We start from the raw sequence: 106748 nt of genomic DNA, 5'->3' as shown, positions 1-106748 counted from the left end.
AAGACTGAAATGTAGTTATTCCAGACTGAGATATACTGTAAGTATAAAATACACGTGAGATTTTTTTTTTTTTTTGCGGTACGCGGGCCTCTCACTGTTGCGGCCTCTCCCGTTGCGGAGCACAGGCTCCGGACGCGCAGGCTCAGCGGCCATGGCTCACGGGCCCAGCCGCTCCGCGGCATGTGGGATCTTCCCGGACCGGGGCACGAACCCGTGTCCCCTGCATCGGCAGGCGGACTCTCAACCACTGCGCCACCAGGGAAGCCCCACGTGAGATTTTAAAGGCATACGAAAAATAACTTGTTTCTTTGAGAAAAGTAGTAAAATGGACACAACTCTGGCAGGATTGACCAAGAGAAGCAGAGAGATGACACAAATAACTTTATTAATAAACAGGGGACACATAATAGATAAAGTAGAATTTTAAAAAATATGAGAATAATATAAATAACTATGTTAACAATTGTGAAACTTTAGAAATGAAATAAAACAATTTCTTTAAAATTTAAATTTACTCTGTATTACTGTGTACGATGATTGTGTAAAATTTAAAAGCTTGAATAACCCTATAACTACAATAGAAATTGAAATGGTGTTTAAAATCTTCTCAAGAAGAAAACACAAAGTCCAAGGGGATTTGCAGTCAGGTCACACCAAATTTTCAAGTAACAGTTGACCCAATTTCATACAGATTTATTCAGACAATAAAAAGGAAATATTCTCCAACTTACTCTATAAGGCCAGCATAAACCCTGATACCACAGATAAGATATAATTGGAACATTGCAAGCCATTTCATAGTGAATATAGCTACAAAAATTCTAAACAAAATTTGATTAACAAATCGAATCCCACTGTGTATAGAAGAAGATAATACCTCATGACTAAGTTGGGTGGATCCTCAGTATGCAAGGGTGTTTTCATATTAGAAAAGACATAAATATATCTTATTACATTTACAGACGAAAAGAGAAAAGGCATTTGATCAAATTCAACATACACTGATATAAATTCTTAGTTAAAAATAGGAAAGAGTATCCATGAAAAATGAAGAGCAAACGTCATCCTAACCGGACACTTAGAATCATTCATTTTAAAATAAGGAAAAATAGGGCTTCCCTGGTGGCGCAGTGGTTGAGAGTCCGCCTGCCGATGCAGGGGACACGGGTTCGTGTCCCGGTCCGGGAGGATCCCACATGCGGCGGAGCGGCTGCGCCCGTGAGCCATGGCCGCTGAGCCTGCGCGTCCGGAGCCTGTGCTCCGCAACGGGAGAGGCCACAGCAGTGAGAGGCCCGCGTACCGCAAAAAATAAAATAAAATAAGGAAAAATAACGTGGCACTCACTAGGATTACCTCTACTTAACGTGGCACTGACATCCCTGGATAGTGAAATAAAATAAGAGAAATTCCAGACATACAGTCTGGAAAAGAAGTAAAACGTTATTTTTAGCTGATAAGATGGCTTACGTTAAAAACAAAACCTACAGATAAAGTATTAGAAAACTTAGGAGGGTTTGGCAAGTTGGCTGGTTATAAGATTAATATATTTAAAAGGTCAGTTTTGTTTGTATTATGCTATTAGCAAACAACTGAAATACTTAAAGAGAAGACACCATTGTAAATCAGAGAATACTAAATGCCTAGGAATAAATACAACAAAAGATATGGAACACCCCTAGACAGAAAGTCACAAAAGTTATTAGAATATGTTTTTAAACAGTTAAATAAATGGAGAGATGCATCGTATTGATGAGTCGGAAGACTCAAATCATAAAGATGTCAGTTCTTCCCTAATTAATCTATAAATTCAGAGCAATTTCAACCAAAATGTAATAGGATTTTTTTTTTTTTACTTCGGCTGCGTGGCACGCAGGATCTTAGTTCCCCAACCAGGGATTGAACCCATGCCCCCTGCAGTGGGAGCTCAGAGTCTTAACCAGGAATTAGTTAGACTGGACCGCCAGGGAATTTCCTGCAATGGGATTTTTTATGGGACTTGATAAAATGATTGTAAACTGTATGTATTAAGAGGAACAGGCAACAGCCAGGGCACTTCTGAAAAGCAAAACCAAGGACATGGGACCTGCCCCATCAAATATTGCAATTATACAAAACCACGGTAACTAAGGCAGTACATGGATACAGTGTGGGTACAAGACAAACTGACCAGTGGACTAGAATAGTGAGCCAGGCCAGACCCACACGTACGTGCAACTCTGCTATTTCACACAACACATAAAATCAACTCAGAATGTGGTGCATACACAAAATAGAATATTATTCAGCCTTAAAAAGGCAGGAAATTCCAGGGACTTCCCTGGCGGTCCAGTGGTTAAGACCCCACGCTTCCAATGCAGGAGGCACGGGTTTGATTCCCGGTCAGGGAGCTAGGATCCTACATCCATGCAGCACAGCCAAAATTTTTTTTTTACTTTTAAAAATTAAAAAAAGAACGCAATTTTGACACAGCCTACAACATGGGTGAACCTTGAGGACCTTGTGGTGAGTGCAATAAGCCAGACACACAAGGACAAATCCTGTATGATCCCACTCATATGAGCTCCCCAGGGTTGTCAGAGACGGAGAGTGGGGTGGTGGGGGCCAGGGGCGGCAGGGCGGGAGTCGTTGTTGGATGGAGACGGAGTTTCCAGGGGGGAAGATGAAAAGAGTCGGGAGACGGACGCTGCAGATGCTGTGCCACAGTGAGAATGTACTTGACACGAGTGAACTGTACACTTGAAAAGGGCTGAGATGGTAAACCTTCTGTTGAGTGTATTTTATCACAACTAAAATTTAAAAACAACCCTAGATTGATTAAGGATTAAATGTCAACAACAGAACTTTACAACTCTTAGAATATAGAGAGGGATACCTTTTAAAACTTGGGGTGGAGAAGATTTCTTGAAAAAGATGCCTGAGACATTAACTATTAAAGAAAAAACTGATAAATTGGATTGTAGTAAGGTTGGGTTTTTTTGTTTGTTAGAAACACTTTAAAGAAAGTGAAAAGACAGTTATAAACTGGGAGAAGATATTCACAATAAACGTAACTGATAAAAGCACAATATCATGAACAAAAAGATCTCTTTCAAATGAATGAGAAAAGCACACGCACGCACACGCACACACAACAAAAACTTAGGCAAAAGATGAGCAGAGTCATCATAAGAGATGAGTCCCATACTGCCCACAAGTACATGAGGAAATACACAATCTCATTATTGACTGGGGAATTCTTTTTTTATAAAGGATTTTTTAAAAATTTATTTATTTTTGGCTGCGTTGGGTCTTCATTGCGGCGCGCGGGCTTTCTCTAGTTGCGGCGAGCTGGGGCTACTCTTTGTTGCAGTGCGCAGGCTTCTCACTGCGGTGGCTTCTCGTTGCAGAGCGCAGGCTCTGGGTGTGTGGGCTTCGGTAGTTGTGGCACGCAGGCTCAGGAGTTGCGGCATGTGGGCTCAGTAGTTGTGGCTCGCGGGCTCTAGAGCGCAGGCTCAGTAGTTGTGGTGCACGGGCTTAGCTGCTCCGCGGCATGTGGGATCTTCCCAGATCAGGGCTCGGACCCTTGTCCCCTGCATCGGCAGGCGGGTTCTTAACCACCGCGCCACCAGGGAAGTGCCTGATTGCGGAACTGAAATATCATTTTATCCCCATTTCATTGGCAAAAGGAAAAAGTGACACCAAGTGTTGGGGAGGATGTTTGCCTTCGAGATCTCAGTAGTTTGGTACAAACTTTAAAAAGTGGCTTGGCCTTATCTTCTACTCACTCCAAGATAAATATTTAAGAGAGATTGCAGCATATATACAACAGTAAACATTCAGAATGTTCGTAGGAGAACACTTCACAATCGTAAGCACCTAGAATAACCCCAGAGCCCAGCAACAGTGGAATTAATTAATTGTGATATATTCATACAGTGGTCAAACAAATTAACTACAGCAACATGGAACAATATCAATGAATCTTAGCAACATAATATTAACTGATAAAAAATAAGTTCTAGGGGCTTCCCTGGTGGCACAGTGGTTGAGAATCTGCCTGCCGATGCAGGGGACACAGGTTCGAGCCCTGGTCTGGGAAGATCCCACATGCCGCGGAGCAACTAGGCCCGTGAGCCCCAACTACTGAGCCTGTGCGTCTGGAGCCTGTGCTCCGCAACAAGAGAGGCCCGCGCACCGCAATGAAGAGTGGCCCGTGCTTGCCGCAACTGGAGAAAGCCCTCGCACAGAAATGAAGACCCAACACAGCCAAAAATAAATAAATAATAATTAAAAACGAATATCTGCTTATTAAAAAAAATGCAAATTGTTAAAAAAAAGTTCTAATAGATTTTATATAGTGTATTCTCTGTATAAAGTTAAACCAAACTAAAATTTTAGTTGCTTGTTTGCAGATACGTGAGTGTATGTTCAAGAATTCATATAGATTCAATAAAACTATATAAAAAGAAAAGCAAGGAGATGGTAAACAAGAAATTCAGCATGAGAGCTGCCTTGGATGGAGCGAGGGAAGAGGATGGTCCCAGTGGGTAGCCATGTATTTATGTAAATTATTATGAAGGACCTAGCCTTTCTTTAAGTGGTGTTTTCATGGGTTCTTACTACATTATTAAAAATAATCAACTGTGTAACAAAACGATGAACTGAAACTGAGCCATTAATGGACCAAGGATGAAAGTGTGTCAGGAACTAAGTGTTATGATCAACCAGTTCCATGTCCCTAAAGTTTAAAACTTGAAAAATACAAGCAGTGTAAAGATAACCCGAGGAAGCCGTCATTAACATTGTGGTTCATTCTTTGCCGTGTTTTCCTCCATGAGTGATCACACACACACACACCCATCGCCCTCCTGACCAGCCCCTCCCCGGCCGTGACACTGTGGGACATACGTCACCAGGGGACACACGAAGCCAGACTGGCTTCTGCTGTGACTGCACTGACCGCGTGGTGGCAGATAGCCCCGAGGGGAAGGGGAAGGGGCTGGTCCCTGTGTAGCTCAAAGGAGCAGAGTTTTAGGAACCTGTATGAAAGCCGAGCCTCCTTCACCTTTCAGCATCCTGTGCAATGTCCCCTGGCCCCGGGCTCTTTCTTATCCATGTGAAGTGGGGCGTTTTCAGGAGGCCGTAGGCTCGAGCCTGGGAGTCTTCGTCTAAGCGTCCACCCTGGTCGCAGGGAGCGGGGAGGCAAGCTGGTGTCCACCTGTAGGCTGCGTGGAGGTGGGTCTGCAGAGCTACAGTAGTGCCTGAAATAGAGGCTCGTGTGCAGGTGGTGCTTCAACACAGGGCAGAGCAAGAGACAGGGAGACCTACAGCCAAACACCCCTCACATAATGTAACATGTGGACATTTACAAACCACCATACATATTCTCCAACAACATAAGCAAAAGAAAGGACGTATACCAAAACTGTGACAATGCTTCCTTATAGTTGGGAGCAGTGGGGAGGGAGGGCATGAGTGTGAAGGGAAAAAATATGAGAAAGAAATTATGAAAGAAAATTTAAGTTAAATTGAAAAACGAGAATGGAAAGGATGTGAGAAGGGCCTTGCATTAATTACTAACAATAGTGGAATGATTAACAAGTTTTCCCCCTAGGGTTAAAACCAATTAGGACTCTATTTTTTCACGTGCCTGTTCTTGCTTGCAAATCTGATAGTTTCATTCCCTTTACTCAGTGGTTCTCAAGGTGTGCTCCCCAGACGGCAGCCACAGCACCTCCAGGGAGCTGGTTAGAAATGCAAGTCTCAGCTCCACCCAGACGCCCTGCATCAGAACCATAGGCCAGAGGCCCAGCAGGCAGGGTTTAACATGCACGCTGTGTGTTTCTGGTCCACACTCAAGTTTGGGAACCACCAGTCCGTGGGACTTAGCAACAAGGATCCACTGGAGCCTGCAGAGAGCTGAGGTCAGATTAGAGAAGAAACTGGTGTGAGGACAGTGAGAGGAAACAAGTTTTATATTTTTTTTCGATTCTTTTCTATTATAGGTTATTACAAGATATTGAATATAGTTCCCTGTGCTATACGGTAAATCCTTGCGGTTTATCTACTTTATGTACGGTAGCATGTATCTGTTAGTCCCAGTGGCATTGGCAGTTTTTAAAAACTTCTCAGGTAATTCTAACAGCCAGGGTCGAGATCCATTGATCTATAAATAAATGGCATATACAGTGCAGCTGTTAAAAAGAATGAACTAGAGATATCCGTATTGAAGTAGAAGACTGTCCAGGATATACATATTTAAAATATTAAGATGCAAAGTAGTATATATAGTGCCATTTAAGAAAACATACACAGTTGCTAAACGTATACAAAACATCTGGGAAAACAGACACCAGACTGTTTTCAATTACTATCTCTGCAACATGAGATCACAGGTATTCCAATATGCTGTCTCTTGATAAGTTACATGTGTATGTAATGTTTGAATTCCTGAATAGTAAACAGTATTGACAATTGTTATGCTTCTATGTAACTGGCATTGTCCTCAGTGCTTCTATTGTCTTTTTTTCCCCTACTGATTCCCCAGTGCCTAGAACAGTGCCTGGCACCAATATTTGTTGAAAGGTGAATCTTGTTTAATCCTCTAACAAACGTTTGAAGTAGGCCCTGTTATTATTTCCTTTTTGAGGAGGAGTCTGAAGCAGGGAGAAGGTAAACCACTCAGCAGGTGGCTGGGAGGATTTGAACCCGAATGTGCCTGAGCCCACACCCTTCCTTCTCAACCAGGACACATCACGTATGAGCAGAGCTCTTCTGCTATGGAGCCAGAAACGAGATGAGTATATATCACCTGAGGATGCAGGAAAAAGCTGTCTAACTAACCCACCATTTCTGGACAGATAAACGCTGTTTTCCCTGTCCTCCTATTACGTACTTGTCTATTGGAGATCCATGGAGGATGAAAAGAAGAAAAACCACATTAAATAAGTGTTTATTGTGAATACAACCTCTAAACTATTTCCAATCATATGCCTTTTGTGTGTAAATGTGTATCCACATACGTATAACACATAAACTTACAAATACCAAATTTCATTTTCAAAAGCCGAGTAATGAGAGGCAAAACAAAAATGAATGAAGCAGTCTTGCAGACATTGTGGTTTCATCCTGAGAGACTCCAGGGACATATGAACAATAAGAAACACACTTTAACATTTAAGACCAAGAGACAATATTTTTTTCCGTCTTTGTGACAGACATTGGTCAACCACGGAATCAGCTCACCCAGATAACCATCCACAGACAGGATAACTATGATGAAATGCACTACTGCTTTAAAACCACCAGTTAGAGACCCAGAGGTAGCCAGTTTTTAGCCAAGTGTCCTGAAGTGACAGCAAGATTAATAGATCACAAACTACAGTATGTTGGAAGCAAGCTACCATGAAAAGAAACCTGCTTTATAAAATATAACCACAACAACAATTAAGCAAAGCAATTGATACGAAATTAATCTCTTACTTTTGGGAACATTTGGAATATATATGCAAAACAACCCCAACTCTTTATTCGAAAAGAAGTGGGAGATGAAATTTGTTGGGAGATGAGATATCAAGACAAGTCTCTAAATATTTTGATTTTTTCTTTAAAAATTAATACATATTCTTTTCTAGAAAACAAAGAAATATAGGGAAACATCACATAGATTGTTCTCCAAACAAATCAGAACTACTGTTGATATTTAAGCATTTTTTTTTTTTTTTTTTTTTTTTTTTTTTTTTTTGCGGTACGCGGGGCTTTCACTGCTGTGGTCCCTCCCGCTGTGGAGCACGGGCCCAGCCGCTCCTGCGGCATGTGGGATCTTCCCGCACCGGGGCACGAACCCGGGTCCCCTGCATCAGCAGGCGGACTCTCAACCACTGCGCCACCAGGGAAGCCCGATATTTAAGCATTTTTAACCAGTTGTAAATCACACACTATATAAAATTTTTAACTTATCCCATACAATTAACCACACTGCATATTTTCTCAAATTACTACTGTCTTATAACTTGAATTTTTAATGAATTTATAATACTCCATTAAGGAAATATATTTTGTGTGCATGTTCTCCCCTCTTTCTAATCCCTAGACCCTCTACAGATCCAACTTCTGTTACTAGTTTCTTGCATATCTTATATTTCCAGATATTTCTTAAGATACAGGTGGTGTGTGTGTGTGTGTGTGTGTGTGTGTGCACGCGCGCGCGCCTGTGGGTGGCGTCTCCCTTTTCTCTTCCCTCAAACGGCAGCATACTAAACAAACTTTCCTCCCTTTCATTATTTCCTTACTTAAAATATATTGCAGAGGTCATTCTTTATTACTACAAATCATCTGCCTTATTTTTTTAAACTGTTGTAAAATATACATAACATAAACTTGAACTGAAACGTGTTTAAGCATGCAGTTCAGTAACGTCAGGTATATTCACATTGTTGTACAACCAACCTCCAGAGCTTTTTCATCTTTTTTTTTTAATTAATTAATTAATTTGTTTTTGGCTGCGTTGGGTCTTTGTTGCTACGCGCTGGCTTTCTCTAGTTGTGGCGAGCAAGGGCTACTCTTGGTTGCGGTGCGCGGGCTTCTCATTGCGGTGGCTTCTCTTCGTTGTGGAGCATGGGCTCTAGGGGCGCAGGCTTCAGTAGTTGCAGCGTGTGGGCTCAGTAGTTGTGGCGCACGGGCTTAGTTGCTGCACGGCAGGCGGGATCTTCCAGGACCAGGGCTCTAACCCGTGTCCCCTGCATTGGCAGGTGGATCCTTAACCACTGCGCCACCAGGGAAGAGCTTTTTCATCTTGCAAAACTGAAAGTGTACCTGTTAATCAAAACTCCTTACTTCCACCTCCCCCAGCCTCTGGCCACCACCATCTACTTTCTGTCTCTATGAGTGTGACTCCTCTGGGGACCTCATATAAGTGGAATGAGACAGTATCTGTCCTTTTTTGTCTGACTTATTTCACTCAGCACAATGTCCTCAAGTTTCATCAGTGTTGTAGCATACGTCAGAATTTCCTTCCTTTTTAAGGCTGAATAATATTACATTGTATGGATGGACCACATTTTGCTTATCCATTTCTCCATCCTTTGGCATTTGTGAATAATGCTGGTAATGAACTTGGGTGTACAAATATCTCCTCTAGCCCCTGCTTTCAACTCTTTTGGATGAATACCCAGGAGTGGGATTGCTGGATCATAATGGCAACTCTCTTTTTAGTTTTCTGAGGACCCTTCGTACTGTTCTCCACACTGGCTGCACCAGTGTACATTCCCACTCGCAGTGCACCAGGGCCCCAGTTTCTCAACCAACACAACACCCTGCGTGTGAGGTCGGTTCGATTCGCATTTCCTTGATGACTAGTGATGTTGAGCATCTTTTCATGTGCTTGTTGGCTATTATTTTTTTTACATCTGTGTAGTACTATGTGTAGAAACCGTGATTTATTTAATTAATGTCCTGGTTAAACAAACCTCCTCAGTTACTCTTAAAAACAAACTGCATTGGCCCTGCCTGTACCAGCGTGTGGCCAGTTCTGTTCCGCTGTCGCACGCCACCCACCCGCACTGCAGTCCTCCGTAAGGGGCAGCCGCCACCCCTCGGGGCTCACCGGGTTCCCCGGAACGCTCCGCGATAACTGTCCGTAAACGGGGTCTTCAGCGCTGCTGCAGCTCCAGAAGCGGCCCCACAGCGCGCACCGGGTCAGAGCGGAGCTGACTTCACATCAGCACCGACACCGCCCACCTTCCCCGCCCGCGGGATTCTGGTGCCCGGACAGCGGAGCAGGACGTAGGGCGACGCGGCCCCGCACCCCGACCGCACCGCGCCCTCAGGCCCCGGGACAGAGTCCGCCTCCGCTAGGGCGGGGCCTCGGCGCGCGGGGAGGGGCGGCCTGAAGGCGAGGGCAGAGCCAGGACGGGGCTGGGCCGACATAGGGGCGGGGCCGACATAGGGGCGGGGCCGACATGGGGCGGTCCAGGGGGCGAGGCCTATATGGAGGCGGGGGGCCGACATCCGGGCGGGCGGTTCCGGGGGTGGTTGGGTGGGTGGGGCCTGCTGGGCGGGGCCGAGCCTAGGTGGGCGCGGCCTCCGCCCCGGCCCCGCCCCTTCCTGCCAGTCCGCGCAGCGTGGAGGAGCGGCGGGAGCGGCGCGGGTACGCGGTGCGGGTTCGCGTGGCGGGTTCGCGTGGCCGCCGGAGATGCTGGGCGTGGCGGCAGGAATGACCAACAGGTAAGGCCGTGGCGGCCGTGAACCCGCAGCCGGAGCCGGAGCCACGTCGGCGGCGCGGCCGGCCCCTCCCCGTGCGCTGACGGACGGGCCTGCAGAGCCGGCGGCCCGAGTGGACCGCGTCCCGGCCCGGCGCTCCCCATGCCCGGCGCTCGCAGCCCGGCTCGGGTTGCGAGAGGCGTCCGTGAGGGCGGGGACGTATCAGGGCTCGAGATTTACCGAATTAGAAATGAAACTGAGACTTTAAAGGACATTGACTCATTCATTAAACGTAAAATAAGTCTGTGATCTCAACATACATAACGCATGCTTTATGAAAATAGCATTTTCCTAAACAAAAAATTAGTGTGACGAGAGCCCTGCTCTTACATTTTGCATATCTCCTAAATGTCTGCATTTTCCTGCCTGCTCTGCTTTCAGTCCATTGCGGTCCGTTTTGGTTGAAGTCTGAAGAAAATCTGCTCCTAACCAGACGGGTGGTTGGAAAAGGGATCAGTAGTACTTCAATAGCTTTTCACGTAGTTGCGGTATTTTTCGTTATTACTCCAAAACTAGGCAAGCTTAATGTTTCTTAAAGATTAGTTTGATGTGGAGTCTGAAGCCTTACAAGGAGGTTTTCACTCTCCATGACATTAAAATTCACCGTCTGCCCTGAAGTTGGAAGGGGCTTGTGCCCCGTTGTAACATCACCCTCATTTGGAAAATGTTGATTCACTGAGTTAGGCAGCCCTTCCAAATGTTGACACATCTCTTTATACAGCATCACTAAATAACATTTCTTAATATCACGGCTGATCTCCTTAGAAACTCTCTAAGTTTGAGAAGCTGTCAAACTCCAGGTGGTGGATACAAGTTTTCCAACATTCTAATTTTCAGTTGAAAGCTTGATTTTTATTATTGATAGGAAACTCTTGTCAATTGTTTTCTTCAGAGTAACAGACTCACTTTGTTTAGTTTCAAGAAATGTCTGCCAAGTGCAAGTCTAAAAACCATAGTTTGTTATTCTTTCTGGTAAAAATGGTAGACCATGAAAAAAAGCATCTAATTCAGCCGGCACTGGATCACACGCGTGCTTTCCCTGCAGACAATCGTCTTACTGTGGTATGCAGCCCAAGTGCTTTGTTCATCACAAGAAACAGAATACAAGGTCAAAGTTCGAGATTTAATAACAGTAATTTGTATTGCTTCATCAAGGACATTTTTTTGTTTTTAAAAAAATTTATTGAAAATTCAATCAATACAAAATTTAAAATATATGTAAGGTATAAAGGATGACAATACAGTGTATACAATATGAATTAAGAGTAGAACCAAAAAAAAAAAAAGAGTATAACCCTTTCCTTTTAAGAGCCTTGGTCGTCTCCTGATCCCATCCCATTCCCATCCTGAATTTTCCCTTCGCAATCCCTTGCTCTTTTGTGTGGTATTAAGCACATTCATAATGTTGTGTGGCCATCGCTGACATCTGTCCATCTCCAGAACTCTTTTTTCTTGCGAAACTGAAACTCTGTCCATTAAACAGCTTCCCATTCCCCTGTCCCTCCAGCCCCTGGTCTCCCCTGTTGTATTTTCTGTGTCTGATTTAGACTATTCCAGGCTCCTCATATAAGTAGAATCATCCAGTCTTTGTCTTTTTGTGACTGGCTTATTTCACTCAACATAGTGTCCTCAGGGTTCATCCATTTTGTAGCCTGTGTTAGGATTTCCTTTCTTTTTAAGGCTGAATAATATTCCATTGTATGTTTATACCATTCATTTGTTTATTCGTTCATCCTTCAGTGGACATTTGGGTTGTTTCCACCTTTTGGCTATTGTGAATAGCGCTGCTATGAACACGGGTGTACGTTTTTTATTAGAAACTTTTATTGAGAGAATTGTAGATTCACATGCAGTTGTAAGAAATAGTATAGAAAGATCCAGTGTATCCTTTACCCAGTTTCCCCCATTGATAACATTTTGCAAAACTGTAGTGCACAGCCTCAGCCACAATACTGATAGTCATACAGTCCATTAATCTTGTTTAGATTTCCCCAGTTTTACCTGTAGTCGTGTGTGTGTTGTGTAATTTTATCACGAGTGTGGGTGTGTGTATCCACCGAGGTCCAGATAGAGGACAGTTAGTGCCCTCACCCCAAGGGTCCCTCCTATGCCATTTTCCTCTGTGTCCTCCTCTGCCTGCTCTTTAAACCACGCATCCATTCAGCGTCTCTAAAATTTTGTGATTTCAGAAATACTGTATGAGTGGAATCATACCGTTCTTAACCTTTTGGGATTGCGTTTTAAACAAGTCAGCCTAATTCCCTGGAGACTCGTCCGGGCTGTTGTGTGTATTGTAGTTTCTCCTCAGGGTGGGTGTATATAGGACGGCTTAACTGTCAAATGAGGAACAAATGCAGGACATTTGGGCTGTTTCCGGTTTTGGCTATTAATAATAAGGACATGTGGACGTTTGTGGACAGGTTTTTGGTGTCACCATAAGCGTCCCTTTCTCTGGAATAATTGTCCAAGAGAGCAGTGGCCGGGTGCATGGTGATTCCATGTTTCGCTTTCTCAGGAGCATGGACTTTCCCAGAGCGGCTGGGGCAACACCGCTTTCATCAGGGACACCGAGAAGGGAAAGGGGTGTTCTTTCCCTGCAGGTGCCTGGGGGTGAGGCGCTGGGTCCCATCACCGCTGCCCCTGCCTTGATTGGTGCTGGGGGCTGGCATTGGGCCCACGGCTGCCTTTGCACCGTCAGTGAAAATGCCTCCACCGCGCGGAGGGCCCAGCATCTTCCCGGAGCTTCTCAGCATTATTATGAAAACACTTTTCATCCCGGCTTCTTGAGAAGGTCTGGGGCCCCTCCGGGGTTTCGAGACCACCCTCTGAGAACTGCAGTTAACATAACCTGAGATCATGGGGGACATGCAGATATTTGGAGTACGTAAAAAGGGAAATCTACGAAGAGTTTCCTTAGAAATGTGTGGCAAATGCTTGTACTGAGTGCTTTCTAGTTGGAGGGAGTTTTAGTGGGACTTGAAGAACCAGTAGGGGAAAAGCAGCTTTTGCCCTGAAGGATTTTTCCGGGCACGATGCCAGCGTGTTATGAAGAGGGTGGTGTCCTGGCAGCGAGGGTCTTCGTAGGTCTTCAGTGCTCTGCCTGTTTGTGCGCTGAGGAGATCGAGCACTTAGTTTAAGGACACTGATGAAGACTTGGTAGCGGGAAAGGTGCCTCGGTTCTGGTTTCCGTGTGCCCTGCAGGCCTAGGGCTGTCAGGACCGCTGTCTTGACTGTTCATCGCCCCCCTTGCCTTTGGGGTGACCCTGAACCACTCCTGGACGCTCTTTCTCCTGCAGTGCGTGGCCTTCCCTTTCCTCCCCGAGGGGACCTTCCTGCCCTCCTCAGGGTCCGGGGGCCTGCAGTGGGGAAGGCAGATCCAGGCCGGTGATGGAAGCACAGAGCTTTTACCCCAGGAGCCTCAGTTTTCAGTAATCTTGTGTCTGTTCCTCAGAAGATCATGTAAATAAACCTCAGCGTAGGTCACGTTCTCAACTAGGGCTGCCCTTAAGTAGAAGGAAAAGCATCTCAAACTGCTGGTCGATTTTACATTTCTCGTTAATTGTGCTTTAAGCTGTGGTTTCCTGCCTACAGAAATGTCATCTACATTACACGCTGGCCCGTGGCCAGGTTGTCTTCCAAAAACTTTAATTTTAAGATACTAGAGAAGCGAGAGCTGGGGTGCCCATTGCCACGTTCCGTGGACCCTCCAGCAGCTGTGGTTTTACCCCTTGTGCGACGACCACTCATCTCTCGTTTCACCTCATCAGACGTTTGCATGCAGGAGCTCACGGGAGAGGGGGTCACGTTCCCGCATCCTTTTCACGTCGGAGCATACTTTTTGCCTTGATGAGTCCACAGTGACATTCTGTGTGTGGGTTGGAAGGTGCAGACACAGCTGGCCGTGGCCAGTGCATCCCGTGGGAGGGGAGGGGCGCGGAGGGTGGAGGGTGAGCTTGGGCTGGGACGCGCAGGAGCGACGTAGCTCACCTGAGGTCACGTAGGGCCCCATGCAGCAGTAAGAAAGAATTCAGAAAGATCCAGTGTATCCTTTACCCCGTTTCCCCATTGATAGCATTTTGCAAAATGGTGGTGCGCGATCCAAGCCACAGTATCGACGGTCATGCAGTCCCTCGATCTCACTCGGATTTCCCCAGTTTTACCTACGGTCCTGACCCTGGGACATCCCCATAGGCTGCAGACGCCCAGGTGAGACCTTGTCTGATGTATCTGAGCCCCATGAACATGGTAATTCTGGAAACGTCTGGATGAAGTATCAGATGTTGCCCCAGAGCTAGTGTATCACAAAGGTCCCGGATGTCAGCCTCTTTGAAGTGGATTCCTTTTGTGAAGCGCGTCCTTGGGGACTTGGGGTTCTGAGGCCCTCGTGCTAGTGACGGTGGTTCTTCATCCCCGGAGGCCTGGGTCTCCTCTCCTCCCCGTGCGCTGTCCCCACAGGGCCAGCCCGAGAGGCCTTCCTGCTGGTGCACCTGTTAGGGAACAAGTCTGACCATCCGCACAGACAGGCCATGAGGTAATTCTCACGGGGAGAGTGGGAGTCCTCGTGTCGTGTGTCTGTTTCGACTCCTGAGGCCGGGCGCATAGCCAGGCAGCACAGGGCCCGCCTGGGGGAGCGTGTGGGCACAGCTGGTGGTGGAACTGGGCCTTGGTGGGTCCTTCTCCTTCTCGACCTGGTGGATGCGGCATGTGGTTCTCAGGTGCCAGGTGGGTGTGGCTGCAGAGATTCCCAGGCGAGTGGGACGCGGTCCCAGCTCGTGAGAATCTTTCAGTTTGTTGTCATTCATGTCGGTTCCAGATTCGCCTAAAGCATCACGTTGGTCATGTCCCCCCTCTTTTCAGAATGTTGAGAAGACTCCCGATTGCCTGTCAAACAAGGGCCAAACTGCCGCGCCTGGAGTTCAGGCTGTTTGTCACCTTCCGGCCTGTCACAGGCCCCTTGGTTCTGAAAACATCCGGTGCTCTCCCATCACGGGGCCTCTGTCCACGCGGCTCTCTTGGGCTGGAAAACCTTCCTCTCCTGTGTCTTGTCTGCAGTCGGGGCAGGATTGCCTCTGGCCCCTGGATACTGAGTTCCTGCAGTGTGGACTGAGGTTGTGTGCTGGGGGCTCAGGGCTCAGAGCTTGTGTCTTTCCTCCCAAAGCACTTTGGCTTCTTTTCGGGTAGTTATCAACTTCTGTTTTATGTTATAGTTACTCGTATAGATATCTAATCTTTTCTGCCAAATTGTAGGCTCTGGAAGTAAAGGAACATCTTCATCATGTTTGTTAGACGTCCAAGAAAAAAACAAATGGGATTTAAATGAGCTTTATTTCTCCTTTTATTCCTTCATTCATTAGTGAATTGAAGAGTCCAGAGCCAGCTCTTCTGAGTGTCTGTGACAGTGCTTGAATAAACTCACAGAACTTGGGGTAAGACGAGATGGCCTTCACATGTGTTTTAACTTAACTCTGCAGGCAGAGACCCAGCATCCACGGACCACTGGGAAGAAGTTCAAATGATGTCATCCCTGTTTAGATTATTTCATTTCATGGCTAGGCTGCTCTTTTGGAAACTTTCTTAGTAATAACCATCTTTTATTAATGACCTACGATGACACAAGTACTTTAAAGGAGTTAAACATCTGTTTCACAAATCTGACACGGCTGCACTTTGAGGCAGGATTTTTATGCCCATTTTACAGATGAGGAAACAGCACAGGAGGTTGGGAAGTCCCCGCGTCACAGGGACAGGGTGAGATGAGCCGAGGTTGATGCTGAGCTGTGCCCCCTCCCCGTGGCCCCTCCCCAGGTCTCTTCCCCGTGGCCCCTCCCGTTCAGGCGAGGCTGTGGCTCCCACTTCCCCTCGCTTTCAAGGCGTCCTCTTTGTGTGGTTAATAGTTGCTCCCCGAGCATGGCAGCTGCGTGGGAGCTACATCATCTCACTGCGGGACCGTCCTTCTTTCTGAACTTGGAGGGTCCCAATCTCACTCTGGAGGCCCAGCAGAGAATGTATCAGGTGAGATCACGTTCTTCACTTAAATTTGGTGTCTTTGTGTGTGTGTGTGTGTGTACATGTGTGTGTGTTTGTTTTCATTTTGAGCTCCTGGCTGTGCCGCGCACGTGGTGGCGACCTTGACAAATCTGGGGACCGATGTTCCAGTTCAGTGCAGGTCTGTCCTGTGCACTGTCCGGGGCTGTCAGCCGGGGTGTGTGTAGTTACGATGCAGTGTGGAGCTCGTTGTCTGTCTTGTATGGGGGTTATTTGTGTCCAGGTACCAGAGGAGAAGTTAAAAAAGTCTTTGCGAAATTAAAGGAGGAACTGATCATTTGTCACCAGTTATTATAGCTTTGCTGTCATTAATGTAAGACATGGGCCCCAGGCAGTGTCTCTTGAGCCCCTCAGGAGGTAGGGACATGCCAACCTTCAACCGGGAGCCCGGTTTACTTGGCACGTCATGGGGGAGAGTCAGGAACCAGGTAGAGTGTGGGCTGCAGACCTCCCCGCACGGGGGTCGTGCCAGTGCAGATGGGCCAGCCTCATCCCCTGCTTCTGGGGAAGAATGTCATGAAGTCTGTACTTTTAAACTTGTTTTATTTTTAATTTAAAAAAAATTTTTGGCTGCGCTGGGCAGCATGCGGGATCTTAGTTCCCGGACCAGGGATCGAACCAGTGCCCTCTGCAGTGGCAGCGAGGAGTCTTAACCACTGGACCACCAGGGAAGCCCCTAAACGTTTTTTAATGGAGAGTTCAGACATAGACACAGAAAGTAGAATAATGTGTCCCCATGTCCTACCTTAGCTTTAGTCCTCACTGCCTGGCGTGACCTCACCTGTGACCGAGGCCCAGTCCTGTCCCTCTGCTCTGCCCTGTGTCGTATCCTAGAGATTTTATTTATTTTATTTTATTTTTTTGGCCTCGCAGCATGTGGGATCTTAGTTCCCCGACCGGGGATCAAACCTGCACCCCCAGCAGTAGAAGCAAGGATTCTTAACCACTCGACCGCCAGGGAAGTCCCTAGAGATTTTAATAGGTATCCTAAGATGGTAAGGACTCTTCTAGAAAAGATTTTTAAATATAACTACGTCATTATCCCACCTGAAAAAGATTAGTACTATTTCCTGTATATCATCAACTGCCCAGTTAGTGTTCAATTTTTGTTTTATCTCAAACATTCACTTTATAGTTTTTTCTGAATTGGGATCTAAATAAGGTTCATACCTTTTGAGAACTTGATAAGTCTTTCAGTTTCTTTTAATATATAGGTACCCCTTCCATCTTTTTTTTCCCCCTTCCTGTTCTTGTGATTTTTTTTGTTGAAGAAACGGGTTCCTTGTCTTGAAGAATTTCCTACAGTCTGGATTTGGCAGGTCGCATCCTCTGGGCACAGTTTAACTTATTTGTTCCCTATAAAGTGTATACATTGATTGTTGGATCTAAAGAAGCAGTTCTCAAACTTCTTGGTCTCAGGACCACTTTCCACTCTTAAAAATTATTGAGGACCCTGAAGAGCTTCTTGATATTTGCTGTATTTGAAATTTAATCAACCTTTTGTATGTTGACATAAATATTTTGTGATTATTTTCCAAAGAAACAAAATAATGAAGAGTGGAGTGGCTTTAAAATACTTTAGACGTATAGAGAAGAGTGGCTTTAAAAATACTTTTTGGGCAGATCTCGTCAGTGTCTTAATGGAAGACAGCTGGCTTTCATTCTTTTGTAATACTTCACGTCCGGTAGCTTCTGGAAGACTGCACAGTGACCCGTGAGAGGAGAGTGAGAGGCAGTTGCCGTCTTAGTGTTGGTGTGAACGTGGCCTCGACCTGCACGTCTTCTTGGAAGCTGCGGCCCAGAAGCCTGAGTGGGCTCCCACACCCGTGACTGCGTGAGGGAAGGCGGTGGGTCCTCCCGTCAGGAGGCGATGATGTTGGCAGCTGTGGATGGTCAGGGCCCTCGATCAGACCTTTTCTCTAAAGGGCCACGTGGTAGATACTGTCACCTTGGCTCAGCTGTGCTGTTGTAGCGTGAAAGCCGCTGTAGACAGCATGTAAGTAAATGGGCACAGCTGCTTTCCAGTGACCTTTTAACTACAGACACTGAAATCTGAACTTCGTAGAATTTTCACATGTCGCAAAGTATTAACCTTTAGATTTTTTCCCAGCATTCAAACTGTTAAGAACCTGGGAAGAATGGATCAGGTGGACATTTTCCTATTCCTCCCACTAAGCACAATAAACGTGGACATTATGTATAAAACAAGCGTAAGACTGTGAAGTGTGGGGAATTCCCTGGCAGTCCAGTGGTTAAGACTCGGTGCTTTCAATGCCGTGGGCCTGGGTTTGATCCCTGGTCGGGGAACTAAGATCCCACAAGCTGCATGACACGGCCAAAATAAAAAGTTCTGAAATGTGGAGAGCAGAAGGCAAGCTGGCAGGGACCATGGGGCCTGATGAACAATGGGGTGATGAGTTGTCTGGGTTTTCTTTTTACACTCATATCCCCATTTTATCCCAGACTCTGGCCGTCTAGAAATGCCAGCAGGTACAGACCAAAAACATGTCACAACGAAGACTGTTCTCTGTGGGACCAGGAAAGACAGTCTAACAAGAAGAAAAATGTTTAGACAGTAAATGCTCGACTTCAACCAAACACCCAGAAACAACTGTGGCCTCACCCGCACTCACGGCAGAGTGGGGAACAGAGCAAAGCCTTGGGGACCTGTGGGACCTTGGAATTCTGAAAGCAGAGGAGGAAGCGCGTGGGGTGGAAAAGGCCCAGAGGAAATAATGGCTAAAGATTTCCGCAAGTTGGCAAGAAATGTAAACCTACAGATTCCAGAGGCTGCACACACCACAAATAGGATAAACCCAAGAAATTTCAGGCCAAGACGTATCATAACTAAGCTCCTAAAAACTAAAGACATTAAAAAAAAAAAAAAAACCTTGAAAGGGACTTCCCTGGTGGTCCAGTGGCTAAGAGTCTGCGCTCCCAGTGCAGGGGACCTGAGTTCAATCCGTGGTCAGGGAACTAGATCCCATATGCCACAACTAAGAGTTCACATGCCACAGCTAAAGATCTCGCGTTCCGCAACCAAGACCCGGTGTAGCCAAATAAATAAAGAGATAAATATTAAAGCAACAACAACAAAAACCAACCTTGAAAGCAGCCAGAGCAAATGGACACCATTCGTTTATGGGAAGAAATTGGAAAGACAATAGGTTTTCATCAAAGACTCTGGAGGTTAGAGGGAAGCGGCACAGTGTTTTTGGTGTTGGACTCTTACATCTCCAGAAGTGGGGGACTGAAAGGCCTTTTATAAGGACCCTGCAGATCTCAGCTCCCTCTAAGCTTCTGTTAGAAACACAGGCTGGCTTCTCCAGATGCAGACTGTCTGGCTGAGACCTGCAGTTGTTTGGATTTGAAATTTTGCATGGAAAGGGTGTGAAGCCCCTCGGTACCTCTGGAGTAGAGCTCAGGACGGGTCTTGGAGCCTGTGTCTGAGCTTGTCCGGGCTGTGTGTGTGCTAGCCTCACGTCACAGGAATGTTGACTGTTGGTGATGACTTGGGCCTTAGTAACGATTGTCCTGAACTTCGTCTGTGTGTGCAGAGCTTTGGGGTTTATGAAACCTTTTGCCTCGTCCCCCAGTCCCTACCTTTCCAGCCCCATTTGTGATTCATCCGCCCCTTCCTTCCCCCAGTTCCCTAGGAGAAATGTGTTCTGAGAACTGTTTGAGGTTAGGACACACCTTTTTCTTTTGTGTCTTCAGGTTTTTACATACCCTGTTTCCCAGCGTTTTGTGCCTTGTGAGGTGTTCCGTCCTCTGGGTTCGTTTCTGGAGTCATCTTTTCCATGCTGCCTTGGCAGTCCAGCCCTGTTGTTCCTCCTCCTCCCTCCCCAGCTCCCCTGCCGGCCCCATGCACCATGACCCTAATGGTATAAAACCTGCCACGTCACTTGTGAGGGGTGATTCCCCAGAGCTCCACCCTACACCCCACTCCCTTCAGAGGTGGTTTCTTTCTCTCCGTTCAGCCAGTGTCCCAGGATCTAGCGACAATGCCTGGCGCCTCTTAGATGCTCAGTAAGTAGGTGAATGACCAATGAGAATAAATATGAACATCCTTGGGCTTCCCTGGTGGCGCAGTCGTAGAGAGTCCGCCTGCCGATGCAGGGGACATGGGTTCGTGCCCCGGTCCGGGAAGATCCCACATGCCGCGGAGCGGCTGGGCCCGTGAGCCATGGCTGTTGAGCCTGCGCATCCGGAGCCTGTGCTCCGTAACGGGAGAGGCCACAACAGTGAGAGGCCCGCGTACCGCAAAAAAAAAAAAAAAAAAAAAAATATGAACATCCTTGCTTTCCCATGAAGAATCGGAGATTTGGGAATTTGAAAGATGCGCTCAGGGTAGGAAGCTGACCCAGGAAGGAGCTGGAGCTTGAATTCTGGTGACTTGATACCAGGGATGTTGGTTTTTCCAGCTGGAGCATCGGCCCGTTGGCGCTTCCGTACCCCTGCCAGCTCCGTGTTACCGGGATGAAAAGAGCTGTGCGATCAGATGTTACCATGGGAAAGAGCCTGTGCTCAGACCCCAGCTTCGCGTTTACCCGCTGCGGGTGGCCCGGCTTGCCTCTGCCTCGGGTGCGGAGTGAAGGGAATAGTGCTGGTCACGGAGTTAGACCAGTTTCCACGTGTGACACATCCAGACGAACGGGGCCCCGCACGTCACGCACCCACCTTGCTGGTTGTCCGGAAAGAGGGAGGAGAGGAGGTTTCCTGAACACGGGTGAACACGTGACCACTCTGAGCTCACAGGCCCGGGGGCCGCGTTTTGCGGACTTCCCACCTAGATGGTTAACTCCTTAGGGTTCGGCTGATGTCGTGATGCTGCAGTTGAAGGCATTTCCTGTCTTAGCTGCCGCACTTCTGAGAAGGGAAGCTTCCTCTTCCTCCGTGACTACTTGGTAACCCGGTGGAACCAGGTGACAGGTGATGCGCGCTGTCAGGTGACTCGGTCCAGGCCCCTCTCCGTGTCTGCTGCTGCCCCACACTCACGCCCTGAGCCTCGTGCTGGACGGGGGCCCTGCACGCGGACGAGCACGTAGTTGTGGTGCCCGTGATCGTCGTGCTCCCAGTCCACGAGGGCTCGGTTGGGGCCGAGACCCGTGCTCTGAGCCGTGCGCCCTCCCTCGGTGGGGGCGGGGCTCCTCCAGGAGCTCATGAGCCCCCGAGCCTGCCCAGGAGGTTGACCCCGGCCAGGTCCCCGTCCAGGCGGTGGCACTGCGGGCGGGGCTTCTGTGGGAATTGCCGGCGTCCTGCCGTCTCGTCTCCGCCGGAGGACAGCTGGGGTGGGGCGGGATGTGGTGACGTCAGTCGAGGACGTCTCTCTCGAATCCTTGGAACGTGATGGGGAGATCACCAGCCGCGGCCTCGAGTGCCTGGACGCCCTCAAGGGCAGTCATGCCGTCAGTCCTGGGCTCACAGAGGCAGATGCAGAAACATAAAAACGACCCCTGCTAATCAGTAATGAGCACATAATTAAAGAAGGGACCTCTGGCGTCTGGCTTATGCCTTGCTTCCAGCTTGGATTTATTCTTCAGAGGTTTGAATACAGGTTAAGATTGAGCCTGACTCCTCGGGCTTGAGCTGAATGCCTCTTTCTGCTATTCTAATGGGAAATCTTACAACAAAAGAAATATTCGTTCACTACTTTCAAATTTTCTCATTCGGAGAGTGTGTGGTGAAATGGTGTCCAGAACATCAGAGTTTAAGGTCATTGCCCACATTAGAATAGCCCAGTTCCCTTGGGTCCTAACGGATTGCTGTCAGAACTGTTCTTTCTGTGGAGCACAGTGTAGATTTTGTCACCGTGAGGCATGTGTCAGGGATGAGAGTGTAGCCTTCATTAGAATCTTGAGGTGGAGTAATTCATCCACCAAACGAGCAGCCTTTGTTTTTGGAGTGTGGGTAGTGATGTTTTTGTAAAAGCCAGGGATCCTTGGCTTTACAGGGAACATGGCTGAGACTAGTTTTCTGTTTTCAAAAATGAGTCTAAGGGACTTCCCTGATGGCGCAGTGGTTAGGAGTCCGCCTGCCAATGCAGGGGACACGGGTTCAAGCCCTGGTCCGGGAAGATCCCACATGTCGCAGAGCAACTAAGCCCGTGCACCACAACTACTGAGTCTGCGCTCTAGAGCCTGTGAGCCACAGCTACTGACCCCCGTGCCACAACTACTGAAGCCTGCATGCCTAGAGCCCGTGCTCCACAACAAGAGAAGCCACTGCACGGAAAAGGCCGCGCACCGCAACAAAGAGTAGCTCCCGCTTGCCGCAACTAGAGAAAGCCCGCGCGCAGCAACGAAGACCCAACGCAGCCAAAAATAAATAAATTTTTTTAAAAAATGAGTTTAAGGGGCTTCCCTGGTGGCGCAGTGACTGAGCGTCCGCCTGCCGATGCAGGGGACACGGGTTCGTGCCCCGGTCCAGGAAGATCCCACATGCTTGCGTACCGCAAAAAAAAAAAAAAAAAAAAATGAGTTTAAGGTAGTAGGAGCTTCAGCTCCTACTAGAATCTGGAAAGTTCTGTTAGCACTTAGCTGGTTTCGGGTGATTGAGTATATTTACATGATTGAGGATGATGATAAAAAAATATGTTTAAAAAATTTTTAAGATATATGTATAGGACACTAGGTTGTCTGTGTTATAAGACAGACCAGAATCACAATGATGTAACTTTGAAGTGGGTGCCAAGCTAATGTCTGAGATAATTTAATGGTGGTTTTTTTAATGCTGGCTTACTCGCATCAGGACGTGAGAGCACTTTTTGTCTCTTGGGCATTTGCCAGGTTTGCACAAAGTAAGAGGCATCTGCAGTTGTCTGTTTAAGGCAGTTTCCCCATGCTTTTAACAGAATGTGTTAGCGTGGGTACTTATGCTATGTAAGCTACTTGATTGTTGCTTCCCTGTGTTAGACCTGGGCTTTCCAGCCTTTGTCAGGTGCTTTCCCCTCTCTAGTGTTACTGGTGATGACAAAGGACATCGGTGAAGTTTAGAAAGTGGTGCTTAATTTTATTATATAGCTGTCTATTGAATTTGACAAAAGACAAAAAAAGTCCCAGCAATTCCTCAAAATTTTAGAGGTCTGTTTTTTCCCACAAAGGTCATTTGAGGACCGTGAGACCAGACTTAAAAAGAAGCGTTTTCCCAGCTTGAGCCCTTTTGATTTTTAAAATAAAGAAACACCCACATCGCTTTCTGATAATACGTTTGGTCATTTAGATGCTTTCTATGAAGGAAGTTGTGGTGATAGTTTCTGGAACGTGAAGGCTGCAGCAGACAGATTAAGTGGGTGATGGGAAAGCCAAGGATACAGGGCTTGGGAACTTTTTAGAAATGAAGCTTTGTTTTGCGCAGTCTTGGTTAATCACGCCTCCCAGGAGGAAGCGTTGCTAGAGATTAGCTAGACAAATGGGATGAAAGTCGAAATTTGAGGTTGGATTTGTTAGATAAATTTTGATTAAAGGGCTGAAGTTGTAAGAATGCGACATCGTCCCACAAAAAGCTGCTCATGCTTTCTGGGATACCTGTGTATCCCACGCCCAAGTGACGACGCAGAGCACACAGGAGGCACCCAGTACGTGCTTGTCAAGTGAATAAGTAATGGTGTCATATGTTTTATTTGGTGTGTATGGGGTTTGGCTTAGTGAGGTAGAGCTCTTTAAATGTTGCCGTATAATAACACGTGAGTAAAAGCTAATAAAGATGCCCTCAGTCAGCATTAAAATAGATTTGAAGGCTCATATCAACTCCATGTAATTTCAGTAATTCTGTGCAGTATTTCAGTATTTCTTCTCTCCCTCGGGATTAGTGCAGGAACAGTTCTCGGACATGGGAAGATGCTGTTCTGCCCCAGTGAGGCTTCCAGGTGCATGGGTGAAATCTTCTGGATCACACATGAACATTTTTTCTTGTGAACTTCTTCAGTTTGCCATATTAATATATAGCTTCAATACCATTAATCAGAATTCCAGGTGGGCGTCTTCTGGTAAAATTGATAGAATTATCCCGACGTTTCTTTCTTTGGAGGAATAAAGGGGCAAGAATAACAGCTGGTTACTGCAGGGAAGAATGTGGTGTGGGGGGGGACATGAGCCGTGTTGGCTGTTTACACATCATAGGTCATCACACAGGCTCTGTGATAAGGAGTTTTTCAGGGGGAAATAGGCAAATTATTCAATTAGTGTCCCACAAATGGTGAGATCATTTGTTAGCAGTTGGGGGGGAAAACCAGTTTATAGCTTTATAGCCTTATATTACATCAGAAGAAATTCCTGATGGATAATATTTAATAGTTACTTATAAAATTCAGCCAGATAAATGCTAAAATAAAATAGAAATGTTTATTAACTCTTTCAGAATGAGAAGTACTTTTAAATTTTTTTAAATTAATTTATTTTTGGCTGCCTTGGGTCTTCGTTGCTGCGCGTGGGCTTTTCTCTAATTGAGGAGAGCGGGGTCTGCTCTTCATTGCGGTGCGCGGGCTTCTCATTGCGCTGGCTTCTCTTGTTGTGGAGCATGGGCTCTAGGTGTGCGGGCTTCAGTAGTTGTGGCATGCGGGCTCTAGAGCGCAGGCTCAGTAGTTGTGGCGCACGGGCTTAGTTGCTCCACGGCATGTGGGATCTTCCCGGACCAGGGCTCGAACCTGTGTCTCCTGCATTGGCAGGCGGACTCTTAACCACTGCTCCACCAGGGAAGCTCCAGCAGGCGGACTCTAACCAGGAAAGTCCTAGAATGAAAAGTACTTTTTAAATTCAGAAGTTTTAGGAACAAATTACAAAAGGAAAGACATTTGAATAAGAATAAATTAAATTTCTGAAAATTAAAAACAAAAAACAGACTGGGAAAAACACTTGCAACAAAAGCAACATAGAAAATATTAGTATTATGCGTTGATCAGAATATGAAAACCCTAGTACATGTGTAGGGAAAAGAACATGAACAGAGATACTATAACAAAATAGAAACAAAAGAGGAAATATAATTAATGTACAAAAGTACAAAAAGTGTTCCAGCGTGATTAGTGATTCATCAAAGAAATAAAATAGACGTTATCAGTTGCCTACAATATTAGCAGAGCTTATTAAAAACATAATTATCTTGTATCGCCTGCATGAGGGTATATTTGTAAGATTTGTTAGGAAAATAATCTGGCAGTATGTATCAAGTCTGAAATGGTTTATAACTTGTAATCCAGAATACCCACTTCTGTAAATCAAACCCAAGAAAGTAATTGTAAATGTGAAGAGAATTTGATGTGAAAAGATTCTGGCAGCATTATCTATACTACAGTTTGTCCTACATTTTAACTCAATTCTGACACTATCCACCTGGAGTGTAAGATTAACCAGCTTTGAGAGCACCATTCGGTGCTATTAAATAGTCATAATGTGCAACCGTCCCCACCATCCGCCTCCAGAGCTTTCACCTTGTAAAACTGAACCTCTGTCCCCACTAAACGTCAGCTCCCCGTCCCCTCCCCCCCGCAGCCCCTGCCCCACCATCTACTTTCTGTCTCAGGGGATATCACATGGGATTTGTCCCTGTCCCCTCCCCCCCCCAGCCCCTGCCCCACCATCTACTTTCTGTCTCAGTGGATATCACATGGGATTTGTCCCCGTCCCCTCCCCCCCCCAGCCCCTGCCCCACCATCTACTTTCTGTCTCAGTGGATATCACACGGGATTTGTCCCCATCCCCTCCCCCCCCAGCCCCTGCCCCACCATCTACTTTCTGTCTCAGTGGATATCACACGGGATTTGTCCCCGTCCCCTCCCCCCCCAGCCCCTGCCCCACCATCTACTTTCTGTCTCAGTGGATATCACACGGGATTTGTCCCCGTCCCCTCCCCCCCCAGCCCCTGCCCCACCATCTACTTTCTGTCTCAGGGGATATCACACGGGATTTGTCCCCGTCCCCTCCCCCCCCAGCCCCTGCCCCACCATCTACTTTCTGTCTCAGGGGATATCACACGGGATTTGTCCCCGTCCCCTCCCCCCCCAGCCCCTGCCCCACCATCTACTTTCTGTCTCAGGGGATATCACACGGGATTTGTCCCCGTCCCCTCCCCCCCAGCCCCTGCCCCACCATCTACTTTCTGTCTCAGGGGATATCACATGGGATTTGTCCCCGTCCCCTCTCCCCCCCAGCCCCTGCCCCACCATCTACTTTCTGTCTCAGGGGATATCACACGGGATTTGTCCCTGTCCCCTCCCCCCCCCCAGCCCCTGCCCCACCATCTACTTTCTGTCTCAGGGGATATCACACGGGATTTGTCCCTTTGTGTCTGGCTTATTTCACTCGGCACAGTGTCCTCAAGGTTCATCCATTTTGTAGCCTGGGTCAGAATTTCTTTCCTTTTTAAGGCTCAGTAATAATCCATTGTATGTGTAGACCCACCAGTACAAGGATGACTAGAAGTGGCTTCCTTGTCTTGTTTCTGATCTTTTGGAGAAAGCATTCATCTTTTGACCATTAAGTATATCTCTTTTATTCCTAGTTTTTGGAGTGTTTTTTATCACGAAAAGCTGCTGAAATCCTTTTTCTACACCCGTTGAGAGAATCGGGGATTTTGGGTTTTGTCCTTTAGGCTGTAAATATGGTATATTACATTGATTGATTTTTGGATATTAAACCAAACTTGCATTCCTAGGGTAAATTCCACTTAATCATGGTGTAAAATCCTTTTTAGATGTTTGCAGTGTTTTATTTTTTTAGGTTTCCTTAGGTTTTCTTTTTTTTTGTTTTGGGGTGTTTTTTTTTTTGAGGATTTTTGAGTCTGAGTTCATAATCGCTGTGTTCTATAGTTTTCTTATTTTGTGTCTGGCTTTGGGTGTCAAGGTAGCACTGGCCTCATGCGGTGGGTTGGGATGTGATCAACGCCCGTTATGTCCACTGACCATGAATTCATAGCTCCTGGTGCGTTCTTCTTGTTATGGTTCTTGGGAATGGTGCGTCTCTGGTCTCGGGAACCCGGGTATCTTTTTCTGTGGCTTGTTTCTTTCTCTGGTCATTTTCCTTTGCACGTTTGAGGAAGATAGTTCTGTTTCTAGAGTGTGTGAGGTGAGCCCTTGTGGCAGGACTTGTGCCTTGTTTACAGCCGTGTCAGCCGTGCAGTGTGGACTCTTCCAGTTTGGGGCTTTCCTTTGGGAAAGTACCGTTCGTTGATGTCTGAAGTGCCCTCTTTGTTGGCCATAAAATACAGAAGGAATCGCTCCATGTTTGCAAAGGGGCACAGAGTACATGTGCTGATGGACCCCGTCCCCTTGTCAGGTGAAGGGCTCTGGGTCGTCTCTGAAGCTGAGTGACCCGTCCTGCTGTGTAGGGAAGTACGTGGTTCTCCGTAGTCATTCTCTCTGTCCACTGGGCTCTTTCGGTTACAGGCAACAGAAAGCAGCTCTGGCTAACCTAAGTCAAGAAAGGGGTTATTGGAAAGGCTGTGAAATTGTAGATAAGAGGAAAACTGATGGTTCGTGTCTCGGAAAGAACCGGGGCATTAGTCACCCTGTCTTCAGATTGCCTTTCTTGGGATGAGCCCTTTCTGGCTTTTTTACCCTCTGTGTCATTGGGCTCAGCATCCCGGTGTCGGGAGCAGCGGGTCGGCCTGGCCTCAGTGGGCGGGTGTCCACCCGGGGGAGCAGGGCTTCCTCACTCGGTCTCACAGAAGGAGAACTGAGGCGTCATTAATAGAAACGGGGGTGGATCGGGGAAAACAAATGTTTTCTGCCTGGTTGTGGTCCATCCTTTTAAAAACAAAGGTGATTCAGGTGCTGTTAATCTGAGCACCAGGGGCCCAGTGGGGGGTCTGTAGACACAGCGGAGACTGAAAATCCTTTTGAAGGATTTTCCTGTATGTTAAAGAGAGCGATCCAGAGAGACGGGAGAGCAAAGTCTGCAGCCTGGGACCGAGTAGAGGTGCAGCGGGATGCCAGAGCAGGTGCGGGGCCCTTCAGCTGCCTGAACCTTGGGAGGGACTAGTTCATACAGTAAACAGTATTCGAAGGAACAGTTCTCACTAAGGAATGTTTGCAAGCCACAGACTCCAGGGGGTGCTGGCTTGATATGGTGTTGATGTCTTTCGCTCCAGGCGGCCGTGGTGTCTGCGTTAGGGCTGGAATTTATGGTTGGTTTGTCACCATTGAGTGTTCAGTAGTTGAGAGCTGTGTGGGGAGCTCCCAAGCCCCCCCGGCGACCAGCCTGACAGATACAGGACGAGGCTGTCGGGTGCTGGGGGAGGGGGCAGCAACCTCAGCGTCACCTGTGACCTAACCCCGCCCTGACCCACTGAATGAGATCCTTGGGGGATTCATGGACCTATAGAAGTTTGAGACACTGCAGAGTGGGCATTGTTGCCTGCCTAGCAGCATCCATTCCCTGTGTTTCTCTCAATAACAAAATGCAGGGGTTTTGTTTTGTTTTTTTCAGTGCCCTTTGTAATAATGGTAGTAATGAATCTTCAGATGATGAAATGGTAGTCCTCGTTCCCCCCTGGCAGCCATCCTGCGACCATGAAGGGATCAGCCTTGAGATAAATCTGGCACGAAGCTGTCAGAACTGAGGATGGAAGGAACCTGGATTTGTGAGCTTCTGGTCTGTCCTGGGTCTGGTTCTCTCCCAAGCCCAATCTCCCAATTATGTGTGATAAGTTTCTCATCGTTTCCACCAGTTTGACTTTGGGTGTTTTTGTTCCTTGCAGCTGAAAGCATCCTAATGTATCCAGACGTGGAAATGGGTGCTGGACACACAAGGTGTTGTATGTGCCGATCCTCTGTAAAATACCTACTTTTTCAGATGGTCACAGGTTTTTCTCTTAGTCTTATGAATAATGCTTTTACCCCCGGGTGATCATTAAATTGTTCAGCTGAAGGTTGGTGGAGAGAGGGGGAGTAAGAAGAATGAGAAGGCCGTCCTGAGAGGGGGCAAGCACCGGGCTGCAGAGCCCGCTGGCTGGGGAGCTGATCCGTGCTTTGCCCTGATTTGGTGTTTGCACCTCAGTTTTTCATTTGTAAAATCAGAAGAAGAAGAATGAAATGGTGGAGGTGAAAACTGGACTCCTTTTTTCCCCCAGTTTATTTCTCATTTCCAATTGCTTTTGTTTTTTCTTTATGGTGCTAAAACATACATAATGTAAAATTTACCATTTAACCATTTTTAAGTGTACAGTTCAGAACTGTTAAGTTCGTCAGATTTTTTCAGCAGAAACCTTACAGGCCAGAAGGGAGTGGCTTGATGTATTTGAAGTGATGAAAGGAAACACCTTCCAACCAAGAATTCTTTACTCAGCTCTCTTATCATTTGGATTTGTGGGAGAGATAAAGAGTTTTCCAGACGCAAGAGCTGAAGGAGTTCATCAACACTACACTGACCTTGTAGGAAATGTTAAAGGGACTTCTTTAAGCTGAGAAGAAAGGGCACCAACAACCTAAGTGTCTATCGACGGATGAATGGATAAAGAAGATGTGTTATGTATGCAGTGGAATATTACTCAGCCATAAAAAAGAATGAAATAATGTCATTTGCAGCAACAGGGATGGATCTGGAGGGTGTCATGCTAAGTGAAATAAGTCCCACAGACAGACAAATGATCTCACTTATGTGGAATCTAAAAAAAACAAAAAAAAATCATCAAAACAAAACGAAACTCACGGATACAGAGAACAGATTGGTCGTTGCCAGAAGTGGGGGGTGGGGGTTGGGCAAAATGGGTGAAGGGGGTCAAAAGGTACAGACCTGCACTTAGGAAATATGTAAGTCCGGGGGGATGTCATGCACAGCATGGTGACTATAGTTAATAATGGTGTTCTGTGTATTTGAACGCTGCTAAGAGAGTCGATCTTGAAAGTCCTCATCACAAGAAAGAAAATTTTGTAACTTTGTGTGGTGATGGATGGTAACTAGTTTTATTGTGGAGATCAATTCTTAGTGTAGACGAATGTCAAACTGTTATGTTGTAAACCTGAATCAAAAATAATGTTATATGTCAACTATACTACAACTAAAAAAAACCCCAAACGTGTGCAGCCATTACCACTATTTCCAGAACTTTTTTTTTTTTTTTGCAGTACGCGGGCCTCTCACTTTGTGGCCTCTCCCGTTGCGGAGCACAGGCTCCGGACGCGCAGGCTCAGCGGCCATGGCTCATGGGCCCAGCCGCTCTGTGGCATGTGGGATCTTCCCGGACAGGGGCACGAACCCGCGTCCCCTGCATCGGCAGGTGGATTCAACCACTGTGCCACCAGGGAAGCCCCCCAGAACTTTTTGTCATCCCAAACAAACACTGTCCCTGTTAAACACTAACTCCTGTGCCCCTCCTCTGGGCGCTGGGAGCTCTGTCCTACTTTCTGTCTGTACGAATCTGATGACTCTGGGGAACTCGTGTAAGTGGAGTCCCACAGGATCTGTCTTTTAGTGTCTGGCTTATGTCACTGAGCACAATGTCCTCCAGGCTCGTCACGTCGTAGCAGGTGTCAGGATTTCCTTCCTTTTATAGCTGAACTACATTCCATTGTATGTATGGATCACATTTTGTTTTTCCGTTTACCTGTTTTGGACACGTGGGTTGCTTCCACATTTTGGCTTTTGTGAGTAATGCTGCTGTGAACATGGGTGTACAAATGTCTGAGTCCCTGCTTTGAATTCGACTATATACTTAGGAGTGGAATTGCTGGATTATATGGTTATTCTGTGTTTAACTTTTTGAGGAATAGCCAAAGTGTTAAAAACTTGAGTCTTTTTAAAAATGAGTTGTTGGGACTTCCCTGGTGGCGCAGTGGTTAAGAATCCACCTGCCAATGCAGGGGACAAGGGTTCGAGCCCTGGTCCGGGAGCAACTAAGCCCGTGCGCCACAACTACTGAGCCTGTGCTCTAGAGCCCACGAGCCACAACTACTGAGCCCGTGTGCTGCAGCTACTGAAGCCTATGCGGCTAGAGCCCGTGCTCCGCAACAAGTGAAACCACAGCAATGAGAAGCCCACGCACTGCAACAAAGACCCAAGGCAGCCAAAAATATAATATAAATAAATAAATAAATGTATTTTTAAAAATGAGTTATTTATATTTAGAAACAGATTACAAGGTGAACCTGTGCCTTTCTTCTTGGGACCATGTTTTTTTTGTTGATTGCAAGGACTTAACAGTTTTAACACGGGACTCATGAACTGACCTTTTTATAACACGTTGGACATAGTGTCAGATTCATATATATTACCCTCTTTAATCAAAATTAGAGAATAGGCAGTTTCTGTAAGTTAAAGTTTCAAAGTTTGAAGTGTAAAATGCTTCATGAGATTTTCGATGTCAAGGTACCCAACTTTGTGTGTGTGTTTGAGAAAGAATTGATTTATTTCTTCCAGTAAACACAGCATCTTTATGACGCACGAAAAGCAAAGGGCTGAATGTCTAATGAAATAAAGACGTAAAATACAAGATCCTACTGCTCTATTAACAGTTTCCAGCAAAGAGAGATGACCTTGGACCGTTAGATGTTAATGCTTTCCAGCAAAGAGAGATGACCTTGGACGATTAGATGTTAACACTTTCCAGCAAAGAGAAATAACCTTGGAGTGTTAGACACCTGAGACATTGCAGGTTCAGGAGCGAGAGGAAGGTCATCGTGGGCATTCTTGCTGCAGCATCCCTGATGTCTACTGGCAGGTAATCACAGATGTACAAGTGTTTACCCTTCCCTCCCTTGGATTGTAGGCTCCGTTCTAACAGCCCAGCAGAGCTTGCTCATGTTTTTATAATGCTCAATGCCTCTGTTGTTCTGGCATTTCTCTCTCTTTTTTTTTTTTTATTATTATTTTTTTTTGCGGTATGCGGGCCTCTCACTGTTGTGGCCTCTCCCGTTGCGGAGCACAGGCTCCGGATGCGCAGGCTCAGCGGCCATGGCTCACGGGCCCAGCCTCTCCGCAGCATGTGGGATCTTCCCGGACCGGGGCATGAACCCGTGTCCCCTGCATCGGCAGGTGGACTCTCAACCACTGCGCCACCAGGGAAGCCCAAGGTGGTCTTTTTAGATAGTCTTTGGAGGTTACCTGCAGGAAGAGAGAGGTCTTTTAAGGCTGGGGTGAATTATTATGTAATTTATGGGTCTAGGTCCTCGACCACATTGCGTCTTGAGTGGAAGTAGCAGGACTTCTGTGGGTCCCATAGGGGCGGATGGTAACTGAGAAGTGTCTTGAGCCACGTTTCATTCCTGTTCCACTATTCTGGATGTTGTCTTGGAGCTGTTTGCAAACAGTGTGGATACCCCCGAAAATAGACACGGACGGCTGTAGTCGCTCATCCCCACACGACTGACGCCAGGTGGGCAGTGCAGTCCCATGGAGACGCTGTGATACCTTCCTCTGGGGTCGCGTTCAGGAGGGACCGAAGCAGCCTCACGGGACGTTCCGGAAACGCTCCCAGCCGGTGGTAAAAGAGAGTGACCACTGTTTTAGACAGTGAACCTCAAACATTTCATCTGCTCTTTCTTGGAAGGCTCTTGCTCTTTAGCTTTGCGCATTTAGCACATAATCCTGTACGATAAGAAGGTACACACAGAGAGGCGTGGGCTCAAGTCCTCATTTGGGGGAGCTGCCCCGGGGGTGGAGGGGCAGGCAGCCCAGAGACAGTCCTGCAAGTGGCCGACGGGGAAGGTCTCCCTCGGAGTCGTGTGTCCTTTGGGAGCTCGGCCAGATCCGACCAACAGCCTGCCTGTAGGTTAAGGACCACTGACCCTTACCTGTTAGAAAAGGTGGGTAAAGGGTGAAGTTCTCCCGGACAGTGTGAATTTAGTGCAGCGGGTGCAAAACCGTGATGAGACGCAGACACACGAGCAGTGAGTGCGCTGCAGCTCACGTCTGTGCGCTGGCGGTGCTGCACGTGCCCCGTCAGGGCTGCTGGGGACGGAGGACTTGAGGAACCGCAGCCTGTTCATCCTGACCTGACTTCGCATCCATCTTCTGTGCCTTATGTCTCTCCTTCGCCTTCCAGGAATTTCCCTGCACTGGGGTGTAACTGGCGCACGTAAGCTGCGTACTGACCTTCACACTGTCAGTTTTTCCTCGTGACGTCATCTCTGCCAACAGGGTGGTTCCTTGCAGCCCATCAGCCCCAAGGCCCCTCGTGCTCCTTTGTCATCCTCTCCCCCCGGGCCTCTGATTCCTTTGCCACTGCAGTCATAGGAGAATCTGAGAAACATTGTCTTAGGGAATGTTCTGGAACCGGCCTGGACCTCAGAGGCAGCTCCTGGCCGAGCCTACGTCTCCGCCCACCCCTCGTCCATCGTCTCTTGGCCTAGAGCCCGGCCCGATCTGCAGTTCCGCACATGCAGTGCGAGCGAGCTTTGCTGGTTCTCTGTGGCTTCCTGGGCCCCGGCAGGTGTGCGTGACCAGTGCTTTCCAGACTGTAGTGAAGGGTGAGGCTTTTCTTTAAAAAAAAAAAAAAATTCCGGTCCATTGTGGACCGATGCTTCTGTAAAAGACAATAAAAATGGGTTACTAGAAAAATGAAGTGAAAAAAAATCATATGAGTACAAATCTCAATTTTTTTCTTTTTAGATTCAGAAGATGTAAAGTTTCTCTGTCAAATTAGTAACTTTATACCTGTTCTCAACTTCTGCGCTGATCTCATTGTAGGTGGAAAAGAAAATCTCACGGTCGCAGCTACACTGAGTATACTGTGATAGGCAGCTCTGCTTTTCCTGTTTGTTTCACTGGGTAGAGTGGTATTTGACGGTGCTTTTAGAGTTTCCCACTTGGAGTGTTCAGTAGCTGTGGCCAATTATCTTGACCTGGGAACTGAAAGGAGACTAACAATAGTCGAGTACTTACTGTGTGCCGGTCAGTGTGCAAGACATTTTTATTTTTATGATGTTAGCTATGGGATTGTCATGTACAGCCTTTATTATGTTGAGGTATGTTCCCTCCATACCCACTTTGTTGAGAGTTTTTTTTTCATGAATAGATGCTGAATTTTCTCAAAGGCTTTCCCTGCGTCTATTGAGATGGCCATATGATATTTATTCTTCATTTTGTTAATGTGCTGTATCACAGTGCTTGATTTCCTGGTATTGAACCACCCTTACAGCTCTGGAATAAAATTCTTCTTGATCACACAGTGTATGATTCTCAGCGGAGGGGTGAATTAATTCACTTGAATTCACGTAGTCAGTTAAATATGTCTGAAACCTTACTCTGGGCCAGATATGTCCCAGTCTCTGGGGATACAGCAGGAAGTAGAGCAGATGAAACTCCCCATACTCAGGGGGCTTATGTCTTTGTTGTGGGGAGAGATCATAACCAAACAAATGAGACGCATTAGATGGTGATAAGTGATGGGTAGAGACGTAAGTTGGAGGAAGGTCTGGGGTGGGAGGTTGGGGAAGGTTTCACCGCCATGACCTCTGAGCAAAGATACGAAGGGGCAGAGGAGAGACCCACGCCCACCCCCACCATCAACGCCAGCAGTGATGGTGAGGCTCCCGGAGGTTTTTGAGGAGCTCAGTGAAGTTAAAGACCTTTCTCCCAGGTAGTAGATGGCTGATGTGGGTTTGAACTCAAATTTGGCTTTTTTCTTTATCTTTATCATGCTTTAAAGTCTTTATTCAGTCTCCGTGCTCCTGGTTTAAAAGATGCCTGAATCCAAATACAGTGGAAATCCATTTGGGAGTGCAGTTTACGTGTGTCAGGGAATTAGGCTGAAAGTCTGCTCTCTGTGTGGACTTTGCTTTGGATTAGGTCTGGATATTTTCCAAGGCTTTGAATATCTTTTTCCTAAGGGTAGAGAATACATGAATTTTGTGGCTGAGTTTCCATTTTTAAGTGGATGAACTTTCTCTAGGGGCCATAGAAAGCTAGATAACATCAGGGAGAGACTTTTCACAGGAGAACAGATGATTGAAGCTCTGGAAACCTTTTGGAGTTGCTCTTGCATATGTGCCCTTGGCAGTGATGGGCTGTGTAAGGCGCTCCCCGCTCACCACGACCCGTACTTAGCAGACGCCTCTCCTCTGGGTCGACAGGCGCCCTGGCTGGGGGCTCTTCTCCCTCTGGCCCCTCTCCCGCTGCCCAGGACCCCCCTTCCACACAGACCCTGTACCCGTGGTCCAGGCTGCTGAACCCTGGACTCCCCTCTGCCTGTCACTCGGCCCCAGATTGGGTTCGGGGCGTTGTCACTCATGACTGTCGGGTGTAACTTTCTCACTTGAACACCACATGAAATTCCCATGGCGGGTATTCCCATACCTGTTTTACAGACGAGGAGTGTGACGTAATTTGTCCGAGGTGATCATCCCTGGATTGCTGCTATGCCGTCTCCCTTTTCAGCTACAGTTTGGACTTGAGCAAGCTTTTGTGGGTTGGTCATGATTTTATTAATGAAATTTATGATATGGCTCCTGTGGAAATGGCAAAATTGTAAACAGAATTGGCTTCAAATTTTTGATGCTTGAGTTGGGGACTACTTGAGTATCATTCAGTTTTTACAGCCTTGCTAATTTTTCTTAAAGACTTTATTTTTTAGTGTAGTTTTAGGGTCACAGCAAAGTTGAGGGGCAGGTGCAGAGATTTCCCATACACACCCTGGCCCCCCGCCCAGCCTCCCCCATTATCAGCATCCCCCCCGATGGTGCATTTATTATAATTGATGAACCTACCTTGATAGATCATGGTCCCTAGTTTACGTTAGGGTTCACTCTTGGCGTGGTACATTCTGTGGCTTTTGAGAAATGTGTAATGACGTGCATCCACCGTTATGGCCTCTGCATGCAGAGCGTTTTTATTGCCCCCAGGTCCTCTGTGCTTGGCCTCCTCACCCCTCCCCCAACCACACCCACGCCTCCCTTTTTTTTTTTATACATTTGCAAACATAGGATAAAAACGGGAACTAACCTTTCTTCAGACAGGGGCAACAGGAGGCAGCAAGCTTGGCCCGATGCCTGTGCGGCCAGGCCTGGCTCCCCACTCACGCCCACCCAGCGTGGCTCCCTCTCCGTTCCCGGCCTTGTAGCCATCCCGATGTCCTCAGCTCTCCCCTTCCCTCCGGGGAGTTTGTCGGGGCCTTTGTTCCGCCGCGGCCTCATGGTGCTGCCGTGGGGGCTGAGGGTCTGGACGGGATGCTGACCTGTGGGCGGGGCAGTGCAGCTGCGCCCTCCTGTGCTCCCTTTTCCTCTTAGGCCCTCTTTCCTCTAAAGAATTGTATGTTTTGATCTGTAATGACTGTCGAGAAGTCAGAATCTGAGTCACCAGGGTTGTTTAGTCTTTCCTGAGAGTCAGGGGGGCTGCTTGGATAACGTGGGATACAATATTCTTGAGTCTGTAGCCAAACCCAGCCCCAAAGAGGTGCCAACAGGACAGGAGAAATTGCAGGGTAACACTAACAGGACACCTACCTCAGGGGACAGAGGGACTGAACCGAGGCCAGTGTGACGTTTGTCTGCACTCGGTGGGGGAGGGGCAGGCAGAGCAGGGGGCTTGGGGTGGAGGGGAGGCCTGCAACAGAGGGTCCCTCAGATACTCAGTCAGCGCTTTTGCCGTTAGGTAGCTTGATGGCCTCAGAAACCCTCCGGGTCAGTAGTTCTCAGTGGGGCTAGAGCTGTTCCCTAAGGAGCCACTGGGAACTTGTGGGCATTTTTTGTTACCTTGACGGTTTGGGGCATGTAGATATGGAGTCGGCTAGGGCCAGGGTTGCTGGATGGGATCGGGGTTACTGGATGGGGCCAGGGTTGCTGGATGGGATCGGGGATGCTGGATGGGGCCAGGGTTGCTGGATGGCGCCAGGGATGCTGGATGGGATCAGGGATGCTGGATGGGTTCAGGGATGCTGGATGGGTTCAGGGATACTGGATGGGGCCAGGGATGCAGGATAACGTCAGCGATGCTGGATGTCACAAAGTTTGCATCCACAGGACTGTGGTTCAAGTTAAAACAAAAAGGGGAAAAACGTTTTTATAATTCTCTGAGCATAGCACATACTTTTATCTTAGATATGATCACAGAGTACTTTTACACAGTTTTAATTAACACTAAGTTTTCTGGGAATGCCCTGAGATTTGTAAATTGAGTGAAGCACAAAGTTTGCTTGGGATTTTACTTTAATCTTTACTCTCATAAGTGGTATTAATTTCTTTTTTATCCTATTTAGAAGCTCAAAGCCTTTAAGACATTGATTACAATCTGTTGGAAAGGTTTTTGTTTTGTTTTGTTTTGTTTGTTTGTTTTTAAATGAGAGATGGCTGGTAAAGTAAACTAATATTTTTTCCAGTGAAATAGAGCAGAGACCTCAAGGAAAGCTTATATATAGGGATGAATATGACAAATTTGGGGGGTTATAAATCTGTTTCATAGTCAGGATTAAGAAGAGTATTTAAAGATGGAGAGATTCAGTAGCACTTGATAGATTGAGTAAAACAAGTTGGGTGAAATTACTCCAGAGTTTTTAAAAGGCAGAGAGGGAAAGACATGCAATGACATGGAACGTGTTATATAAACCAGATCCATGTGCACTCAGGGGGTACCCCGTGGAAGGCATTTAACCTGACTGCTTTCTGTCTGTGTGAGGCCTGCCAAGGAAAACACAAGCTTGGCCGCGGACGGGTGGGGAAGACGGTCCCTTTACCAGGCGCGCAGCCTGAGGCAGGGGTGACACGGAGCGGAAGCTCCACCTGGTGGAGGATGCTGGGCCTCGGCTGTGGGCCTCCCTGCTTGCTGTCCGCCTGCGGGTGTACCAGGCACCGCTGTGCACTGCAGCCCCTGTCCAGCTCCAGGGTGACAGCCCCGTCCCCGCTCTGAGAGGCGTCCTGTTCTTGAGAGCCAGGCTTTCACGTGGCGGCTGTGCTCTGACCTCCGCGGCTGTCTTCTGACGCTTCTCCCTAGGGGCCGTAAGGAGTCTGGAACTTCCACCTGCACCACCGTCCTCATCCAAGAGGTTCAAACCGCCACCCCTCCTACAGGCTCGGTTTCGTTGAACTTTGCCAAGTGCCCAGTGTGTGCCAGGCATGGGCCCGGGGCCTGGATGGGCGGGAGTCCAGCTCCCCGGAGCGCAGGAAAGAAAGCCGTGCAGCCGAAGCGCGAGGGTCGGGGTCCTGCGAACCCGGTGCCCCCGCCGTGTGCAGGGATGTCGGTGAGGTCACGTGGGGAGGGTCTTCCTGGCCGAGAGGCCAGTGTGCGCTGCAGCCCCCCGCACCGTGTGCCTGTGTGTGTGTGCGTGCGTGCGTGTGCGTGCGCGTGTGAGCGCACTGTGTGCGTGCGTGCGTGTGCGTGCGCGTGTGAGCGCACTGTGTGTGCGTGCGTGCGTGCGCGTGTGAGCGCACTGTGTGTGCACGCGCGTGTGCAGCTGCCGGGCTGCACTGCCTGAGTGGCGGGAGTGTCCAGAGAAGAGGATGGGGGCGGGGTGGGCCGGGGGCTGCAGGTGAGCTTCCGTGCTGAGCGGAGCCCGTTGGTTAGGGACCCGCTTCCTGGGGAGTCCTTGCTGGCCGGGTCTCTGGGGGTTGATCACAGGCACCGGCCGGGCACCCGGGAACCGCAGGCCAGGCGGGCAGCAGGGGTCCAACAACGGTGAGGTAGGAGAGAAGAAATGGGAAAACTGCTCAGGAGCCAGACTGAGCAGAAGGGGGAGGGTCTGAGGACAGGAAGGCACGGGTGGCCGGGAGCTCACCGGCTAGTGGCTGGAGCGCATGGCCGGGCCACAGGAGGCTCACTGGAGGGTGCAGGCGCCGGTGCGGGCAGTTTCATTTAATCCTCCGGGCTTTGAGGTGCTGGTGAGGATGTCCCGTAGCCCGCAGACAGTTTGGTGCCTGACCGTGAAGTTGGGGGGGTCTGGTTGGCGTTGCTGGCACAGAGGAGGTAGTGGAGCCGTGAGGATGGGGGTCACGGGGAGACAGTGGAGCCAGGATGGGGACTTCTCTCTCCTAAAGGCGGGAGCGGAAGGGGTCCTGCAGGAGACAGTGATGGGTGACCCTGATGCGGGCGGGGCCGTCTGGAGGCTGAGGGAATTGAGTTGGGACTTGCTGGGGAGCCTTGTTTATAAAGTCAAACATGAGGAAAGGATTGAGAACGGCCTCCTGGTTTTGTCTTTTAAAAGGTGACTGGGACCTTAATAAGAGGTGTCTCCTGACGGCAGAGAGTTGGAGAACGACTGGGCTGCCCTTAGAGAACCATCTGGAAAGGAGGAGGGACTCCAGGTGGCCGTCTGGACACCCTGCCCACACACCCTGTGGGTGTCCTTTGCGGTGCCCGTGATCAGTCACGAATAGGGCCAAGATGTGAGCGTTCCCCTCTTGGGTGTTAACTGCAGTGGCATAAGCTACATTCTTAGGGAGAATTCCACATCCCGGGGCTGCAGCTCCTGAGACTTCCGTTCTGTTCTTCTCCTGAGAGAGATCGTGGCTGCTTCCCAGGGTTTGTGTCTGGGGCAGGAATTGGGGACGAGGGCCTGTTTCTCCCCACAGACCGGCCTGCACTGCCCGCTTCCTGAAAGGGAGTAAAAATCAAGGCCAGAGGAAGATTCTCCCTTTTTTTTTTTTTTTTAAGATTTATTTATTTATTTTATATTTTATTTTTGGCTGCGTTGGGTTTTCGTTGCTGCTCACAGGCTTTCTGTAGTTGCAGCGAGCGGGGGCTACTCTTGGTTGCGGTGCATGGGATCTTCCCAGACCAGGGCTCGGAACCGTGTCCCCTGCATTGGCAGGCGGATTCTTAACCACTGCGCCACCAGGGAAAACCCCAGAGGAAGGTCCTGGCTGGAAGTTTACTGTGCGTGTATCGTGTGAGAAATCCCCACCAGTCCTGAGGGTCAGGGTGAAGCTCAGGGCTGAGCCCCGAATCTCAGAGCTTTCTCTGCCCTGGCTTGCCTACTAGGCGTCAGGCCCCCTGAGGTCAGATGCCCTGCAAGGGGCCTGCCATGCTGGAGGACAAGCAGAGGCCATGGGTTGTTTTCTTGTTTTCAAAGATTAGCCTCAGGGCCTGTAACCCAGGAATCTGCTCTGTAGTAAAGGAGGTGGTTAAGGACTGGCCTTGTGTTCTCGGTGAATCCGGGTGGGGAAGCTGTGTTCTTGCAGAAAGGTTGACCTAGTGGCTCCCGAGTTCTTCCTGCATCTCTAGCAAAGACCCCTTTATTCTTCCGTGGAAACTTGGCACGAGGCGGCCCTGGCTGTGAGTCAGCCAGGACAGAAGGAGCTGTTTCCACCGCTCAGCCTGACAGAGGGCGGCCGCCCGGCTCTGGGTTGGGCCACGTCACTGGAAAGATGAATAAAGACCAGCTGCTTGACCTGATGTGCCAGAGAAGGCTTCAGAGATGCTCGGTCAGTTCACATGTGAAGGTGTCGTCAAGACCCAAAGGGGTTCAGCTCCTTGCGTGCTGACCAGTTATTATTTATTTTCCTCAATATTTTCCTGCATATTACAAGTGCTTTCGGTAAGTTTGTGGATGAACTTCTTGACTTAGTAAAGTATGTAAAACAAGCCAACAGGATGTGAGTTGTGACATTGGGGGTGTTGTCTTGCTTCAGGGCTGCGGGGTTATCGTGTAACACTGTCACGTGGCTCGACTGCGTGCAGGAAGAACCCTCGATGTGGCTTCATCAGCTTAAATATAGTTCGGGGCAACAGACACTGAGCCGAGATGAGGAAGTTCTATGCAGTGTAGGAAACAGGAGCTTTAAAGATAGCTTGCTGTGATGGGAACCCAGCTTCTGGAGCCCTGATAAATGAAGCGAGTAAGGACAGACGCACAGAGAGGGGTCCCCCATTCCTGAGTCTGGAGGCAGCAGGTAAGGACCTCTTTGCAGAGGTGTGGCCATGCGTGTGCAGGGGAGAAGATGGGCAGTGGCCTCCAGAGCAGTGGAGGTGACAGCCCAGAGCAGCCAGTCGCAGGCTTCTGCTGTGTTTCTGGGTTTGTTACCCCCTGACCTGTCCTTCTCAGTCATTTGAAAGCAGACCTCAAAGACACTGGTCCAAACTTGCAAGTACAGTAGCAGAATGGTCTCCTAGTAGCCTTCGGCCGTGCTAATGTCTGCTTCTTGCTGCAGAGGGCAACGATGTGGTCGTTACTTCCTGTGGGTGTGTATTGTCGAATGTCTGTAAAAGCAACTGTATGTTTTATGGGTTTCACAGCAAGGGTGGGTGAGAAAGGGAGGTTATACTCCATGTTTGCAGAGAAAATATTAACAACCTTGATAATGTTCAGTGCCATAGAGTTTATGGTCCTGCAGAGACTTTTTCTATAAAAGACCTTAGGGATGCTTTTTGGCATTTTATTACATGATTTTTTTTTTTTTTTTTTTGCGGTACGCGGGCCTCTCACTGCTGTGGCCTCTCCCGTTGCGGAGCACAGGCTCCGGACGCGCAGGCTCAGCGGCCATGGCTCACGGGCCCAGCCGCTCCGCGGCATGTGGGATCCTTCCAGACTGGGGCACAAACCCGTGTTCCCTGCATCGGCAGGCGGACTCTCAACCACTGCGCCACCAGGGAAGCCCTACTCAGCACCATTTGAACGTGTCTCAGGGTTGGAAGGAGCCGCGTTCTGTTTAGCACCTGAGAATCTCTCCTCTTCAGAGCCTCCGCAGCCCAACCGCTGCTGCACTGGCCTCTTTCTGCCTTTGGCCTTTTCCTCCTTCAGTCTTCTCCCCTCCCTTCCCTTCCCCTTCCTGCCTCTGCCCTGCCCCTCCTCCACCTTCTCTAAAGGGGTGTGGTTGGGGGGCAATCCTGCAGTTCCCCCTCCACTCCCCCTGCCCCGACCTGACCTTGCTGTCCTTTTGGGAGGGATCCACGCACAGTGAGCTTCCTTAAGCCAGACCTTCAGAAGGGTTGGCACTCGTAATAAGTGATGGTGAATATTTGGGGAAAGTTGGGTGGAGAATAAGAAAATGGCATCATTGAAAAAAAAAATAGCAAGGGGCTTCCCTGGTGGCGCAGTGGTTGAGAGTCCGCCTGCCAAGGCAGGGGACACGGGTTCGTGCCCCGGTCCAGGAAGCTTCCACGTGCCGCGGAGCGGCTGGGCCTGTGAGCCATGGACGCTGAGCCTGCGCGTCTGGAGCCTGTGCTCCTTGTGCAGCAGGAGAGGCCACGACAGTGAGAGGCCCGCGTACCGCAAAAAAAAAAAGAAAAAGAAAAAAAAAGAAAATGATATCATCGAAGCAGGAAATTCAGTCTTCAGGGCTGCCAGCCCAGCACGTTGCTAGCAACAGCTGCAAGGAAATCATAAAAGTGGCTTTTCCACAAACCAGCCAGAAATAAAGTCCAGACTGCCAAGTCAGGATATCTTAGTCAGGGTGCTTTTCAAATTCCTTGTAATCCTGATTGGCCTGGCCAGTAATTGAAAGTCAGTGTTGAGTCTGACTTATTTCTCAGGCCACTGTAAAGGTCGTCATTTGTGGTGCATCTGATCAGATCCTGTGGTGAATAAAGGACGTATCCATGCGTCTTAGGAGACTGCAGGCGTGGGCAGGAAGTAGCTACAGTTATGGCAGAGCTACACTTAAATGTGGGCGGTAGCAGCCAGTTATTAATAACGGTCCTAAGGAGAACATGAGCCGCCGCCAGAATTTTGGAGTTATTTGTACTGATCTGTGAGTTCATGGACCAGTGCGAGGAGGTGGGAGAAGCTGACGGAGGACCGGAGCCGGCAGTGCAGCTGTGGGAGGGGATGGGTTCGCTCGGAAAGCTTTGCACACGCCCTGCCCTGTGAGGCTGAATTCCATGGATGTGGTTGGAGTGGAGAGGAAGGAAAAAAGAGACTCAGGATCCAGGCTCTCTGACTAACCCCTGGGTGACTGAATCAGCCACTGAGCGTGTCCACGGGATTTCTAAGACCTTAAAGGAAAGGGCAGCACCCTTACTGAGAACGCACTCCCCCATGCTGACCGTGGAAATGCTTTCCTTGGGTTCTAGTCCTTGGCAACCCCCGAGGGAGCTTCATGTGCGCGCGTTAAGGCCGGAGTCGAACCTGACCCAGCTGCTGAGGGTACGGGTCCCAGCCCAGGCTGCCCTCCCAGCCCCACCCCGGGCTGTGTGGTTACAGTGAAGGGAATCAAAGGCTCCCGTTACCCTGAGTTTGGACGGGGTCGCCTGAGTCTTCAGTGCCTTGGCCTCAGGATGATTTCTGGGCCACGTTTCTTGATTCCTTAAACGGGGCCTGTGACCTTATCTAGAACGGCCTGTCCAATAACATGTCACGTGAGCCACGGCCACTGTGTAGTTTAAGTTTTCCTAGCAGCCACGTGCAGAAAGGAACAGGCGAAACTAACTTGAATAATATATTAGGTTTAACTCAAAATGCCAAACTACTGTCGTGTCCCAACTATATACATCCTGTGGTCACATTAACAGTTACTGAGATGCCTTACGCTTCTGGGAACTAAATCTTTGGAATCCCGAATGTACTTTACACTTACAGCATGCCTCGACTTGGACTCGCCTCACCTGAGTTGCTGTGTGTGGCTGGTAGCTACCAAGCTGCACAGCGTAGACCTAAGGAGAGGTTACTGAGACTCATCCAAACATAGAGGCTCTGTTTGAAGCCCTTGGGAGGGATTCTGGGTGGGCAGGAAGCAGCTTCGCCTGAGATAGAAAGGTCCCGTTTACGGATGGCAGAACGTCACCGCACGTGTGAGCACGTTCCTGACTGAGGGGCCGTTCGTGGAGAGCAGTAAAGTCACGCGACCTCAGTCTCCACTGCTAGCAGTGACCACAGGAAAACTGTGAGACCTTGACTGCCAGACGCTGAACCACATACTTGGGCGGCATGACTTGTCTTGGCAAATCTACTGGCCATTAAGAATGGAAACCACAGCCTTTAATGTATATATGGACACTGTTGCCAAAGAATCTTTTCCTCCAGATGCCTAATGCCTTACTCAGATGAGCAGCTGTGGCGTCCGCCTGCGGAAACAGCCATGAGCAGGCGTCCTTACATGGGAATTTCCACGGATCTCAGCTCCTCTGCGGGCAAGATCCACCACAGTGCACACGTCTCTTCCAGCAAAACAGAAATTATTTTTAAATGTTCTTGGAATTTCCCCTTCCTCCTTTTCTTCCTGTGGTTCTGCCTACTTTGTCCTCTTTGCCCTATTTCACTTCTGTCTTCCAGTCTTTTCCCCTCTATACCCACTTAATCTGGTTGGTTTCTGTTGAGTTGTGTGAGTTTTTTATAGATTCTAGATATGAACTTATCAGATACGTGATTTTCAAATATTTTCTCCCATTCTGTAGGTGGCCTTTTCACTCTGTTGATTGTGTCCTTCGATGCACAGAAGTTTGTAATGATGGTGTAGTTCCCATTGTCTGTTTTTATTTTTGTTGCCTGTGCTTTTGGTGTCATATCCAATAAATCATAACCACAGCTACTGTCATGAAGTTTTTCTCCTATATTTTCTTCTAAGAGTTTTATTTGGGCTATTTGGAGTTAATTTCTGTTTATAGTATGATATAAAGAGTCCAACTTCAGTCTTTTGCATGTGGACATACACTTTTCCCAGCACCATTTGTTGAAAAGACTGCACTTTCCGCATTGAGTGGCCTCGGCACCCTTGTTGAAAATCATTTGACCATATTTGTGAGGGTTTATTCCCAGGCCCTCCGTTCTCTTCCATTGGTCTGTGTGTCTGTCCTTATGCCAGCACTGCACTATTTAGATTACTGGAACTTTGTAGTAAGTTTTGAAATCAGGAAGTGTGAGACATCCAACTTCATCTTTTTCAAAATTGTTTTGGCTTTTTGGGGTTCCTTGAAGTTCCTATGAATTTTAGGATGGATTTTTCTATTCCTGCAAGAGACATCACTTTGTTAGGATTTAGAGCCTCATTTTTTTTCCCATTCGTAAATGAGTTGTTGAGGATACTCTGTGATAAGAAAAAAGGGCAAAAAAGTAAGTTATTATTCGATGTTAGTCTTCAATATATACCTCAAATATAGCTTTAAAAATAATTATTTATTTTGGCAATTCTCTGCAAAGATGAGGATTTTCAATACAACTTACTTTCCCTCTTTTCGTAAAATACTTTTTAACGATGTGCAGTCTTTAAGGGTTAGCGACTGTACATCATTAAGCATCCTCCCTATCCAGGACACCAAAAATAATTTGTTCTAATTAAAGTTAACAGAGCCGAGTGGCCAGAGCAGAGTCCCCTCACTTTAGGTATTTTTGCTTGTTTGAGGGGGGGGCAGTTAATCTTACTGAACCTCAATTCCGAAGTCCAGAAAATGATCCTTAAACTCAGCCTTGGGCTTCCCTGGTGGCGCAGTGGTTGAGAGTCCGCCTGCCGATGCAGGGGACATGGGTTCGTGCCCCGGTCTGGAAAGATCCCACATGCTGCGGAGTGGCTGGGCCCGTGAGCCATGGCCGCTGGGCCTGCGCGTCCAGAGCCTGTGCTCCGCAACGGGAGAGGCCACAGCAGTGAGAGAGAGGCCCGCGTACAGCAAAAAAAACAAAAAACAAAACAAAAAAAAACCTCAGCCTTTTTAATCCACCCCACAGGGTCATATTCCAGATGCGGGTTCACAGTTGAAACTTACTGGAGAGGCTGAGGGGCTGTTTGTGGAGGCAGGAGACCTCCCCCTGCCCCCCATCACTCTGGCTTTGTCAGCCCCTCCTCTCAGCCTTGAGGTGTCACAGCGATAGGTTGGCCAAACCAGTTGGAAAGACGCACACAGTTTTCTCAGTTGCACAGGTGAGAAGATGAGAGTTTTATGTCAGATCAGGTGGTCGCGTCAGTGGTAGCATCCCCTGGAGGTGACAGCGTGCCTGCTGACAGCGTTGTGCAGACGGGGTGGGGGCGTGGCAGACCCTTTAGGAAGCTTAGCTGAGTGTAAAATGATTACATAACATGTGGGTGGGTTCAGTCTCCCGTCCTGTATCCCTGGTAGGAGTGCGCACAACGAGGGCGTGGAGAAAAGAGTCTGGAGGTGCTTGGAGCAGTTAGATGGGTCGTTACCGTCTTAGTTGGACTTACTAGTCCAGAGCACTCTGGGGCGCTGAGGCTTATCGACCTTCACAGAAAAATGCACGGAAGCACGTACACGAAAATTTTCTTATGACGTCAGGTTATTCGTACTCCCAGCCTCTACCACAACACACGATTATAATGGCAACTGCATTTCTGAGGGTTTTTTAGAAGCCTTGTACTAAATAGGACAGTTAAGATATTGTGAATTTTGATAACTGAATAAGCTGCAAATTCACTAACACAGAGCGGTCTGGTACTTTCCGGCAGGTGCCTGTGTATGTGTGTGTTTGCCCGTGTGAGAGACAGGGACACACACAGGCTCTGTCTTTCCACTTCCACAACCAGAAGAATTTCTTTGCGCACGTTTCCTTTTTCTTCATTTTCCATAATGCAAACAGAAATACTGTTCTTTTAAAGCCTTCTCCTACATGTTCTACACATTAAATTCTAAGCTCTTTCTTAGACGTCCTCTTTATGGTGATAACCGCCAGTTGCGGGTACCTGCCCCGTGTGAGGCTGTGCAAGTCACCTCTGACCCCTGCCTCAGCCCTGCGGGGCACGCATGTTAGAATCAGGACCTGATGCACGTCACCTCTCACCCCTGCCTCAGCCCTGCGGGGCACGCATGTTAGAATCAGGACCTGATGTGTAAGAAGCTGGCTCAAGACCCTCCAATTAGTCAATTTTCCAGTATATCAGATTCACAATGAACCAAAATAAATATATACTTTCGCCAAATTTATTACTTTACAAGTGGATTTTTTCACCAGGTGAGTCTTACATGTGATCTGAGGCGCAAAGAAAGCTTTCTGCTAAAAAATACCTCCCATTGTGGGTGGTATTTCCATGTTGTTGGTCAGAATAACGAAGGTAACTGTCAAGTAAAAATGTTCTGGGGAATTATAGCTTCAGTCCTTAACGTTTTAGTTTAAAGTAGTTTGTCAGATGTTTTTTTCTTATCACAGCTTTAGTAGAATTGAAGGAAACTTATGGCTTCTTATAAGCTGGGAGAAAGGAAAAATTGATTAGTACTATACTTAGAAGGAGAGATTGAAGACGGAGCAGCTGGGCAGTGAGCATCTCGGTGCAGGTCAGTGATGATAGAACACCCAGTTTGGAATTTTGCGTGGGATGGAGTCCTGATTGTTGGACACTAGCGATTTGGGGAGAGGAAGGTGTGTCTGCCCCGAGCACAGCACTCCCTGTTCTTCCCCGACTCCGCAGCTGTCACCTTCCTCTCTGGGCAGGTCGTCCCGTGGGGAGTGAGGCCCCGGCCAGGCGGGTGTGCGCGGGTCAGACCCCGTGTTGACGCTGTCACGTGTGCGGGCGCAGTGGAAGCTGGGAGTCTGTTTTCCTCTTGTAATTCCGCCCTTGTCCTTGTGGAGGCTGTGATTGTGGCTCTTTGGGGCATTCGCTTTGGGAAAGTGGGGTCGGATATTTTGCTCGAGGAGTTGACATCTTATAAAGAAAAATCTGTTTTCTCGCGGCTGTCCAGTAAATGGTGCTTTGAGTGAGTTTGCCAGATGTGGTTCAGTCTGCAGGCTAATGCATCTAGCCCCCAGCCCGTGAGCAAAGAATGGTTTCGATGTTTTTAAATGGTTGAAAAAAATGAAAAGAAGATGTGAAAATTACACGAAACTTAAACATCAGTCTTGGGACGCAGCCCAGCATTTGTCTGCTGTCGTCCGGGGCCACCTCTGAGCCACAGGATCAGGTGAAAAGTCGTGACAGAGGCCGTGTGGCCCTCGGAGCCTGAAGTAGTCTTGCTCTGACCTTGATAGAAACAGTCTGCTGACCCTGCGGCGGAGGAGGTTAGCAGTCGTGAAGACGCTGTTTAACGTTGTCAGGTTTTAGACATCACTGCGTTCAGATCCTCGCAAGTTAAATCCAGTTCTGTGGAAATGACTAGATAGTGACATACTTGAACTACATCGAAACAAGTCTTCTCTTGGTCGCCATCCTCACGAGTGGATTTCTTGTAACCAGCATGAACTAGCTTCCTTCCTTCCTGTCCTGGAAGAAAACTGGAGACTCATCAGAGCCGCCTGCCCACTGCTCCTTGGAGCCAACCAAGGACCAGGGGGCCGGGGGGTGGGGGGGTGGCTGGGGTGTCTGTAGAGCTGCGGGGGGCCGACCCGAATCTTGTCAGCACGTGGCAGTCAGAGATGTGAACCTCTACCAGGTGAGAGCAGTTCCCCTGGGGGGAGGTCTGTGTTTGTTTTTGTTTGGGAGTGGTTAATTTACATCATTCCTTTTTAATGGAATCCCATTGTTTGTTGATTTCTCCATCTGGTGAGTCTCCAGGGGATGCTGAGTCCTGCTCCCACTTGAGGATGCAGCTGAGACCCAGGCGTGACCGGCTGTCGGGTTCAGAGGTGCAGGCAGGGACGCCTGCCATCATTCCTAGAGGACGTGGCTGCAGCTGGGCTGGGCTGGGGGGCCAGACGCCCCTGCGGTGCTGTCTGCGCCTGGGGAAGATCTGTGACTGGCCGGCCGGTGGGCAGGGGGCTCTCTTTGCTGTTAGGAGCTCAGTGCCTTGTTGATCCTGGAGATTCTGTGAACAGCCCAACATCCTTTTTTAAGTACCTCTTCTGCTGAAATTAACCTGAGGTGGTTTATATTACCTGCATCCTAGAAAACCTGTGTGTATTGAGCTGAAAGTGCCCATTCAAAATGTCAAATATTTTGTATTAAAATTTTTTTTTCTTTTTGAAACGTCTATTTATTCCTCTTGATATCCTACGTTGTCCGCCTTTTCCTCTTTATCCACAGTTATCTACTGTGTACCTGCCACCTGCCAGGCCTGTGGTTAAATGTCAGCAGAGGAACGTTTCATGTGGGGCTGCAGTGATGCCTCACTTAGGTTATGTCGTGAAGGATGGTCCCGACGTCGGTCCCCAGGTTCTCTGTGCCCATGTCAACTCAGGGACAGCAGTGAGGAGCCCAAGAGCAGTTTAGGAAGGAAGGAGGTCAGACTTTGAAATCAGTACAGGACAGAGACCTGTACTCACCTTGAGGGATGGAGTGGCTGAATGTAGAAAGAAACAGAAGGAAACAGGTGAGGCCTGAGCGCCAGGTTCCCCCGCAGCAAACCTGGTAGCTCGTGTGATGCCCCGGGACGCCCACCAGACAAACCTTCTGACGGTGATCTGACTTCTCACCTGGTCTACACCCGGGAGGGGACGGGCTGGTCATGCAAGCTGAGTGTGTTCGTTGGCCTGGTGGTTACAGCCTGGATTCCTGGTTTTCACATCCGCTCTACACGTGTTAATCACAACTGCTGAGACGCATCCACTTTGGATAAACTGACAAAACGGGGTTACCAGCCTTCAGAAACTGAAGGTCAAGCTTTTAAGCTTTTGAAAATTCACCAAGGAGAGCCTCTTTATGGGAAGCTGCTCACCTTCCCGGCACCCAGCCAACTGTCCCCATGAATCACGCGCCTCTTTGGGGTAAACTCCAGTTACGGTCGTGTATACGTTAGTAAGAAAAAGTATCACAATTTTGTGAGACACTTTTAAAAAAAATCGATCAACATTCTTGTGTTTCTGCGAAGTTTCCAAACGTCAGTCGTTCAGCAGGCTTTTCTGTGGACCCACTGTGAGCTGCCTCCGAGCATCCCAGTGTGGCAGGTGCCGTGGGGAGGATTTGTCTGCAGGAGCCCTCCAGGAGCTCTGCGAGTCCCCACAGAGTGGAACCGTGTGGGGATCAGATCTGCTACCAGCCCAGTGGGGCAGGGGTGTCTGACAGCTCATCACGGGAGGGAGACGCAGAGCGTGTGGACTCTGGGAGGGAGGAGTGGCTGGACGTGAGGCCACAGGTAAGGAGGTGGTGAAGGCTTATGTCTCCTGCGACACCAGGGTCTCTGGACTTCTCCCTCTGGAAAATAGACATCGTCTTCCGAACTGAAACATAATATGCTCAGATTTGCATTAAAAAAAAAAAATACAGGGCTTCCCTGGTGGCGCAGTGGTTGAGAGTCCGCCTGCCGATGCAGGGGACACGGGTTTGTGCCCCGGTCCGGGAAGATCCCACATGCCGCGGAGCGGCTGGGCTCGTGAGCCATGGCCGCTGGGCCTGCGCGTCCGGAGCCTGTGCTCCGCAATGGGAGAGGCCACAACAGTGAGAGGCCCGCATTCTGCAAAAAAAAAAAAAAAAAAAAAAAAATACAGCTTTGACAGCAGTGAGGAGAAGAAGTATCGACGATGATGTGATACTTGTTTTTCATCGAGCACTCCCAATGTGCTTATTACTCCATTAATCCAGGTCCTTTTCACAGTAGCTCCGTGGGGCATGGGTATAACCATCCCTTAGGAAGAAAAACTCTCCAGTAAGCCCCTGCCCAGGCTGGGATCTGAGTTCAAGGCTGACCGACCACGCCTGGCCCAGCGCAGAAGGGCGGGCCTAGGGACCCGGGGACAGCGCGGTGTGCGGTGGTGGCGTGGGGGGCCTGGGAGGGCGTGCATATGAAGGGAGGGGCGATGTGACCTTCCACACAGTGGCTGGGCTGGTGAGAAGGGGGCTGCTGAGGGCGACTGGGGGTTTGGGGGCAGTGGAGTGCGAGGCGCAGCTTGATCAGGATGAGGGGTCGGGCGAGCGCCGCTGTATGCCCTCCCCCCCAGGGATGAATGGACCGCAGTTAAGCCAGTTGTCTGCTCCCTCCACCAAATAAGTGCACCTGTGCAAATAATCTCACACGAGGACGTGTTCCCACATGTCTAGTTAAGACCACCGTGTATGAGCTTTAGGTTTGCTTCTCTCTAACCTGGGTGTTGGTGCTGATCTCAGGTAAAGTTTGCTATTAAAAGTGCTACGTTCTGCATGTCAGCGTCCATGCTGTGGACAGGTTTCTTTTTACTGTGTTCTTCCTGCTTCTTTACTTCTGGGTTTGGAGTAGAGGTCTTCATTCACCTACCAGGTAGTTGTGTCTGGAAGCCGGCCCGTCTCACCTGGTTTTGCTGGCCTTATGACTCATTTAACCCTCTTATCTCTGATGTAGCCTACATGCATCCTTTTTTTCCTACAGTTTATGTGCAATAACTTTCTCATTATCTTTGGGCTTCATAGCATAATGTTTCAAAAAACATTTTCTTTTTCCAGCTTTGCTGAGATGTAATTGGCGTATGACACTGTGTAATTTTAAGGTGTGTAATGTGATGATTTGAGACGTGTATAGTTTTGCAAGATGCTTACCACAATAAGGTTAATTAACCTACCCATGACCTCACGTAGTTACCATTTTGTTGTGCTGGTGAGAACATAAAAACTGTTCTCATGACCTCCAAGTATACAGTATTGCTAATTGTTGTCACCATGCTGGACATCACATCCCCAAAACGTATTCCTCTCGTAACTGGAACTCTGTGCCCTTTGACCGGCATCTCCCCATTTCTGCCCCACCACTCCCCAGCCCCTGGCACCTCCCTTCTACTCTGTTTCTATGGATTCAATGCTTTTAGATGCACATGTAAGAGAGATCGTATAGTATTTGTCTCTCTCTGATTTATTGCACTTAGTGTAATGCCCTAAAGACCATCCGTGTTGTTGCAAGTGGCAGGATGTCCTTCATTTTTATGGCTAACACTCGTGTGTGTGTGTGGTTTTCTTTATCTGTTCATCCAGCGATGGACACTTGGGTGGTTTCCATGTCTTGGTCATTGTGGATAATGCTGCAGTGAACAAGGGGACACAGATATTTCTTTGAGATCTTGATTACATTTCCTTCAGATATATTGACCCGGAAGTGGAATTGCTGGGTCACATGGCAGTTCTAGTTTTAGTTTGTTGAGGACCCTCCATACTCTTTTCCATCATGGCTGCACCGATTGACGTTCCCACCAACAGTGCAGGAGGGTTCCCTTTTTTTCCACATCTTTGCCAACATTTGTTATTTCTTGTCTTTTTTTAAAAATATTTATTTATTTAGTTGCACTGGGTCTTAGTTGCAGCAGGCGGGCTTCTTAGTTGTGGCATGTGAACTCTTAGCTGCGGCATGCATGTGGGATCTAGTTCCCTGACCAGTGATCGAACCCGGGCCCCCTGCATTAGGAGTGCGGAGTCTTAACTACTTTGCCACCAGGGAAGTCCCTTCTTGTCTTTTTGATAATAGCATTTCTGATAGGTGTGAGGTGATAGCTCATTGTGATTTGATTTGCATTTCCCTGATGATTAGTGATTTGAGCATTTTTTGTGTACCTGTTGGTCATCTGTATGTCTTTGGAAAAATGTCTGTTCAAGGACTTCCCTGGCGGTTCAGTGGTTAAGACTCCGTGCTTCCCATGCAGGGGGCCTGGGTTCGATCCCTGGTCGGGGAACTAAGATCCCACATGCTGCACGGCCAAAAAGAAAGAAAGAAAAATGGCTTGCTCAGGTCTGGTGCCCTTTTTTTTTTTGCTGCGTCCCACGACTTGTGGGATCTTAGTTCCCCGACCAGGGATCAAACCCAGGTCCACGGAAGTGAAAGCACCGAGTCCTAACCACTGGACTGCCAGGGAATTCCTTCATGCCCATTTTCATTTATTTATTTATTCATTCATTCATTCATTCATTCATTCATGGATGGCTGTGTTGGGTCTTCGTTGCTGCGTGCCAGCTTTCTCTAGTTGCGGCGGGGGTATAACAATTAACAATACTGTTGACAGACACTGGGGAGGCTGTCAGACCAGGAGGGATGGCAGACCGGGAGCTGGGGACGTGGGCCCCGGTCGGGCTACTCTTCATTGCAGTGCACAGGCTTCTTATTGCGGTGGCTTCTCTTGTTGCGGAGCACGGGCTCTAGGCGTGCGGGCTTCAGTAGTTGTGGCACATGGGCTCTAGAGCTCAGGTTCAGTAGTTGTGGCGCATGGGCTTAGGTGCTCCGCAGCATGTGGGATCTTCCCGGACCAGGTATGGAACCCATGTCCCCTGCACTGGCAGGCGGATTCCTAACCACTGCGCCACCAGGGGAGCCCTCGTGCCCATTTTTAAATCAGATTTTTTTTTTTTTTTAGTGTTGAGCTGTATGCATTCTTTATACATCTTGGATATTAACCCCTTATCTGATATGTGATTTGAAATACCTTCTCCCATTCTGTAGGTTGCCTTTTTATTTTTTTATTGGTTTTTTGCTGGACAGAAGCTTTTCAGTTTGATGTAGTCCCACCTGTTGATTTTTGCTTTTGTTGCTTGTGCTTTTGGTGTCATATACAAAGAAATCGTTGCCAAGACAGATGTCAAGTTGCTTTTCCTTTATGTTTCCTTCTAGGAGTTTATAATTTCAGGTCTTACATGTAGTCCTTAATCCATTTTGAGTTAATTTTTGTGCATGGTGTAAGATAGGGGTCCAGTTTCATTCCTTTGCACCTAGCGTGATGCTTTCTGTCTTCTGTGTTACTAAGCATCATTGAGAAGCGGTAAGAAAGGCTTTCAGTGTTGGTTACGTATCGAGTGGTGGACTCTCAGGCTCTCGCAGTGGGTTCCATTCCTGTCACGTTGCACCTGAGAATTAACAATGCCCTCTTTTAGACTTCCATTTCCTGAAAATCATGTGCATGTAATACCCTGAGAAGCCACATGGTGGCAGAAGTGGTGCTTTGAAACTTGGGGGTTTACAAACCTGCTCTAAGAGAACGTCTGCTCTGCATCTTCATCCTTTTTTTTTTTTTTAAATGAAGGTGTAGAATTTAATAGAAAGAGCCTCCAAATACCCATCACCTACCTTAAATAAAACATTACAAGTGCAGTTGAGCTCTTGGTACACTTCCCGTTCTGATGATTTTCCCTCCCGCTTTTCCTCTGGGAGGGAACCACTCTCCTGTTCATCCTTTTATTACTCACTGTGTGTTCTTAGCACTCATGGGGTTGTTTATTTTGTTTTAGATTTTAAATAGTGTGTGCTCTTTGTGATACTGTGCAAGCTGTGCTTTTTCACTCTCTCGGTTCTTAGGTAGGTTTATCCGTGTGGATCTGTGCAGCCTTAGTGAATTATTTTTCTTCTGTAGCAGCGTGGTATTCCAGGAAGGGGTCACGACTTGTTACATGCACTTTCCTGTTGACAGACACCGGGGAGGCTGTCAGACCAGGAGGGACGGCAGACCGGGAGCTGGGGACGTGGGCCCCCGTCAGGTCCCCTGTTGCTGTCCAACTACATACTTGGTCTCAAGAACACCCCTTTTCATTAGAATCTTTGCCTCTTTCCCCGAACACTTGGCCTGAGTCATCACACGTATCCTGAAGGGAGACAGCCTCCAAGGAGTCCAGGAATTCAGCGACGTCAAGGCTCAAGTCTGACACCGTCAACTGGCTTCTGCCCCCAGAGCTATAGGAGGAAGGTCTGTGTCAGTGACCTCGGCCTCCTTCCCAGCCCTCGGCGGCCCGTCCACCACGTGGACCCAGGTGCAGCTGGACTCCTGCCTCATTTCTGGGAGAGAAAGTGGGCAGGCGGGGGGACCGTGGTTTGAGTCTGTCTCCAGCCTGTGTTTAGGCTGGGGTTGTCCCCAGGGCCTCTGTGCCCACAGTGGGGAGGGGACACCTCCCCTGCCCCCTGGAGCTCTCGTTGCTGAACTAATAGTAAAACTGGTGCAAGACGGATGGACAGGAGAAGAAGAGACAAGTTTCAATTCCTGTGCACGGAGGTCTCGCAGAAATGGGACCTAAGATGTGGCCAAAGCAGGTGGCTTTTGTAGACAAACAATAAATTTGTGAGGAACTGACAGGACTAAGAAACGTAGGCCGTGGATGCTCAGTTAGTGAAGGATCTGAACGGTTTGGCCCTGGGGTTAGTCACCGAAAGAGGTCGCGGGTTTGTTTGTACGGGCTGCCCTGTCTCTGGCCATTAGGGTGTCCTTCTCCCTCCTTCACACGGAGACTTATCTCCCGCTTCAGGGAGACAGGAGGGGGTCAGAGTGTCCCTCTTACATTGGCCGTTTCTTAAGCAGCTTTAACTCAGAATAATCCATGTGCTGTTGAGGAACATTTGGGGGCAGCTCACCCTGGACCCCAACGCTGCCCTGCTCCTGTGTGCCCCCAAAGCTTCCTGGGCTGGGCTTGTCCGCGTTCAGACCTGGGTGTGGATCCACAGTCTCCCTCGTTGGCTGTGTTGCCCGTCAGGACCTTGAGCTGCTTGGAGACTCAGTTACCTCAAATGCATAGTGGGGACAATAATGACACACGGCTGGTAGGACGGAGGTGAACGTCGAATGAGAGCGTGTTCCTCAGCTGTGAGCGGCGCTTACATCAGCTCCGCGTGGGGCACAGCGTGCACATCTTCGTGCCCCAGCCCTTTCTTTTGTAAGTACTCTTTGAAAACAGTCTTCTTAGATTCAGTTTAAAATGCTGGCTCTCCTCGGGCAGGACTACGGCAGCACGAGTGCAGCCCGGGCTCCGCATTTGGTCTGCCGCCGGCCGCCACCCCCGTCTCCACCCTGACAGCTCGGTCTCCCCCCTCCCCAGGCCTGGGAGGGGGTCTTTGGACCAGAGAGACACCCCTGACTGGCTCTCTCGCCTCACCCCACCCCCAGCCCCTTGCGCAGCCTCAGGGCCTTTGCACGAGCTGAGCTGCTCTCTCCCCAAGCCTCCCCTCCCTCCAGCTCTGGGGGATCAGACCCGAGGTTCTGTCTCGGGAGGCGTTCCCTGCGTCCCTGCCGTCCTCGCAGAAGCCTTGTCCCCTGTGACTTGACACATTTTCAGCTGCCTGTTTATTTGTGGGTTAGATGGCTGGCAAGGTGTCCCCCCAGACAGAAAGCTTCAAGACGAGACTTCATGCAGAGCCCGGGGGTGTTTTGATGCCCTGGTGAAATGGTTTGGAGGTGGAAGTTGACAGTAGTAACTGGGACACTGAAACCAGGCTGGGGCTGCGCAGGTGCTGTGGTCATGCTCACGACGCCCTGGAATGCCAGGGAGAAGAGCCATGGCCTCAGGAGCTCAGAGCCGCTGCCGGTAACTCTGCCGTCCAGGGATTCTTGCTCCGGGACCTTCGCCTGTTGGTTTTGTCACAGGAATGTTCAGTGTGGAAATGTGCTCAGCAGGTCCACGCCTGCTGCGGGGTGGACGGGTGGAATGAGTGGAAACAGCGTGTGGAGCAACTTTATACAGAAGGTGATAGCAAAACACATGTTAAGTCAAATCATGTGAAAATCTGGATTTTCAGCAAAGCTCTCTTTTGTGAACATACGACCCCTAGAATTCCTTCAGAGAATTCAAAGTTATCCTATTTACAGAAGCTTAGCTTCATGTGCAGTCTTCTGAAACCGTGTTGACGGTGTCACATGGGGTTGCACTTGCCCGTGGATGGAGGCCGGGGCCCCGCTGACTCTGCCCTGTCTCTCCCCGTGGCCTCGGCGTCTCCGCGGCTCGTGTGTCAGGCGGGTAGTCAGGGTCCCTTCCTGGGGTTTTATGTGCAGCTTGGCTCTTAGCTGTGGAGCAGGTGGCCGAGGAGAGGGCCGAGGGCGGGGGCCAGGCCCGGGGTCGGGGGCACGGCCGGCTGAGCGTGTGAAGCCAGCCTCAGGCCCCGTCTGGGTCCGGGGCGGGAGCCTGACCTGCGGGGAGGGGTGAGCGTGCCAGGAGCCTGCCAGCCTCGGGCCCTCCCCTGCCGTGGGCGCTTGCTGAAATTTTAATCTGCAGAAAAGACCGTTCAGATCATCGGATTCGACTGCTCTGTTTCCGAAGGGAAAGATTGAGGCCTTCGGGAGTGATGTGACCGTGTGCCTGCCTGCCTGCCGGCCGCAGCCGGGACGTTGCCCACGTGGACCCACCAGCCGGGTGACCCCGGGCTCCCTCTGCACCCTCGCATCAGCTTGTCCCCCCCTTGGCCCCGTAGAAAGATTGGTGGGGTGGGAGGGTGACCGACAGTTTTGTTTTAAATCCTTTTGAAGGACGCAGGAAAGCTTGCTTGTTGCGGCGTGGCTTTGGGAGTGTTCTGTGATTGTCTCGCAGAAGACGGTGGGTGACCCATGTAGATTCTCTGTGTTTCTGACGGCTGACCTGTCGGGTGTCAGACTTCGGCCGAGGCTCCCCCACCTGCTCAGCGAGAGGAGGGTCGAGGGGATGTTCCGAGGGGCTCGCAGACGGGCCAGGGACCATGTCTTTGGTGATTTTTTCTGATGCTTCTGGACGGTGGATTCTGCCCTCTCACACTCTGCTCTGGTCGACTTGAACTTGAACCTGCACCCGAGAATCGCCGAGGTCCGAGCCCTCGTGTGACACCCGGGACATGCCTGGGGACCTGTGTGGAGGACGCGGGGCTGGAAGTGAGAGTTTTGGAGACGGGAGCATGGAAGGAGGGAGGATGGTGCTCTGCTTTATCAGAGAAGCTTTACTTCCCCTGGAGGGGATTATTCATAGGATAAAATTTAAACTAAAAAGGATTCATTTCCATTAAGTTCAGAGTGGTTGCAAAACAAAATTCTTCTCTTACCGCGTGTGTACAAGGAAATTAATGGCCTGGAAACTTAAAGCTGCTCGACCGTCTGCAGGCCTGAGGCCCCTGGTCTGGAAGGTCTGCTGGGCCCCGAAGCCAGGGTGCAGCCCTCAGTTCTGCCGAGAAGGAGCCGTCAGCGCAGGAACGCTGGGGACGGGCCTTAGGGCCTTGATGCCTAATCAGGTTTCTTTACCCCCCCCCCCCCCCCCCCCCCCCCGAGCCTGAAGCGGGTACTGGGACCAAGTACACTGAGAACTGGACTGAGTCAGGTAGAGGGTGGCTTTTTAGTTCTTAGCCCCAGTGGAAAGTGTTCATACTGGTGGAAGGTGTTGCTCAACTACAAATGTGCAGCATCTGAGTTTTTGCAATCTCACAGGGAAGTACAGTTTTCCTAAACCGTGGAATGCATGTGCCTGTAAGAATCTCATTTAGGTAATGTCGAGTGTTAAATGCACAGACAAAACAAAACACAACCAGTTTCAGAGCTCTGGAGCGTTCGTCTGAAACGCAACCTCATCATAAAGTGGCGAGGCTCTCAAAATGAATCGGTCAAACAACTAAACCAGAGAACTTACTGAGCAAACGCACACTCTACCACGGACCTGGCCTTGTAAGACGCAGCGATACAGTAGCTACACAGCTGCCCTGGGAGGGCCGTTATCTTGCTGGGGGGGGGATGGAGACCCTGGTGATAGTGAGTGAAAGGTCTCCAAAGCCCTCCTGTGAGAGGGACCCCTGCGCTGAGTCCAGAGGCAGGACTCGGGGCCAGGACGCCCCATCTGTCCTGGGACCACGCTCAGCACGGGGATCAGCCGTCGGGTCACCCCAGGGTCTTCCAGGACCTGCGAGTGACCGGTTTACATTTGGAAAGAACTCCTGGAAATTTGGAGGGTAGAGTAGAGGCGGGTGAGGCCAGAGGCAGAGAGATGACTGGGAGGAGGAGAGAAATGGGCGGGGTGGGTACAACAGGGGCTCTTCTGTACCAGCGTCTGGCCCGCAGTTGAGGTCAGGGTCCCGCCCTGGGGCAGAGGCGTCTGTGCAGGTCGGAAGGTGAGTCCACCTGCCAGTGCCCTGAGATGGGGGAAGTGTTGTGCTCGCATGCATTTCTGAGACTCACTGACCTTGCTCGGATTCACAGAATGTCGGTGACCGCCTCCCCCCTCCACTTCGAAAGGTGAAGGGCGGGGTCAGAGGTCAGCCTGCAGAGCGAGGCCCGGTGTGATGCTCCCTGGGGCTTCCTGTTTAGTCATTTCGACCAAGAGCACAAGCCTATTGCAGAAGAAAGTACCTGCCGAGCTGATGGCACATTTCGCTGTGAGTCGGAGCTCAGCGAGGAGCAGTGGGCAGACAGGTTCCCAGAGCCGCCACCCCGCGGTGGGAGCGGGCCGGGGTGCCCCCTCGACACGTTCTGTGAACCTTTGTTCATTGACAGCCGCTGGGCTCTAAGGGAGGCAGCACTGCCCTTCAGAGTCCGTTTATGCCTCGAAATGGACGTCCCTGTATGGACACCCACGTGGGCCTCCCTCAAATGCTAAGACAGTCGTTTGAAATTCAGAGCTCATTTAAAATAGGCCTGATCTACAATCCAGGCTCAACTGATAACTTTCTATGGGAGGGCGTGAAAGGAGGGAACTACGGGGATGGGGACATGGGGCCTCTCCTGGCGTCACGTCGCCTGCCGCATCCCAGGGCTGTGCCCTCTGTCCCTCTCTCCCCCCCACGCAGATGCACAGAAACCATTGTTCGGGGGTGTCATCTGGCTGCAGCCTGAGCCATTGTGTGGTAGGGAGTTGTTCCCTCCCAGAAATGGGCGCCCCTCCCTGGCTGCGTGTGGCGGGGAGGGAAGGGTACCACTGTCTCCCACTGTCTGTGAAATGGCAGTGGTTAAAGGCCTTTGCCCAAAGCCCCAGGATTTAATTTTATGCAGTCGTGACAAGCATGGATGTACTGAAGTTTGTATGTGTCAGCACAGCCATTTTAAAAGTCTGCAGGCAAGAGTTGTTTCAGTTTGTTTTACGTAACTTTTCTTCCCCTGTTCACATCCTTTTAACTTTAGACTCATCAAATACAGGATTCGTCCTACACGGTAGCGTTTCCTGTCTTGTCAGCTTTACTAGTTTCCAAGCCTTTTCCCTTGTCAGCGGGCCGCATTACTCTATTGCAAGTTCTCTTTAAAAACCAAGCTCTCTTACGTCCATTTTCCTATGGAAACAAGTCCTTTTCAACCTTGAGGCTCTGCGTTTGCAGTGGCTATAGTTAGTTTGTATTTTATACCTCAAGCATCTATTCTGTTTTGATGCCTACAGTTAAAAAAAAAAAAAGATTGGTGCTTGTTTCTCTGCGTTTTTCACCTGTCATGACAAAAATGTAAGGAATCCTAATTTTATATGTTTCTATTACTGTAAACTTCACACTTTTCTGTGTTTTATGTCTCAGTAGGATCCTAGAGCTTTGTTCAAAAGGTATATGTAAACCTTCTAAATTTCTCCTATTTATTTTTGAATGTGCAGGGTATTCCAAGTCCAGCAGGCATAGAGCAGTGGTTACAGAGAAGCTGTCTTCTGCTGCTCTGCCCCTCCCCCAGGCACCCGATGTTACCAGTTTTCTGTGTATCCTTCCAGAGAGAGGAAGAGATACATTTGTCCCTCGATTTTTTGGGGGTAATGTTTTGTCACTAATTACATCAGTGTGGTAACAAAATTACTAATTTTCCCCTTCATTTTCTTTAAAAACGTATGTTACACTTCGATGGTGACTGTAAAAAGTTGTGTTTCCACTGGGGCGGGCGTGGGCAGGTGGGGACCAGGGCTGCAGCCCTAAAGGAGCCGGGGCCGCAGTCCCGAGTGAAGGGGTGAGATGCAGAGCGCCCTTCCTTGGGGTCCTGAATATTTGAATTTATAATACGGATCCTTCTAGAGAGGGGAATGTATTAATTCTTTAACTCTTGGTGTGAAAAGAACTTTCAGACCCATTTCTCTGCGCTCTCGTCCTGGAGGGGATTCTGGGAGAAAGATGCTGACACGCAGAGAAACCGCCGGCACCGCAAAGCCAAGCTGTTGGCTGAGAGCAGGACCGCGCTCGCGCCGGCGGGGACTCGTCCTGAGAGGGGCTGGGTCAGACCCGCCTGCTGCCGCGGCCGTCCTGCGGGGCCCGGGAACAAGGACGTGCCCCTATGATCTGTCCCCCACGATGCAGACACCCACCCACACCCCACACCCCACACCCCAGGAACCAGACCCTCCCTCCTGACACGGTGGCCGCCGGGATCAAATACGCAGGGACAGCAGTAGGCGGACAGTGTGCGCATCTCCTGCGAGGGGACGCGTCTCGGTGGGCGGCTTTGGGTGTAGAGAATCGCGGGATGGGGGATGGCCGAAGAAACCACCTCCCTTTCAGTTATGAATTTTTGAGTAACTCTTAATGGGGGAGAAAAAAGACACTTCCTTCCTTTCTGAAGAGGATTTAGAGCACCGTGGAGAGAGCGGAGCCGGCGTGCTGCCCTTCAGAACTGCTTTTCCGTTTGAAGGAAAATGTCCCAACGAGCTCATGATGACCAGGCACTTCTTGAAACCGACGGCTGCGTGTGAAGTGTTGGTGGATTTCCTGGCCCAGAGAACAGGGCAGGACCCTTCTTGAGTCACGACCTTTCTGGAGCGTTTTAGCCCGGTTTTGATGCAGAACGATGCTGGAACGGCCCACGCAGGGGCCGGCGCGATTGCTCAGGGCAGCCGGACTCTGCTCGGCGGTAGCACGTGAGCACCAGGCCCTCCCAGGTGCCGGCGCGGAGATACGGCCGCCCGCGGGAGGGTGTGTACCCGGCAAGCAGGAAGCGCGGCCGCCGGCGCCCCGGGCCAGGTGTGCGCGGGGCGGTCCCCAGCTCTGGCGGCCGCCCGCCCTCCGGTGCCGGACTCCGAGGGTCGCGGTCCGGGAGCATGACGGCTTTACAGCTCAAAGAGCTCTCGCAGTCGGGGCTCTACCGCCGGAGGAGGGACCGGCCGGACAGCCTGCGGCTCCCGGGGCCGCAGGAGCAGGCGCTCAGGTGAGTGGAGCCCGGGGGGAGGGGGAGGGGCGCCCGGCAGCCTGAGCCCCGGCCCGGCCGGAGGGTGAGCGGCGAGGGGCGACGGGCTGAGCCCCTGGCGTCAGCTTCCCAGCCCTGCAGCCTCGCTACACCCCCAGGGCCGAGGATCGCAGAGGGAGGGTTAGACCTGCCCGCCGCTGTCGGAAGGCACATCGCTTGGGCTTCTTAGGGCGCGTTTCAGAGGGACTTTTCTCTGCGTTTTGACGGTGAGGGTCGCGGGTGGTGTCCTGGGTGGGCGTCAGGGTGTTGTTCTTCGGTGTCGACATGGATTTCACAGAGGAGGGCAGGGCAACTTTTGAACGTAACCTGGGAGGGAGGGGGAGACCTTTCTAACTGAAAAGGTTAGGGGTTTCTGTTTCCACCGTTAATTGGCCTAAAACAACACGGTGTTAGTTTCGCTTACCGCTATTGAATTATTTTTAGGTTACAGGTTCTGAACAGCCCCTGCGCGTTAAGCTGTTGCTTAAACTGCTGTGTTTGCCGCGAGGGGTGGGGACTCGGAGCTGACAGCAGGGACCCTTCTCCCCGCACGCGTGCTGGGTGGCACCTCAGTGCCTTTGGGGACACTTGATCCACGCGTTTGAAAGTTCCACTCAGGTGGTGAGAGGAATAGATAAGTCACATATATATATATATATATGTTATATCCTGTATATATATTTCGCCTATAAATTCGCTTTTAGAGTTTGTTTTAAATTCTTTAAACTTAACAGGAAACAGTTGACAAGGAAGCCCTTTAAACTTGTATTAACCTCGTGTACAGATTTACTGCAGGAGCCGTGCTTTGGGCAGGGTGTGTGTTCATTTGAAATTTTCTGACTCTGGCTGGTACTGATACTCACACTATTAGAATGTATTCCCTACCACGTCGGGTGTCTCTTCGCTACAATTAGTGTATCAACTCTGAATTGACCGGATTAGACAGAAGTTTAAAGCTTCAGAGTTTGACGTGTAAATTTCAAGTATGAGGGTTAAACCGTGAGAATTCTGAGCCCCCCGCCTGCTTGACCAGATGGGCACGGGTGGACATGAGCCCTGAAACTGCCTCCCATCCGCTCTTGATCCAAGAGTAGTTTTAATTTCAGATTCGGGGCCCTAAGGAATTTACTTTAAAAGAAATAAGATACGTAAAATGACGTTCAAGACCAGCCAACTTTCACTTATTTTCAGACAGTGGCAGGAGTACCCATGAATGAGATTACCTGTTATGTCCGAGGGGCTGGTTATGTATATAAGTCATAATGGCCTTTGAAACAACTAGGTTGTTTTGTTTTGTCTCAAGTTTAAATTACAGAAGGAAGAATCATTCTTAAGGTGTATTGCTTGTTGCCTTGGGGTGAGGACACATTTTCCCACTTTTCCTGCGGTATTGTCCCCTGGTGTTTAGAGGGGCCTTAGGCTGCTGCCATGTCTCTGTCCCCAGATTCAGAGATGTGACCGTTTACTTATTTTAGGACTTCGAGCTCAGCCAGGAAAAGAGCCTTTTATCGATTTAGAGAGGCAGGGTTTTCGCCTAGTTTTATAGGAAGCCTGTTTTTAGTATGAAATCGGGTTCCTCAGGTAACAGGAGCTGGAGGGGTGACTTTGAGGTTAGACATGCCCAGTTCAGGCCGCTGGGTCAGGCAGATAACCTTGATGGATTCAGGTGGCTCCTCTTTAAAAGGAGGATAAAAATCACTGCCGCTATTGAGTGTCGTTTATTATCTCCTAAAACCCTCGCCACCGGCTTGATGGCAGGCGTTGTCATCCGGTGAAGGGTACTTCATGCATTACTCACTCGGCTACCGTTCATCCATCTCCTGCTGTGTGCCACGTCGAGGCTGGGCCGCCTTAAGACTCATGGCCGCCCCAGGGACACCGGCGTCTGGGCCCTGGAGGGTCACCTTCAGGTGTTCCTCCCAGGAGCTGTCGCTGGACTGAGCACCTGTGACATTGGGCACCTCGAAGTAGCACAAACCCACTCCCACTCTGACCCCCTCACTCACACACCGTTTTCTCAGCACGTTTATGAATTCTGGCAGAAAAACCATCAGAGACTAACAGGGCTGTGCTCACTGCCAGAAAACATGTTTAAGTTTAAATTGAAGACTCTGCTCTGAAACAGAACACAAGCGTTTAAAGAGCACGTAAGAGTCAGTGAAGGACTTCCCTGGTGGCGAAGTGGTTAAGAATCCAACTGCCAATGCAGGGGACACAGGTTCAAGCCCTGGTCTGGGAAGATCCCACGTGCCGCGGAGCAATTAAGCCCTTGCGCCACAACTACTGAGCCTGCGCTCTAGAGCCCGTGAGCCACAACTACTGAGCCCGCGTGCCACAGCTACTGAGCCTGCGCTCTAGAGCCCCCGAGCCACAACTACTGAGCCCGCGTGCCACAACTACTGAAGCCTGGGCGCCTAGAGCCCAAGCTCCGCAACAAGAGAAGTCACCGCAATGAGAAGCCCGCGCACCGCAATGAAGAGTAGCCCCCGCTCACCACAATGAGAGAAAGCCCGTACGCAGCAACGAAGACCCAACGCAGCCAAAAAAATTAAAAATTAAAAAAGAGTTGGTGAAACTGCTTCCGACTTCAAACTCCAAACTGTTTAGAACAGAACGCTGCCGGTATCGATTTTTATTTTAAAGTATCCTGTACAGCCTGAAACGTGCTCTCCTTGCTTTGTACAGCAGACCATCAGCCTCCACGCCTGAGGGCTGAGTCACAGCAGGCGGTTCATCTCGTTTACACTTTGTCACAACAGGAAAAAGTTGTGTGATGGGAGCCTCTTAGTTCTAGAACGTGTCCTTCAGTGTGGCTGGAGCCTGACGTGCCCGAGAGACCCCTGGACGTCACCTTCCTCCGTGGAGGTGGACCTGGACTCTGCATGCAGGTAGCGTTGGTGCCCCCTCCTCATTCGGGGACAGGACTTCTGACGTCCTGCTCTGCCCGTGGGTTCATTCAGTGAAGCTCTTCTCCCACCCCCTGGGCTCGGAAGCTGTTCCTCGTACCTTCCCGGGCATGAACCCTTCTTCCTAAAGTGCCTGATGCCTGAAGATGCCACCCAGGACACACCCGTGTGTGCGCGTGTGCGTGTGCGCGTGCGCGTGCGTGTGCTTACTCCTTAGCTATTTGTTCTCCCTCCTAAATTGTGCTTCACCCAAACACAGTTTTTTTTGAGGAAACCTGAATGAAAAACACACCTGTGCGATCCACAACCCCTCCCACCCACCCACCCACCCCCGTTAAAAATTCTCAGAGTCACCTTGGCTCTGCCTCAGACACATGGGGTCTATAGCTAACTGGGGACATCTCAGAATCAAGTCTTTGCCAGCCGGCTCAGAAAGGACGTTTAATGCAGGACCAGGGGCTGGCGAATTATGACTCTTACGCCTGATCTTCCTGTTTCTCTGTGGCCCACGAGCTCAGGATGGATTTTATAGTTTTCAAATGGTTGGAAAAAATGAAAAGAATATTTCATGACATAGGAAAATTACATGGAACTCAGTTTCCACAAATAAAGTTTTATTGACACACAGCAGACGTATTTGTACACGTGGTCTCTGGTGGGTTCTTGCCGTGGTGCCCGAGCTGAGCTGTGGCCACAAAGACGGGTCTGGCCTCCGGCTCTTTGCAGTCGCCCCCTGGTCTCGAGCTCAGACCAAGGACCCTTAGGCCCTCCCCTCTTGTTCCTTTAGTTTTGCCCCCCTCCTCCCCTCCGTCTGCATGAAACAAAGGTGGATCAGAAGAGGCGGCTGACGTTTGTGCCCCTCTGTGAAGTCCACTGGGAGGACTCGCTTGTGCTGTGCTTTCCTACGCTTTTCCTGGTGGAGCTGGGTCACCAGGACCAGAAAGGGGGTGCAGAGAGAAGTAACCTTTACTTTACGGTGGTTAAGTAAGGCTTTGGACCTCCTGTCCTTCTAGATCTGGGATGGCGTCATTTTCCAGCCGCGGGATGCCTTTGCTTGGTTAAGAGTAGGAAACACAGATCAGGCCGCCATGCTGACTGAGCCCTTGCTGGGGGCCCGGCGCTGTGGTGAGAACTTCCGTGGTTCTGTTCTTAACTCAGTCCCGAAAGGGGGAGAAGGACCCAGCTCCCGGCCTTGGTTCAGCGTCCTGTCGGGCCCGGGGTGGGCTGGGGGAGCGTTTCCTTCAAACCTGTCTGCTGTTTGCTGATCATCTGGGGGACCCATCTTTTGACTGAAAAACCAGCATTTGTATTTTAGTTTTAGAAACATAATCTATTAGACAGAGGGATAAAACTGCAGCTTGGCCATTTTGTCTGTCCTCATTTAACGGTTCAGCAAGACACATTTAATCTTCCCAACAATGAGCTCAACTGATAACAAGTATTTCTTCTCTTTGGCCCAGGAAGGTGTCAGCTGGCCGGTGTTAGTTTTTGAAAGGGTGAAATTCACACACACACACACACACACACACACACACACACATATGCGTGCGTGCACTGGAGGACTATTCAGCCGCGAGAAAGAAGGAAATCCTGCCGGTCCTGACAGCAAGGATGGGCTCTGACAGGGCCAAGTGAACGAGGTGGACAGGGAACGACAGACAGCGTGTTCTCTGTCTTAAATGCAAAATCTAAAACCAGAGTGGAATGGGGGTCCAGGGGCAGGGAGTGGAGGCCTGGGGAGGGGCGGTTTAAGGCACAGACTTGCAACTAGAGGATGAACGAGCTCTGGAGGGAGGCCTGCCACACGGCACGGTGACGGCAGTCAGCAGGGCTGTGCCATGTGGCATGACGGAGGTGTCACTGATGCTCCGGGGTGATTATACAGCAACACTAAGCGTGTCAAACCAGCAGCCGTGCACCTCAGACTCTCACGTTACGTGTACGGTATTATCTCACTTTTAAAAATGTGTAACACACAAGTGTTCCTGTTGGAATAGCAGGTTTTGCAGGTACCCGTTCCTCACCCTTCTCACCCCCACCCCTAAATTGAGTCCAAGCCACAGGCCCCACCGTCCAGCCCGGGGCCTGGTAGCCATCCCTGCCCAGGGTCTGCTCCTCCCTGAAGGAATGAAAGCACACTGGCTTCGAGGTGCCTCTTTTATTCCAGGTTAAACCCCTTTGACTCTGAGAGAGTAAGTTAAATTGACGTCCATCCCTCTGATGTCCCACACAGAGGGCTGTATCTACCAAAGGATGGACCGTGACCTTCCGGTTCTCCTTCTTCAGTGGTTTTGGGAGGCTCATTTTCTGAAGGGAAATGTTTTCCTCTCGGTCACCTAAAGTATTTCCATACAGTTGAGGGAGTATATGCTGAAAGTAAAAATAGTATTAATGCTTAAAATTAGTGTGTGTTAAAGGGACGGTTGATGGTCCTGTTCTGTGTCTCTGTGCTGCTCTGAGACCCTTGGGAGAGAACCTCGGCCTCAGCAGAGTCAATTTGTAAATTTGCTGTCACTCACATAAAGTTTTCTAAATGATTTAATTTAATGACAATTAAATGCCAAGATTTTAATCATTATAAATTGCTTTTCTGTTGGTTAAAAGAAAAACAAAACTTGATGTATCAGTTATAAATCACTTATAAAAACAAAAAAAATTACAATTGGCTCACATGTTTGCTTTATATTACTTTGGAGAGATGCTATTAAAATGAAACAGTGCTATTTATTTTATATGTATTTACATATCTTGGAAACACAGCCACTTAATTGTGTATCTGTGCGACCCAGTGGCCATTCTGTGATTAAGACAGACTTTAGATAAATATTCTCCTACATAAAATCTACTTTTAGAAACAATCATTAAATAAGTTAATGAATATGAATTATGAATCAATATGAAGCTGGTTGCAGCTTCTTAGAGCTGCTGTAACAAGTACCACACCCTGGGAGGCTTCAGACGGCAGAGATGTCTGGTCTCTCAGTTCTGGAGACTCGGGGTCAGAAATCAGTGTGGCAGCTCTCCTCGTGCCTCTGATGTCAGCTGCAGGGCTGTGTGTCCAGCTTGTGGGGCATCACCCCACCCTGGCCTCTCTCATCACGTGGCTCTGTCTCCACGTGGCGTCCTCCCCTGTGTGTGTCTCTCCTCTTGTAAGGACACCAGTCACATGGGAGTTGGGCCCACCTACTCCAGTGTGACCTCAGCTTGTGCCTTAATTACATCTGCAGAGACTCCACTTCCAATAAGGTCATGTTCACAGGTACCAGGGTCAGGACTTCAACACGTCTTTTGCAGTAGGAGCCCTAACAGTGGTGTCTGCATGATACACTGAAGCTTTCTTATTTAAAAAAAATTTTTTTTTTAATTTACTTATTTATTTTATTTTTTGGCTGCATTGGGTCTTGGTTCCTGCGTGCGGGCTTTCTCTAGTTACAGCGAGCAGGGGCTATTCTTCGTTGCGGTGCACGGGCTTCTCATTGCGGTGGCATCTCTTGTTGCGGAGCATGGGCTCTAGGCGTGCGGGCTTCCGTAGTTGCAGCATGCGGGCTCAGTAGTTATGGCTCGCGGGCTCTAGAGCGCAGGCTTAGTAGTTGTGGCGCACAGGCTTAGTTGCTCCGCGGCATGTGGGATCTTCCCGGACCAGGGCTCAAACCCGTGTCCCCTGCACTGGCAGGCAGATTCTTAACCACTGCGCCACCAGGCAAGTCCCTCAACGTGTCTTTTTAGGGGACAGAATCCCACCCACAGCAGTGGTTTTTTTGAAGGTTAAAGATCATTCCAGTACGCAGTTTTTTAGAAACAGCTTTATCGAGGTGAAACGAATGGGCCTCAGAAGATGCACAGTTTAACGTGCAGCTTTGTCAGTGTTGACATGTTCACAAGGTCAAGGTCACGCGCGTCCTCCTCATCCTCAAGTCCCTGCCTGCCTTTGTAGCCCTCCCACATCCCTAGGCAGCTGGTCGCTCTGGATGCTCTTGCATTTTCTGGAGTGGTGTATAAATAGAACCATTCGGTCACGTGCCCTTTGTTTCTTTAGGCTCCGTTAACTCAGCGTCGTTATTTGAAGCCTCGCCCGTGGCGCAGGAGTCAGTATCGTTCGTTCACTTCACTGCTGAGTCACCTTCCGCTTATGGATTTACTGCGTTTGTTGGTTGCCGGTTGAGTGGTGCCCAGCCTTGGCCGTTTCAGATGAAGCTGTGTGAACATTCGCATACAAGTCCTGTGCTTTCATTTCTCTTGGGTGGAATGGTGGGGCTGTTTGGTGGGCACACACTTAATATCTAGAGAAATGGCTAAGCGGTTTTCCAAAGAGGCTGTACCATTCTGTGTTCCCACCAGCAGTGTTTGCGGTTCCATTTTATCCACATCCTCAGCCACACTTGGCACAGTGGATGTTTTCCAGTTTTAGCCTTTCGGGGCAGTGTACTGCTATCTCCTTGTGGTTTTATTTGCATTTCCCTAATGACTCACAAAGCTGAGTATCATTTCTTGTGCTTATTTGCAATTCCTGTATCTTCTTTGGCAAATTTACCATTCAGGTCTTTGCCCAACTTTTACTGGGCTGTTTCTTATAGTGTTTAGTTGAAACGGTGCTTCGTATGTTCTAGATACAAGCCCTTTGTCAGCTACATATTTTGCAAGTGTGTCCTCCCAGTGTGCGGTTTGTCTTCTCGTTTTTATAAATGTCTCTTGACAAGAAGCAAAAGTGGTTTTTTTTGACAGTTGATTGATCTTTTTCTTTATATAAAGTTTGTGCTTTTTGTGTCCTATTTAGGAAATCTTTCCCAAACCCACAGTGAATAAGATTATTAATAAATATGTTCCATATAAATGTAAAATCATTAATTATCTCTTTACACCAGCTTGGCCTCTCTTGCCCTTCACTGCGTTTCTGGCTGTGCTGAGTCCTCACAGGGATGCCATGCAGTTCACAAGAAAGGAAAAGGGCCCTGGAGACCCGTGGTTGGTAATTCAGGAGTTGAGCCGGGGCTGTTCCCCGTGTGTCTTATGCTCTTAACTACACACTTAAGCCCCACTTAAGTTTTAGGGTAAGGTTTCTTACCTGGAAGGCCTGAATACACTTGATCGTATCTTAAAAGTTAAAAATTTACCAAGGGTGACCTCCTATGATGCCCGTTGAAACAAAAATGGAATTTTTCTGCCTCGTAGATAATTCATGCATGTTTGCCAGAGAAACTATCTAGGTTAAGAAAGCTAAAACTATTATATTTTTGTGTCATAATGAATATATAAGAATGTCCAGCCTTTCACCTAAAACATTTGTCCTCCTGCCCCGGCATCAGGGTGTGGGGAGCGGACGGCCTAGGAACTGACCAGGCGTCAGGGCACAGAGGACGTTTGCTTATGTCTGAGCGTGACCGCTGCCAACTTTAGTTCTCAGTTCTAACAGACAGACAAAACTGGGACAAAACAGAAATTCTGCAGTGGTTTGGAAATTTTTGTTTCTTTCTTTTTTTGCCGCACCTTGCAGCATGCGGGATCTTGGTTTAGCTCCCCAACCGAGGATGGAACCCGAGCCCTCGGCAGTGAAAGCACAGAGTGCTAACCGCTGGACCGCCAGGAGTGATTAGGGCTCTGCGCTTTCACTGCCCTGCCGAGAGCCCGGGTTCCATCCCTGGTCGGGGAACAAAAAAAAGAAAAGAAAAGAAAAAAAAATAAGCCTTTCTGGAAATTTTCAATAACATTTCTAGGTGCAAGGAAATACGTTCTTTGTTTCATGGTAAAAGCTAATGTCAGTCATCTTGGCAGTATTGGAGATAAACTGACGTTATGGGTATTTTAAACAACGAGGTTTTATAAAAGTATAGTCAATTTAAAAGACCAAAACTTTTCCTGGATATGGAATCGTTCTTTGTGTGGCAGTCAACAAATGCCTTTAAGAATGGATTCAACCGGAAATACCAGCTGTTCAACACAAATTGCAGTTTTGGCTCTTCTTGATTTAATGTCGTGCTTTATTTAAAGGATATATTGTCAGGTTATGGGTTTTCTGCATTCGGCGTTTGTGTGGTTCAGTCAGCATTTGCTAAGGTCCTGCCACGTGCCAGGGATGTGAGGCTGGTTGAAACATTCATTATCTGCTAACATAAAAGTTCTTGTGTGTGGACAACAGACAACAGAGAGATACTTGAAGACCCTGCATTGCTGGAGGGAGACCCATAGCGCTGCAGGAGCAAGTGCGTTAAAATCCTCTATTGTGAGAAACAGATTACCCAGCACTTAGCGGCAGTGGGAGTTGGCAGACTTTCTGTAAAGGGCCAGATAATACATGTTTCAGGCTTTTGTAGGCCTTCTGTCAGTGTCACAGCTGCTTGACCTGCGGTTGTAGTGTGAACACGGGCCGTGGAACATGTGGGTGAATGTGTTGCTAAACTTAATAAAAGCAGCCGGGGAGCCAGATCTGACCTGTGGGCACGGATTTGCTGACGGCAGGCCTGTAATCACCATCATTGCTTATCTCCCGGTTGGTGAGGGTCAGGAATCCGGGTTCAGCTCAGGCCGGCGCCTCTGGCTGAGGGTCTCTGAGTCAGGGCTGCCTCTTCTCGAGGCTGGAATGGGGTGAGTGGCCCCAGAGCGTTTTGTAGCCTAATTCCAGAAATGACTGCCGACCACCTCTACTGAATTGTCTTCATCAGGAGCCCTTCAGCGAGTCCAGCCCACGCCGGGGAGGGAGCCGTTGCACACAGGTGCGAATCCTGTCAAAGACAAAATACTCGTGACACCTGGTAGAGAACAGGAAGGACCATCAGGATGGATGTAGGGACCCCTGCAGTGGGGCAGAGAGATGGGGCTCAACTGCGAATCCACCAAGGAAAACGGGATTTACAGCGAAGGAGCAGGCGGGGGTCAGCGGGTGGAAAGTTACTGGGAGGGAACATCCGGGTGGAGGGATTCTGGCTAAACTGACCTAGGATTCCTGCTGAAGACAGGCCAGGGCATCAGACATCGCCTGGGGGAGGGGTGGAGGCCGAGGAACCAGTCAGATACAGGGGCCATCTGACCTGCAGGGAGGGGATTCCGGCCCAGCTGACAGCAGGATTCCTGTGAAACTGGACACTCAGAAGTCAGGGCCCGTCAGAAAGCTCGGCAGGGAGTCTTTGTGGGTGCCTGGAGGTGGCCTCCCCAGGGCTGCCGCAGGGGCTCCCAGAGGAGAGGCAGTGGGTGCGGTGCAGGGAGATGAGACCCGCGTGCCCACTGGCTCTGCTGCCAAGTCAGCCTGGGCTCCTGGTCCAGCGTCAGTGCCTGTGCCTCTGTCGTCGTCACGGTGCCTCAGCCTCCCGGGAGCATCATTTCCTTCCATCCAGCTCCTCTCATCTCCGACTTCTAGTTCCATTTATTACTTAGCAGCCAGGCTTAGGTAAACACTTGCTGAATGAAAGCGAAGGAGATCCAGGAAAGAAGCGAACCTCTGCAGACAGGGTGCCACAAAGTCGCGGCCGTCCGCCCACATCCATTGTTGACCCCTCCTCTGCCTGGTTGGTGCGGGGGCACTGGGGTGGGGACAGCGGGCACTGGGGCTCGCGGCCGCCCCGCCCACATGCCCTCGTGCTCCCGGGAGCCCCTGTCACCGTCCCCACCAGCCAGGCAGGCGTCCCGGCTCTGCTGAAGTGCGAGAGGTGCGGGGACCAGGTTTTCCATCACGGTGGCTTCTTGCTAATAGACACTCAGCACAGGGTCGCTGAGTTGCAGGAATAAATGAAGGTCCTGGTACCTTGCTGTCGGCTTCGTGGTTCCTCGTGTCCCCCTGACAGCAGCACGGCCCTGCGGGGCCCATCACACGTCCTGATGCAGAGCCACCCCGTCGAGTAGCTTCCCCGCTGTGACAGCAGCCTCGATCCGCTAGGCCATCCAGACCTCTGGCCCCAACACCCTCCACCCTGGCCAGTCTGCCAGCCTCCTCCGGCCATTTAATGCCCTACACACCTCATGGCCACCTTCCCGGGCCAGTTATTCCCTGGACCGATTCCCAATTCACGTAACTCCTAGACTCTGATTGCTGGGTGAACGAGTGATAGAAGACAGATTTCTGTCCTTCCTCCTGGTTACCGCTGGGCAGTCTTCCTCCTTTACTGATTTTTCTATCACCCTCGTTATTATAACTATTTGAAACCTCCCCCGTCATTGGTTTTTTTCACCGCACCTGCTTTCCTGAAACCACCGAAGCTCAGTGGTGTAAGATTTCTCTCTCTGTCCCCCTCGTATTTGTGCAGATAAACTTCACGTGAGGACACGTTCAGGTTTGCAGGGATGTTATGCAGCCAGTGCGCAGTTCCTCCCTTGTGGCGGTGTAACTGCTTCCCGCGCCCCCGTGCGTCTTGCCCGGCCCTTCAAGGGCCCTCCTCCCCGAGCCTCTTTGACCTTTCCCCCTGCCCTCGGTGATAGACGGTCCCTCAAACGCTGTGACTTTGGTCTCTTCTCAGCCGAGCCCTTGCAGCCCAGACAGAGTTTGACCCCCCCTCCCGTCACTGGCCCATGTCACCTCATCAGTCTTGGTTCTGGTGGGGGGCAGTGACAGTTGCAGGCTCTGGTGGGGGGCAGTGACAGTTGCAGGCTCTGGTGGGGGGCAGTGACAGTTGCAGTTTCTGGTGGGGGGCAGTGACAGTTGCAGGTTCTGGCTGGCTGAGGCAGGAAAGAATTTTATTGGAAAGAGTTCAGATTGCTCACAGAATTGACAGAAATGGGCAGATGGAAGAGCCGGGCTCACGGGGGGGCGGGAGGCTGGGAGACCCCCCGGCAGGCACCCTCGCTGAGGTCCCGGAGCTGGACCAAAGTGTCCCGGCTGGAGCTCGGTGCTGCCGCCTAAGCTGCTTCTGTCCCTAAAGATGCCTCGTTGGCGGTGAGGTGCTGGAGCCAGGGTCTTGGGCCTGCAGGACCAGGAGGGAGCCCCAGGGGCTCAGGGTCCATGGTTCTGGACAGTCTGCTCCTGGATGGGCGGGGCCCGACCTCAGGGCACAGGATGAGGGGAAGGGTGGTCAGGCTGCAGCAGAGCCTGTGGCCTCTTCCTCAGCTGTGAGGGTGTCAGGGGAACGCGGGTGGTCCAGAGAAACCGAGTCAGGCCGAAGAGGAGCTTCCAGAGCTGTGCATGAGCCCAGGTGCTTGAGCCCAGGTAGGTGTGTGAGCCCAGATGTAGCCTCGGGGCTCAGGACCAGTGCTCAAGCATCCAAGTCCATGGGGAACATCAGATGGGGGAGGGAAGGTAACCTGGCTCGTGCAGGCCTCCTGAGTAAGCAGTTCACCTGGGCACCATCTACACCTGCACAGCGAGTGTGCAGACTGCCTTCTGGGTGAGGAAACGTGGACGTCGGCCCCTGAGGCTTCACGCTGTTGTCTTCCGGTCTGTGCCCAGGTGGTGACCGCACAGGTGATGCCCCGTCCCCGCCCCACTCCGTGCTGAAGGTCTGACTCAGTGTTTTTACCGCGATGGCAGCGTCAGGTGTGGATTTTGTCCTTGTGAGCTGTTCTTGTTTTTCTATCCCTTCACTTTTGCCAGGATCTTACCCTTAGTAATTGCTTTGGTGGGTTTTTAAAATTTATCCTTTGAATACAGAATTCTTTTCTGTATCTGAAAGGAGAAAACCATCCCTTGAAATAATCCCGGTCCTTTGTCTCCATGGTTTAGAGTATTCTCCTCTGTGGAGAGCTCTTCATAGAACCAAGTCCACGTGCGGTGCAGCCTCGCAGACTCATCACGGGAGGGTTAGCTGCTCTGTGACTCGGTCCACGTGCTTCTGTTCATTTGTGTGCACTATTCTCAGGATTCGTCTTTTGATGGACTTTCTTAGTAGACTGAGCTCTTTGAAAACTCGATTATTTTGTTCTTGCTATTTTCCCAGCTTAGTCGTGTGACCTGGGCCAGGCTAGTTCTGATGGCATTTTTGCTCTCCTTTATGCCACGACAAGAGATTGTTCTGGTTTGTGCTTTGCCGTGCTTGGTGTGGACCCGGGACGGGGCAGGTGCACGTGGCCTCCTGCACGGAAACCGCGCCCCGCCCCCCCCCCCCCCCCCCCGCCCCCCAGTCAGCTCCATTTACGAGAGAATTGGAGCCCCGCAGTCAGGAAGGCTTAAGGTTGCTTTTATATCATTTAAGTACTTAAATGTGAAAGACACAGCGCAGGCGCTGCCCTGAGCTCTGGAGCTTCCCCTGCACAGACCTTTCCTTCCACACCTTCCTGGGAGGGTTGTAGCTGAGGCGGGAGGGAAGGGGGCAGGACAGACACGGCGCGGGGTGGGAGAGGAGGGCACGGGTGGGAGCTGACCTGGACCCCCAGCGATTTTATCACGTGACCCGCCACCCTGCCTGGTTTCACATGTAGGTGTGGGTGTTTCCAGCTGCTGAGTGAGCCCCGTGCCTGTTACCGCATCCGGGCCCTGGGGTCTGAGCATGGCCTCGTGCCTCGATCTGGGTCCAATCAGGAGGAGAAACCCACACAGTGATTAGAAGGAGGAAGGTTCACTGCAACAATGAAGTTCCTAACTCTAACGGGCTTGGAAAGAGGGGCTGCAGGGGGGAGCCCACTGGGCGCGGGGCTGGGGGCCCAGGGCCGGGAAGAAGGGGCAGGATCTGAGCCCGCAGAGGGAGCCGGGAGGCGGCCGGTGGGATGTCCGCCTGGCCCAGCGCCCGGACCGGGTCGGAGCAGAGACCCGAGTGATGCTGCTGAGGGGCCGGCGGTCCTGCCTGAGGTCGGGTCGGATCGGGCGTGACCACCGCTCCTGCAGATACGCAGACGCCCTGCCCCTGAGAAAAGCCAGGGGGCTGGCCGAGAGCTTTCTCCCTCAGCCTGCAGAACGGCGTTCAGAAACCCAGTTCACCCAATGCGGGGAGGGGTGCCGGGCGGACCAGAAGAGGGGGACACGCGGGACACACATGGGCCCACGGAGAGACGCCAGCCGGTGCCGGACACCACTGTTCGGCCCCTCACATCCTCTGACGGTCCCGCAGGGGCATCTAAGGCTCGGCAGCTGAAACATGTCCAGCCTTGCTGTGCACACCTCGTGAAATTTGAAGTGAATGAAAGAAAAGAAAGCTTTTTTTTTTTTTTTTTTTTTTTTTGCGGTACGCAGGCCTCTCACTGTTGCGGCCTCTCCCGTAGCGGAGCGCAGGCTCAGCGGCCGTGGCTCACGGGCCCAGCCGCTCCGCGGCATGTGGGATCCTCCCGGCCCGGGGCAAGAACCTGCGTTCCCTGCATCGGCAGGCGGACTCCCAACCACTGCGCCACCAGAGAAGCCCAAGAAAACTTTTTAAAGTTATCAAAAAAAACCCATTTTTCAGTTCCTGCACTTTATCTTGTCCGATATTTTTCAAATGTTGCTTAATGTGCTAAAACATACATGAAAACATGTTCTTTGTTTAAAAGAAAAGCAGTGAGACAGGTAGATTAAAATTTGAAAGGGTTGTTTTCACTTGAATCAAATGTTTCTTTCTGTCCTTTGTCCTGAAATTCTCACGGTTTTTTTCCTTGAGGAGGGCAGACCTCACAATTAGCTCACGGTCATGAGATAACTGGGCTGGCTTCCTCCCCCCAAGGTCTGTTGAAGGTCAGCTTTCAGGGAGCCGTCCCGGCTGAGTCAGAACTAAAATAAGGACCTAACGGAGAGCCAGAAAGCAAGTGGCGGCGGTGGCCACCGTGGCCGTAAAAGGGCTCGTGGACACCCTGCGGGGATTTTCTCGTAAACCGGGCTTTCTCTGGAGTCCACACTCCTGCTAAAAATGCTGCCCTTTTGTGTTTGAAATATGAGACCCTCTCAAGTTTGTCTCTTTTGGTCAGGACGCAATAGATCCCTTAAAAAGGATGTTTCGGGGTGAGACGGTGTGTTTGTGGATCACAGTATGAGTTCCCGGGAGAAGTGACCTGAGAGTGGAGGGCTGCTCCAGGGGCGTTTTTCCACGGAGACGGCTAAACACGCAGAGAAAACGGCCCAGCCTGTAAGAGGAATTCTGAGCATGTTCTTCAAGCTGACCAAACCCGGCTTGTTTGAGTGACCGTGGGGACCCAGTGGGAGGGAACCTGGGAGCCCAGTTCCAGATTCCAGCCGTGATGACAGTTCGGGGGGTGGGGGCAGTTTCTTTACTGAGGGGATGAAACCAGGCTGAGGTGGTGAGTGAGACCCTTAGATGGAGTCATGCAGTCCCGGGGGAGGGCAGCAGTCTGCGCACCTGCTGGCCCATCCCGTCCCCTGCGACTTCACACAGGGCTGGTCCAGCTGTTGGGAGATGGGGGAGCACGATGGGGCCGGTGGCGGAGTGTGTCCGTGCGGCGCCGGTCCCTCTGCAGGGTGGAGTAGGGTTAGGTCTTCCCAAATCCCAGGGCTGCCGGGCCGCCGGTCAGCACAGGCGGAATGTTAGAGGAGCTTCACAGGAGGATCTGAGCGCCGGGCGGGCCTCAGAGGGCTGGAAGCTCCGGGAAGGCTCGGGAGAAAGGGCCTGGAGTGTCCCTGTCCTCTTGGATGGTGTCCTCAGTGCTGGGAATATTTGATCGTCACCAGTAAAGGCGATTGTAAGCAACCACGTGGCAACAGCCCTCTCAAGTGTGTGTGGATCTTCACAAGAAAGGGAATAGGGTATTATCAGGCTGTCTGCACACACGGAGGTCTGGGGACATCCCTCTGGCTTATCCACAAGTTAACTCAAATTTTACGCCTGTTTGTGGCCTACCAGGCATACGCCGTACACCTGCTTTAGTTATTAAAGAAAAGTGCACACTGATCAGAAGTAAAGTCCTTCTTCATATAAAGACATAAAGGCTTCCCCAGACCTCCGTGTGTGGCAGGAACATGGTGAGTCTTCTCTGCCTTTTGTACACTTTCCGTAACAAGCTGCACCGTGTTTGGGCCGACGGGGTCGGGGAGTCCAGCCCACCCCACAAGCCGTGCAGTCGGGCCCTCCCGTCCCGGTGCCCCATGTGCCTGCATGGACATCATTCGCCAATTTTCTGCTATTAAAAATTTTGCCTTTTGCTCCTGTCGGTGGAAATAATCAATAAACAATCTAGAATAGGAATAGAAAAGAGTTTGGGGCGTTTTTCTGAGCCAAACTGAGAGGACTCTAGCCCGGAAGACAGCCTCTTAGGTAACTCTGAGGAACTGCTCTGGAGAAGCAGGGTTTTCAGCACAGTTTTATATTTCGTCAGAACAAAGAACATTAAACAAGCCAGGGATGCACTCCTTCAAGGTTTAAAAACAACAGACCAGCACACACGCAGTGAGTCAGCGTGGCCTTGGCCCCCGGGGAGGGAGGCTTAACATCCGAGGAGGACCAGCGCTGTCGTCCCGGGAAGGGAGGCATTTCATCTTTATATTAACAAGGACGTTCTTTACTTCTGGTCACCGTGCACTTTTCTTTAATAATGAAAGCAGACATACAGCGTATGCTCGATAGGCCACACACGGGCATAAAGTTTGAGTTAACTTGTGTATAAGCCAGAGTGACTTCCCCAGACCTCCGTGTGTGGAGACGCCTTCCACGCTTCCCCGTCCCCCTGCTTCCCCGGCTGGGCCTGCTCAGCATGTGACAGGTGTGCAGCTCCCTCAGTCTCTCCACTCTGGCCCATCGCGGTGGATGATTTCCTCCTCTGCAGCCAGGATCTGGGAACAGTTTAACGGATGGGGCAGACGTCATGGTAGCAGCAATGCCCTGTCCCTCCCGTCCGTTGGAGGGAACGGGGCATTTGTGCTGGACGGGGATATGAGAAGGACCTTTCCAGCACCAGTATCTTTACTGCATGTCACGATTGTTTTGTTTTAATAGGAGAGGAAAATCAGAGTAGGTTTTCCGTTTGAGTGAAATAGAGAAACAGTGAAAATAGCTGGTTTGCCATCCCCACACTCCGAACGCCCCGGGTTCCTGTGGATAGAGGTTGGAGAAGCTCCTGCCAGGCTCTGGGGTCACATCCACAGAGCGACTGCCTGTGTGACAGGGGCAGCATTAACAACACGTTTCCTGTGTCAGGGCCCGCTTTTTACAGGCAGTCGGTCAACATGTTCAGCCACGTAGATGAGGACCTACTGTAGAGCACAGCAAACTCTACTCAGTACTTTGTAATGACCTATATGGGAAAAGAATCAGAAAAACAGTGGATCTATGTATATGTGTAACTGATTCACTTTGCTGTACCCCTGAAGCTAACACAACGTTGTAAATCAGCGATACTCCAATAAAAAATTTTTTTAAAACGTAGATGAAATATTTGGTAGTGATGCATGTAATTCAGTTGTTGCTATTGGAGGGAATTTGAATATAAAAGGTACCAGTTATTAAAAAGTTGCGTTTTTGACTTTGCCAGCCGTGCTCGGGCTTACACTCAGTGTTCGAGCTGGTGGAAACAGCTGCCCTCTCTTGGTCCGCCGCCTCTGAGCAGGTTGTTCGCCTTGGGCAGGGTGTCTCCCCAGGGGCGGAATTTGTTCTGGCTGAAATCGTGGCGTTAGCTGGGTTGAGGGACGTGCAGGCCTCGGGAGCGGTCAGCTCAACAGCAGATGTGCTGCGTGTGGTTTGGCATCTAACGCGCACTCAGGCACACTCAGCCAGGGTCCCAGATCCTGCCCGCTCTGGTCTGAATGTTTGCACATCCGCTCAGTTCACGTACGGAAGTCCTAACCCGCGATGTGGTGTTAAGAGGGGACGAGGGGCTTCCCTGGGGGCACAGTGGTGGAGAGTCCGCCTGCCGATGCAGGGGACGCGGGTTCGTGCCCCGGTCCGGGAGGATCCCACGTGCCGCGGAGTGGCTGGGCCCGTGAACCATGTCCGCTGAGCCTGCGCGTCCGGAGCCTGTGCTCCGCAACGGGAGAGGCCACAGCAGTGAGAGGCCCGCGTACGGAAAAAAAAGTGTGGGGGGGATGAGGTCGGGGGGCGGGGTGAAGGTCTCGTGAACGGGACGCACGGGGCCCCTGCCCCTGCGCTGTGTGTGGGCTCAGCGAGGAGGTGCCGGCCAGGACCCAGGGGAACAGGAGAGTCCTCACCCCACACGGCCGCGCTGGTGCCTTGGTCTCGGGCTTCCAGCCACCAGGACCGTGAGACATGAATTTCTGTTGTGTATAAGCCACCTGGTCGGTGGTGTTTGGTTACAGCGGCCCTAAAGGACTGAGCCACTGCCCAGCATACAAGAAGTCTCTCCACTCTGGATGGACGTCTGGGGTCCAGGCCTGTGCTGGGGGATCCCCCCGGAGATCCAGGTCAGCCTTGGTGAAGAGGAGGCCTGAGCCGCTGTTGGAAACTCGGGAAGAAGCTTTGGGAACCCAGGAGCCAGGAAACCACCTTACAGGCCCACTGTTCAGAAAACAATGGCTTTGGGATATTTTATAAAACAGCTTCCCACCTGCTTCAAGGGCTGTTGTGCTGCGCTGTATGGCCCATAGTGATCTCAGTCAAGGGAGTTCAGATGAATGTTTTTCTCATGGTTACGATCACAGTATAAAAGAATTGTTTGCATTTCGAAGAGTGACATTATTAAGTGCGAAAAATGGGTTAAAAGTAACAGAATGCCTGGCTCTGAAAACTGGGCGATGGTGTTCATTTGGCCTCAGATTACCCCTTGCTCTCTTGGAGAAATTACATGCGCCTTTGAGCTCCACTCCTCCGCATGGCTGGATGGGGACGTGAGGGACCAGCCGACTGTCCTGTGCAACCCTTTGGGCGTGTGGTGCCCTGACCGGTGGATGCCACGTAGTCATGGCTCTGCCCTCGGCTCCAGGGCCCGGGGAGAAAGGCGCTCGTCACCTGCGTGAGCAGTGGAGGGAGCACGTGCATCCCCGGGCAGCTCCTGCCACACGTGGACGCGCCTGTGTGCTGAGTGGGCGCCTCCGACGTACTAGTTAGGTCGGCAGAGTCGTGAGCACGTAGCAGAAGTTCCGTATGTTCAGATGTGACACGTGTGATGTAAGGAAGTTACTTGAGCAGTTACCTTTTAAGAAGCTGAGACCCCAGCAGAAAGGGCTGCGGAGGCCGGGCGCCCGCCCCCCCACCCCCACCCCCGGGACGCCCTTGGGGCCGAGGCGACCATGCGTCCACCCCTCCCCGTCAGCCGGTGGCTCTGCAGCCTCGCCTCTCACTCCTGTGTTGTTTGAGCATGAGGGGCGCGTGGAAGGCCCAGGGACTCCCCTCTGCCCTGAGAGCTTCTCTGCGAGAACCAGCTCCTGGGACGAGGCCAGTAGGGGTAGATGTGTGATGAACGGCCCACGGCTCTTCCAGCTCCTCCCTTCAAACCTCAGCCTGCCCCCAACCCAGCTCCCAGTTAGGCCACACATCGGTGATTAAAAAACGAAAGGAGGAAATAATGAGAGGCGGCAGAAGTGTCAGCAGGCGGAGCCTCGTCTACCCCTCCGCATCAGCCACGGCGCCCTTGTGCTGATGGGCAAAGGGCACCTGGGGCTTGGACTCCGGTGGCAGGTCGGTCTCTCTGGGGCGACTGTGTGCCCTCGTTGGCACGGTTCCAGCTGGAAGGAGAGGAAACCGGGGAAAAGGAGGGTCTCCTCCTGCGTCGCCTTCACACAGTGTTCCCGAAACAGCAGAGCTTCGAGAGCAGAGGGACGCTTTACTACGTTTCCAGCACAGTCTGAGAAGAAGGACCTCGTGGAGGGTGTGGAACAGTTAGTAGCTGGTGGAGAGGAGGGTCGGGACGTGTTTCCTGTCCAGGCACAGCCTCTGGCAGCTCTGTCCGTAGAGAGATTGGCGAGCCTGGCTGCATTCAGGGTGCCGGGGAAACAAAACACACAACACACCAGATTTGCCCTAATCGCGACCTCAACTCTCAGCCTTGGTGATCAAGGATCAGGTCACTCTTTACTGAGCGCTTTAGTTCATCAAAGGCACAGTTGAGATTAGTAGGACAAACACAAAGTAAATAGTAAGACACCTTACTGTTCATCCTATACATCTCTGTAGCGTTTGAATTTTTTCCCAAATAACATGTATTTACTCTTTTTCCCTTCTGTCAGTACGATGATATGGTGGAGTGACATTTCTGACTTCCTTTTTGTACTTACCTGCGTATACGTGAACTTAATACATGTGCATAATAAAATTGGGACCGCACGCCTATTAAACAGCTAAAATAAGTAATGGTAACACCAAACGCTGGCGATGGTGTGGAGGAATTGAATCTCTCGTGCTTTGCCGGTGGGCGTGTGCAGCGGTACAGCCACTCTAAACAGCTTGGCAGCTTCTCAGAAAACTAAGCGTACCCTTCCCACACAACTCAGAGAGATTAAACCGAATATTCACCCAGAAACTTACCCGCAGCTGGGTTCACAACAGCCCCAGACCGGAAGCTGCTGGAGTGTCCTCCAGTGGGTGATGGTTAAACAAGCTGTGGTGTGCGCACACCACGGAATACTACTCGGCAGTGAAAAGAGCAGGCAGTCCACATGCGCGGCAGCCTGGTGGGTTTCACAGGCCTTTGCTGAGTGGAAGAGGCCAGTCTCAGATGGTCACAGGCTGTCTTAGTCAGCTCGGGCTGCTGTAACAAAAACGCCATAGCTGCGTGGCTTAAGGAAGGGTTTGTTTCTCGAGGTTCTGGGGCCTGGGAAACTCAAGATCAAGGCTCCAGCGGATCCTGTCTGCTGAGGGCCCACGTCCTGGCTGGTGGGCAGCTGTCTCTAGCTGTCTTCTCGCCTGGGTGTCTCTGACCCCATCCCGGGGGATTAAGGCCCCTCCCTCATGACCTCATTCGACCCTGCTGACACCCCACAGGGCCATCTCCAGATCCCGTTGCCTTGGGATTAGGCTGTCAGTATGAATTCTGGGGACACAGAGATTCAGTCCACAGCAAAAACATTCTCTAAATTACAGTTATGTGGATGGAAAACAGACTAGTGTGTTGCTGGAGGGTGGGTGTGACCGTCAGAGGGGACGTGAGAGAGGTCTTTGTGGGGCTGGAAGAGCCCCAGGTCTGGATGGGGGTGGCGGTTACACGGATCTACAAGGTGTGACAAGGTGACACAGACCTGTACACACATCGCGCTGGCGTCAGAGTCCTGGTTTTCATTGTACGGAAGATGTAGTCATTGGGAAGCTGTGTGAAGGGTACAAAGGTCTTCTCTGTACAATCTTTGTAACCTCCTGTGACTATAATTATGTCAAGATAAAAAGTTTAAAGTGTGATTGCAGGTCCTTCACATTAATTCCTTGCTGCACGAGAGACTTCATTGCGCCGTGTGTTCAGGAACCATCGGCTTCTCCGCAGTGCTGCTTTCCTGTCTAGTAGAGACGGGACTAGTCGTTATGGGGGGAATGAGATAATTGGTTATGTTTTTAGATGTGCCAACAGCAGCTGATGGTCATGGTTTCCCAGACCAGGTAGATGGATGATTAGCCCCTTTCACTCACCAACAAGTATCTGTCACGCATCTTTGTGTCTGTGTGTGTCAGTGTATCTGTGTGTGTCTTGTGTGTCAGTGTGTGTCTGCGTGTCTATGTGTGTCTGTGTGTCAGTGTGTCTGTGTGTCAGTGTGTGTCTGAGTGTGTGTGTCTGTGTTTGTCTGAGTGTGTGTGTTTCTGTGTGTCTCTCCACACCAGCTGCCTCCTTCCCTCCCTCTCTATTCCACACGGTCACTGTAAACAAACATTTTTTAACCACGAGGCTGTTTCTTTCCTGTTTAAAGATGGCGAGCCTCTTGCTCCATTCCCTGCAGGCTCTGGGCCGGGGCCATTCTGACCTGTACCCCGAGATCCTTAGGGTTCAGAATGAGGAGAGCATGTCTCATTTTCTGCCTCTAGCCCCATTTTGTATGCACTACCCAGCCTTTCTAGATAACCTGTTTTGCTCCCCAGTAATTACGTGTAACCGTTTTCCCACAGAGAGTTAGCATCTCGTCTGTGGGATCAGACCACCTGGGTTTAAATCTCGACTCCACCACCTACTTACTGGTTATCCAGCCTCTTTGTGCCCTGGTTTCCCCACCTGTACCTCCTGGGAACACGGCAGTGAGCACCTAGGAGCACTGTTTACAGTTCTGGCCGTCATGCTGCGGACGTCTCAGACGCGTTTTGTCTGTTTGCTGATGATTTCACGGCCCTTCTGTCTCTCGTGTGACCTGCTCTGTCAGTCAGTGTGCCTTTCACCTGCTCCCTAGGTTTTCTTTTTTTCTTTTTGATTGATTAGAGCACTAAATATTCTTTTTGAAAGAAAAAAACCACTAAATATAATTTCAGCATCTTATATAACCATGTAGGTTTAAATGTTTTTTTAATTTTTAAAAAATTATTTTCTTGACGTTTTAAAATTGAAGTTTAGTTGTACAATATTGTTTAAGTTACAGGTGTACAACATAGTGAGTCACCATTTTTAAAGGTTATACTCCATTTATAGTTATCAGAAGATATTGGCTGTATTCCCTGTGCTGTGCGGTATAGCCTTGTAGCTTGTTTGTTTTATACGTAGTAGTCTGTGTCTCTTAACCCCCTGCCCCTGCCTCCCCTCCCCCCTTCCCTCTCCCCGCTGGAAACCACTAGTCTGTTCTCTGCATCTGTGAGTCTGCTTGCTTTTCGTTGTGTTCACTGGTCTGTTGTATTTGTTAGATTCCCACCTGTTCCCCCTGGTCTGGTGGGAGGCACAGGGGTGCCAGGAGGTCGGTTTGGAGAGATTGGGCCCCTTTCACTGCCCCAGGACACGTGTCCTCATCACTTCACTGCCGACCCTGGTGCACTGGAGCCGACAGTGGTGTGCAAGGAGCACAGCGAGCCTGCAGCGCATCCTTTATCTTCTATCCGTGATAAAGACCCAGAAGGACTGGCTGCCTTGGTTACAGGCTCAGCTGGGGCCAAACGGAAGGAGTTGTAACTGGACGCCGGCTCTTCCCCTGCTGAGCCTGGGACTGAGCTGTCACCGCGCCAGAGTCACACAGCAGGGTTCATGCCTGCACCCCCTGCACAGCTGTTCCATCCCCCCTGAGGGCGGCCGGGCTGCCGCACAGCTGGTCCCGTGTGTGCGGGGAAAGTTCCTGGAGCTTCCAGACGCTCAGCGAATCCACACCGTCTCCGGCACAACTGCCTTGCCCGGAGCTCTTAATGTGAAGGGGCCGGTGCGACCCTGGAGCCGCTGACGTGTGGGAGCGGAGAGGGGAGTGACCGGGACGCCGCCTGGGTGTCCGTGCCTCCGTCCTGACCCGTCCAGTCCCCCGTTCCGCTCCGCGATGGCACTCCCGGGCCCGCGCCCCGCTGCCATCCCGGAGGGCGAGGAGGTACCCCCGGCGGCCTGTAACGGGGAACACCGGGCGCCCTGCGGCCAGGATGAGAGGGCCGTGTCCAGGCTGCAGCGCAGGCACAGCGACGTCAGGGTCTACAAGGAGTTTTGTGACTTCTACATCAAATCGTGAGTGCCCCTCCCAGCCCTCTCCTGGGGCTCGGGTTCCCTGCCTTGGGCTTTGACATCGCCCCACCTTCAGTGGGGCCTCCCGGGGTGGAGCGGGCGTCCAGGACGAAATGCAGAAACGGAGGAGGAGAGCGCTGTCTTCTCGCTGCCCATGCAGCGCTGAGGTCTCCCTGTTGGGAGCTGGGAGTGCCTGGGGCCTCCAGGGAGTCATTAGCCAGAAGGAGCATTTAACGGCCTGATTCTCTGTTTCCACCCATCCTTTCCCTGCGCTTTTGCAACAGATGTTGCTTCTCTTTACAACTCCTGAGGAGCTCTGTTTAAGACTAATTGGGCAATTATAATTACACTGTAACCAAAATATTTCATCAACTGTCAGGACGCTTTTAGGGTTTACATTTCTGCACTTTAATGCTCGAGGTTTTGTTTTGCACGCTTTGATAAACGAGGCACTTGAACAAGGGAAAGCTCGAGGAAGTCAGGTTTCTGTGTGCCCCTGATGTGTGGAAGCAGGTCGGCCAAAGCAATTCTCACCAGACAGTTACGAAGGCTTTTCTGTTCCCCGAGGTTTACGTTTCCCGACGTGGAAATCCTTTTTTGGAAAATTAGCCTATTAATTATAACTAAGCAAGTGACAGTTCTATCATCCCTGACTTTTAATAAGTAGCTTCTATCATCTGTGTTAACTGTGACAGTCACTGTGGAAAGAATGTGTGTGTCCGTTTTCCATCCAGGGGATGTTGGCCATCGGGGACACTGTGCCTGCAAGGTCGGGGGTGTATGGGAACTCTCTGTATCTCCCGCTCAGTTTTGCTGTAAACCTAAAACTGCGCTAACTACAGCCCATTAAAAAACAGATACACAGTGCCAGAGGGTCAGAGACAAGAGAGGAAGGGAAATAATGTGAACAGTTGAGTAGGTGGGTGAGACTTTTGGTTGGTTGGTTGTTTTCCTGGAAGTTTCCTCTAATGTTCTGTTTCTTTTCCTGCTTGTTATTGAAATGAGTACTTCTTCAAAGATACATATTACTTTATCTCTAAAACTACTTTATTTTTCCTGTGTGTGGGGAGAGGTTGTTTGTATAATGTGTCTGTTTTCTAACTATTTGAGTATTTGAACTTGAATGTAAACGGTCTATAGTGTAATGAGTATAAATAGGTCATTGATAAACATTTTGATCTTGGGACCCGTTTACATTCTTAAAGCAACATTGAGGTCTCCAAATAGCTTTTGTTTTATCAGCATTTACTGTATTAGAAAATAAAACTGAGAAAAATTTAAGTATTTATTAGTTCATTTAAAATAACAGTAAGCTCATCGCACATTAATAATATTAATACATATTAATATTCATTAAGTTTTTATGAAAATTGTTTCCAAAATGAGAAAACTTGGGGGGGAAGAGTGGCATTGTATTACATTTTTGCAAATCTCATTAATGTCTGTCTTGATAAAACTGTTTCACCTGCATTCATCCTTCTGCAATATGTTGTTTCACATGAAGTTTATAAAGAAAATGTGGCCTCCCACAGAGATGTGGGAAAAGGGAGGACATTTCCACCCCGAGAGGGTCACTCATCTAGGAAATCATGAGTCAGGATGTCCCAGGATTTCTTCTTTTGTAGGTCTCCTGGGGCTCTACTAAAATCATTGAGAATTTGGTGACTCTTCTGAGAAAGTTTTAAAGTAATAATAATGCTTCATATTTGAGTAGCACCTTCTGGTTTCCAAAGTGGTTTTATGTACTTTTTCTTATTTCGTCCTCAAAATGGTCCTAGGCCCATGGGGGCAGCTGTGGGCTGAGCACACCTCGTTGACGGGTGCCTGTGGATGCTGGCCCCCACTTTGGAGAAGGGGGGGCAACAAGCCTTTCCAGAGCTTCGATAAAACTACCGCTGTTCGTCTGGCTTATGGCAAAGCCAGGTGACGAAGGGAGTTGATGGGTTTTTCTCCCTGATCCACAGTAACTTTGCAGTGACAAAGTAGAAAATGTAATTTAGTATGAGACTCAGGTCAGGTTTGCCACAAGCAGTGAGGCTGCCTCCCTTCCTTCCTTTTCTGGTGGCGTTTTAATTGAGTTTTGCTTGGTGTGGGGTTGTGAACGTGGCACTTCTGGTGGAGTGTGAATACCACAGGGCAGGATACTGCTGGGTGAGAGCTTTGGAGGAAGAGGGCGGGGTTGTCTTCCGCTGGGGTAGGCGGGGGGCGAAGCATGCGCTGCGCCAACCTTGCTAAGGAAGCAGTGAGATGTAGGCTGTGATGGGACGGGGCAGCCCGTCTGCCTGTGGGATGGACCCCCGCCCACCTGCCGCCTGGGGGGCTGGGAAGGTTCGTAGGCGATGACTTCCCCAGCTGGGCTGACAGGGTGTCTGGGTGGACAGAAGCTGCCCCGGGGCCGGCCACAGAGCAGAGCGTGCGCTCTGCGTGGGGTCTGGATACCTGAAAATAAACTTGCAAACCACGAAGCTGGCTGGGCCAGCGCCTGCTCTGCCTGGGGACCTCCCCACCTGGAGGCCGTTCCTTTATGTGAGATTCAGAGTAAGCAGTGGTCTGGTCACGGGCTTGATTGTATGCTTTTCCTCCAGGCTGCACAGGGTTGGGTGGGACGTGGGCCTTCACTGGAAGCACCCGCGTGTGCTGGGGTCCAGGGGGACCCCGGCCCGGACTCACCAGCCGGGGACTCGTAGAGGGTCCTCTCACGTCCTCTCGAGCATTTGACCCGACGCCATCATCTGGTTGTGACTCGTGGGCGGGGGACCTGGATTCTGGGCCTGTGTCTCCTGTGAGCTGGACAGCTTTGCAAGGTTGGGCTCGTTGGTCTCTGAACCTGCGCTTCACCATCTGTAAGATGATCTTCAGAGTGGAAAACTCTGTGCTTTTAAGATGCATTTTGTAATATTAGTGTTCAACGTTTGTCTTCCCAGTTGGATTATAGGGCCCAGGCATTTGGCGGGTTGTAGAGCTACTGAAGCTGCTTTCGGCAGGCCCTCACGGCGGGTGCGAGGGGGCCTGCGTCTGGCCGGGCCTTCAGCGTGTCCGGACCCACGTGAGGGGGACTTAATGAGGCCACTCGTCAGGCTGTCGGCTCAGCCCTTGAGGCGGCTCTCGGTGCCCCCTGCATCCCTGCCTCCTGGAAGGCGCTGTGGGTGCGTCGTGGGCATTTGGCAGGGGATGCAGGAATGTCGGCGAACCAGAGGGTCTGCACCCCGGACGCTGGGTGGGGTTGAGACCTTGGGTCGCAAGCGGGAAAGCGGGCTTTATGGACAAGATATGATTGTTGTGGCCTCAGACTGAGCTCCCGGGAAGGGCCGCCGTCCGTGACCTGTGTCCCTTGTGTGTTGCAGCAACATGGCCAACGCCCTGGCCAACGCCAGCTGTGAGCGCTGCCGGGGAGGCTTCGCACCCGCCGAGAAGATCGTCAATAGCAACGGCGAGCTGTACCACGAGCAGTGTTTCGTGTGCGCCCAGTGCTTCCAGCAGTTCCCCGAGGGCCTCTTCTATGAGGTGGGTACCGGTGGGCGGGCGGCATGCGCGAGGGCAGGGGTGGCCCTGGGCAGTGACGGTGGCGGGTGTCTGGGGCTCGCCCGCCGGCCCTTCAGGTGCCCCCCGCCCCGCCCCAGCACGGCCCGCTTCCTCTTGCCCCACAACTCCCAGCACCTGTGTCCTAAAGGGGCTCTTGTTTGCGGGGGAAGGGGGCACCCCCTCCGTATCCAGCTCTTCTCTGTGTCTCCTCTTCTTCCCCAGCACTTGTCCTCCCTGATCCTGTGGTGTCACCACGTGGCCCGCGCTCACTTGTGTTCATTCTGACCAGTCCTGGAACCTCCTCCTCACGTCTGCTTTGGGGGTGCTGGTCTAGGGATGACCCCGAGCTGTGAGCGAGGACGACAGTGTGTGCGTGTGTGTGCGCGCGCGCGTGCACGTGTGTGGTCCCCTCCGTACGCATTTGCATGTGTCTCTCTCCGTGGCGACACGTACACGTAGAGTTCCGGGACGCCCAGAGGTGGCCACTGTTTGATTTCCCCTTCTCCTTCTACCAAGCAGATTTAAAATTTTTTCTGTTTTACAGGCCATTCCTGGGGAAGGAACAGTGGTTTTTAAAGGTCATTAGTAAGTCAGTTGTTGGCCAACTCGACAGCATCTTCCCACAGAAACAGTGCCCCTGGGAGGGAAGCTCCCGGCCAGCCTGTGGCGCAGCGTGTCGAGACACAGCTCGGGGACACTGTGTTATCCACTCAAACGCATTTTTCCAGCTCCTGCTGTGTCCCAGAAACACACGTTCCCTACGACAGAAACCTGTGCAATTGGAACGAGAATCTCTCTTTCCGTGAAGGGCAATGGCTTTCGGGCTGGGAACGGCAGGGGACAGTGTGGGGGGCTGAGCAGAAGAGGGGACCCAGGGACCCACAGCCGGAGGGTGGGGCTGAAGAGGGTGAGGGGAGCAGGGGGAGAGGGGGTGGGGCAGGGGCTGAGGTCTCATGAGGCTCTCCGGCCCCTGAGCCGGAGCAGGGCGGTCAGACCCAGAGCACATTTACGGGGCTCTAGGGAGCCTGCCCCCGAGCAGACATTGGTCTCCACACCCTGGAAAGCCTTTTCTTCCTTGAGGCCCAGAGAGGCTGAAATGTGCTTGCTGACAGCAGATGAGTGACATAAATGGGATTCGAACCTAGTTTGGTCCCTAATATCCGATACGGTGTTCTTTCCCTGACATACGCTTTTCCAATCTAAGATCTTTTTATTGAAATGCGTAATTATGACAAAGGCTTAGGAGAGAGATTCCAGGGGAGCCACAGAGAAGAAAGGCAGGCTCTGTTATTTCCACGGTCCGCTGTTCCCTCTCTGTCGCTTTCTCTTTCCCACGCTGTGCGTCTGCTGGCCACGTCGCGCGGCGGCACCGGGTGACGAGCGTGAAGCAGGCGGCGTGCGCGGTGCCCGTCGGTCAGCCGGCCCCCAACACGCTCCAAGCAGGGTCCCCGTCCTCGCGCTGCGGGCCCTCTGTGCTGGATGGCGCTTCGCTGTGGGGCGTCCCGTGTGTCGTAGGGTGTTAGAAACGTCCCTGGTCTCCCCTTACATACCCAGCTGTGACAACTGGAAGTACCTACACACATTGCTGGCTTTCCCCTGGGGAGCACAGCCACCCTCGGCCGCGACCTGCTGCACTAACACCTCTTCCCGTAGGTAATGAACTTGCCTGTGCTGGCAGCAGGTTGGTTCTAAATGGCTCGTTCCCCAGGCCGTGTACGCAGAGCCCTGCACAGAACAAGACCTCCTTGTGGTCCGTCTCTAAGCATCTGACTGCAGTCCGAGTGAATTCTTGTGCCATAAAATGTATTTAGAAAGTATTTCTAGAAAGAACTCACTTAAGAAAGACCCTACAGAAAGCGTACACCTTCTTGTGTAAATTGGCACAGGGAGATAAGTACAGGCAGACCTCAGATAGCGTGGGTTTGGGTGCAGACCACACAACAAAGCGGGTATGGCAATAAAGCCAGTCGCACAAATTTTTTGGTTTCCCAGAACATAGAAAAGTTATATTTACACTATATGTAGTCTGTTAAGTTGCAGTAGCATAATGGCTGAAAAACAACATACACGCCTTAATTTAAACTAATGCTGTTGGGAAAATGGCACCGGCAGGCTCGCGGGAAGCAGGGTTGCCACAAACCTTCAGTGTGTAGAAAACACTCTATCTGCGAAGTACAATAAAATGAGATGTGCTTGTACGCATCCTTGGGCAGCTCATCACTCAGCTGTAACGAAAATACCGTCGTCATTTACCAGAAGCCAAGACATACTTTCTGTGTAGTAACTAGAACCGGCTCCCCAAACTGAAATTCAGTTTTCTCTTTTAAAAGATTCTACTTCTACATTTTAATTTTAAATAACTTTTAATTACTAATGATTATGAAAGTTATCCATCTTTTTTTTAAATATAAATTTATTTATTTTGGCTGCGTTGGGTCTTCGTTGTTGCACGCGGGCTTTCTCTAATTGCGGCGAGCGGGGGCTACTCTTCGTTGCAGTGCGCGGGCTTCTCATTACGGTGGCTTCTCTTGTTGCGGAGCACAGGCTCCAGGCACGTGGGCTGCAGTACTTGTGGCTCGAGGGCTCTAGAGCGCAGCCTCAGTAGTTGTGGCGCATAGGCTTAGTTGCTCCGCGGCACGTGGGATCTTCCTGGACCAGGGCTTGAACCTGTGTCCCCAGCATTGGCAGGCGGATTCTTAACCACCGCGCCACCAGGGAAGTCCCCAAAAGTTATCCATCTTTTAACTTTATCCATATCGGAAGACAGTGATCAAATAAGAACAAAACACTGCGTGTGATTCGTGATCCTTACTTTGGTGTTGCGGTTGAATCTTGAGAGGGAAGCCTGTCTTCATGGGCTGTCAGTGTTGCCCGTCATTCTCCAATAATGTGGAGAAGTGTTTGTAAAACAGCCAAGTCACAGGCGGTTGATTAAATGCCATTTCCAGGGGGAAACACCCATTTGGCCCCCAGGCCCTGACACTGTGTGTGGCCATGACACCACTTCCTAAATCTCATTTTGTGACATCAGGGATTTCCTCCAAAAGGATTATCTTAATTTTTCCCCAAAGGAAATGGTTTGTGAAATAAAGTGGAACCAACCGTTCCAGAGTGACGTGATTCCAGAAAAGTTACCGACAGGATGGAGGGGGGGAGGCCAGGCAGCCTGCCCAGCTCGGCTCGGGACACCTCACCTTTCTCTCTCCTTAGTGTGAATTCCCCCAATGTGACCCCCCGCCCCCCCATCACAAATGCATAACAGGAAAGTCCAATTTGTGGTGAGTGATTTAGTGGGAAGACTTTACAAAGAGGTTACTTCCCTGGTTTCCTCTAATATGGAAGGCATAGTGATTCCTCAGGAAACTGGACCCTGGGGGCAAGGCTGGTGGGCAGGAAACCTGGGAAGACTTCTCACATCTGCATGTGGCTGGAGGTGAGACCATCAGCACAGTATCAAATTCTGAGCTTTCTTTAAAGCGGCAGGATTCTTCTTTTCCCCCAAAGAGAATCTTCACGGAACTCCAAACCAAACTTAGAACCGTTAAAAGCAGGGCTGTTCTTGGCCAGGGTCCCCTCCCCATCCTGGCGGGTCGCAGGCTTCTTTGGCATTTTGTTAAACGCTGCGAATTTGGAGCATTAATTTTTCTTATTCTACAGACTTGTTCTGTGATAAACCAGTTCTGGGTTGTACCTAGAAAGACAGTATTCATGGAAGTTTGATTCTTCCAACTTGATGCGTTCTGACTTTTCTTCATTTCACACCCTAGAGTTTTACTTTGGATCAGCCTCCGGCCTTTCTCCTGTGCTCAGAAATCGAGCCAGAGTATGTCTGATCATTTCTACATGCTTAGAAAAGAGGCAGCTCGTTCTAGCGAAAGAAGCTCCCCCTTTTCAGAAGTCTTCATTTGGGGGAGCACACCCCGGGCATGCAGGGGGGTTGCCATAGGGATGGCTTCAAGGGCCCATTTCTGGACCCTCAGATTCTGGTCTCAGGGACTGTTCATCCTAAAATCGGGTTGCCTGATGATATTTTTGTATTCCCGATAGCGCTTAGTCCTCGCCCTTGACGAAAGGAAGGGATGTGAAATCCTACTCTGACAAATTGCTCTAGGACCCCAATCAGAAGAGATTTGGGGGGGTCCCTAAACCCACAGGGCTACCCACCTTTCCCGGCCTTATGTGTTCTCTTGCTAAGGATGCTGCCCAGCTGAGGAGCCGTATCGGGTGTTCTGTATGCAGATAGATGGCAGGTTTGGGAATGTGGGGAGTCGTCGTGACAACGGTCTTTTAGGACTTTGCCCTAATCTCGTCCGCTAATTTCAAAAGGACTCATCGTTTTAAGGCAGAGAGAGGCGTGCAGAGAGGCTGCGGAAGGGCGGGCGTGGTGGGAGCCTAGCAGAGCAGGCGTGCCGCTCACCGGGCCCCGAGCAGGTCGCGGTCCAGCCGGGCTGCGTCTGCGTCCATCCACGGCAGGGTCCTTAAGCCCCACCGTGTCCTGCCCGCATGAATCACAGCTTTAAAGACTTATTCCAACCACAACCGGCCCTAAGCTTTTCAGTCTTCTACTAACAAATACAGCATATATGCCAACTGCTGGCCTCCTTTTGCTTTGTTTTTTGAAGCAATATGTGTCTGTCTCTTTTCATTAAATGCAGAGTCATTGCTGATCATTTCTTTTATTTTTCTCCTTACACTTGATTTTAATGGGTCTCAAAAGTCTGTGACAGATCTTTGATCGAGTTATTTCCATCGAAAATACTGATTTTAAAAACTGATCAATTAAAACTGCCACTCGCGCCTGCACACAAGCCACAAAACACTACCTTCTGAAGGCTTTACGACGCCTTGTTACCGCTACCCAGCCTTTCACTAGTAAACTTAAGTGGCAAATTGAGACAGTTTGAGTCTCCTTCCTCCACTGAGCAAGACGAGGTGGCAGGTAAAAAGTTGATCATTTCTAAGTACAGTTATTTCTGCATTTTTATATTATGTTTCTTTAAAAACTTACTGCTGGGGCTTCCCTGGTGGCGCAGTGGTTGAGAGTCCGCCTGCCGATGCGGGGGACGCGGGTTCATGCCCCAGTCCGGGAAGATCCCACATGCCGCGGAGCGGCTGGGTCCGTGAGCCATGGCCGCTGAGCCTGCGCGTCCAGAGCCAGTGCTTCGCAACCGGAGAGGCCACAACAGTGAGAGGCCCGCATACCGCAAAAAAAAAAAAAAAAAAAAAAAAAAAACTTACTGCTGAAAACTCGATATCAGATTTCTATGGATGTACACAATATATTCTCAGTAAAGGAACACATCTCACTTACAAATAACTTCTGCTTGGGGCTACACGTTACAATGCACTGTGACGCAGTATTGAGTAATGGTGTATTGAGTTAATACCTTCTGTTTGTAACTTTAAAAAATAGACTCATTAAATGTATCAGAGCTCATTCATTTGCGCTTAAAAATGAAGTAAGACTTTTTCTGGCACAAGATAAATCTGCTTTGCCCGGAATGCCAGTTAAGCTGTAGGGGATATGGTCAGTAAATTGAATGAGCTAAATCTGCAGCTGATTTCCATAATTGAGGAGATTGAGTTGACAACTGGAACATCATTAAGCGTGGATTTTGATAATCAAACAATATGTAATTTTGACAAATAACTCGTAAGGAGCTCAGAGAGTCAAAGGAACGCATTATATAATTCCCATGACTTATTTACATGAAAAGGGTACAAGCAACCCCCAAAATAGAAAATAAATCTAGAATTAATGTTGAACCCTGAGTCTTCCAGTGGTCGGCCATCTTCGTCCATGGAAGCATGAAATAATGGTGAGGGTACAGAGTGGCCCTGCTCATCTCATTAGGGTTTGCTTCTCATGTAAATAATTAAATAGTGAAGAAAATGTAACATTCGTAACATAGCTGTGTTTTCATCATTTGCATACCGATAATTACTGTAATGACAGCTTAATCCAGAAGAAGAAGAATGTTAACCTTTAGGGCCGTATGGATTCGGGAAGTAAAACAAATTTTAAAGTTTCACAATACATTTTAATTGCAGAGAAATATGGTAGGATGACCAGTTAAAGGCCTTGGTGGAAAAAGTATTGTTGTAGCATAAAACTTTTGGGGGGAAATGAAAGGAAAACAGTTCAAGGAGAGAAATGAAGGATAAATTTTCCACCTGTAGGAAAAAGGATATTTTTTTTAACGGGTTTTGGCCCCATTTAAAAATGTTTATTTTTTTAAAATATGCTAGCACATTTACTGTTCGTAAGTACGTTTTTTCAACGTGGGGGGAGGTTTGTACGTCTGTGCACATTTTCCGGGGGGGTGTCTGCGGGAGGAGCTCACCCTTCTCTGGGGGCAGAGGATCAGTTCTGTTTCCTGTGCCCACACTAGGTGCCGGGAAGGTACCAAAGTGTGTCTGCCTTTACGTATCTCAGGAGGATTACAGATTCTGGGCAGAGCTCTAGTCCAAAAACCTCTTTCCTACAGTCTCCGCAGAAAAATTCCATTCATCCTGGGATTGTTTCCTATTTACAAGTCGCTGGTACTTTCTGTTTCAGTTTGAAGGAAGGAAGTACTGTGAACATGACTTTCAGATGCTCTTTGCTCCCTGCTGTCACCAGTGTGGTAAGTTCCACTGCCCAATGCACGGTGAAAAGTAAGTTTCCTTCAGAACGACCTCATAACACGTGCTCATAGGAAGGAAAGCGTGCAGGTGCGGTGTTTTGTCAGCCCTCTTCCCGTCAGTAATGTTAATGACGCTTCTCAGGGCCTGTAGGGTGAAGGTAAGCCCAGGACTCACCGAACTTCTGTTCGATGCCCCGTAGGATTCCTTTCTTCCCTGTCAGCGCGGCCCGGGCGGCCTCAGCGGGGACCTTGAGACGCGCAGGGGTGGCCTGCATGTCACAGAGCAGGAGAGACTAGGGGCACCGAGTCGCATGCTGACAAGGTTGAATGAAGGAAGAAATTAAGTATGCGGTACGAGAAAACGTGCGGTGGATTTCTGTTTTCTGTGTCCATGACCAGAAAAAACCAAAAAGACCTTCGGGAGAGGGAGAGCCCAGTACCTCCTCTGGAAAAGCCGATTCAGAGATGTGATAGACAGCCTGAAAGTGTGGCAGCTACAGAACCCAAAACAAGGACTCAGATGACACGGAAGCACTTTTCTAACGTAGCGCTTTGTGCGGGAGCCGCACACGTGGGGAAAGGGGCAGGTGTTCTGCCGGCGGCTGAGGGCGGGGAAGCTGCGCTGCAGCCCGTGTGCTCCTCTCCGCAGGGGAATTCATCATCGGCCGTGTGATCAAAGCCATGAACAACAGCTGGCACCCCGAGTGTTTCCGCTGTGACCTCTGCCAGGGGGTCCTGGCAGACATCGGGTTTGTCAAGAGCGCCGGGAGGTAGGAGCAGGGCACCCTGTCACCCGTCGGGCACGGGTGGGCAGAGTGACGCTCTGCGGTCACGCGTGCTCCCTGGGGCCTCGGACACGGAGTTGGGGCGTGGGGCCCGGGGTCTGCGGGAGAGGCTACCGCAGGGAGTTTCTCAGCCATCAGTCTGGTCCTCTGGGAGGGATAAATAACTCTCCGTGTGAAAAGTCGGGGCTCGGTTCTGCTCTCTTAAGCCCAGCGGTGATGTTTAAAGAAATGGTTTCTTTAATTTCTTTTCGTAGATATGGGAATCTTTTTTTTTTAATTATTAGGAAGAACCTTAGATCTTAAATTTAAGTTTCTAAAACAGTTTTGGCTCTGTTTAGACATCTGTGTCGCCCCTGCCATAACCGAGAGAAGGCCCGAGGCCTTGGGAAATACATCTGCCAGAAGTGTCACGCCATCATTGACGAGCAGCCTCTGATATTCAAGAACGACCCCTACCATCCAGACCACTTCAACTGTGCCAACTGCGGGTACCGCGGTGTCTTCCTTTTCATTGTACAAATAGAGGGAACCAGTGATCGCGCTGATCTATAGTCTTTCTGTTAGTCTGGCACCCAAATCGGTTTCCTTCAACTTTTAATCTGGAAAACGTTAAAACTGTAGAAGAGGCAGGAGACTAATGCATAGAGACCCGCCATACCGTTCATTCAGTTTCACCAGGCAGCATGTTGCCACATGTGTGTGTGTACGTGTACACATGAACGTATACACATACCTTTAAATAGTCAGCTCGTATTAAAATATCCCTAATGATTCCCACAACTGTTTTTCATAACTATGTTCTTCCAGTCCAGGATCCCCCCACAAACAAAAAACTTAAAAAGGTCTCATCTTGGTACGTGCATAACAGGGTGTGACATTAGAGTGTTATCTTAAGTTACATTTGTTACTTTTGCTGTATTTACACCTAAAGGGAATTTTTTTTTTTTCCTCAAAAGCTCACGATAAATTGTTAGGCTGTGAGCTTCGGAATCTGCCATCTAATATAAGAACTTAATGGAAAAGATACTTTAGTCGGCGTGACCATCCGTGCTAAGTTACGGTAGGGAGTGGAGAGCTGGGGTGAAGGCTGACAGACAGCTTCTTTTGGGAGTTCAGTTTCTACCTTATCTCGTTCTCTTGCCTGTCCTCCCTCGGTTCATTGTTCATGAGCACTTCTAAAGAATCGTTTAAACCCGATGAAATTCATCTTGATTTGGGGCCATCTCTGTTTATTGACTCAGGAGACTGAAAATAGTAGTGAACGTAAGCATATGGAGGAGGGCCGGTCTGAGCATTCCGTCTGTGTGTTTTCTGTTCACCTAAGACTACTCTTAGCAGCTTGCTAGTGAGCGTCAGTAAGTGGAGCTAGTCTCCAAACTCCTCGGTTATTTGGGGAAGATAACATCGGCGGGTCTGTCCTCACGCCTGGGATACTCCTCCCCAGCGTTTTAAGGAAGACGAGGGACTCTAAAGTGACGGCAGACAGGGGACGGTAGCTGTGGCCGGCGCGGTGGTGTGTGTCCGGCTTGTCAGCACCGCCCGAGGCGGATGTTTGGATACAAATCCGAAGCCTGTTCAAGCGTCTTGATCAGACTACTCTGACCACCTCCGAGGGGGAGTAAAGCAGCTACAGGGGGCGTGCGGGTTCTCTTCGGAACCCCGGAGGCACAGGGGCTGCACCGGGCACCGGCTGCCTGCCCGCCTCGCCGCCGTGCTGCTCAGCGGGTCCCTTTCTCGTGCGCAGGAAGGAGCTGACCGCCGACGCCCGGGAGCTGAAGGGGGAGCTGTACTGCTTGCCGTGCCACGACAAGATGGGGGTCCCCATCTGTGGCGCCTGCCGCCGGCCCATCGAAGGGCGCGTGGTGAACGCCATGGGCAAGCAGTGGCACGTGGAGGTGAGTTCCGTGACCGGGGCCCTCGCACGCCCGAGGCTCAGGTGCGCCGGCAAGGCTGGGAGATGCTGAGGGGCACGTGTGGACCTCGTGGAAGACTAAGAACACAGATCCTCCACGGCTCTGTGGCCTCCAGGTGGCGAGGCAAGCAGTGCTCTCGGTTCCTAGATCCTTGAGGCAGGAGGTGTCCTGGTCCAGCCCAGAGACGCGTCCCCACGTTCACCTCTGTCCTCACTCTGTGCTGTCGAGTCTAGGCCTCCGGATGCACTACAGGGTCACCTGTGGCCCAAATGACATAAGCACCCCAGGCTGTCACGGATCTCCTCTGAGCTACTTCAGCTTTGGGGTTTTGCTTCACTGTGTAAATAAAACACGGCAATCCAAGTATGACCTAATGCAATTTCTTTCAGCATTTTGTTTGTGCCAAGTGTGAGAAACCGTTTCTCGGACATCGCCATTACGAGAGGAAGGGCCTGGCGTACTGTGAAACCCACTACAACCAGGTAGTGACGGGGCTCGTGGACTGCTACGCACACGTGTGTGAGCCTGAGCCTCTCAATACTTAAGCACAGGGAGAGCTCTGGGAAAATGTACGTTGGGCTCCAGCGATTGCTTTTTAACGTTTCATTTGGAAAATCATTTCAGGCTCGCAGAAAGGTTGTAAAATAAAAAAATACAAAGAAAATACCTGTTTTACTCAGGTTTACTATCTGCTTCAGCATGTGTGTGTCCTGCCCTCTCTATGAAGATGACACTTACGTGAATGCACGTTTCCTTATATACAAGTTTATGTACACATATAAACACACGCGTATTTTTTCTGAAGCATTTGATGATGAGTTCCCCATGGTCCTTTACCCCTAAATACTGGAGTGTACACTTCCCAAGAATACGGGAATCTCTTATGTAACCATGGTTGTCTGTATTGATGACTTCAATCTGTCCATTCCAGTTCTGTCACCTGACCCAGTAAAGTCCTTCTGGCCTTTTTTCCGCTCCAGTACCAGACCCAGTGTAGGGTTTTCATGCTCCTTTAGCTTCCTGAAATCCAGAACATTTCCAGAGCCTTTGTTTTTGATCATGATGAAGAGTAAATTCTTTTCATTGTAGGAAGTAAACACTAGTCAGTGAACTTTTGCTAATTCTCTCTCTAGTAATGGCAGATTCTGGGTTTAGGTAGCCAGCTATTTGTTTTTAAGTTGTACAGAGAACTGAAATTATTTATATTAAGTGTTTGGTGTTCTGATACTTAGTTGTAACACATCTTTACTTTTTTTTTTTTTTTTTTCCATTTTCAGCTATTTGGTGATGTTTGTTTCCACTGCAACCGTGTTATAGAAGGTGATGGTAAGTACCTGCAGCGGTTTTAACCTGTAGGGCACCGTTTTGACACAAAAACCCTTGGGTCATGTGAAGATTGAAAAAGGTTGTTTGGAATGCGATCGTTATCGGTTACTTTTCCTAAGTGTTCTCCAGCAGGGAGATGCTAACTCCTAAGAGGTGGGCTTGCTGCTCATTTATGGTGATACTTTAGGCCAGTGCCGTAGGGTCGTAGGAGCGGCTGACCCCAAGGCCTCTTCTCCTTGCAGTCCCTCCTTCCAAAAGCTGCAGGGCGTGTTTCTTGGGAGCACTTAGGAAGGGTCCCCTGCACCCTGGCAGTTATCTCTAGGTGTTTCCAGGGCCCGCCCCCTCGTCCCTGATTGATGTGGACGGGAAGGAAGCAGCTGTGTTTGCCAACAGGCGCAGCAAGTTCTGCCAGAAGCTTCCTGGCGAAGTTGCAAACATTCCTGCTGCAGCCTCTGAGCAGAGAGCCTAACTCGGCAAACACTGCCCGTGTGCCCTTCATGAGGGGGTGGGTTCAGGAAAGTGATCTCTAGTGCCTTTGGGAATAAATCTTACCCCCGCCCACGGGAGGCAGCTGCCAGGGTAGGGAAGCTCTTGCCCTAGTGTTGGCTTGGAAGACAGGCTCCTGCAGGCCGGTGAGTCAGCGTCTGGACTTTGTTTTAATTACCTGCTGTGCTAGGAAAGCCGGGCGCGCAGTCACAGCTTGGCAGTTGGGGCGGGGCTGGGGGGCGTCGGTGTGCAGATCTGGTACCTGCCGTTCGGATGCCTCACGGGAGAAGAAAACATTAACCACCAACACGGGTTGAAAAGGCAACGGTGATCTTCCCTAAGGGGAAGCCTACCGTCGTGGGAGACAAATGCAGAGCTGGGGTTGTGTGTTCTGACAACGTGATGAGATAAATTAATGAATAATGTCGACTGATCCTGTGAACGTCAGTTAATGGCACTGAGATTTTTAGTGCCGTGTGTGGCTCTTTGGTGAGAAAAGCCCTTGAGGAGGGCACCCACCCCGGGAGGGGACGGGTGGGTGTGGTGAGTGATGTCCCCCTCCTGTCCCCTAGTGGTCTCCGCCCTCAACAAGGCCTGGTGCGTGCACTGCTTCTCCTGCTCCACCTGCAGCGCCAAGTTAACGCTCAAGTAAGTCTGCCCTCGGCTCCCGCGAGCCCCGCGACGAGCGCTTAGGGGACGTTGTTAACAGAGTTTAAAAAGAATGATCTGATGCTTTATTTCTTCTTTCTGTTCAGGCCTTCTAAGAGCAAAGCTTCTTCCTTTAATTGTTCCCTGTTTTCTCCTGTTCCTTCTCTGTCCTGCGCAAAGGGATAAGTTTGTTGAAATTGATCTAAAACCAGTCTGCAAACACTGTTATGAGAAAATGCCAGAAGAATTTAAGAGGCGACTTGCCAAACGGGAGAGAGAAGCAAAGGATAAGGACAAGCAGAAAAAGAAAAAGCCAGTCTGTTTGTAAACTTTTCTATCTCTCTGTCAGCACTTTCACTGCTTTCTCCTTTGGTTAGTCCTTTAGAATATGTTTTCATTCTGTTTTTGTCTCTTGCGTTTTTCGTTACTTTCGGGCATGTATCTGTAGCCACGAGAGGTTGAAATAGAAGCATTTGTCCCATGTAGAGCTGGTCCTTCTGCCTAATTATTAAAGTTCCACACCTTGAGAAGGGTTCACACTTAACACTGGCTTGTACTTCACTTTTGTCCCTGAACCTGTAGACTCTCTCAGCTCGTTCTTTTAATCACAATATGGTATAGATTTCTTTTTTCTTTTTCCAGTGGATTCAAAGGGAAGAATTCTAATCTCCTGATAGATACTGGAAAAGTTTCAAAGTATTCTTGTCTGATAATTGCAGCTTGTAAAATCCTGGTTTTTGGTTTCTTTGCCTAAAATAATATAATTTGATCAATTCCAGTGTTGCATGTTCTAAGTTCTGTATTAAACTGAATCCTCTCAGCATGTTTCCCGTCTAAGCAGAGACCCTCTAAGGTACATAATAAGATACAGCATCTCTGGTGTGTGTATATGCGCTTTCATTCACTGCCCACATGCTGCTGGTTATGAACTCATTTTCCTGATGTTTTCAGACTCAATTGTATCCCTGATTTTTATGGGAAATATTTCAATCTTGGAAATTCTCTTAAATTGCTAGCATGACTGTCCCAGCTCCTTCACAGTACCATTGTGTTCTGAGCTCTAAAAGTTTTTTTATTGTTTAAAATCAAAGAGGAATTAAAATTCAGATATAAGATTAAAACAACGTAAGGTTTGTTTAGCATTATCTCTGGGAGCAGGGATAATTTATTTCTTTCATCAAAAACATGGCGGTTTTAATAGCTTTTGTTCTAAGAAGACTTTGGGAGAACTTTTAACTCAATGGTAGTATTTAAATCAAATTGCTAGTTGAAATGTAACATCATGTGAATAACTGTCAGCATTAGGATCTCTGAAAAACAGTAAAAATAATTCCCATGTGGTGCTTTAAAATAAAAGATTTTTCACTTTAAATGTGTGGTCAGGAATTAACTTTGTCATTAATGTTGTTCTTTAAAATTATATCAGCAGATATAATAATATGTCACAACTGACAGCGTATCACCGGACCTGTCCCAAATTTCACAGAAAATGAGCAAGTTGTAAATTCTGCATTTGCTCCATTCACAGTTAAGGACCCATGATTTCAATGGTGATAAGCGCTCATAACTGTCAGCTGGAGATGTATCACCCATAGCTAGGAGGCCGTCTGTCCACAATTGTTTTACAAGTGAATTGAGAGTGTGTATTGCCCTGGCTTTTTAAAAAGAGTTGAGTTCTCCGTACATACGCCATTCACAGATGTGACCACAGACCACAGGTCACAGATGTGACCACGTGGTCCACTTGTGCTCTTGAAGAGAGATTTAAAGCTTTCTGTCAGACAGCCAACCAAAATAACCTATATATTATGTTAGATTTTTTCTTACTTAGTAAAATACTAAGTAAGATGATTTTGCCTTCAGTAAAGAGAGGATCGTTCAAATTACAGAAATACAGTTCTTTGCTTTGAATGACTGTTCTTTAAAGTGCTCTCGTGGTACTTTAAAATGTGATTGACTTTAATTATCTGAATTTTATTTACATTATATTCCCTGTATACTTAGCACAGACTAAAATGTATCGATAACATCCATTCTGTATTAGATAGATGTACAAGATCAATTTACAAGGGCAACTTCCTTCAAATGATATTGTGAATTTTTTATGTTTACCGTAATGATTAGAATTGAGATTAGAATCATAGTTTTTTGCTAATATGAATATAGATGTAATATGCATAGTGTCTTCATTTACTTCAGTAAAATTACTGCACGTTATTTGTCTGTCTGTATACAAATGTTGACTACGTTTCCACTAATTTCTTTTTTATTATTATTATTGTTATCTTTAGGAATAAGTTTGTGGAGTTTGACATGAAGCCAGTCTGTAAGAAGTGCTATGAGAAATTTCCGTTGGAGCTGAAAAAAAGACTTAAGAAGCTAGCTGAGACCTTAGGAAGGAAATAACTTCATCTTATTTTTTCTCTTCTCTGCAAAGATAAGAGATGACAACATTGCTTGACCTAATACACCCTTCCTTAAAGCTGTATCGCAAAAGAGTTGAGAGTGAAGAAGACCTATTGAATGGTTTTCTTCATCTCCTTTTTCTCATTAAAAAAAGTTTGTGTAATCATATTTAAAACATGGATGAGATCAAAATTTGCCTTTGTTAGTAACCCTTATCACTTTGAAATGGCAACTGTACTTAATAGCAAAAGAAACATGGTTAAGTGTTAAATTTTAATTGAGGTCCAAAAAGTTAAATATAACTTTTAAAAATGAAAGTAAGGAGTCAGCTTTTACGTGACTCAGATAAAAATAAAAACACTATTTTACTTTGTATTCAAAAGCAAATTAATTGCAACTGCAGTTTGGGAGGATATAAGAAAGAAAAACAACCAACCAGGAAAAACAGACCTTACGGAATCTTAGTGCATTTATCAAACTAGTGGCAAGTGAATACACACATTACTAAGATAAGAAGCAAGTATATTCAGAACTACGTGATTTGGGGTTTGGTTGTTAGGGTTATAAACGCCTTAATTACTGTGATTAGTTCTACATTTTGTTCTCCTTGTGAACTTCTTCACACAGTAGTTAGAGCTGATAGTATTCCTTTTTAAATTTTGTGCAAAACAGTTTATACTAGGTATCTGAAAATACAGTATACTTTACAATATTGGGGAAATGAAGTATTTTTTAATGTATTACAGCAATTATGCTTCTAAGGTTAAGGTCAAAGATGTAGTCTTAGAATAGGACATGAAATTAAATGTTATGTAGTTTGGAATGTATCACTTTAAAAAAAAGTGAATGTATATGTGTTGCTCTTATTGCCTTTATAACCAGCTAATATCTATGCTTTATACATAAATGAACTTGCCTTGCCTTAGAAAAATACATACATTAATCAGGAATTCTAGCTGTTTCACACCTTACAAACTAAAAACAAGTGCACTGACTGAGATTTGTAAACTCAAATTCATTTACCACAGCCATGATTATATGTTAAACTTTTTTTCACTTTTTGGGGAAACATTGAAATTAATTTCTGTAATCTTACTAGAAGAGAAGGATGTTGATGTGTGTTTCAAATTTTTCATTACAAATCTCATAATTAGATTTTATTTCCTATAAGTAGGAGGCATAAATGACACTTTTAAATTGCAAGAGGAATGTTTAAGTATCAATTTTAGGTCAAAAGTGGTGAATTACTCTACTTTGTAAAAAGTTTTATCCTGAAGTTTCTGGACCAGTCTTTCCTGATAAACTTGTATGCAAAGCAAATTTTGTGAACATTTTTTAAATGTTGCTGCTGCTATGTTATCATGTAAAAGAAAATTGCCAAGGTGGACTTAGGGGAAAATTATTGGTTTTTCCAAAAATTGCTGAAATACTGTTTTACCATTAAAAAAAAAAATCTCAGGATGCTACCAGTCTGCCATTAAAATATTTGTATGCATGTATTTTTTAAACATTTGTGCATGCACTTTACAGAGTAAACTGTATTTCAGTTAATTTATAACCAATTGCTTTATTTTTTAGTGTTCTTTTAGAGTTCAAAGAATTATCAGTGATTGAAGATAATCAATATATAGTTTAAGACTGTGCTTAGAAGTCTGAAACTGTCTTTGCGTTTGACAGCAAGAATCAGAATCCCTTCAGCGTGCCTTTGTCAGCTAATATACGACCAGCAACAAAAATCTTCAAAGTATTTATTAAAAACTATACTGTGGATGCAGGCAGAATAGTGCGGGGTTTTCAGCCTGGGGGTCTCGATGCCAAATTCCTAAATGCTCTCCCACCAGAAATTCGGAGCAGAAGGCACCCATTTGCCTGTGTTTCTAATCACTGGGAAGAGGCATGGGCTGAACTGCTGCTCGGTTCACGTCTCTCCTGTAGCAGAGGTCCCGCTGCTCACCCCTCTCATAAAATACGAGTTCGTATTTCCTGCAAGTCTGCCTCATTAAGCCTCCAAGGCTGTGGGGTGTTTTATCCAGACACACACCTTCTCCGCTGTAGGGGACACAGAGCCCTCACTCGTGGTGGGGAGGAAGGGCTGAACAGTTGTCAGTGGACGAGAGGACGGACTTGCTTACTTCACGGTGTTTCGCACGGCTTCCTCTGGCCGGAGAGAAACTCAGGCTAGTGAGCGAATCTTGGCTTAAAATCCTACAAGGCCGTTTGAAATAATTCACCGTTTACCACTTCTAGGTGGTCTTTTTCTTATCAAGCCTAAGATGATTGGGAAAACGTTTGGATACAAGTCAAACGTCCTTTGGATCACGTTCAAAGCCTCATTAACATTGTAACTGATGGTAGATCATTTTGCCTCGTTTATTTGCCAAAATAGCAGTTTCTAAATTAAGGAAATTTTGAGGTCGGCTTACAGCATTGTTATTGTATTTCATTTTAGATTGTAAGCTCAGTGGCAGGGACACTATTTCAATAATTGTGTTTTTATATAGCAACCAGTGCAGTATACTCTTGGTGCTTAATAAATGTTCATGATTGTTAAAAACAACTGTTGTGTTTTGCTTAACTTGAATGGCTTTGAGACGTGGAACCATGAGGATATAGGACTAGTGCTTAAGAAAGCTGTTTTGGAAACAACCTAAGCGTCCATCGACGGATGAATGAATGAAAAAATGTGGTCTATATAACAGTGGAATATTATTCAGCCCGAAATGAGGCGGGAATCTTGCCATTTAGGACACCGTGGATAGGACGACTAAGCTAAGTGAAATAAGTCAGAGAAAGACAAATACTGTATGATCTCACTTATATGTGGAATCATTTTTTAAAAACCCCAGTAATCATAAAGCAAGAATCATAAAAAAAAAACAAGAACAGATAGGTGGTTGTCAGAGGCGGGGTGGGAGGGTGGAGGTGGGCAAAATGGGTGAAGAGGGTCAAGAGATACAAACTTATATAAAATAAACAATTATAAAATAAACAATTCATAGGGGCATCACGTACAGCATGGTGACTATAGTTATTAATACTGAGTTGCACGTTTGAAAGTTGCTAAAAGAATAGATCTTAAAAGTTCTCATCATAAGAAAAAGCCGTTAAAACTGCCTGGTGGGGACTTCCCTGGTGGCGCAGTGGTTAAGAATCCGCCTGCCAATGCAGGGGACACGGGTTCAAGCCCTGGTCCGGGAAGATCCCACATGCCGCGGAGCAACTAAGCCCGTGCGCCACAACTACTGAGCCTGCGCTCTAGAGCCCGTGAGCCACAACTACTGAGCCCGCACGCTGCAACTACGGAAGCCCGCGCACCTAGAGTCCATGCTCCGCAATAAGGGAAGCCACCGCAATGAGAGGCCCGCTCACCGCAACTGGAGAAAACCTGCGCACAGCAACGAAGACCCAATGCAGCCAAAAATAAATAAAATAACATAAATTAATTTTTTAAAAATTCCGGGAAAAGAAAACTGCACGGTGACAGATGTTAACTAGACGTTGTGATCATTTTGCAATGTGTACAAATATGGAATCATTATGTTGTACACCTGAAACTAACTTGATGTTATAGGTCAGTTACACTTCAATTTTAAAAAGAGTTCCACGTTTTTTTCTTTTAAAGCCATTTTAAACCTTTACTTGTATGTAGTTTTTTTCTGGAAAACAGTTCAAGTGGTACGATATCTAAAACCATGTAAAAATGTCAATCAGACTCTGTGCATTCACAGGGCAGCCACCTTGTAGGTAACACGGTGTTATTTAATCCTGACAGTCCCCCAGGGCTGTGAAGTCAAGGAGGCCCTTTGAGCTTGCGCGGCAAGACGTGGCGTGTCCAGAACCTGAACCCAGGTGGTTCCTGTGCTTCCGAGCTCATGCACATTTCTACCCTGTTACTTGGTGGATGTCTGTGTGTGTGGAAAATTCAAGGCTTCTTGAGTAGATCACAGAAACATTCATGTATACGCATAAAAGCAAATGGGCTGATTGCTGTACATAAGGCAAATCTGAGAACCATGTAGGCTGCTGGTGGAGTCTTCCCACCGTTCACCCTGAATTCTGAGCTGCTTCAGTTCTTTATCTTCACACCCTTCAGCTGCCCCGTGCTCTTGGGGCTCTATCGTTCCCTCCCCCCCCCCAAATGTCTGCCCTGAGTCC

The 106748-nt window shown here is 49.4% G+C and overlaps 1 protein-coding gene across 5 annotated transcripts; it reads left to right on the top strand.

Annotated features, from left to right (window-relative positions):
* The first annotated feature begins 10121 nt into the window (after positions 1-10121).
* Positions 10122-103662, top strand: LIMS1 (LIM zinc finger domain containing 1). 5 transcript variants are annotated; one of them, XM_065891419.1, is made up of 11 exons: positions 84706-84884; positions 88226-88385; positions 94963-95029; positions 95679-95799; positions 96153-96302; positions 97559-97709; positions 98117-98209; positions 99005-99053; positions 100112-100187; positions 100368-100559; positions 102479-102910. In XM_065891419.1, the coding sequence occupies exons 1-10, from the start codon at positions 84706-84708 to the stop codon at positions 100513-100515; spliced, it is 1194 nt and encodes a 397-aa protein (XP_065747491.1). In that variant the 3' UTR covers positions 100516-100559; positions 102479-102910. The 5 variants fall into 5 exon arrangements, with proteins under 5 accessions (XP_065747494.1, XP_065747493.1, XP_065747495.1 ...); XM_065891422.1 differs by lacking the exons at positions 84706-84884; positions 100368-100559 and adding an exon at positions 10122-10203 and having other exon boundaries at positions 102479-103662; XM_065891421.1 differs by lacking the exons at positions 84706-84884; positions 100368-100559 and adding an exon at positions 61532-61638 and having other exon boundaries at positions 102479-102593.
* The last annotated feature ends 3086 nt before the right edge of the window (positions 103663-106748 follow it).

Source organism: Phocoena phocoena, chromosome 14 (assembly GCF_963924675.1).
Source record: "Phocoena phocoena chromosome 14, mPhoPho1.1, whole genome shotgun sequence".
Classification (NCBI taxonomy): domain Eukaryota; kingdom Metazoa; phylum Chordata; class Mammalia; order Artiodactyla; family Phocoenidae; genus Phocoena; species Phocoena phocoena.
Note: the sequence above shows the minus strand (reverse complement) of the source record. Positions and strands in the feature narration are given on the sequence as shown.

Bases quoted from the DNA above. Each gene is read 5' to 3' on its own strand.
- LIMS1 (XM_065891419.1), top strand. From the start codon at position 84,706: ATGGCACTCCCGGGCCCGCGCCCCGCTGCCATCCCGGAGGGCGAGGAG. The intron at 84,885-88,225 runs GTGAGTGCCCCT...TGTGTGTTGCAG, and splicing joins TGTGACTTCTACATCAAATC to CAACATGGCCAACGCCCTGG. The intron at 97,710-98,116 runs GTGAGTTCCGTG...AATTTCTTTCAG, and splicing joins GCAAGCAGTGGCACGTGGAG to CATTTTGTTTGTGCCAAGTG.